Source organism: Sus scrofa, chromosome 6 (assembly GCF_000003025.6).
Source record: "Sus scrofa isolate TJ Tabasco breed Duroc chromosome 6, Sscrofa11.1, whole genome shotgun sequence".
Classification (NCBI taxonomy): Eukaryota; Metazoa; Chordata; class Mammalia; order Artiodactyla; family Suidae; genus Sus; species Sus scrofa.
Window position 1 is genome coordinate 39,097,030 of NC_010448.4, and position 144,179 is coordinate 39,241,208.

Here is a 144,179-nt window from a genome sequence, read left to right on the forward strand (position 1 = left end):
CACAGCTCATAGCAATGCCAGATCCCTGACCCACTGAGTGAGGCTGGGGATTGAACCTCAATCCACAGGGATACTAGTCAGACTCATTTCCCCTGCACTACAACTGGAACTCCCTAGGAGTTTCATTATACCCCTCACGTATTTTGGGAGCTTGCACACAGCTGGAAAACGATATGGTATACATCCCTCTCTATAGGACAAGGACACATTTGTGTGTCTTTTCACCGTCATCTCATTGGAGATGTTATTGGGCACAGAATCCTCAGCAGGCAAGAAATTCTTTCTCCAAAGCAGAGGGAGACACATTATGCCCCATTTATTGTTTATTCCAACAGTTAAAAGAAGATGTGATTGACAAAGACCCTGTAAAGATAGCATATCTCTGTATAGTTTTTGTTTTGTTTTTCGTTTTTTTGGTCTTTCTAGGGCTGCACCCATGGCATATGGAAGTTCCTAGGCTAGGGGTCCAATTGGAGCCGTAGCCACTGGCCTACACCAGAGCCACAGCAACGCTGGATCCAAGCCATGTCTGCAACCTACACCACAACTCATAGCAATGCCAGATCTTTAACCCCCTGAGCAAAGCCAGGGATAGAACCCGCATCCTCATGGATGGGAACTCCTCTCTGTATTGTCTTAATATTGTCTTACCTATTCAAAACTTTCAAATACAAACAGAGATTTAGGACATTCCCCTGAAGTTTTGTTGTAAAGGGATTCTTTCTAAATAAGAAGCGCAAGGAACAACCTACTCAATTGCAGAGAAAAAGAAGGGTGTTGATTTTTCCCTAGCATTAAAAAACAAAGAAACAAACCACCACGCTGCACACTCATGGGCATCATACAAGGAAATACGCACAGCTTCCAACTTTCTTGAGTTCAAATTAAAGTTCAGGAATTGGAGAGAAGAATAGGGAGCATAGATCTTCCTGGATCTTCTATGCTTATAGCAAAGTGATCAAAGCATCTCAGTCAACAAGTCAGGCTTCTTTGAATATGGCAAGCCTTCCCTAAAATCTCAGAAATTTTGGAAGAAGGAGCAGAACAGTCCTTGCAAAACAGACTTAGTGGCATGCATGGAGCCCTGATGGGTAAGGAGCAGAAAAACCCCACTGGTCTGAAATTTCTGACAGTTGCACAGCCTTTTGTAGGTACAGATTTGCTGCTTTCCATAAACTTCTGAACCCAGAGTCAACTGGCTGGGGCTACTGAGTCACCAAAAGGCATATATATTCCCTTCTCTAGGCACTAATTATAACCCTATTCAATATAGACCATCATTGCCAATCTAACAGCCAAGGAGATAATCCTGTTTCCACACTTGGGTTGTCCCCTTAGTCACTCTAGGACCTTCATGACCATTTCTCCATTTTTTTTCTATGCATCCCACACTTTCATCAGAGGATAAATCTGACAACTACTTTCTTGACCTCTGCCCTGGAATCAAAGCTACTCAAGCAACTACTGCACTCCAAAATCTGGGGCAGGGTGGATTTTATTGTTGATGGAGAGATAAGGGCTCTTGTGGACACAATCTATGGGCCCCAGAATCCCCACTGTGTGCCCTCATCTCTGAGCGTATTCCTACCACCCCTTTCAGGGATGATAAATGGGAATGAATAGTGGGTGCAAGCTCCCCAAAACCCAGATAAGCCACAGGGCAAATATGATAAGCAGACAGTATGGTTCATGCCGGAAGCCCTGGATAAGCTAGACCTAATTCTCTTTCTCAGCTGATAATTAGACCAAACAGGGCCATTCCATTTCATTTCTGTGTCTCCAATTATCCTTCAGGTCCATCCGAAGTGTCAGTTTAGAGTAAAATTAAGTCAATTACTTTCCAAAAGTCCATCATGACAACCATTACAGAAAATGATAGCAGGCCTTATCCATGCTGTGGGAATTATAAGTTTGTTAGCCTCAAGGCTCATGGAAACAAAGAGTCAAAAAATTGAATGATTTGCTTATTCACCTATTCATTCATTCTTTTATTTGTGTGTGTGCATAAAACCTATTATGGCCCAAGTTCAGTCTTAGGAGATTGTACCTTTCTAATAATTGGTCCATTTCTTCTAAGTGGTCCATTTTGGTGGCATATAGTTACTTGTAGTAGTCTCTTAAGGCCCTTTGTGTTTCTGTGGTGTCCATTTTAACTTTTCCTTTTTCATTTCTAATTTTATTGATTTGAGCACCTCTCCTTTTTTTTTTTTTCTTGGCAAGTCTGGCTTTTCAAAGAGCCAGGTTTTAGTTTCATTGATTTTTTTCTACTGTTTTCTTCATCTCTATTTCATTTATTTCTGCTCTGAACTTTATGGGTTTTTTTTTCCTTCTACTAATTTTGAGCTTTGTTTATTCTTCTTTCTTTAGTTTCTTTAGGTACAAGGGTAGATTGTTTATTTCAGATTTTTCTTGTTACCTGAAGTAACCTTGTATTGTTATAAACTCCCCTCCTAGAACTGCTTTTACTGTATCCCATCAGTTTTGGATCAACATGTTTTCATTTTCATTTGTAGTATTTTTTTATTTCCTCTTTGATTTCTTCAGTGATCCAGTGGTTGTTTAGTAACACATTGTTAAGCTTTCACATGTTTGTGTATTTTATAGGGTTTTTTTCCCCTACCACGTAATCCAACAATCCCATTCCTGGGCATAAATCTGGAGAAAACCCTAATTTAAAAAGGTACATGCACCCCAATGTTCCCTGTAGCACTATTTACAATAGCCAAGACATGGAAGCAGCCTAAATGTCCATTGACAGAGGCGTGGATAAAGATGCGGTACATGTATACAATGAAATATTACAAAACCGTAAGAAAGAATAAAATAATGCCATCTGCAGCAGACTTGGAGATTAACATACTAAATGAAGTAAAATCAGAAAGAGAAAGGCAAATGTCATGTGATATCACTTATACATAGAATCTAAAAAATGATGCAAATGAACTTAATTACAGAACAGAAACTGGCTCACAGACTTTGAAAACAAACTTAAGGTTATCAAAGGGGAAAGGTGGCTGGAAGGGCTAAATTAGGAGTTTGGGATCAACATACACACACTGTTATAATCAACAAGGGCATACTTATATCACAGGAAACTATACTTAATCATAATATATTATTACAGAAGTAATAACCTATATGAGGAAAAATCTGCAAGAGAATGATATATATGTATATGCAAAACTGAATCACTTTGCTGTACACCTGAAACTAACACAACATTGTAAATCAACTATGATATAAAATTAAAAATTTTTAAATAAATAAATAAAAATCTTATGTTGCGTAAAAAAAAAATATATATTATGACCAAGAATAATCCTATTCTTTGCCTTCATGGAGCTTATAGTTTAGTAGAAGACATAGACGTGAACACAAGAATCACCCTACTAAATCCAGTGCTAGAGATGAAGGGAGGTTATGAGAATGTGATGTACAACTGAGAACTATTTTCTATTATGGAGCCCAAGAAAGTCTTTTTGAAGCTCCTGCTACAAATTGAGTAGGAGTTAACCAGGCAAAGAGGCATAGATGTGTCTTCCAGGCAGGTCTTCCCACAAACTCTTCTTTATTAGGGACAGAAAAGAGGACAGTATGACCAGAATCCATTAGTTGATAAGGAAATGGACATGAGATAAGACTTAAAAAGTGGGTGGGCTGGAGCCTGTAGAACCTTGTTGATAAGAGCTGAATGGATAGGATAAGAGATAAATGTGGTGTAACAGAGACCTCAGAAGCAGACATCAAGGTATCTAAATTCTGGAACTACTGGCTTCACTGTGTTCTATCATGTGGGTCCACCATGGCTTTGCAGGGCCCAGGGTGGGGACTTAGAGAGCACTGTATACCCAGGGCAGGTGTGGTCCCTGCACTGCAACACAACGGTGTGGAACTAGTGAAGGGAGATGAAAATGAGGACAAGTGGGACAAAGACTTTGAAGACAAAAGTCCCTGGGTTGTTTCTCAACCAAACCTTGGATGCCAAATAGATTTCTATACCACATGCCAACTGCACTGGAACAGTCTATGAGCCACCCAGATCCTCTCAACAACTCCAGCTCCCTGAGCTCTGTCCATTTGCGAAAGCTCCATTCCCATAGGTGCAGAGCTCTAGCTCCCCCTGCCTGTCATCTCGTCCCCTAATGCCCTAGTGGCCTCAGCCTTCCCCTGGGCAGTGTGCCAGGCTATATGTGACCCTCTTCACCCTTGCCCTGGCAGGAGCTAGAGCAGTTTGGCTCCACTGGACGCACGGAGGCTTTGGTTTCTTCAGTGGCTGCCTGGATTCAAGGAGGTCAAATATCACAACCTGGGCACATGGAAGCACTGAAAATCCATGAGGTGGACTCAGAGCAATGAGAGAGGAAGGAAAAGAAGCCAGAAGATTGCCTGGCTTCCTGTAATTGCCTGACCTTCCTGCCCTAAGATGAGCTGTTCTGACACAGTGTTTCCACATGTGCTCACAGAGATGTCCCACGTGACTCGTGACAAGCCGGAATTCTTGAAGAACTGTGGTCAGACTAGTAACACATCCCCTTTTATTTGGATTCTCCCCATGCTGCTTCGCTTCCCTTTATCCTTCACTTCACTTGCTGGGACTGCATCTCCCAAGAAAGCATTAGCATGTCAGCTTTGCTTGGCGCACTGTTTCCCGTCTTCCTGACACTGGCACTGCCTGCCTAGGAAGTGTGTTGAGAGCCATCTATCTGAGCTGAGCCTAGACCTGGTGATCAAGAGTGCTGTGAGCTGTGAGCCTCCCACACAAGTGAGAAAAGGTGCCCCATGTCTGTCACCTCCAAACTAGATCCTTCTATGGTTAATGTCAGCTCAACATCAGCAGCCCCTGAATACACTTAAGAGCACAGATAAGATGAAATCAAACTTGCCTCCAAACTAAAAAAAAAAAAAAAAAAAAAAAAAAAACACACAGTAAGGAAGAAATATTTGATGTTGGGAAATTGATAGCTAAGAGCAAATTAGGCAATCCCTCTGTGGGATTCAGCATGCTCTATGGTAGCAGCTGAAAACCAAACCAAGGATAAAACGGCTTCATGTATAATCCCAGTAATACTCAGACACCGTGTGCCAGGTACTGCAGTAAGATCTTCACATGTTCAATCTCACTTAGTCATATAAATTCTATTATTAAAACCTCATTTTACTGATTGAGAAATAGACCCAGAGAGACTAACCAGCCTAAGATCACCCAGCTAAGAGCTGAGACAGTCTGGCTCCTGGGTCCACACCCTTCTCTGGAGAGCTGTGCTTTTTAGTGGACCCTCTGCTAGCAGATAAGGCCTGACTTCCAGGCAGAAACAGACATATCGAGATAATTTATCTATTCCTAGATGCTTATACGCAGGGGGAGACTCAACCATCCCGTAGCTTGTCCCTTCCATGACTTTTGGAGTCAGAACTTTTGTTATCGAATGACTGGGGTCCCGCTGCTTGCCGCTCACAAAATCAATTACATATTCACAGATGGTGGAAAGGAAAGTTGCTTTTAGTCAGAATAGGGGCAATCTGGGGAAATGGTGGACTTGGTATCCCCTGAAAAACCACTTCTGAAGATTCTTCTTGGCCAAGAAAGCTTTTAAAAGGAAACAGAGAAGTAATCATAGTTGATCATTGAGATGGGGGTCAGAGTTGTCACCATCCTTCACTGCAAGCAGGCTTGTCAACCCCTCATGATCTTGGACTAGATGTTATCTTGTTCACACAGTTTGGTCACAGTTCAGATGACTGAACAGGAAGCTGGGGAAGAGACCTGGTCATCTGTTAATTACTTAGTTACTTAGTCTTCATTTCCACTCCTTTGATCTACAGAAAGAATGACAAATTAGACAAGGTATTGTGTGGTTAAAAGATTTGTAAGGTGCGCTTGGGATGGAGATGAGAATAGCTTGGAGGGGCCTGTTAGTTACAGGAGTTCCTGTAGTGGCTCAGCAGACACAAATCCAACTAACATCCATGAGGACGCAGGTTCAGTCCCTGGCCTTGCTCAGTGAGTTAAGGATCTGGTGTTGCCATGAGCTGTGGTATAGGTGAAAGACGTGGCTCGGATCTGGCTTTGCTATGGCTGTGGTGTAGGCCAGTGGCTACGACTCCTATTCGCCCCCTAGCCTGGGAACCTCCATATGCCAGAGGCGCAGCCCTAAAAAGACTAAATAAATAAATAAATAAAAGTTAGTTACAATACAGCTTTGCTAAAGTGATAAGAAAAGGGGCTTCCTGCTGAGGGTGTTTCCTGCAAAGAACAGCTGACACCTTGAATCAGAAAGAGGTAGATGCTGACCAAGGTAGAGAAACACGCTGTAGCAGTACTTGAGGACTGCTCTTATTTCACAAATTAAGAAATCCAGTTACCTCTAATATCTGTTAGAAATGCTCCATACTTCACGCCACATATTGGGGGATACTTGGAGACATCTTTTAACACACTATCGTTCATTTCCTAAGTTCAGTGGATGTAAATTCCCCCAGACCTTTTATGAACTATGGCTCCAGGAGTCTAGGGTTTTATAAAGGTGGGGCTTTAGGTGTCCCTATGGAATAAACATTTCACAGAAACAGTCTCTACAAACATAGCATCACAAGTAGTTTCTTGATGCTGATTAAGGTGGAGGAAGGGCTACTATCTTAATCCTGTCGGCAGGATCCCTCAGCACCACCAAAATGCAGAGATCAATGTGAGCCTCTCCCCAGCAAAGTCAACCTGCCAGGTCAAAGACAACCTCCACATTGGGAGGGACTTTAAATGGTTAATGCCCTCCCCGCCCCCATGGCTGCCGATTAACGTGGGAGTCTGATTAGAAATTAGATTCTCTGGGAGAGCTTCAACTTATAATTTAAGAACTTTTTGCTGTACAACCATTGCAAAACAATTACATAAAGATTAATTAGCAAATTCCCGAAACAGTAGTAAACAGCAAAGTAGTTTAATTAAAACCATTATCTCCAAAATCTGAACGTTAATAACAGTTGTAGCCCAGGGAGGAATAAGAGGCAAGCCGACTGAGAGTGGGGAAAGACGATAATGTCCTTTGGCGCCGGTACTCAGCCCATCCGCACTTTCACATCTGCTCTACTGCTTAATCACTCTTGAGGCTCTCTGGCCACTGAGTCTCACAAGGTTCCAGGCTCCTCCTATGGGCCTCTATGGCCATGGCCTTGACAGCCACTGCAGACAAATTTGTCGCCCTGCCTCCACCAAGAGGCTTTTAATCTTCAAAAGAGTGAGAGGCCATAGGTGGTACAAACAATAAGACTTTCTAGTGGGGAATTCATAAAATTTGGAACTGTCGGAAAACATCATGACTCTTGCCTTCGGAAGCAACTGATAAAGCTTACCCCATCCCAGACTGCTCTTCACAGACTCTGAATGAAGTGTTTGACAAAAGAGCCCAACTAAAACAAAATTTAACAATAGCACTCTTTAGAGAGCACACACACTGCACTGGGTTCATTTCCTTTGTGATCTTGCATTATCATAAGAACCTCACAAAGCCACGTTGCCTCTCTTCCCAAGCAGAGTAGCTCCCTTAGCCTAGGACATGTGGAGCCTGCTGTTTCCCACTCCAGGCCCATTTATTTCCTCTATATCAGAGGGATCCCCCTTGGTGGTGCAACAAGGGTAAACATTTAACTCATTTAAGGCAGACTCTTTTATCATTCTGTGAGCCTGGCATGAATTATAGCATAGACCTGACAGTGATTAATTTCTTCAAAGTGCTCCAGTACATGAACTTCAATTCAGAGAAGACTTGCCTTCAACCAGGACAGCCAATGTCTGTGCAACTCCACACCAGCTACCTTGAAGAGCTGGCTTGGGTGGACCTGGAACTCCTCAGGAGCAGGTGAGGGCAGTCCCCTCCCCCACCCCCACCCCACCAAGGCCTTGATTTAGATACTCTGTTGCAGGTGAGTGGCTTAGAAGCCACCTTCTGGTTCACATACCCATTCCATCCATGCCAGGTCTCCCTCACAGGCATTCAGGGACTGACATATTTATGTGTCCTCTTCCTAATAATACAAGGCTCCGCCCCACTCCAGCAGAGACAGACTGTCTGCCTGCAGCCTGGCTTCTTCTGCTTTACTCCAGAAGTTATGCAAATCACAGCTATTAGTATATCAGCCTCTGCAGATTTCAGATGGAAAAGGGGAAAAATGCTACCACAAAATCCCTGTGCTTGGCTAAAAGACCATAAATTTCCCCATTCTCCTCATTCACTCTTGTCAATATGATATTTATGCATCCGAAGCCTGGTTTTTAGTTATGTGAATATCTATAAAGGGGACATCAGTCTGTCAGCAGAAACCTCTGACTGTAGTCATGAAAGAGAATAAGGGACAAGCCTGAATCGAGCCTGGATGAAGGGGAAGAGGGCTGCACACACCAGGAGGCTTGGGTGGTAGTCTGACTTCAGAGGGCCTGCGAGGCAGGGGCAGGGGCGGGGGCAGGGCTCACTCCTAAGTGGGAGAGATTCAGCCTCCTAGTCATTCTGAGCATGGTCTGCTGTCCTTTGGGCTTACCTTTCTCTCCTTTCATTTATCTTGTTCACTAGGCAGGAAGCTTTCTGAGGGCAGGAGTTGTGTAAATTCACCTTGACCTTAGCTGCTAGCAATATGCAGGCACGGAGCTGGTACCCAGGGAGGGCACGGTGAAGCTGGGCACCTGCGTGTGCCTGCATCTCGGTGGGACAGTGGTGCTGCTGGTGCTATACCTATCATGGTCTGAAGGAACCAGAGGGTGTTTTGTATGATTAGTTGTTTGCATTTGTATTTTTGTGTTTGTTTGTTTGTTTTTGCTTTTTTAGGGCCACACATGTGACATATGGAAGTTTCTAGGCTAGGGTTCGAAACGGAGCTGCAGCTGCTGGCCTACGCCACAGCCACAGCCATGTGAGATCCGAGCCCCATCTGTGACCCACACCACAGCTCACAGCAAGGCCGGATCCCCAACCCACTGAGCAAGGCCAGGCATCGAACCTGCATCTTCATGGATACTAGTCAGTTTAATTTCTGATGAGCCACAGCAGGAACTCCCACCAGAGGGTTTATAATGTGACATTTTACAAAGGGCTGGGTGGAGGCGTGGAGGTCTGAAGGGATGTGGGGAACACAATGTCCCCAGTTCTCAGAGGGACATACTGTCTGGAGAGGAGGGACTCTGCCAACACAGGCAGCACAGCTGGGAGGGAGCAATAGGCATACAGGCTCTGGCTCCCCAGCCCCTCCCTCCCGCTGCCCTCCAGCCACTCAGGTTGCCTCCTAAGGTTGCCTCCAGACGCTCAGGTTGCCTCCTAAGGTTGCCTCCAGCCACTCAGGTTGCAGAGCAGGGTAGAGAAGCTCCTAAGGTCCAGTTCTGGGCAGGAGCCCCTGGAGCACCTCTGGTAAAGACACAATCTGGAGGGCGTAACAGACCACCGTGGTGTCCTGGGTCACACCCACTCCTCACCTCCCAATGTAGTTCCATGCCAGCTTGTTCACCTGGCACTGGGGTGTCCCACCCAATACTATTCCACTTTTTGCCCCAGCCTTGACCGGATATCTTGGGAGAACTTTAAGTATGTACTAAGAGGCAGCCCAGAAGTGTGGGCCTGACACCCAAGGGGACAGACCACAAATAAGAGGAAAGGGAGATGGCGGATAAATTCTCCTGCTTCCCATCTCTCAAGTGGATGATCCTGGAAGGCATCCTGGCAGGTCCTAGTGGACTTGAACCCTGTTGTCCACGGTAGCAGCTGTGATTGTACACTTCCTTGTCTTGTTCTCCTCACATCCTCACGCTCTCTGCCTGTCATCACCTCTAAATAAACAACCTGAGACTATGCCTTTGGAGGAACTCAACTAAGACAGGTGGGCTGGCTGATAAAGTGCATTGGAACCACAGATTACCTATATAAAGAAATTTTATGGCGTTTCCGTCATGGCTCAGTGGTTAATGAATCTGACCAGGAACCAGGAGCTCACCGGTTTGATCCCTGGCCTTGCTCAGTGGGTTAAGGATCCAGCATTGCCATGAGCTGTGGTGTAGGTTGCAGATACGGCTCGGATCCCGAGTTGCTGTGGCTGTGGTGTAGGCTGGCGGCTACAGCTCCGATTAGACCCCTAGCCTGGGAACCTCCATATGCCGTGGGAAGCAGCCCTTGAAAAGGCAAAAATACAAAAAAAAAAAAAAAAAAAAAAGAAAAGAAACTTTACGTTGAATTGCTACCTCATATCATACGCAAAAATCAACTCCTGATGGATTTAAGACTTCGATGTAAAAAGCCAAAGCTTGAAAAGTTTAGGGGCATGTATTTATGACCCTGGAAGAGGAAGAACTTCTTAAATAAGACACAAAAACTGCTAACCTTAAAAAACATGGATGGAAGGAGTTCCTGTCATGGCTTAATGGAAACAAATCCGACTCTAGTAAGCATGAGGATGCAGGTTCGATTCCCAGCCTCGCTCAGTCGGTCAGGGATCCAGCTTTTCCATGAGCCGTGGTGTAGTTTGCAGATGTGGCTTGGATCCAGCTTTGCTGTGGCTGTGGCGTAGGCCGGCAGCTGCAGCTCCAATTTGACCCCTAGCCTGGGAACTTCCACATGCAGCAGGTGCGGCCCTAGAAAGCGAAAAACAAAAAACAACAAGAAATATGGATGGAGTTCCCATTGTGGCTCAGCAGGTTAAGAACCTGACATAGTGGCCAAGAGGATGTGGGTTCAATCCCTGGCCTGGTACTGCCTCAAGCTGTGGCATAGGTTGCAAATGTGGCTCAGATCCAGAGTTGCTGTGGTGTAGGCTGGCACCTGCAGCTCCAATTTGACATTCCACAGAAAATACAAATAACGGAGTTCCCGTCGTGGCGCAGTGGTTAACGAATCCGACTAGGAACCATGAGGTTGCGGGTTCTATCCCTGCCCTTGCTCAGTGGGTTAACGATCCGGCGTTGCCGTGAGCTGTGGTGTAGGTTGCAGACGCGGCTCGGATCCCGCGTTGCTGTGGCTCTGGTGTAGGCCGGTGGCTACAGCTCCGATTCAACCCCTAGCCTGGGAACCTCCATATGCCGCGGGAGCGGCCCAAGAAATAGCAACAACAACAACAACAACAAAAAAGACAAAAGACAAAAAAAAAAAAGAAAATACAAATAACAATTATGACTTTACACCTAAGAATTTCTGTTTATCAAAAGACAACATAAATAAAGTGAAAAAGCAAGCTAAAACTAGAGAACATATTTACAATTCATGAAACAAGTGAAGGATTATTATTAAAAATATCCTAAGAGAAATCAAAAGAGAAAAAGTAATTTTAAGATATAGCTAAAAGAAGAGAATACCTAAAAGGACATAAGTATATCAAACGATTCTCAACCAATTACTAATCAGAAAAATGCAAATTTAGACCAAATGTGATTATTAAGCAGTTGAAAGCAAAGCAGTTGAAAGCAAAGCCAAAATGTCTGGAGGGATCTAATCCTGGCTTCACTGTGGGCTGGTTATCTGCTCTTGCTTATGTCACCTTACTGCTCTATGTACACAGCTTTCTCATGCATAAAAGCGGGCTAGCAGTAGTTCTTACCTCATAAGGCGGCTGTGTTAAATGAAAGAAGACCCGCAAAGCACTTAGCACATCACTTCACAAGCAGTAAACATGCAAACATTTTTCCAAAAAAATCCCCAGGCTATTCATGGATCATGGAATTGATGCTTAATAGGAGCACAGCATTGTAGGTCTTTATTCCACATGACCCCAAATATTGTTTTTAAGTAACACATAGGTGGCCCACATAGGAAGTAACATATTCTACAAGCAATGGATATATTAACCATGCTTCAGCCTTAAACAAAGAAAAATGGATTAGCTCTATGTAAATCATCATGATCAAAGCTATCTGAAAATAAAATTTTTATTTATTCCAAAGTGACTCCAACACTGCTGTTCTGGAATTATAGCAGAAATCTGGGAAAAGCCTAGGATTCAGGAGTTCACAACATTTTCACTCACATGCACACACAAAGGGAGGGCATTGCCAGGGCCTGTGCATCTAGAAAGGAGGGATGGGCAGCCCATCCCATATGGGCCAGTGGTTAAGAGTTTCTCCAGCAGGTGGTCATGCTGAAGACAAAGCAGAGCAGCTCCTGGTGGTCTCTTAAGGACAGCAAATGGAGAGTTAAGACATACTTTTTGCCTGAGAAAATCTGACAAAGATATTCATATAGTCATTAAATTTCTCAGCCTCAAGAGAGCCCTGTGAAAGGAAGGAGCACTGGGCTGGGGTCTGGATTCCAGATCATCTATTCTTGGGGTGCTCGGGAGGGAGGGTCCCCTCTAGCTCTCCATGTGGCTATGATGAGGCTCTGCAGAAGCAGCTGGCCCATGTGAGCACCAATAGGTGCCAGATACCACACTGAAGAATGGATAAACATTTTCCAATTCAATCCAAAGAACAACTCTGAAGGACACTAACAGGAACTAAAGGATTTCAAGAGTAGAAAGTGGTAGGGTTGGTCCTCAGACCCAGACTCAATGAAATGACGTTTGAGCAAGAGCTAGATAAAACCAGAGGATTCTATCCAATGAGAGGCCCAAGTAATCTTACCAAAACAGGTTTACTCTTGAAACTAAAATAAAGCAGTGTTCCTTGGGGTTCATGAGGAGGACCCCAAGCAAACCCATACAAGGTAAGAAAGGCCTCTGGGCAGAGGCAGGCCATGTGCAGCTGCTCAGTCCCTACCCCCGCCCCACCCCCATTTCTGCACCAGGGGCAGTATGAGCTTGGGAGGCTTCTGAGATGCCTTTATAGCATTGGACAAGTGAGGGTGCTTCTCCAGGCTCTGTAGCCCAAAGAGGGGGCTGCCTGCCAAAAGTAGCCCAGGTCAGCTGCCCTTGTGTCCTCTGGGCCTCATGCTTCAAGCCTTGAGCCTGCTCCATCTGCATCTCTACCCCACCCTAACCTATGGCTCAGGTGAAATCTACAGTCAAGGTCAAAGGCTAATTTTCAAAGTAACCTCTGCTTGAATTAATACCAACAATGTATGTGTGTGTGTGTGATTGAAAGTGGCAGTCCAGATCTGAAACAGTTTGTACAATGGCCTCAGGAGTGTGGTTCCTGCACTTAACGAGGCACCAACCTCCAAAGCAAGGTCTCTGCTTGAGGACCAGGGCAGATTGCATGAGTCCAGTCATACAACTGCTAGGCATAAACTCTGATTCCTGTTGAGCGTGGCCCACAACAGGCCAGGGAGCCCTCCTGAGGTGAGAGCAGGGGAGACACTGCAGCAAAGGACATGAGGAGAGAAAAAGAGTCATTGGAGGAAAGGAACTGCAAGGATGAAGAAGCAGCAACTCTGAGAAGAGCATCTGGAATTGGCCTGCTCATTCATTCACATGTTCAGTTAGTCAGCTCTCTGCTGAACTCCTGTTCTAAGACCTGAGGATAAAGTGCTAAAAATAAACAAAGAAAATTTCAAAACAGGCAAGTCCCTTGTTTGCATGGAGCTAACATTCCAGAAAAGACAACAAAAAATGGCCATTCTTGAAGTGTCCAGCTTGTCCGTCTTGGCTGCCCGCCTACCTTCCTCATCTAATCCACTCTCTAGACATCTGGTCAGAGACTACAACTCCAAGAATGCAATACAACAGGAAGTGAAAGGATAAGCAATACTTAGATTGTGTTATGAAAGGGAAAGATACAAGAATAGCACCAAGAACACATTCTGCTGAGAAGTGAGCTCTTTCTTGTGCTGTTCAAGGAAATATTGCCATTTCATCCAACATACCTCAGTATCTCCTGGCTGCTAAGGAAAACTGGCTGCTATTGAACATATGATTAGCTCCAAAGTGTAAACTTCATTCTGGCCAGGGCTTTTGGATGAGACAGTTAAGTAGGCCTAGGAATCTACCTTCTGGTGAAGACTGGTATTCAGCTGGTACATCTCAGCACAGCCATGCTGGTTGTATGAGGCCAAACCCACACTGATTGTGTTGAGCCATGCCATAACCAGTTGTTAAATACTTTTTTACATCACTTTGATTCCATACCATACCATACTCTCAGATCTCCATGGAAACTCATAAAATGAGTACTAGAAACTAGCCATGTTGTCATTACTCTGAATCTTAAGGAAATTATCCTATATGGTAAAATATGAACCAGATTTAAAAGTCATATGGGATTGATCCATGGGCACTGAACATGAGAAGCAAGAAGTACTAGGAAGACATCACTTCTACAGAGTTCCCAGTACCAAGAGGCAAGGAGAGACCATGGGGAGGGCTGTATTCCCAGAGAGCTAGGGTGTCAAGGACATCTGCCCAGCATGAGAGCTGAAGGATGAAAGAGGTTTTAGCAGTGGGAATTTTGCTTCACCTTAGAGGGATTAAGAGAAAAACCACTGGACCAGTGAAAAGATCCTGTAGTATACAAGGAGGAAGATGAAGAGAAATGGCCTATCACTGAAATAAATTTGATACAAGGAGTCAGATTTTCTTTTTCCTAGAGGATATTGCATCAGTGAAACTAGAATAAGCTATCTTGAAGAAGAAGCAGTCTGAGCATGCAACAAAGTCCAAATATACTGGGTGTTCTAACTCAATACACGAATGAACAAGTGACCAGTCTCAGAAGCTCTTCTCAATATTGATACCTCTCAGTCTTAGTGTTCTTTCTGCCTCCTCCTTCTTTCTGTAGTATTTCCTCAGTTCTCACCTCCAAGAGAGCACTTTATAGCAAGGTCCAGGGTTAGGAATATTGTGTTTAAGCTGAATACCTATGGAGGAAAAGATAAGGGAAAGCCAAGTCATTTGAAAGCCAAGCCAATCAAAGCCAAGATTGCAGGTCTCTGCCCCATCTGAATGATGCTGTTTTAATGTCAGGTCTCCTTGAGTTAATAAAAGGAAAACAGAGAAAATGAGAGAAAGGATAACAGACATGAAGAGCTAACCTTTCCAAGGGGTCCCAATTCCCATAAAAGAATAACTTGGAAGGTTAAAATAAAACAGATGGTTTTATTGATAAAAATAAAACAGAAGGAAACATCCAAAAACTAAAATCAGAAAATTTGCTAAAATGAAGATAGACTCCAGTCTACTGATTGAAAGTGTTGACTGAGCACCAGATAAAATGAATGAGAAAAGGCCACATTCTCAATCAAGGGTAGCTCATGTCTGCTTAAACAACAGGTCTGGAAACTGGAAACCAAAATCAAAGTGTCAGCATGGTAAGCTTCATCCTGAGACCTCTTTTCTTGCTTTGCAGGCAGCCACCACCTCGCTTTGTGCTCATGACCTCTTTTTTGTGCAAATGCAGAGAAAGAGTTCTCTGGGTATCTTTTCTTACAAGGACACTGATCCTATTATATCAGGGCCTCACCTTTATGACCTCTTTCAACACAAATTATTTACTGCATTTTATTTTATTATTTTCCAAATACAGTCACACCGGGGGTTAGGGCTTTAATATATGCATTTGGGGGGATGCAAATACTCAGTTTATAAGCCCATAAGCATATAGACAGGAAAAAAAAAAAAAAACAAGCTTTGAAGGAATGGAAATCTTTCTGACCTCAGATTTCTCAGCAACACAAATACCTAACGGCAATGGAATTCTTTGTCTTCTGAGCATTCAGAGAAAGAGAGAAAGAGAGAGGGAGAAAGAGGTAGTTGGCAGTTCTGTCCATGCAGAATGGAAATGCAGCTGGAGGACTAAAGAGAATTAAGCAGGGTGAGCCTGTGGAAATGAGGGAAAATAATAGCGATTAAATAAGAAACTGATACATTTGAAAGAGGAAACATTAAGATTATTTAGTAAATTTGAGAGCTGACCCTTTGAAGAACCCAATAAAATATAAAACTTTAACAAATCTAATTAAAAAAAAAGGTATTGGAAATAAGAAAAGTGGCATAACATATGCTGATAAAATTATGAGATAACATTAGCCACAGTTATATGCTAATAAATTCCATCCACATGTAAAAATGTAATATTCAGTGGAAATAATAAATCAGGTAAAAATAGCTCAACAGGAAGTAACGTTCCAGAGCAGACTATAACTACAGAAGAGATAAGAAAGTGCTGTCAACACGCTGCCTTGGAAAGTGCTTGGGTGCTTTTGAAGTTACTGGTGCATGTTTTCTGGACTTCATGGAACAGATCATTTCCTACTATAAAATCTATGCCAAAATATAGAAGAAAATAAAGACTACTCAATTTATTTTTGTTAACCAAATTTAACAAAAATGGCATGAAAAATTGATTTATCAGCCCTCCCCAAAATATAGCGGTGGAGGGGCTTTTCTTAACATAACGGCAAAGCAAGCACTCATAGAAAACAAGAAGGATAGGTGTATTTTAGCAAAAACATAAAACCCTATATCAGAAAACACTATAGTGAAATTAAAAGGAAAACAGCAAACCCCCAAAAAAAATTTGTAAGAAATACAGCAAAGGATCATTTTTAACATATTAAAAAAAAATCCTCTAACAAAATAATGTTATATAACCGTAATAGAAATGGTCACCAAAAGATAACCTGTATATGAAACACAAATAAGCAATAAGCATAGAAAATAAAAATGGTTCAAGCTCACTAGAAGCCAAAGAATTACAAGTTAAAATCAGGATGTCATATTTTTTGCCTATTAAATTGGCAAAGATGTAATGGTTCTCTGCCATGGGCAAAACCAGGTACCGATAATGGAAATATAAATTGATGTGACTTTTTTGGAAAATGATGTGACAACATTTAGCGAGAGTTTTAAATGTGTTCATACTCACTTTGACCTAGTAATTCCACTGCTAGGAATTTATTCTAAAGACATGATCTAAAATGAACAGAAAATGTCTCTCCCTAGCGCAGCCTGGGTTTTCCTCCTAACTCAAGGGCCTTCCCATCCTTCTGCTGACTCATCATTCTCGATTTGTTCTCTAAAGCTAGGGGGCCCAGGATCAGGACCCTGGGCTACATCCATCCTCACTCCCTCCCCAAGGGATCTATTACTCTCTCATAGTTTTAAAAGCCATCTACACTGGATAACTTCTAAATTAATGTATCAGTCCCAGCTTCTCCTCTGAGCTCCAGGCCTATTTATCTGACTGCCAACTAATCATCTCTATTTGAATATTTTATAAATATCTCCAACTTACAAGTTTCCAAATCAAACTCCAGTCCCCTTCCCAAACCTGACTCTCCCTGTGCTTCCTCTTCAGAAAAGGGCACCGCCATTTACCCAATTATTCAGACCAAAGACCCACAGGTCCTCAGTGAGTCCTCTCATGTAAGTCTACACTACACTCCCTTTTAGGTAAATCCTGAATACAGCCACTCCTTATCAACTCTTTTGTTACTACCCACATGGAAGACTTCAGAGTCCCCTTTGCTTCTAATCCAGCCTGCCTTCCCCAACCACCCCACTCCCAGCATCTGAGCAAGCTACTCAAACTACATCAGACCACAAAACTCTTGAGCTTCCTCCACACTTAGAATAAAAATCAAACTTATTTTCATTGGCCCATAAGGCCTTTATTATCTCTATTATCTCTGCTCGCTTTACCAAGCTCCTCCCATCCCATGCTCTCTCTGGCTCTCACCAGCTATTCCCAAGGTCCTCACTCTGTTTTGAATGGCCCAAATCTTTTCCCACCTCAGCGCATTTGTACTTGCCTAGAACAATCCTCTCCTAGATTTAGCCAAGTGTCTCCCCTCCTCCGGCCCCCTAGATCTAAAATGCTTCCCCCCAGCCCTCTATTTCCATTACCCTCTAGTCTCTTACCCTGTTTTAGTTTTCTTTTACATATTACCTCTTTATCATCTGTCACAGCTCCTTGGAGATGGGATCACATCAAATTACATCATCCTCACTGCTGGGACTCCAGTGCCTGACATGGACAAGGCAACAATAATGACTGAATGAAATTCACAGTAGGGAAAACTACCTTAATGTCCAAAAATAGGGGAATATTTTTAAAAATATGAAAAATCACCATCATCAGTAAAATCCTGTTTTCAGAAAAAGTTTTGAAGAGAAGGAAATTTTTCACTTTTATAGAAACAATGGGAAGTGAAAAAAAAACAAGATGCAAAATTACATATTTTGATGATCTCAATTTTGTGACTTTTATCTATCTAGCAAGTTATTTTAAAAATGAAGTAAGTCACTAAAATGGTAACAGTGGTTATATCTATGCAAGGGGATAACAGGTAACTTTTTATTTTACTATTTATACTTTCGAATTTTTCAAATTTTAACAAAATAAATTTGCATATATATATATGTGCAATTATACATATATATTACATGCTAACTGCCAGAGATGTGTTTTAGACAAGGAGCATTTAAATTGCACCCTAAGACCAGGGGAACTATGGGAACTGCCGACTGACTGCCCAACTGTTGACAGGTTGGAGGCTAGGCCTATTTGACTGAGAGATGGGGAGTGAAGAAAGGGAGCAGCCTGGGGCAGGCACAAGGAGCTGTCCAGCATTCTCACTGGTGATTACAGCCCTTAAAGACTGGATTGTAGGAGTTCCTGTTGTAGCTCAGTGGTAACGAAACAGACTGGTGTCCATGAGGCATGCAGGTTCAGTCCCTGGCCTTGCTTAGTGAATCAGTGAATTAAGAATCCAGCATTGATGTGGCTGTGGTGTAGACTATAGCCTGGCAGCTACAGCCCCGACTGGACTTCTAGCCTGGGAACTTCCATTTGCCATGGGTGCAGCCCTAAAAATACAAAAAAAAAAAAAAAAAAAAAAAAAAAAAAAAAAAGACTGGATTGTATTTTCAAATCACCAACTAGAACAGGAGATACACATCATGGGTGCTTGACAAATGAATGTATGAGTGCATGCGTAAATGAATGAATGAAAGAAACAGGTGAATTTACTCTGGTTTGTAATCAAGAACGATCCAGAAAACAAGCAGGAGCACAAACACTGAACTCTTCACAACTGACGTTTGCACAAATGCTTCCTCATCCACTATGCACAGAGGGGCAAAAATTGGCAGACCTTTGCTGAAGGGTGAAAATAGCATTAGCCTAGGCCTAGAAACATGGAGAACTTTTGTGCCAGGTAAGCACCTTTAGGAGGAGGGGGAGGAGAAGGAGGAGAAAGGAAAGAAGAAAGGGAGTTAGAGGAGGAAAGAGAAGAGAGGGAGGGGAGGATGGACTGGGGGATGGAGTCTAGATTCTTTTGGGTGTGTGGTATCCCCACCCCACTTTGCAGATGAGAACTGAAGCTCCAGAAAGGAAATAGGGGTCATGTAGCTGCACAGGGCAGAGCCAGCATCTAACACTCTACAAGCCCACAAGTGTGCAAAGGAAGATGAATATGAAGCACCTGCTAGGGATAGGAAGAATCAATAAAGGTCAAGAACATTTCTAGGGATAATCAGATAGGGTAGGGCCAGAAAGTTCACAGATAACATAATGCATCTGTGCAGCACTGCAGGTCTCAGGTATTTGTGTCTGTGCATGGATGGGTGAAGCTTCTGATTTCAGATCTTGCTGCAGCAGAAATTCACCATTTGGAAGGTGCTCTGAGAAGACACCTAAACATCCTTATCCAAAAACACCAAGCCAGCCAGCTAGGGCTTTGGAAATTATCCCAACAGCTGAGCTCGCTGTTTTGATGAAACACCATTTGACAGAAAAACAGGCCACCCCTAGTAGTGTGTACAGAATGATAGGATTCATGAATATGCATAAACTCCTCTTTCTAGAGACAATTGCTACAGCAGTTATCGGAACAGAACAAGCTGGGTGGGAAGGCAACTCATGCCCAACATCCATCTACCACACTGTGGGAATGATGTCAAGGTTAGGATCATTTCCTGTATCCCCAGGACCAGATCCTCAGCACTAGCAGGGCCCACAAAAGCCCTCTGGACTCCCCCAAGTTCCTCACCCCATCCCACCTTGGTCAGAGCTAGAAAAATGGGTTATCTGAGGTCATAGAGCCATTCCTACAGGGCCAGGGCCTCCACCGCCAGGTCAAGGAGCTCCCATATTGCAGGCCCCTGAAAGGACACCAAAGCAGACCAGAATCTGACCAGGAGCAAGCCCTGGGCACAGCTCAGCAGGCATTCAGAAGCCCTGCAGGGGTGGTCTCTCTAGCTGAGGCTGGGGTGGGAGAGCAGCAGTGCGAGATAGAGCTAGGCAGGGGACCCCACATAGAGAGCTTTGACACCTGCCTCTGCTCCTTCAGTGCCCAGCCCCTTCAGACTGTCTGCAATTTCCTTCTATGAGGATGAGTGTGTGGTATCCTTCCCAGGTTAAGTGTCTTTTATGTAGACTAATGATGTTAAAGGGCAAAGCAGAAATAATGAAATTTGGATCAGGCATTCCACAGCTCACCCAAACTACACCACACATTGAATAGAGAGTGACCCTGCCTGAAATGCTGTAAGGCCATGGTGACAGCCACAGCCCCTCAATCAGATGCCTCATGCAGCCTCCATATCTCAGTCAAAAGGAGCAAGGCCAGGGGGCAGGGGGACACCCAAGTCAAGGTGGGCAGTCAGGCATCTCCAAAGAAAAGCAAGCTCAGACAGCGGGGTCCAGGTGATGTCAGCATGCACTGCCCTGTGCTGGTGGGGGGCTGAGGAGAGTGCCGGGCAGGCAAGGCCAGCTGTCAGACACCTCCTTGACATGCTTCTCACGTTGAAGAGATGTGGGAGAGTGGTTCCTTCAAGGTTGCTGGAAGTGGCAAACACCATTTCATCCAGCTTTTGAAGGAGTCTGAGGGAGATGGCTGACTGAAAGCCTAAGTTGTTTGAGCACCAGAGCCACTCTTTGGCAAAGCACACTGTGAGGTGGAAATCTAAGATTGCTTTACTGGAAAAAAATGGCACTCTGCAAGCTCAAGACTGGAGAGCACCACCACCCCCCTGGAGTTTATAGACATTTAGGAACCAGAGTGAAGACATTAATAATACTTATGTATCTGTCAGTCACCATGGTACCCATCAACATAAGTGTGAACCTCTAGGTCTACCCCTTTGGACAATTTGTCAACTCCCTGAGCCTCTATTTCTTCCTCTGTGAAATGGAGCTTAGTATCTACAACACAGTCTCGTTGAAGGGATTAAATGTGATGATGATGCAAACTGTCTCTTTGAGAACATTCTGTGCACACCCTCACACAAAAATAATCTCAAAATGGCTTAAAGACCTAAACATAAGATAAGACACCATAAAACTCCTAGAAGAGAACATAGGCAAAATATTCTCTGACATAAACCATACAAATATTTTCTTAGGTCAGTTGCCCAAGGGAATGGAAATAAAAACAAAAATAAATAAATGGAACCTAATCAAACTTACAAGCTTTTGCACAAGCAATGTTAAATTAAAAAAAAATTTAAAAAAAATTAAAAAAAAAAAAAAAAGATCAAGCACCTTTCATGGCTCAGTTGTTAACAAACCCAACAAGTATCCATGAGGACGTGGGTTCCATCCCTGGCCTTGCTCAGTGGGTTAAGGATGTGGCATTGCTCTGAGCTGTGGTATGATCACAGACACAGCTAGGATCCCACGTTGCTGTGGCTGTGGTGTAGGCTGGCAGCTGCAGCTCCGATTCACCCTCTAGCCTGGAAACCTCCATATGTCATAGGTGCAGCCCTAAAAATACAAAAGGAAAAAAAAAATGAAAAGACAACCTACGGCAATGGGAGAAAACAGGTGCAAATCAGGCAACCAATAAGGGCTTAGTCTCCAACATATATGAACAACAACGACAAAAAAAACCCAATCAAAAAATGGGCAGAAGATCTAAGTAGACATTTCTCCAAATGGCCAGCAGGCATATGAAAAATGTTTAACATCACTAATTATTAGAGAAATGCAAATCAAAACTACAATGAACTACCACCTCACAGTGGTCAGAATGTCTATTATTAATAAGTCTACAAACAACAAATGCTAGAGAGAGTGTGAAGAAAAGAGAACACTCCTCCATGGTTGGTGGGAATGTAAATTGGTATAACCACTATGGAAAACCGTATGGAGGTACCTCAGAAAACTAAATATAGAACTACCATATCCCACTTCTGGGCATATATCCAGACAAAACTACAATTCAAAAAGACACATGCTCCTCCATGTTCATTGCAACACTATTCATAATAGCTAAGACATAGAAACAACCTAAATGTCCATCAAAAGGTGAATGGATTAAGAAAATATGGTACATATATGCAACAGAATACTACTCAGCCATAAAAAAGAATTAAATAATACCATTTACAACAACATGGATGCAACTAGAGATTATCATACTAAGTTAAGTCAGAAAGAGAAGGACAAATACGATTTGGTATTACTTATAAAACATGGCACAAATGAACCTATGTACAAAACAGAAATAGAGTCATAGACATGGAGAACAGTTGCCAAGGGGAAGAGAGAAGGAAGTGGGATGGTCTGAGCATTTGGGGTTAATAGATGTAAACTATTATATTTAGAATGGATAGACAATAAGGTCCTACTGAATAGCACAGGGAACTGTAGGCAATCTCCTGGAATAGATCATGATGGAAAATAATATTAAAAATAAAAAATGTATATGTATGTATGACTGAAGTTACTGTACAGCAGAAATTGGCACAACATTGTGAATCAACTATAAAAAAATAAAGTAGGTGGAGTGAAAAAAATAAAAGAACATTCTGTGACTGGACAGCTCTCTGGTAGTCATTGTGGTTCTGGTTGCTATTATGCTAGCCACTCGGCATACAAAAATGGAAAGTACTTAAGAAACTTGGAGATTTCTGGAGGAGAGACACCTCCAGATAAATACCATGACAGAGGTTGGTGGGGAGGGCTTGGCAATGACTCAGTGACAAAGAATATCTGAAACGCAGCCTGGTCTATTTGGGAAAAGAAGAAGTAACTTTTATAAAGCCTGGAGAAATTAGACTGGAGTCCAATTCATATTGAAAAGTGGTACCTATTGATGTGGGGTTGAAAGACCATGTTGAGTCCTTGCAGCCTGGTGTACTTGGACAAGGAATGGATTGAGAAGAGGGATGCTGATAGATACAAGACAGCTAAGAGAAAAGTGTGGTGACAATAAGCCAAATCTGTGATGTTGCCCATTTCCTTACCTACTCTGCTGCCCTGGTTTCCTCCTCCCATTCATCCTAATGCTCCCCTACCCCCCAGTGCTTTATCACCTCTCACTGGGCATGCAATTGATATGATGGTCTAGGTTGGTTTGGACTTTTGCCACCTTCCAATGCTTGGAGGCTCTACCTGACACATTTTATGCCACATGCCACATTATGCACATGGGCTACTTTTTTCTTTTGTCTACGTCTGGAACTTAGGCTGGAAATGAATTCTGGAAATCACGGTCATGCTTCTCTCTAGTTCCACATTTAAACTCCCCGGCCTACTTTCATTTGCCACTTCCTGTTGAAGCCCATGGGGGAAGTTTCCCTCAGCTTCCTCCCACAGGAAGTAGGAGGATCATATGCTACATTTACTCTTCTGGTTCAGATCAGGTATTTTCTTCTTTTTGGGGGTGGAGGCTGCAATGAGGAGAATGGAATTGCCTTGGAGTTTTGCTCCCACATCCCCTCAAGATCCAAGGTCAAAAGTCTACTCAACCAGCCCCTGTAACAATCAGCCTTCTTTGCTGTGTACAAACTCCCCAAATAAAACTGAAGCCAGGAGTTCCCACTGTGGTGCAGTAGGTTAAGAATCCAGTGTTGCTGCAGCAGTAGCTCGGATTCTATCTCTGGCCCAGGAACTCCATATGCTGTGGGAGGAAAAAAAAACAAACAAAAAAACACAACCCTGACAACCCTGAAGCCAGACAGAGCTTCCTCAGTGGTGTTTTAGAATAAAAGATGTATGAGCCAGAGCCCAGAAGAACTGGGAGTGGATGGGGCTCAGGCAGCATCAACAGCACTGACACCTTACGGACGTCACCTACATGAGGGACGCTCATCAGGGAGAAAGCAAAGCAGTCACTGTGACAAACCAGACTGCCTTGTTCTTGTGCTGTTTACCAGCTGGCCATATGGTTCAAGAAAAAAATCACTTGTTCTCTCCTTCCAGCCCAGTCAGGACCAGGTGACAGTGGCAGCTGCTCCTCCAGCAGAGCCTCCAGAGTGAGAGGCCAGAGGGCAAGGACAGGGCTTGGGGATATGCTGGGGAATAAAGCTGATATCTAGGCATCTCTCAGTGCACTAGCATCAGGAAAGCCACACTCCTCCCTGGAACCCTGCAGCCAAGGGCACCCGAGAGCATGGCTTTGCCAGTGGGAAGAACTCCCCTGGCCATGAAGTTTGTATCTGACATTTAGGGGTTTCTCTGCCCTAGATGAGCCCCAGAGATTTTCTTATACCCCCTACCTGAAATACAAGGGGGAAAATAGAATACTTCTTGATCAAGCCTGGTTGTGAAGATTTGGCCGTAAGTTTACTCATAGTAGGAAAACTAACTAATTAGAAATAACTGGTGAAATAATGAGCATGTACACATGTTGCTTCCTTCCCAGCACTCATTTCCTCTGTTCAAAACATAGGCCAGAGAATGGGGGGACTATACTTCCAGAACTCAAAGGGAATTCTGGTTATTGTGGTTTCCATGTGATTCAAACAAACCATCCTCAACAACGGAGATCCCTAATGTCTATAACTTCATGATTCACAAGTGAGCATATGACCCAGTCTAATCTGATAAAAGTAAACCCAGGACTTTTTTTTGGAAACATCCCCTTCCCACTGACCTGGCTGCCATGAGGATGCTGAGACTGTTAAAATAATTATTGCAGCCATAAAGGATGCTGATCTGAAGACAAAATTGACACCAAAAAGAGAGTATCAGAGAAAGAGATGCTATTTTGAATCCCTGGATCAAACGATACCTGAAGCTAGACAACTTCTGGATTGATCATTTACATCAATTTGATTGGTAGGCCAGTTTTTGTTTTTGTTTTGTTTTGTTTTTTCCTGTTTCCTATAACTGAAAGAGTTGCACATCTAAATGGTGGGCTGTAATACAAAGTTTCCCCAGTGATTATCTCTGGATGGTAAAATGGTGATATTTTATAAATTCCTTTTCCTATTACAACATCTCTATTTTCTCTCTAATCAGCATGGATTACATTTTTAAAAAGAGAAATTAAGTTATTTCTAATTTTAAATAATACCACTTATTTTCCATTCTGTAATGCCCCTCCCTCCAAACCCAGGGGAAGCCCCCATCTATAGATGCTAGTAGTTCTAATCTGCATGGAGCCTGCTTGGCAGGGCCCAGCACACCTCCCTCTGGAAGTTCACAGCTTTGCTGACTTACACATTAATCATGTCTTTCAATTTCTTTTTTCTTTTCTCTCTCTTTCTTTTTGTCTTCTCAGGGCTGTACCCACCACACATGAAGTTCCCAGGCTAGGGGTCAAATCAGAGCTGCAGCTGCTGGCCTATGCCACAGCCACAGCAACACAAGATCCAAGCCGAGTCTGTGACCTACATCACAGCTTGTGGCAATGCCCAATCCTTAACCCACTGATCAAGGTCAGGGATCGAACCCGCATCCTCATGGGTACTAGTTGGGTTCACTACTGCTGGGCCACAATGGGAATTCTGTCTTTTAATTTCTATACTTCTGATTCTTTAACATCTTGAGCTTTGTGGGCCCTGGAGAGACTGCCCCTTCCAGGACTGACCAATTCCTAGAGATAGTAAAGGAGAGTACATCATATGCAAATTAACCCATCCAGAGCCCACGCCCCAATCACCTCCTGCATCAGGCTTTCACAAGCTGTGCCCCCCTCCCCCCATCCTAGTCACCCCTGGACCAGGTGCCAGACAAGTGGAGACAGCCCTTGTGCCCCAAAACCTCTTGAAATTATCCGAACTAGCCAGTCCTAGTCCACTTACCCTGCCATGCCATGCCTTTCCCTCTAAAACCACAGTAAATACTCTTGCCCACATTTTCATCTTCCTCTCACTCCTTTTGCCTCCTGACTGACTGGTTCTTCCCCATGTGGTCCCGCCAGCTGTGCCCAACCGCCTTAGGAACTATGAGTAACAAATTATCTTTTCAATGGCAATTGTCTCCTGTTACACCTGCATAATTAAAACACCTACATTTTGAAACCCGTTCATTCATTAGGAGCCACACACTCAGCAGGGTGCTCAAACCTAGTAAACTATCAACTACAAAAGGCTTCTTACTCAGCCACAGGTGATTTTTTTGACCTCCCCAGAAATCCTAGACTTATTTAGAGCCTCTCTTTACTTTTTTCTAATTAGTATAATGCTAAGCAAACAATGGGCGCTTAACCAAAGCACACTGGCTGTTTGATTTTGATGAAGCAGACAGATCAGGCCACATGAATACCATAATCACTGTATAACCACTGCAGGGAGAGGCCTCCAAGAGCTTCCAGAGCAGCATCTATAGACCACCACTCCCAAGAGATATTATGAGAATCTATCTCTTTGGGGGCTCCTGGAACCAGACCTTGAAACAAGGATTTGCCTGCCAGGTGGTTTATTTGAAAGACTATCCTAGAAGGCACCAGTAGGGAAGTGAGACAGATAAGGGAAGGAAGCCAAACTAAGATACGCTAATGAGCAACCAGGACTCTGTCCACTGGGGGCCTCTAAAAGAATGTGTAGACAGCAGTCCTCAAACTGGTGCACATCAGAATCACTTAGAGGGGCTGTCAGAACAGAGTCTGGGGGAGTTCCCATCATAGCTCAGTGGAAATGAATCTAACTAGTAACCATGAGGATGCAGGTTCAATCCCTGGCCTCACTCAGTGGGATAAGAATCCAGCATTCCTGTGAGCTGTGGTGTAAGTCACAGACATGGCTCAGATCGGGCATTGCTGTGGCTGTGGTGTAGGCCAGCAGCTATAGCTCCAATTCATCCCCTAGCCTGGGAACTTCCATATGCTGAGGGTGGGTGCAGCCCTAAACATAAAAAAAAATAAAAATTAAAAAAAATAAAGAACAGAGTCTGGGCTGAACCTCTCAGGTGACATTGACACTGCTTGTCCCAGGACCTTACTTGGAGGTTGCCCTCCACCTCCATCACCAAGAGGCAAAAAGCTGGGGTACCCATTACCCAGTTGCCGTCATCTTTGGCTGAAAGTACTTCCCAGGGGTGGTAACTCCCCAGTACTTGTGACCTGCTTCTGTGTGCATAGACAGAGGGTCCTCAGGTAGGACAGCTGGTGCCACAACGTGTGGGCAGGACACTGACAGCATTTGTTATAACATCCTACCCTACATTGCTGTGGTCAAAGAAGATAGAGTGAGGCAGAATAATAATTCAGGCAGTTAGTGTAGGAACGTGGGCTTCGACATATTCTTTGATATGGTCATTAATTAATGTCCGCAATTTAAGTGTTCCAGGGAATAACATCCCCATGGCCTTGTTTACTTCAGGGAGTATATTCGTTTCACGTCCAGATGGACGTTAATCTCTAACCCTCTCCTCAACTGATAGAGAAAGAATGAGAAGAACAGCGACTCCCAGCAACTCCCAGTCTAGGGAAAAGAAGAACAAAGAAACCATAAAACTTACTGGGCATATCCACCTCTAAGACAAGGACTTGGAGGTGGATATGCCCAGGACAAGGCCTGGAATTGGACAAGGACTGATAGAGGTAAACTGGGCTAGGCCAATGGGAAAAAGAACTGATATGCGGACCCAACGGTGGTACTCTTAGCTTTAAGAAATAAAAATCCCCATACAACAATAGAAAGGGGGACTCTTCTTCCCCCTCCCAGGGTCTGCGCTGGGAGCTATTTGCTTTCCTGTAATAAAGACTCGTGTGTGCTTGCTGCCTGTGTGTTCGAGAAGTTCATTCTTTGGCTCTGTGTACCAGAACCCAGATTCCAGTAACAAGAGGATACCCGCCCTGGTTCTATATCTCCTTTTGGAAAGTTACAGTGTTTGTTGGCATAGTAAACATTCTGAGAGGTCTTAAAATACAGAAATCTGTTGAACTTCGGTGTTGCCCAAATTTCTTTGAACTTCTTTCAAAGAAGACAGTTTGGGAATTGCTATTCCAGACCAGGTTTGACAAGCAGCAACTATGGGCCAAATGTGACCCACTACCTATTTGTGTAAAGGAAATTTCACTGGACACAGCCACGATCACTCTTTTACAAGATGCATGTGGCAGCTTTTGCTCTGCAACAGCAAAGTTGAGTAGTTGCGACAGAGACTGCAGGGGCCCACAAGCCTAAAACATTTATGATCTGGCCTTTGGCAAATAAAGGTTGCCCTGTTCTAGGCTAACTTTTTCCTCACCAATTTAAAGACAATGAAACTGTGACTGAGGGAAAACTGTTTTGCCCAAGACACCACTGAACAGATTGTGGTGATGCTGGGTCGAGAGCACTGGGTTCCTGATTCTTATGCTCTTTTTTGGCCTTTTTAGGGCCACACCTGCGGCACATGGAAGTTCCTGAGCCAGGAGTCAAATCAAGCTGCATCTGCAACCTGCACCGAAGCTATGGTAATGCTGGATCCTTAACCATTGAGACCAGGGATCAAACCCGCATCCTCACAGAGACAGCATTGGGTCCTTAACCTCTGAGCCACAATGAGAACTCTTCTTATGGTCCTTTCAAGAGCCCCTTCCAGGAGTTTCTGTCGTGGCGCAGTGGAAACAAATCTGACTGGGAACCATAGATTGCAGGTTTGATCCCTGGCCTTGCTCAGTGGGTTGAGGATCCATCATTACCGTGAGCTGTGGTGTAGGTCGCATGGCTTGGATCTGGCATTGCTATGGCTGTGGCATAGGCCAGCAGCTGTAGCTCTGATTAGACCCCTAGCCTGGGAACCTCCATATGCCACAGGTGTGGCCCTAAAAAGACCAAAGATGAAGAAAAAGAGCCCCTTCCACTTCTCACAGCTCTGCCTCATAGTCCCTTTTCCTTTAGTTCTTGTTCTCTATTCTTGTAGCCTACTAATGTGAGCAATGACAAATTCTCCAGAAAGAAATCCATGTGCTTCTGTTTAAAGACTCCCTTATATGCCATTGGACCACTCACTCACCAAGTCTTTTTGATGGACCAGGCCTGTTTTAGGTATGGAGTTGCCACAGGAAGTAAGAACCGGCATGGTTCTATCCTGTTTGGGGCCTAATTGAGCAAGGGAGTAAAAAAAAGTTGTCTTTAAGAAAAAGTGTGGGGAGTTCCCACTGTGACACAGCAGAAACGAATTCGAGTAGTATCCATGAGGATGCAGATTCAAACCCAACTCGTATCCATGAGGATGCAGATTTGATTCCTGGCCTCATTCAGTGGGTTAAGGATCTGGCATTGCTGAGAGCTGTGGTGTAGGTCACAGATGTGGCTCAGATCCCTTGTTGCTGTGGCTGTGGTGTAGGCTGGCAGCTTCTGTAGCTCCGATTTGACCCCTAGCCTGGGAACCTCCATATGCCGTGGGTGTGGCCTTAGAAAAGCAAAAAAGAAAAAGAAAAAAATTGTGTATTGTCTATACTGAGTGCTTTAGAGACAATGATACAGGTAAGGGAGAAGAGGAGGAGGCTGGTTGGGATTCAATAGCCATGAGAGCTTCCTACATTGTCTGAAGGCCTGAGGGGAAGGCATTCCCGGGATAGAGGGGGAAGAAAGGTAAGTGAGGTGGCTTGAGATGGCAGCATCTCACTAGACTCCAGCCTAGTGGGAGGGGATGGAGGAAGAATTTGATGCAGGGTCCAGACCAGGGCAGCGCCTTGCCAGCCCCAATCAGATATTTGGATTGCATTCCAAGCAGGATGAGAGGTTTAAGGCATCAATCCCCAGGAAACAGGTTCTGAGATGGTGAGAGCAATGTAAGTTTCTCCACTAAGGCCTAGATTATGCAAGTAAAAGCACATGTCTAGGCCTGGACGACGTTCTGAAGATAGGTGCACACATCTGCAGCATAGATGAAGCAACATGTGCTTCCTCAGTATTCCTCTCCGTCCCGGTGTGCCTAGGTCAGTCACTGCTCACATCTATTTCCCTGGAATTGATTACTAAGAGCATCCCCTTTTCACTCCTAACAGTGTCTCAGTTTGATCGCCCTAATTATACCACTTACTTCCATGTAATTTAAGCCTTGGCTCATGAGGTCCATTACTCTCAGGTCAATAGTTTATCCTACCTTAAAGTATAAATTCCTTACAATTCATAGAAACCATCACAGGTTTATGTCTTGTTTCTCCCATCGCACTCCATATTCCCAGAGGACAGGCCATGTGTATTTCTTTATGAAGAACATTTGCCAGGTCTACTATGCAGATAATACATGGGCACATTACTCTTCAAAAGTTAGGTCATTTAGGAGTTCCCTTGTGGTGCAGCAGGTTAAGGCCCTGGCTCCGTCATTGCAGCAGCTTGGTTCACTGCTGTGGCATGGGTTTGGTCCAGTAACTTCCACATGCTGCAGGCATGGCCAAAAAAAAAAAAAAAAAATTTAGTCTTTACATTAAAACTGCCGACTGCCAGGAGAGTCAAGAGTTATTTATTTCCCTTATGTGGATAGGAAAAGTAAATTGACTAGCCAAGATCTCATGGCCAGAATTAGACTTGGGTGGACCTGGCTCTACACCTAGGCATCTTTCTCTACTCTACCATTCTGCAGCTGAAGGGCCTCCCTGACCCCTCTTCGAGGGCAGGTTACTGACAACCTAAAAAGACAGAGGAGAAAAAACAGTAACCTTTCCTGTCTGGGTTTTGCAAATATAAAGTGCTTGCAACAGCTGAATAATAACAACCATTGGCATTAGCAGGTGATCAGGATGCAGCCAGGGCCACTGACTGTGCAGGGATTTTTATGATTATCTCCTAATATATGTCAGGTCAGATATAATACCTGTAACGTCAGAGCTTATCAGTCTTTCCTGAGGCAGACACACACGATGCACAACACTGGGTGCTCCTGGCACCCGTTCAAACCCGAGCTGTCAGGGCTTTCTGAACACCAGCCTCTGGGCAGGTACACACAGAAGATGTGAATCACCCCAGGGACAGACTAGTGAGCTGAGGAAGCCATACCTGGACCCTGCATTAGTACCTCATAGCCTCGGGTGGCTTGTAAGCTAATTTGTCACCCTATCAGGGACAGAGCAATGGTCAAATACTGCCAAGTGATCACTTTCTGGCCTCCTTGAGGCTCAGGCCCCTCCCCTGAAAGCCTGCTAGTGGCCACCTTGCAGGATTGATGTGTAAATGAAATACCCAGAGGTTTTCATACAGCAGGTCCTCAGCAAAGGTGGGCTGCTCTCAGCATCATCAGCATCACTAGCAGGCTCTCCGCTTAGAGACTAAAACAGCAGGAGGTGGGCATGGAGGAGATCACTTCCTGCAGTTCTGCCTTCTCCATCTCTGTCCTGGGACACTCCAGGAAGCAACAGGGCCCCCAGCAGAGATGGCAAAGCAGGACTACTCACTTGCTTCCTGGAAAGAGATTCCCAGCCTAATGCTTCTCCTAGGTTTGTACACCCTGCAAGGAGTCAAGAAATAAGGTTCATGAATGCATTGCATTAGGAAAAATGATATTCCAGCCCCTTCCCTTTCTTTAAGCAAAAGTCTTGGGGTACACATCCAAGGGTAGTCCTTCACCTCTCTATTTCTAATTGTTTACTATTTTTTTAAATTTATTTTATTATATTTTTAAAATTTTTGTCTTTTTATGGCTGCATCCATGGCATATAGAGGTTCCCAGACTAAGGGTGTAATCGGAGCTGTAGCTGCTGGCCTACACCATAGCCACAGCAACACCAGATCCGAGCCGAGTCTGTGACCTACACCACAGCTCACAGCAACGCTGGATCCTTAACCCACTGAGTAAGGCCAGGGATCAAACCTGTGTCCTCATGGATGCTAGTCAGATTTGTTTCCGCTAAGCCGTGACAGGAACTGCTTTTTTTTTTTTGATTTTTCATTAAGGGAATTTCCAAACACTCTCAAAAGTAGAGAAAGTCATATGACAAGACTTCATTTTCAACAATCATCACTATTTTGCCATTCTTCTTTAATCTGCCCCATACACAGAATTTTAAGACAAATCACCAACTTATCCCGGTTAGTGCACAGTAAAGAGTAGAGGTTGGGGATGGAGCTTGGGAGGGAGGGTAGAGAAGGCAGTCCAAGGACTCAGATAATTTGTCTTAGAACTGGCACCCAGGCCCAGGGCCTCAGAAACTGCTCTTCACACACATTTCACAATATAAGGGACGGATGAGGGGAGAGTTGGGGCAGAACTGGAGAAAGTTACATTGGAACTTGCTTAGAATCTAGCGATACAAGTTTCAAGGATAGGGTGATTCTCTCAACTGAAGAAAAATATGCAAATTAAAAGTTGAGAGTTAAGTTTTATTTGAGCCTCTTACTAAGGACTGTAGCCTAGGAGACAGCCTCTCAGAGAGCACTGAGGAACTGCTCCCAAAAGGTGAGGGAGGAGCCAGGAGATAGAGATTTTTGCTGCAAAAATACATATATACATATAGTCAAACATCAAAAGATTATTACTAGTCACAAAGAACAGACATCACAAGTTAATGATTTTAGTCCTTTACTATGGGAAGATGCAAGAGTCTGGGCTCACTGAAATTATCCCTTAGAATTGCATTTTAACTCTCTAGGGACAGTATCCAAAGCACAGAAGGTGTCCTGTTTTTCTCCAATGTGGATTCCCCTCAGGGTGCTTATTGAGGGATTCCCCTCAGGGTGCTTATTGAGGGGTAAGAGGGGGACCTGGAGGTGGGCTGCAGTGGCTGATGGCTTGATGATGGGCAATATTTGTTATTTACTAAAATGGCTAAATTTTAGTAAATTTACTAAAATTCTTTGTTCACAATTCTTCGGGATAAAAAGCACACAAGTCTTTCTGAGAACAGTTGTAGTCTCATGCCCCTAAGACCTTCAAAGAGGATGTTATGGAGCCCTGGAAATGTCCAAGATCCTGGAGGCACATCCACACCAGGACCCATGTAACCATCCATTGGGACTCTCTTGCAGCAGGCTTGAAGAATGGCATCACCAGACAGTGAGAAAAAGCTGGAAGCAACCACTACTCCAGCCTCCCCCTACCCGAGTCCCCTCCTGCCCAACATAGACCCTGCCATCTCTTTCTGATGCCAGAAAGATGTTACCAGAATCTGGATTCTTGTTCACGCAGCCGAAGAATGAATTTCACGAACACACAGGTGGAAAGCAAGCAAAGTCTTTATTACAGGAAAGCAAATAGCTCCCAAGACAGCTGGGATGGGGGAGAAGAGCCCGCCTTCTCTATTGTCTTACAGGGATTTTTATCCCTTAAAGATGGGGGTGGCTACCAACATGGGGTCCAGAAAAATGTGGTTTTCTCCTATTTGCCTTGCTTAATTACCTATGTCAGTCCTTGTCCAATAGGAGTCTTAGGGGTGAAAATGTTCCATCCCGTAAGTCTCATGGTTTCTTTGCCCTTTTTTTCCCATAAATTGAGTCACAGAGTATTAGGGATTAATGTCCATCTGGGCATAGGTACACTCCCTATAATAGTAAACAAGGTCTGTGGGAATGTTACTCTCTGGAGCCCTTAAACCAAGAATGTTAATCAATAGCCATATCAAAGAATGCATCAAAGCCCATGCTCCTACATTGACTACCTGAGTTATTATTCTGCCTCAGTTCCACAGAAGCAGACTTGCAGGAGGAGCCAATTTAGGATCAAATGTGTGGCACCCTGATAGAGAAGCAAGCTAGGATAATAAGATGAAAATGTGCCCCTTCCCCAAAAACGTGTCTTCGCATCAAGAGAACAAGGTGTGCGCATTTTATGGATGAGGAAGATAAGCCTCGGAAAAGAAAACTGCTCAGAATAACAGCTAGCAAATGGCAGAGGCATTCCTCACTCTCCTTCCTCATCCTTTCTTCCCAGCTCAAGTTTAGCTTCCAGAATTGGAATACTTATTTCTAGTAGGAAACATTTGTGTATAACTGTTTTACTAATCAACTTGGTTGGAGTTTCATAAAAGGCAGTGCCAGGAACACTGACTCAGTACTTCTTCCCAGTTTCCAGCCCGCAGAGAGGAAGAGAATGCAAAAAGCTCAGATATGCAAATGAACACTTGGACTGATTGCCTCTGGAATTTTAGCCTCCAGGAGGGTTCTTTATATACTGCAAAAATGCAATTTTGTTTTTGCTTTACCGGTTTAAAAAAAGAGGGAAAGATTTTTTTCCAGATGACCAAGCCTAGGAATAAAATTCTCCATGGAAAATGCTCTTTTCTGGAAGCAAATGTTAGTTAAACAAAGATAATGTTGGTTAAACAAACGTTCCACTCATCCAAAGGAATGGAGAAGAGAATTCCCAAGTTCTAAATTGTCAGAGCAAATGGGCCTCTTCTACATTCATTTCTCACCTTTCTTCCACTCAGGCCCATATTTTAGGGAACCATTGACCAAAACCGTCCGCCTTGACCAGGCACGATGACAACCACTTGCAAGAATTGTCTCCCATCTTGCATGAGGAGGTCCTATAAGCAACAAGATGCAGCCTCTGAAAACTAACTGAAAGTATTCAGGAGGGGCCAAAAGCGGGTGGAAAAAGCAGCTCACAATAAAATTAACTAGAAGAATTTGCAAGGGGCCAAAAGGAGGCCCAACCTCTCAGAATCCTTAACACTGGAATCCATCTTGGCTGAGAGATGCATGTACCCTGAGTTTGATCAAATATAGGCCAAACAAGGTGACTGGCCAGAGACAAGCCAGAAAGTGACCCCATTCCCATAAAACCTGAGCCTGTGTGTCACATGGCAGAGAAGTTCTCCTGGTGAAACTGGTAGCACTAATGGCCTGAACCCAGCCAAAACCCAGATTGGGACTTAAACCCACAGTTTTAGATTAGAATCACTCACCCAGTGTCTGGACTCACTGAGATTCAGGTTCTTCATGCCTCCGTGCAGAAGGAATTCAGTGAGAGACAAAATGATAGGCAAGAAATAGATTTATTAAGACAGGATGCTTGTGAGAGATGCAAGCAGGCAGGCAAGGAGGTTCTGCCCCCAGGATCCGGTGGGCTACAGCTTTATCATCCAAGGGCAGCAGGGGTTGGAGAAAACCACCTTTTCCTTTCTGGGAATAGCAGCTCCTCCTTGGTATCTAATAAGGTGTGTATTCAAATCAGCAGAAGAATGGCAATCCTCAAATTCCTGACATTTGTCTGAATTTGAATGCAAGCCTCATCCCATCCCCCACCCAACCCCAATGACCTGAGGCAATTCTCTCACTTCCACTAGTCAAGCAAGCCCGCCTTGTGCTGGTGGCTTTTTTGGGCAATTTATTAACTTACAGTGATCTCCCAAAGTCCCCTAAGTTTCCCCCTTTATCTATGGTCCCTTATTGGGATTTCTACAACTACCTGTGCCCATTCCATCCCTATCACTGTGTTCCCTTACCCCGTTGCTCTCTGCCCAAGAACCCCTTCTCAATAAAGTCTTTTGCTTTGTCAGCACAAGCCCACTCTTGGGTCCTGGAAAGGGTCCCCCTTCCCGTGACAATACCTCAAGCAAGGTCTGCAATGGTCTCAGGAGGTGTGAGTAGGAAAGTAGGCAGTGGCCTCTTTAAAAAGTCAATTATAGGAGCTCCCATTGTGGCTCAGCAGTAACAAGCCTGACTAGTATCCATGAGGATTTGGGTTCAATCCCTGGCCTCGCTCAGTGGGTTAAGTAAGGATCCGGTGTTGCTGGGAGCTGTGGTGTAGGTCACAGACACAGCTCGGATTTGTACATTGCTGTGGCTGTGGCATAGGCTGGTGGCTATGGCCCCAATTTGACCCCTAGCCTGGGAACTTCTATATGCCACAGGTGTGGTACTAAAAAAAGACAATTAGTAAACAATTTTTTTGAAAAAAAAGTCAACTGAAATTGCTAAAACATGTGGTTTAGGCACAAGACCCTATGCTGGCTCTGGGGTTGTGAGAGGAAACACAAGCTCTGTAGCCTTTACCCCCAAGGGGCCCTGGGTATAAAGAAGGCCTAAGAAGTATATATAAAAGTAATGAAGCACTGCTCAGGTGTGCTCAAGATGACAGACTGGGCGCTCTGAGTGCTGCCTTCCAAGGAAATTTCTAATACTACGGGTGTCCCAGGTCCCTACTGGGACCCTCTGGGCTTGAATGAAAAGCCCAAGCTTTAGCTCTGTCTGTTTAGTGACTTTCATTAAGCTGGTCAGATGTCCAATACATAGTAAGTCTTCACCAGGCTGATTCACTACAGTGCTGCACTTTGCCTCCTTCCCTTTGCTCCCCATCTCACATGGGCCCCACACATAGGAGGCACTGCTCAGAACCTGTACACATACTGATTCTGGCAGTGACTGTCCACTCCTGATGAATGCTCTTAGGCTCAAGTCTTCAGGGCTGCTGATAATCTGGCAATTAACCATCAGGCTGAAGGAATACAGTTTGAATTCTTTGATAAAGCATGGCAAGCCTCTGCATTATCTCCTTTTGTTTTCAATCATCTTGATACTGCAGAGGCAGCTGTAGAGTGATGCATATGTTAATGATGCCCTCAGAGTAAGGCCAGAATAATCCAGCTACCAGTGCCTGAGGTTGAGTTTCCCAACTGCTTGTAACTGGGTCACTATTTTTAGTTGGAACTTCCAGTCAAAAAATGTCAAACAGAGAAAATGAATGTGAATTTGGCTGAGAGGAAAGAACTAGGGATGGGGTTTTCATTCCATCTCTTTTAGCAACTTATCCTGAGTCTGAAAAAAAAAAAAAAAAGAAAAAAGAAAAGCATTTCCTAGTTCTGGGTCTCAGATTTTCTCACCTGAATGACCAAAGGTATAGATTCCCCCTTGTTGACAGATATAAAATGCTCAACCTGAGATGTGAGTTTCACTTTTATTGGAGACTTGCTTAGGACTATAGCCTGGGAGACAGCCTCTCAGAAAACTCTGAGAAACTACTCCAAAGAGATGGGGGAAAGGTTAGCATACATGTGATGTTCATGAAGGGATTTCATGCAGCCAAGGACACATCTCAGTAGGAAGCTGCTATAGGTATCTTAGATAAGGGCTTTAGGGCTTTTCAAAATATTGCAAGAATCCATGTTTATAAAAAATTTCTCCTGAAAATACCTAACCATCTGAAATCCTATTCTTCCAGCTTTCCCCAAGCTCAGAGTGCCTCATTCCTGATCTCTGCCCTGAACTCATTTCAGGGTGTGTTAAAGGTCAGCAGCTGCTGTGGCTAATGGGTCTAATACTTATACAGCTGGAAGGTGAACAACGTTCTTTAGTTAGCACCTTGAATAGGACATTCTATGAATCAGCGGTCCACAACACCCAAGGGAGAAGGGACCCAGCTTCATGAAGCAAATAACTCTGCTGAAGAGTTCTTGCAGGTGTCTGTAACACTAAAGTTTGTAACAAATTCTCATATTCTTGCCCAGGAGATGTGGAAAGGAAAAATATTCAGCAGGGTCTCATCTAAGACAGAGTTTGATTCTTTTTTTTTTATTTTTTAATGATTTTTATTTTTTCCATTATGGTTGGTTTATAGTGTTTTGTCAATTTCTTTTTTTCTTTTTTGTCTTTTTGCCTTTTCTAGGGCTGCTCCTGCAACATATGGAGGTTCCCAGGCTAGGGGTCTACCCGGAGCTGTAGCCGCCAGCCTATGCCAGAGCCACAGCAACGCGGGATCTGAGCCACGTCTGTGACCTACACCACAGCTCATGGCCAGGGATTGAACCTGCAACCTCATGGTTCTTAGATTCGTTAACCACTGAGCCACAACAGGAACTACTGTTCTGTCAATTTCTACTGTACAGCTGGCAGAGTTTGATTCTAATGTCAGCGGATAAATCAAGAATCCTACACAGTTTGGTTTCCCCATAGGAAGTGTCACTGTTCTCATCAATGTTCCCCTCTGGCCTCAGGACTGCCAATGTTCTTCCATTAAATAATCGCCTTGCTTTTAGAGGACATAAAAAAATAGCATGATTTCCAAAATATATAAACAGCTAACACAATTCAATATCAATAAAAAACAACCAATTAAAAAAGGATGAAAGATCCATGAATAGACATTTTACCAAAGAAGACATACAGATAGCCAATAGGCACATGAAAAGATGCTCAATATCGCTAATCATCAGAGAAATGCAAAAACCACAATATCACCTAACACCTGTCAGAATGGCTATCATCAAAAAGACTACAAATAAAAGGTGTTTATGAAAATGTGGAGAATAGGAAACCCTTGTATACTGTTAGTGAGAATATAAATTGGTGCAGCCACTATGCAAAACAGAATGGAAGTTCTTTGAAAACTAAAAATAAAGCTACCGTATGACCCAGCCTTTCCACTACTGGTTACATATTTGAAGAAAATGAAAATACTAATTCAAAAAGTGTTTTCAAAACACTAATTCAAAAAGATATATGCACCCCAATACTCCTCACAGCATTGTTTGCAATTGCCAAGATATGGAAGCAACCTAAGTGTCCATCAACAGATGAATGGATAAAGACATGTTATAGAAACACAATAGGATGGATATTAGCTATTAAAAAAAAAAAAGAAATTATGCCATTTGCAACAGCATGAATAAAGCTACAGGGTATTATGCCAGTGAAATAAGTTAAAGACAATACTGTATGTTAACACTCATATACAGAATCTACAAAATGAAGCAAATTAATGAATATAACAAAACAGAAACAGATTTATAGATATAAAAAATAAACTAGTGGGTGCCAGTGAAGAGAAGGAATTAGGGAAAGGCAAAATGGGGATAGGGGATTAAAAGGTAGAAACTACTATATATAAAATAAGTATAATACAAGGATATATTGAACAGCACAGGGAGTATTAGCCAATATTTTATAATAACTTTAAATTGAGTATAATCTGTAACAATATTGGATCACTATATTGCATACCTGAAACTAATATAATATTGTAAGCCAACTATACTTCATTTTATATTTAAAAAAAATTTAAAACAGCATGCTTATGGAGTTCCTTTGTGGCTCAGCAGTTAACGAACCTGACTAGGATTCATGAGGATGCAGGTTTGATCCCTGGCCTCACTCAGTGGGTTAAGGATCCTGTTTTTCCAGGAGCTGTGGTGTAGGTTGCAGATGTGGCTTAGTTCCCACTTTGCTATAGCTGTGACATAAGCCAGTGACTATAGCTCCGATTTGACCCCTAGCTTGGGAACTTCCATATGCTGCAGGCTCGGCCCTAAAAAGCAAAAACAACAATAACAAAAACAACAACCCAGCATACTTAATGTGTTATCAGAGCCTAATTGTCCTAGAAACAGAAAATACCCAAGTTCAGCTGACCCTAGCCATCCACGTGGGAAAATGGAAATACTCAACTCCAGGCACTTCTAGCCATTCTGTCCTACTTAAAAGGAGAGGAAAAAAAAATTAAGAAACACTTGTGAAGCTCACAGCTTCATGCTCACTAAAAGATTAGACCTAATCATAGGACTATAGATTGCTCCCACTCTGCCCACACCTCATCACCACATTAGTAACTCTCATTTACAACAATTCCTTTAACCTGGTACATCATGTCTAGCTAGCAAGAAAAAATTACAAGGCATGCCAAAAGGCAAAAATACAATTTGAAAAAGAGCAAGTCTCAGAAACAGACATGGAAGGGATGCTATAATTATCCAACTAGGAATTTAAAATAATTATGATTGATATGTTAGGGGATATAATGGATAGAGTAGACAACACGGAAGAACGAATGGATAGTGCAAGCAGAAAGATAAAAATCCTAAAAAATAATCATAAAGAAATGCTAGAGACTAAAAAATTACTGTAATAGAAACAAAGCATGGCTTTGATGGGTCCATTAGTACACCGGACACAGTTGAGGAAAGAATTTCTGAGCTAGAGGGTATGTCAGTAGAATCTTCTAAAATCAAAAAGCAAAGAGAATAAAGACTGAGAAAAAGAACAGAAAATCCAAGGAATGCAGGACAACCACAAAAGCCATAACATATGCATAACGAATATGCCAGAAGGAGAAGAAAGAGAGAAAGGAACAGAAAATATATTTGAAACAATGATGAGAGAATTTCCACAAATTGATACTGACAGCAGATGGCAGATCTAGGAAGTCCAGGGAACACTAAGCAGGGTAAATGTTTTTTAAAAAAAAAAGCCCTCCACCAAGGCATTTTAACAGAAAGACATAGGAAAAAAATCCTGAAGGAAGCCAAAGGAAAAACACACATTACCCATGTATATAGCAAAAGATAAGAGTCATATCTGACTTCTTTACAGAAAGCAAGTAAACAAGAAGCAAGAGGAGTGAAATATTTAATGTATGGAGGGTGGCAGAGATCAAGATGGCAGAGTAGTAGGACATGGTGTTCACTTGCCCTCACAAGCACATCCAAAATATATCTGCATATAGAAAAATTCTCACAGAGTACCAATGAAGCCTGGCAGAGAATCTCTTATACAGCCAAAGCTTCAAGAAAGATCCCTAAAAAAATGAATAAGACAGGGAGTTCCCATCATGGCTCGGTGGTTAACGAATCCTACTAGGAACCATGAGGATGAGGGTTCAACCCCTGGCCTCGCTCAGTGGGTTAAGGATCCAGCATTGCCATGAGCTGTGGTGTAGGTCGCAGAGGTGGCTCGGATCTCGAGTTGCTATGGCTCTGGTGTAGGCCGGTGGCTACATCTCCACTTAGACCCTTGCCTGGGAACCTCCATATGCCGCAGGCGCAGCCCTCAAAAAGGGCAAAAAGACAAATAAAAATAAAAATAAAAATAAATAAGTAGGACAAAAAGAAGAAGGAAAAAAAAAGGAATGATATGGGGACCTGCGCCCTGGGAGGAAGCTGTGAAAGAAGAAAGGTTTTCTCACCCTGGGATCTCTCTTCACTAGCAGGGAGGTTGACCAAGACAGAGAGGGAGATGGAGTGGCCTGGACTTTGCTTAGAGGGGTGTGCAGGCACTGGCTTGCTAATAGGGTGGAGAGAGAGTGGCACTGACAGCTGCCATGTCACTGCACTTCCCAGCCTAAAATGCATGCCTACTGCTACATGCAGTGGCTGGTTATTGAAATTCCGGCTTCAGTAGATGGAGCTGAGAAGAGGACTCAGTTTAGCTGCACAGAGACAGCCCAAAGAGCCTGGAGTGTGGTTCAGACCAACATGGTTGGAGCACACAAGACAGGATGCTAGTCCACCATAGGAGCCTCATTTTCAGCATGCTAATGGCAGGGCACAGCTCCAGAAGCTGCAGGCTTTGTGAGCACCCACGCAGCTCACAAAGAGCTGATATCCAAGCCTATCATCAGCACTCCCTCAGTGGGGGAGGCTGAATCAGCAGCAGCTCACTTTATTGGTAAGCATAGCAGGTGGCATTTCAGAATTTCACAGCCCCACCTGACAGCTCTGGGAAGGAATACAGAGCAGCTCCTTTCCCAGTAGGAGCATTCCTATGGTCCCTCCCTCATACACAGCTTAGAAGTGGATTTGGAGGCTTCTACTCCAACAACTAGGGAGTAGACCATACCCCTGAGAGGGTTGTAAAAACCACAGAGCAAAGAAGCAGCCATGGCCAACATCCAGTGCAGGCTTTGGTCACCACAACACAAATCACACCCCCATCAATGGGCAATGGCCAGCACACTCTGAGGAAAGACATGACCAAAAGAGAAATCATACCAAAAACACTGAATTCACACAGTCTGCACAGGGATATTGCCCCAGCCCTTCAAAACTACAGTAGATAATTTTTCCTTCTAAATTCATAGTCAGAGAAATTTAAGTAAGATGAAAAAGCAAAATTACTCCCAATCAAAGGAACAAGATAAATCCCTGAAAGAACAATTAAACAATTAAACAGACTTCTCCAGTCCAACAGACTACAAGTTCAAAAAAGAGGTAATAAAAATGCTAAATGAATTAAGAAAGATTATTGATAGAAATGCAGATTGATTATTGTAACAAGGAACTACAAACTACGAAGAGAAATCAATCAAAATTAGATGACTCAATTGCCAAGACAAAAACAAATCTAAAGGCAATGAATAGCAGACTAAATAATGCATAATAAGTGATCTTGAAGATAGAATAATGGAAATAACCCAATCAGAAAAGCACACAAAGACAATTTTTTTTAAATGAAAGCAACATATGAGATCTATGAGGTAATATTGTGTGCCAACCTATGCATCAAAAGGATTCCAAAAGGAGAAGAAAGAGAAGGGTGGGTAGAAAATATATTTGAAGAAATTGTGACTGAAAATTTCCAAAACAGTGACAGGAAGCACAAAGGGTCCCAAAGAAGACAAGAACCAAACAGACCCACACCAAGACATATCATAATTAAAATGAAGATTAAAAAAAATATTCTAAAGGCAGAAAGAGAAAATCAAAGAGTCAGTTACGAGGAAATCCCTATAAGGCTACCAGCACATTTTTCTACAGAAATTTTGCAAACCAGAAGTGAATGGCCTCATATGTTGAAAGTTCTACAAGGGAAAAATCTGTAACCTAGGATATTCTACCCAGCAAGATTATCATTTAGAATAGAAGGACAAACTAAAAAATTCTCAGATAAGCAAAAACTAAGAATGCAGTAATGCTAAACCTAACCTAAAAAAATGAAGTACTTCTCTAAATAAAAAAGAATCAAGAATCTACAGAAAAGAGAAAAACAAAATAGGAAAGACAAATATATGAAATATTTGAAGGTTATTTAAATAAGCTGGTACATAGATTTTAAAACAACAACATTTTTTTAATAAAAATAATTATAACTACAATGAACAGCAAAATGAGAAACAGAACATCAAAACACAAAATGTAGGGAAGGGAGTAAAAATGTCCATCTTTTAGAATGTGCTTGAAACTTATATAACTCAGCCTAAAGCAAGTAGATATAGTTACTCCACGGTAACCACATATCAAAAACATACAATAGATTCACAAAAACCAAAAAGAAAGGAACTCAAGAATAATACAAAAGCAAACCTTCAAACCATAAAAAGAAAAAAAAACAAGAAGAAAGAAACAAGGAACTACAAAATCAACTGGAAAACACAGTTGAAATTGGCAATAAATACATACTTATCAAAAATTACTTTAGGAGTTCCTGTCATGGCTCAACAGTAACAAACTTGTGGTATCAGTGAGGACATGGGTTCAATCCCTGGCCTTGCTCAGTGGCTTAAGGATCTGGTGTTGGTGCAAGCAGTAGGGTGGTGAATGTTGGGGGAAAAAAAAACAACAACCCTGAAGCCAGAGTGGAATCACAACACACAGGGTTTCCTCGGTGGTGTTTTAGGATAAAAGATGTATGAGCCAGAGCCCAGGAGAACTGTTTGCTGGTGGGGCTCAGGCAGCATCAATAGCACCAGAAAGCTCTGACACCTTATGGACGTCACCTATATGAGGGACCCACATCAGGGAGCAAGGCATGGCAGTACTTGGGAATATGCTGGGGAAGAAAGTTGATTTCTAGCCATCTCTTAGTCCATTAGTACCAGGAAAGCCACACTCCTCCCTGGAACTCTGTAGTCAAGGGCATTGGTTTGTCAGTGGGAAGAACTCATCTGGCCATGAAATCTGTACCTGACATTTAGAGTTTCCTCTGCCTTAGATGAGCCCCCAGAGACTTCCTGGTAACCCCACCACCTGAACTGAAAGAAGGGAAATAGAATATTTCCTAATCAAGCATGTGGTGTGAAGATTTGGATGTAAGGTTACTCACAGTAGGAAAACTAATTAGAAATAACTGCTGAGGAGCTCCTGTCATGGCTCAGCAGTAACGAACCAAACTAGTATCCATGAGGATGTGTGTTTGATCCCTGGCCTTGCTCCAGTGTTAAGGATCAGTGTTGCTGTGAGCTGTGGTGTAGGTCACAAATGCAGCTTGGAGCCTGCATTGCTGTGGCTGTGATGTAGGCCAGCAGCTACAGCTCTGATGTGACTCCTAGCCTGGGAATTTCCATATGCTGCATGTTCAGCCTAAAAAAAAAAAAAAATTAAATGCCAATGGACTAAATACTTTGATTAAAAAACAGAGTAGAGTTCCCATCATGGCGCAGTGGTTAACGAATCCAACTAGGAACCATGAGGTTGCGGGTTCGATCCCTGGCCTTGCTCAGTGGGTTAAGGATCCGGCGTTGCCGTGAGCTGTGGTGCAGGTTGCAGACACGGCTCGGATTCTGTGTTGCTGTGGCTCTGGCGTAGGCTGGTGACTACAGCTCCAATTCGACCCCTAGCCTGGGAACCTCCATATGCCGTGGAAAGCAGCCCTCGAAAAGGCAAAAAGACAAAAACAAAAAAACAAAAAAAAAAACAGAGTGGCAGATTGGATTCATAAAAATAAGAACATACAGTATACTGCCTACAAATTACCCACTTTAGAGCAAAAGACACACAAAGATTGAAAGATATTTTAAGCAAATGGAAATGACAAGAGAGTGGGCATACCAATACTCATATAAGACAAAACAGACTTTAAAACAAAGGCCCTAAAGAAAGACAAAAATGATACTATTTAATAATAAAGAAATCAATGAAAGAAGATGATATTATATTCATTAACATATAGGCAACCAATATAGGAGCACCTAAATACATAAAAGTACTAACAAACATACATGAAGGAACTGACAAAGATAAATAATAGTAGGAGATTTTTAACACCCCACTGACATCATTAGACAGAAAATCAATAAGGCAGCAGAGATCCTGAATGACAAAATAGAGCAGTTGGACTTTATATCTAGAAAACACCACATTAAAAAACAAAACAGGAGTTCCCATTGTGGCGCAGTGGTTAACAAATCTGACTAGGAACCACGAGGATGTAGGTTCGATCCCTGGCCCCACTCAGTGGGTTTGAGATACAACATTGCTGTGAGCTGTGGTGTAGGTTGCAGACACGGCTCAGATTCCACATTGCTGTGGCTGTGGTGTAGGTCAGTGTCTACAGCTTCAATTGGACCCCTAGTCTGGGAGCTATGCTGAGGGTGGGCCCTAAAAAAGGCAAAAAGACCAAAAAATAAAAAAATAAACAACACACACACACACACACACACACACACACACACACACACGTTCTGGATTTCCCACTGTGGCACAGTTGATTAAGAACCCAATTGTGGTGACTCAGTTCACTACAGAAGCACATGTTTGATCCCCAGCCCTGTGCAATGGGTTAAAGGATCCAGCATTGCCACAGCTGCAGCGAAGGTCACAGCTGTGACTCAGATTCAATCCCTGTCCCAGGAACTTCCATATCCCACAGATGAGGCCAAAAATAAAAAACCCAGTTCCCATCATTGCTCTGGGGTTAAAAAAAATCCAACAAGTATCCATGAGGACACAGGTTTGATCCCTGGCATTGCTCAGTGATTAAGGATCTGGTGTTGCTGTGAGCTGTGGTATAGGTTGCAGACGTGGCTTGAATCTGGCATTACTATGGCTGCAGTGTAGGCTGGTGCTACAGCTCCAATTTGACCCCTAGCCTGGGAACTTCCATATGCTGTGGGTGTGGCCCTAAAAAGACAAAACAACAACAACAACAAAAAAAAACTCTCAAAGTCAGCAGAAGTAAGGAAACAACAAAGGTCAGAAAGGAAATAAATAAAATAGAGATTAGAAAAGCATGTTTTTTGAAAGGATAAACAAAATTAACAAACTTCTAAACAGGCTCACCAAAAAGATAAGAGAGAGAACCCAAATAAACAAAATTAGAAATGAAAGAGAGAAATGACAACTGATACAACAGAAATACAAAAACTCATAACAAAATACTATGAATGGTTACATGCCAACAAATTGGACAACCTAGAAGAAATGGCAAAATTTCTAGAAACACACAGCCTGCCAAAACTGAGTCAAGAAAAATCAGAATAATTTGATCAGACTAATCACTAAGAGTGAAATAGAATCTGTAACAATAATAATAAATTCCCTGCAAACAAAAGTATAGACTGAATTGCTTCACTGGGGAATTCTACAAAACATACAAAGAACATCTACCTATACTTCTCAAATCATTCCAAAGGATTGAAGAGTAGGGAACACTCCCATTGTCATCCTATATGACCATCATTACCCTGATGCCAAAACCAAAGATACTACAGAGACAAAAAAATTACAGGCTAATACCTTTGATAAATATATGTGCAAAAATCCTCAACAAAATATTAGCAAACAGAATCCAACAATATATGAAAAGGATCATATGCCATGATCAAGTTGGATTTATTCCAAGGTCACGAAGATACTTCGCCATACACAAATCAATCAGTGTGTTATAGCACATCAACAAAAGAAGGCAACAAACACATGAGCATCTCAATACATAGAGAAAAAGCATGTGATAAAATTCAGCATCGATTTATGATAAAAACTCTCACCAAAATGGGTATAGAGGGAGTATATATTAATGTAATAAAAGTCATTTGTGACAAATCCACAGCCAATATAATACTCAACAGTGAAAAACTGAAAGCCTTTCTACTAAATTCTGGAACAACACAAACTTGCCCATCTTCATCATTCTATTCAAGACAGTATTGAAAAACCTAGCCATAGAAATCAGACAATAAAATAAAATAAAACTGTATCCAAATTGGAAGGTAAGGGATAAAATTTTCCTATGCAGATGACATGATACTCTATATAGAAAACCCTAAGGACTCCACACAAAACTTTTAGAATTAAGAAGTGAATTCACTAAGTTAGCAGGATAAAATATTAATATACAAAATTCTGTTGCATTTCTTTACACTAACAATGAAATAATGAAATATCAGAAAGACCAAATTTTTAAAAATCACATTTAAAATTGTGTCAAAAATAAAACAAAGTACCTAGGAATAAATGTAACCAATGAGGTGAAAGACTGTATGCTGAGAACTATAAAATAATGATCAAGGAAAGTGAAGATAATTCAAAGAAACAGAAAGTTACCCCATGCTCTTGGACTGGAAGAATTAATATTGTTAAAGTGGCCATACCACCCAAGGTAATCTACAGATATAATGTAATTATCAACGACATTTTTCACAGAACAAATAATCCTAAAATTTATATTGAACCACAAACCATCCTGAATTGCAAAAGCAATCTTGTGGAAAAAATAAATCTAGAAGCATAACCCTCCAAGACCTCACTAGCAAGCTATAGTAATCAAAACAGCATGTTACTGGCACAAAACCAGACATATGGATCAATGGAACAGAATGGAGAGCCCAAGAAATAAAACCATACACTTACAGTAAATTAATCTCTAGCAAAGAAAGCAAGAATATACAATGGAGAAAAGATAGTCTCTTCAACAATATTGTTGGGAATCCTGGATAGTCTCATGCAAATCATTGAAATTAGAACACTCCTCACACCATACACAAAAATAAATGGTTTAAAGACAAATATCAGACATGATACCATAAAACTCCTAGAAGAGAATACAAGAAAAACATTCTCTGACATAAATCATAGCAATATTTTCTTGGGTCATTCTCCAAAGGCAACAGAAATAAAAGCAAAAATAAACAACTGGGCCTAGTTAAATTTGAAAACATTTGCACAGCCAAGGAAACCATAAACAAATTGAAAAGACCACCTATAGACTTGGAGAAAATAAATGATGTAATGTAATATCATGTAAATGATAATGGCTTAATTTCCAAAACATAAAACAATTCATAAAACTCAACAATAAAATATCCAATTAACCCAGTCAAAAAATGGGTAGAAGACTTAAATAGACATTTCTCCAAAGGCATACCAATAGGAACATGAAAAGATGCTTAACACTGCTAATTATTAGAGAAATGTGTATCAAAACTATAATGAGCTATCACCTCATGCCAGTCAGAATGGCCATCATTAAAACATCTATGAAGAGTAAATGCTGGAGAGGGTGTGGAGAAAAGGGAACATTCTACCTTGGTGAGGGAGAGTGTAAATTGGTCCAACCACTATGGAAAACAGTATGGAGGGTCCTTAGAAATCCAAAAATAAAGCCATCAAATGATCCAGTGATCCCATTCCTGAAAATACATCCAGAAAAAGCAGAAACTCTAACTCTAAAAGATATATACACCCCATTGTTCACAGAAGTACTATTTACAATAGCCAAGACACAGAAGAAACCTAAGTATCCATCAGCAGGTGAATGAATAAAGAAGATGTGGTACCTATGCACAATGGAATATTATTCAGCCATAAAAAAGAATGAAATAGTGCCTTTTGCAGCAACATGGATGGATCTAGAGATTATCATACTAAGTGAACTAAATCAGACAAAGGCAAATATTTTATATCACTTATGTGTGCAATCTAAAAAATAATACAAATGAATTTATTCACAAAACAGAAATAGACTCACAGACATAGAAAACAAACTTACTGTTACCAAAAGGGAAATGGGGGGAATATATTTAGGAGTATGGGATTAACAGATACATACCACTCTATATAAAATAGTTTAACAATAAAGGTTCACTGTATAGAACAGGGAACTATATTCAATATCTTATAATGACTTATAATGAAAAAATATATATATGAATCACTTTGTTGTACACTTGAAACTAACACAAAATTGTAAATCAACTATACTTTGATTAAAATAAAAATGAAAATGACAGTGCTTGTGGTCAGTAAATTAATAATCCTTAGAACTTTAATAATCCTTAGAACTTACACCTCTGCATATATCAAAGCCAGGAATATAGTGGAAAGATGACATTCCAAAGTAGAAGAACTTCATAATACTGAAACTTAAGATGACTTAACATAGTTTAGCATATGTTACCACTTTTATCCTGTTTGAATAGCATCATGACAGTACTGATTTGAACATATAGGGTCAAAAACTCCCCTGACAGATGCAAATGATGTAAGCTTGATATCTACTCAAAGAATGAGGAAAAACATGATTTTTTCCCTCTCCTCACTTCTCCTTTGATTATAAAAATGTTCTTAGGGCAGATTTCTCTTGCCTGCCTGCTTGTAACCTCCACAAGCATCCTATATTAGTAAATATACTTCTTACCTATCACTTTGTCCCTCACTGAATTCTTTCTGCACTGAGACATATAGAACTTGAGTTTTGCTAAGTCTGGAGAAAAATTGTGTTGTTTCACATATATTATAAAAAATATGTAAAATCAACAATATAAGCTTATACCTTAGGAAACTAGGAAATGAAGAGCAAATTAAATCCACACTAAACAAGAAGGAAATAAATAAGAAGAATTAGGGCATAAATCAATGAAATTGAAAACATAAAATAGTAATCAAAACCAAAAGCTAATTATTTGAAAATATTGATAAAAGTGATAAACCCCTAGCCAGGCTCACAAAGACAAAAAAATGAAGATACAAAATTACTAATATCAAAAATGAAAGGAAGCGCATTAAATAGAGCTCCTATAGACCTTAAAAGGATAAACCTTAAAAAAATATTAAAAACAACTCTATACCCATAGATTTGCTAATCTAAATCAAGTGAGCCAATTCCTCAAAAGAGAAAAAAAAATCTGCCAGAACTCACATAAGAAGAAATAGATAATTTGATTAAGCCTATATCTATTAAAGAAATTCCATAATTAATAACACTCCAAGACAGAAAGCACCAGGCCCAAATAGGTTCACTGGTGAATTCTACCAAACATTTGAAGAAGTTATACCAATTTTCTATAATCTCCTTTAGAAGAAGCAGAAGAAACACTTCCTAACATATTCTATGAAGCCAGCATTACCTTAATACCAAAACCAGACAAAGACATCACAAGAAAAGAAAACTATAGACCAATATCTCTCATGAATATAGATGCACAAATCCTCAACAAAATATTAACAAATCAAATCCAAAATTGTATAAAAAGAATTATTAACCATGACTGAGTTGGATTTATCCCAGATATGCAAGGCTGGTTCAACATTTTTAAATCAATTAATGTTGTCCATCACATCAAAGACTAAGGAAAGAAAAGAAAAATCACCTGGTTATATCAATAGATGTAGAAAAAGCATTGGACAAATCCAAGACCGATTCACGATAAAAACTCAGTAAACTTTCTCAACTTGATAGAAAATATCTAAAACAAAGCAAAACTAAACAAAACAAAATAAAAAACACCTATAGCCAACAGCATAATTAATCATGAGAATAAACAAAGCTTTCCTTCTAAGATAAGGTATAAGACAAGGATATTCCCTCTCATCAGTTCTTTCCAACTTCATACCAGCAATCCTTGCTATTGCAAGCAAAGGAAATAAAAGTTAAACAGATTTGAAAGGAAGTAATAAAACTGTTTTTGTTTGCAGATGACATGATCATTTATGTATAAAACCTGGAAGCATTGACACAAAACTCCTTAATAAGCAATTACAGCAAGTTACCAAGATACAAATCAATCACTTTTCTATATACCAACAATGAACAGATGTAACTTCAAATTGAAAACACAATATTATTAGCACCCCCAAAATAAAATACTTAAGTATAAATGTAACAAAGTGCATACACAACTTATATGAGGAAAACTACAAAACTCTGATGAAATAAGTCAGAGAATTAAATAACTGCAGAGCTATTCTATGTTCACGAATAGGAAAACTCAATATTGTCAAGATGTCAGTTCTTCCTAACTTGATCTACATATTCAATGCAACTCCAAACAAAATCCCAATTATTTTATAGCTATTGACAAACTGATTTTAAAGTTTACACAGGGAGGCAAGGAGCCTAGAATAGCCAACACAGTATTAAAGAACAAAGTTGGAGGGATGATAACCAGACTTCAAGACTTACTCTAAAGCTGCGGTAATCAAGGAATTCCCATTGTGGCTCAGAGGAAATGAATCTGACTACTATCCATGAGGACACAGGTTTGATCCCTGGCCTTGCACAGTAGGTTAAGGATATGGTGTTGCTGTGAGCTGTGGTGTAGGTCACAGATCCAGCTTGGATCTGGTGGGCTGTGGCATAGGCCAGTGGCTACAGCTCCAATTCAACCCCTAGCCTAGGAATCTCCATATGTCATGGGTGAAGCCCTAAAAACACACACACATGAAAAATTAATTCAAAATAGAACATAGAAGAATTTACTTGCAGAACAGACTCATAGACTTTGAAACAAATGTATGGTTACCAAAGGGGACAGGTGGGTGAAGGTGGGAGGTATGGACAGGGGAATTGGGATTGGCATATACACACTGAGGTATATAGAATGATTGGCCAACAGGGACCTGCTGTACAGCACAGAGAACTCTACCCAGTATTCTGTGATAATTTATGTGGAAAAAGAATCTCAGCGAGAGAATGGATATATGTAAATGTATGACTGGGTCACTTTGTTGTATAGCAGAAATTATCACAACCTTGTAAATTAACTATATTTCAATAAAACTTTAAAAATAACATTAAAAATGGAACATAGAATGCATAAAATTTGCAAAGCTATAAAATTCCTAGAAGATGACATTGGAGAAAATCTAGATAATCTTGGGTATTTTTATGCTTTTTTAATTATAACACCAAAGACACGATTCATAAAAGAAATAATTGCTAAGATGGACTTCATTAAATTTAAAAAATCTATCTGCAGAAGACAGTATCAAGAAACTCAGAAGACAAACCACAGACTTAGGGAAAATATTTGCAAAAGCTATATCTGATAAAGGACAGATATCCAAAATATACTAAGAATTCTTAAAATTCAACAATAAAACAAACAATCCAATTAAATAACAAGCCAAAAAACCTTAGTAGGCATCTTACCAAAGAAAATTACAAATGGCAAATAAGCATATGGAAAGATGACCAAAATCATATTACATCAGGAAAGTGTGTGATAACGAGATACTACCACATACCTATAAGAATGGTCAAAATCTGGGACACTGACACTAAATGGTAGTGAGATGTGGAACAACAGAAGCATTGCTGGTGGAATTGCACAAAATATTTTGGAAGACCTCTGGCAGATTCCTATAAAACATAAACTCCTACCACATGATTCAGCAATCCCACTCCTTGGTATTTTACCCAAATGATTTGAAAACTTATGTCCACACAAAAACCTGCATACAGACATCTACAGTGGTATTGTTCAAAATTCTCAAGACTCCCTTCTGTAGGTGAATGGATAAATAAATGGTGGTACATCCAGACAATAAAAGGAAATCAAGACTTGAAAATACATAGAAGAAACATAAATGTGCATTTCTAAGTGAAAGAAGTCAATCTTCTTTCTATAGTCAATAGAAGGCTATGTACTGTGTGATTCCAACTACATGATATTCTGAAAAAGACAAACTATGGAGATAATAAAAATATCAGTAATTACCAGAGGTCCATGGTAGCGGGTGGAAGATGAATAGGCAGAGCCCAGAGGATTTTTTGGCAGCGAAAATACTCTGTATGGTTTTATAATGGTGGATTTATGTCATTACATATCTGTCCAAACCCACAGAATGTAAAACATCACAAATAAACCCTTAGGTAAACAATAGATGCTGGATGATTATGATGTAGGTTCATCTTTGCAACAAATGTACCATTCTAGTGAGTGACATTGATAATGGGGGAAGCTGTACGTGTGAGGAAAGGGAGTATGCGGGAAATCTCTGTACCTTCCTCTCAATTTTATTATAAACTTAAGATTGCTCCTTTAAAAAGTCTTTTAAAAAGTAGTGTCCTAAGTCTAAAGGTTATCCTGCCATGAAAGGTGTGAGGACAGAAGACTTAGAAGAGAGATCAGCTAAGGAAGTTCCCCATCTCCTGGGCTCACTGATGGAGCTGTGGGCAGAAATGCCTCCGTGGCTTGCATACTTGTATGAGAACCCTCATAGTCTCTGTCTGTCTCTATATTTCTCTATTTCTAGATAGATGACAGATAGATATAGATAATCTCATTAAGAGTAGAATACATAGGATGTGATGCCTACATGTACTTCATATTTTATAATTATTCATTCTCACATATAACGCAAATGTTCCAGGTAGTGACTAGAAGGTGACCTTCGGGCCACCTCATCCTCATACACCTGATTCAACAAAGAGTGCTCATATATGGGGTATGGAAAGGATTTAACCATAAAGATCTTGAACTATAATGTGAGTAAATCATATACTGACCTGAACTTTGATGATCAGAGAACTTAGTCTAATGTGTTTCTCTCATGAGAAATCTAGCCCTGGTCAATCTGTAATATTAAGAAATGAAATAAAGCTCTGAGAAGTGGCTGCAGTGAACTAGATTATTGTGTCCCTGTTTGTGCCTATAGATGTTTGTAAAAGCGTCTTGAATCAGGTCTGGTCTGGAATGTGACTCTTGGGATGTAGGAAATAACATATGGTTATCACACATCTAGACATGTTGCCAGCCAAGAGGTCTTTGCTGAATTTGTTTACCCCAAGGCCCTAGGAGCTACAGCTTGGGTAGGGGATGGGTCTGCTATAACTCAGAACTTTCTCATATTTTCTTTCTCTTCTCTTAGTGCTCCCCCACCTTATCCGCTCCCCAGTCACCAGCCCACAAATGTGCAGAGATAAGCCGGCTCAAGAGCCCATTTGCTGAAAGGTTCTTCCCTCTCGACCACACATAGAACAGCTGCCTCACTCCATGAGTATCTAATATGAGCCACACACAACTCTAAGCCACTTGGCAAAATGGTCACATTTCCTCAGCAGAGACCCAACAACTTCCTTTCCACCTAATTTCCTAGAGAGGACACTGTCCCTCCAGCCTGAGAGGTGGCTCTCAGTATCAGGTGGCTCTTCCCTTGTTATAGCTGAGGGGACATCTTTAGGCTGGGCCACTGAGATTCTCTCTCCAAGGGATGGGGAACTAAACACAAACATAGAGGCCAGTGAGAAGCAGGCCCAGGGCCATGTAGCCTGAGCTGAGAAATGCAGATGGGAGCTCCAGGACATCAGTGTGCAGAGAAGGAAATGAAACAAGCATGCAGAGAAGGGGAGAGAGAGGTTGAGAAGGAGAAACAGAGCTGTTGACAGCTAAGGCTTTTGACAGATTCCTGGCTCTCAGCTCCAGTCCTCAAAATAATTTTTATTTATTTTATTTTATTTTATTTATTTCATTTTATTTGTCTTTTTAGGGCCGCACCTCTAGCATATGGAGGTTCCCAGGTAAGGGTTGAATCAGAGCCACAGCCACAGCCATGCCACATACAAGCTGCATCTGCAACCGACACCACAGCTCACAGCAATGCTGGATCCTTAGCCCACTGAGCAAGATCAGGAATTGACCCCATGTCCTCATGGATACTAGTCAGGCTCATTTCTGCTGAGCCACAACAGGAACTCCAAAAGAACTCACTTTCTCTTGGATGTATTTTTTTAAGTCAGTTTTTATTGGGTATTATCATAAGACAGGCCTCATTCTAGGGCCAGGTATACAGTAATTTTTGTCCTCCTGCTGCTACCCTTCTAGTAGGTTCTGTGAGATATAGCCTTTCCTTTTAAGGTCTTTCTTTACTCGAGCGAGCCCAAGTGAGTTTCTGTCCTGTACCCAAGAGATCTTGCACTAAAATCAAGTCCATCCTCAATTTTCCACTAGACAGGTGAATACTCAGAGCTGTGAAGAGGTGAAGTAAGTAGTCCAAGTTCACCCAGAGGCTTTGAGAGCAGCACATCAGACATGAGCACTTCATGCTTCTCACCCCCTCCAAGGAATGAAGACATCCATTCTGCTGTGGCAGGAAAATGAGGCATGAGAGAAGGTCAAATCTCAGGTCTCAGGTGAGTCCCTGGGACAGGCCACCAAGTGAGGGTCTTTGGCTCCACACAGGAAATAATTCAAAAGCAAGCCACAGTAAAGTGAAAACACATTTATTTAGAGAGATATACATTCTGTAGACAGAATGCAGTCCATCTCAAAAGATGAGAGCAGCCCCGAAATATGGGGTTGTTAGTTTTTATGTGCTGAGCAATTTCACAGGGTAATGAGTGGGAGGATGATTCTAACTATTTTGGGAAGGAAGCAGAGATTTCTAGGACTTGTGCCACCACCCACTTTTGGCATTTCATGGTCATCCTCAGAACTTCCCTAGTGCCTGTGTGTGTGTCATTTAGCATGCTAATGTATTACAATGAGCATGTAAGGAGGTTCAAGGTCTGTTGGAAGTCAAATCTTCCACTATCTTGGGCCCAGTGGGTTCTAACCAGTTTTTGCTGTGTCCTCAATGAATGCCAGAGGATTTCAGGACCTTGAACCCAGTGGTAGCCCTTGGGGCCAGTAGCAAAGGTCTCAAGGGGTGCATACAGAGAAAGTTCTGCTCATAGCAACACATTCTTGGAGGATTGTGTACTTTGTTTTTTTTTGGGGGGGGAGGTATTTTTGTCTTTTTAGTGGAGGTTTCCAGGCAAGGGGAGGTTTCCAGGCAAGGGGTCCAATTGGAGCCACAGCAATGTGGGATCTGATCCGCATGTGCGATCCACACCACAGCCCACAGCAACAGCAGATCCCCAATCCACTGAGCAGGGCCAGGGATGGAACCCACATCCGTATGGATGCCAGTTGGGTTCACTAACCACTGAGCCATGAAGGGAACTCCAGATTATGTACTTTCTGAAGTTGGATTCTCACCACAGAACTGCAAGAACCACAGCACAGCATTAGCTCACTTTTATAGTTGGAGAAACCCTGAGCTCACAGCCAGCTAGTGACTTGGCAAAGGTCAAAGAGTAGGTGAAGAAGGAGCCAAGACTCCACCCAAAACTCTGAGTCTGAGCTTTTTTTCACTACCCCACAATAACTTTAAATCTGTATCAGCTACTTTACATCTCATCATATGAGCCCATCCTCTCCTTGTCATTTCAACAATCTTCACAGCATCTTCATTTCTTCTCTGCCTAGTCTCTACCCAGCTTCTCAACTGTTTCCTATCTCCCACTCATCCTCACTGAACTCAGGCTCCTTCCTGTCCTCACACTCTCTCACAACATGTCCCAAAACAAACACTTAATATTGCCCCATCACCTAAACCACTTCATCTGGGCACATCCCATCCCAGTTAAGTGCCATCATCTACAACCCAATGACCAGGATAAACCCTAAAGTATGCCTGGGCTTTAGCATCCCTCCATTCCATTAGCAACATGTTGGTATTTTGTGCAAATTTTTTATCCAATCCAACCACTTCCACTGCTGTGACTGCAACCTAGCCCTGTCTTATCTGGATGACTACAATGGCCTCCTCTACACTAATCTTTCTGCTTCCTGAATTGTGGCCCCAGGATCCCACAGAAGTCAAAGTAAACTGCAGCCAGAGAGCTCGCCATATGGGGATAAAGCCAGACTAACACCAGATAGAGTAGAAATTCTAGGCTAGTGTCCTCCAAAGTCTGGTCCAAGGACCAGCTCAGGAGAATCACCCAGGGCTGTTGTTAAAGTGTGGATTCCCAGGACCTGAGCCTATACCTCCAAGTTAGACTTGCTAAGGAAGGGGCCAGAACTTGTCATTTAATGAGCTCTCAGGCGGTCTATATGCACACTAAACACTGAGAATCACTGAAGGTTCTGACAAATGAGGAGGAAGGTTCTTCAAAGACATAGGATGAGAGCTGTCCTAGAGCCCTTTAGCTGATGAATGGAGCCAAACTTTAAGCTGTGGGGTGGAGGTTGGGAAGTAGTTGATGGTCAGGAGTCCAGTATCAAAGATCTGGCTTTGCCACTTCCTAGATACAGGGCCGCAAGCGATGGGGCCCTCCTCCTGAATCCCAAGTTCCTAATCACTGAATGAGATAATGACACCTGCTTGGTAGGGCTGTTGTGGGGATATTAATACGTTTTCAGTTTACCTAGCACTTAACACAGGCACTAAATGCCTCACAAATGTGGGACATCATGGTAATTAATGATGTGTCTTCCTGAAAACATCATTATTTTCTGGTAGATGGATTTATAACTTGGAGGCCAAATGGGGCTCCCCTGTGGAATTTTTAACTTATTCCCAAGTAACATCATTCTCCTTTAACCTTCTCCTTACACACACACACACACACACACACACACATATACATACTCTAATACATATATACACATATACATACATATACACTCACCTAATTCACACATATACATACCTCAGGCTTCATCAACATTTCTGGATACTATCCTTTTTCTATCCCCCAGTGCTGTTTACTGTCTTATCCACAAGGATTTGTTTTTTGTGTTTTTTTGTTTTGCTTCTACCCTTTCTTGAAAGCCTTTTGAAATATAACTCAAGTCTCAATTCATATTCTCTTTTCTCCTTGAAGCATTCTCAACATTAGCCCATTGTCTTCCCATCTTGGCAATACCAATGTTCTCCCCAGAATTTTGTGCCAGCACCCAACTGTTTCCCCAAAGGAAAGGGAAGCCACAGGGTACAGCCCTGCCTGAGTCCCTTCTAGGTTCCCATGAGCTCAGCACTATGTTTGGCTCAGAGGAAAAGATTGGCAAGTGTCTGGTGGAAGAATGAAGTGGTTGACACTTCTGTTTCCTACTCTTCAACTAAATTAGGGAATTGACAGTCTTCCTTCCCCTTCCTGGGACTTCCTAACTGCTGTTAGTCACACCACTCAATTGGGAAATTTATGGTTTAGTTCCAGTGAAAATAGCGTGCTCTATAGGTCAGCAATGGGCTTCAAATGAATGACTTTATTTTATTTTCATTATTTTTCATTCAACTTTCTAAAGTATGATTTATATGCAATAGACTTGCACCCCTTTGGAGTATACAATTTAATGATTTTGACAGATGTAAACATCCTCCAAATTACTGCCACAATCAGCATACCTAACAATTCCATCAACCTCAAAGAATCCTCATGCCCTGAAGTGTCTCCTTTAAATTACAGAATCAAGAGAGACTCTCGGTGGTCACAAGGCAAGGGAGAGTTTGCCTCCTGGATGATCCTTTCAAGGCAGGAAGCTACCTAACTCATGACAAAGCCTCAGGAGGCTCTCAGTCAGGCAACAACTGTCCAACAGAACTTTCTAAGATGATAAAAAATAAAGCCATATCTCCACTGTCCAATATGGTGGCCACTAGCTGCACATGACTACAGAGCACTTGAGATCTAGCAGTGCAACTGAGGAACCAAACATTTAATTTAATCTAATTTAATTAATTTACTTTTTTTTTTTTTTTTTTAAGGATCACTCCTGCAGCATATGGAAGTTTTCAGGCTAGGAGCTGAATCAGAGCTGCAGCTGTTGGCCTACACCAGCGCCATAACCAAGCTACATCTGCAACCTATACCACACCCCCAGCATCACATGATCCTTAACCCACTGAGCAAGGCCAGGGATCAAACCCACATCCTCACGGATACTAGTTGGGTTCGTTTCCACTGAGCTGCAACAGGAACTCCCTAATTAATTTACTTTTAAATTTGAATAGCCACATGTGGCCAGTGTATACCATATTGTACAGGAGAAATAAATCAACAGGTACCTCCTTATGTGAAGTTTACTGTGTGGGAAGAGAGGTCAGACTCTCTGCAACAGGGTTTGCAGCCTCCTGAGGAGACAGTTTGAAGCAAATGCAAAAGGCAAGAGGATGCAAAAAATAGTGTAAAATTGTTGTCAGGCTACAGACTGTCAACTGGAAAAAAAATGTACTACATAAAAGTTGAGATTTATGTTTTATTTGGCAGACATTCTGAGGACTTCAAGCCCAGGAGACTGGACACTCAGATCACCCTTAGGGACTGTTCCAAAGAGGTAAGAGGGTAACCAGGATATCTAGGAGTTTTGCAACAGAAAGAAAGTAGTTGAAACATCAAAAGATTACTGTTAATTAAAGAAAACCAGATAGCTCAAATTAAGGAATTTGGCACTTTTCTATACATGGGAAGATACAAGAGTCTGAGCTCACTGAAATCATTCCTTTGATACATGTATCCCAACAGTCTGGGGCCAGTATCCTGTGCTTTCTCATCCTGAGTCTCCTCAGGGTGCACCATAGGAGTGGCTACAGTGGCTGACTGCTAGACAGCAGTTATCCTGTTTCTATTCTGAGTTCCCTCAGGGCTCACCATCAGGGCTGCTGTAATGTGATGGCTTGATGGCTGTAATAGTCTTTGTTTACTGATATGTCAGGTAACATTTTTTTATTGAAGAATCAAAACACCATAAGTGGATGACACAGCATGCAGCATGAGTGGGTGCTGTCCAGGTCACATGCTCTTTAGTGCCAAGGTTAGTTTCAAGACTACATGTCGTTCCTCCCAGTCCTCACCTGCTAAAAAAACAAACAAACAAACAAAAAACAGTGGACCAGATGTTGGGAAGGACCTCAAGCAACCCGAGTACTACATTACATGTAGTAATGTCCTAGGTTCTGGGAGAATAGGAAGAACCACAGATTTTGCTCCAGCCTTGGACTTCAGCCTGGGAAATTCATTCTAAGAAAAAAATAGTCTTAGAAGTTTTCTTACCAAGAAAACGTGGTACCAAGACAGCACCAAGCTTTGAAATACATCAACATTAAAAGCCAAGGAGATCTAGAATATAGTATATAACGAAGCATAGAACAGGCATAAAAATAGGCACAGAGAGCAGTGGAACAGAATAGAGAGGCCAAAAATAAAACCAGGCATGTATGGTCAACTGATCTTCACCATGGTAGCCAAGAACACACGAAGGGGAAATAATATTCTCTTCAACACACAGTGTTGGAAAAATTGTATATCCGCATGCAGATGAATGGAAATAGACATTTATCTCACACCTTATATAAAACTAAACTAAAAATGGGTTAAAAACAAATGTAGGACTTGAAACTATAAAGTTACTAGAAGAAAGCAGGGGGTAAATTCCTCAATATTGGTCTCAGCAGTGATTTTTGGATTTGACACCAAAAGCCCAAGCAATGAAAGCAAAAATAGATGAGTGGGATTGTCTCAAACTAAAAAGCTTCTGCACAGAAAAGATAACAACCAACAGAGTGAAAGAGTATGTGTGGAATGGGAGAAAATATTTGGAAACCATATATCTGATAAGGGTTAATACTGAAAATATATAAGGAATCCATACAACCCAATAGCAAAAAACCAAACAAAAACAAAAACAAACAAACAAACAACAAAAAAAACAAACACAAAACCCAAAAAACCCCTGATTAAAAAATGAGCAAAGGACCTGAATAGATATTTCTCAAAAGACGATATAAAACTTGCCAACAGGCATATGAAAGGGGCTCAACATCACTAATCATCAGAGAAATGAAAATCAAAACCACTATGAGGTTTCACCTCACACCTGTTAGGATGACCATTATCAAAAACACAAATGCCAACAAGAGTGGGGAAGGATTTGGAAAAACAAACCCTTATACAATGTTGTGGAAAATGTAAATTGTTGCAGCCACTATGGAAAAAAGTATGAAGTTACCTTAAAAAATTAAAAATAGAATCACCCAAAATCACTGGGACCACCAGTGACACCACTTGTGGTAATTTCCCAAAGGAAATGAGATCAGTATCTCAAAGAGACAGCTGCACTCCTATGTTCTTTGCAGTCTTTAAGATGACATAAATCATGCCATTTAAGTAACAGAAATGCACCCAGAGGACATTATGCTAAGTGAACTAAACCAGAGACAGAAAGACAAATATGGCATTACCCCACTTATCTGTGTAATCTAAAATAATTAAATTTATAAAAGCAGAGAGTAGAATGGTAGTTTCCAGGGACTAGGAGAAGGGGAAATGAGGTCAAAGAGTACAAGGTTTCCTTTCCACAAGCTGAGTAAGTTCTGGAGATCGAATGTATAGCAATGTGACTATAGTTTGCAATGTTAGATATATGAAAATTTCTAAAAGGGCGGTCTGAAGGGTTCTTGCCACACACACAGAAAGAAAACAGAACTATGGGAGGTGATGGATATGTTAGTTAGCTTGGATGTGGTGATTATTTTATAATGTATATGTATATCAAAACATCAAGGTGTACACCTTAATTAATATACACAGTTGTATTTATCAATATACCCCAATACAGCTGAAATAATTTTAAAAGATAAAAAAGGAAATAATTACTTAGACTTCTAAAGAAAATAAGAGCAATCAAGAACTCTAATATGAGATGAAAGATGAGATATGACAAAAATATTAGATGAAAAGAGAAATGGAAAAGGAAAGCAAGGAATTCCCAGCATGGCACAGTGGTAACGAACCCAACTAGTATCCGTGAGGATGTGGGTTGGATCCCTGGCCTTGCTCAGTGGTTGGAGATCTGGCCTTGTCATGAGCTGTGGTGTAGTTCACAGACGAGGCTTGTTCCCACGTTGCTGTGGCTGTGGCGTAGGCTGGCAGCTATTGCTCTGATTCGATCCCTAACCTGGGAACCTCCATATGCCACTGGTGTAGCCCTTAAAAAAAAAAAAAAAAAAAAAAAAAAAGGAAAGCAGGAAATTAAAGGAAATAAACATCACTGGAAAACTTAAACAGCATTTGAAGCAGTGAAAAAAAAAAAGAAATTCGGAGGGAACAAAACACATAATGTAGAGGACAAGACAAAAAAAAAGCTCAGGAATAAAGAATTAAGGGTAAATGAAAAGGAAAAGTAAAGAGTAAATGATGGATATGAGCTGTAACAGCAACAGAGGTCCAAGAGAGCTAATTAATATGTCTGAAGAAAGCAACAAAATAATTAGAAAAAAAAATTTCAAATATGCTGAAGTTAGATTTCTGACTTTAAAACACTGTGAACATGGTAAATAACAATCATTGCCTATCCTCTTGAGGAAATGGAAGTACAAGATTAAAGACTACAAAAGCTCTTAAGCAGAAAAATCATGTCTCCTACACTCCCATTAGTGATGTTCTGCCTCTGGGCTGCTGTCTTGACTACATCTCTGCATCGCTGAAAGAATTCAAATGGCTGGGTCATTCTCACCCTTCTATTTTCAGATCTAATGTCAAATTCTTGGAAGCCTTTCCTAACTTTTTACTTTAAAATAGATCTTTTTTTTTTTTTTTTTTGTCTTTTGTTGTTGTTGTTGCTATTTCTTGGGCTGCTCCCGCGGCATATGGAGGTTCCCAGGCTAGGGGTTGAATCGGAGCTGTAGCCACTGGCCTACGCCAGAGCCACAGCAACGCGGGATCCGAGCCGCGTCTGCAACCTACACCACAGCTCACGGCAACGCAACGCCGGATCGTTAACCCACTGAGCAAGGGCAGGGACCGAACCCGCAACCTCATGGTTCCTAGTCGGATTCGTTAACCACTGTGCCACAACGGGAACTCCTAAAAATAGATCTTTAAAGTACCATCACTTCACCCTAATTATTTGTTTCTTACAAATTATGATGTTTAAATTTTCAAAACACATCACCATTGTTAATTACCTGTAACTTACCCACAACTAGAGTTTAACTTAAACTCCAGGAGGAGAGGAATCAGTTTGTCTTGTTCATCATTTTGTTTCTAGCATCTACTAGAGTGATTGAAACACAGTAGGTAGTCAATAAATGTGTTGAATGAATAAATGATTGAATAAAAAATACAATTTTAAGGCCAAGCAGCATAAAAATAATCACTTCCCACCAAAGAGAGATTTTTCTCTTTATCTTTGTTTGAATCCCTGCATGTGAATATTTCATGACACTGAATTCATATGTTACTTGAACTAAAAGTAAATGTAAAAGTCAAACTAAATAATGGATAATTTAAAAAATCACAACAGCCACTCCACAGTCACACCTGGTGTCACCTGGACCAGTCTGAGACAATCTACCTGGTGATCAAGTTTTCAGGTCCAGTCCTGCCTCTACCCCTCATATGGTATTTGACCTCTCAGACTCTTCCTCACAGAAAAATAAAAGCTGCTGCTTCATAGGTCTGGGGCTGGGATTAATGGAATGAATGCATATAAAGCACCTAGCACTGTGTCTGGGACAGAGTAAAAATTCACACTCACCAGCTTTGGCTGAAACATTTGCTACACTAAGGCGTTTTGTTTTGTTTTGTTTTGTTTGCTTTTTTCCACACCCACAGCATATAAAATTCCTGGGCCAGGAACTGAATCCAAGCCACAACTGCAACCTCTACCCCACAGCTGCAGCAACACCAGATCCTTAACCTACAGCCCTGGGTCAGGGATCAAACCCACGACTCAGCAGTGACCTGAGCCACTACAGTCAGATTCTTGACCCATCGTACCATAGTGAAAACGCCTTGCTACACTATATTCTCTTTTTATTATTATTATTTTTAGGGCCTCACTTATGGCATACCGAAGTTCTCAGGCTAGGAGTTGAATCAGAGCTGCAACTGCTGGCTTCTGTGAGCCACATCTCCGACCTACACTACAGCTCACAGCAACAACGGATCCTTAACCCACTGACTGGGGCCAGGGAGCGAACCCATGTCCTCATGGATACTAGTTAGGTTTGTTACGGCAGAGCCACAACAGGAACTCCTATGTTAAGTTCTTTATATGGATCATAACCGCCCTGTGAGGCAGATGCTACTACTATCCACATTTTAAGGATGGGAAAACTGAGGCACATAATTAAATTGCCCACTGCTGATAAATAGCTGTGTTGAGATTCAGACTCTGGCACCTGATCCCAGTGCCTTGCTCTTAACCACCATAGTCAATGTCTTCATCACTTTCCTAGGGCTGCTCTCACAACATACGGGCAATTAGGTGGCTTAAACTACAGAAACTTACTTCTCACAGGTCTGGAAGCTAGAAGTCTAAGATCAAGGGTTGGTTTCTTCGTGCCAGGCCTCTCTCCTTGGCTTGTAGATGGCCATCCTCTCCCTGTCTCCACATCGTCTTCCTTCCATACATGTCTGTGTCCAGATTTCTCTTCTTCTAAGGGTGCTAGTCATATTGGATTAGGGCACATCTAATGACCTCAATTTAACTTCATTACCTCTGTAAAGACTCTATTTCCAAATAAGGTCACATTCTGAGGTACCAGGGTTCAGTACTTCACCATATGAATGGGGATGGCACATCAACCCAGAATTATGCTTTGCATAGAGCAGACTCAACAAACATTTTTCCTTTTAGGGTGACAAGCCTCATGGTTCAGCCCAGCAGAGAGGTCCACACATGACTGACTACTGGAGGAAACTTCGAAGGCAGGCAGAGGTGCTGATGCACTAATTCCCAAGGGCTGGGAGGCTGACTGCCTCAGGAAATCTTCCTGTGAGAAGTGGATTTAGCACATGGATTGTTTTCAGGTCTTTAAAAAGGACTTTTGGAAAATATGCTCCTGTCTCTGTTTGTTTTAATCACTTCTCAAAGCTATGCTAGATACTCACAGCTCAGGATCCTCAGTTTAGCCTAATAAAAAAAAAGTAATTACATCATATTAAAGATAATTTGATTGTTACTGAGATGCTAATTGAGTTGAAACACTTATTGTAAGAGACACATCAGATTGGCAAGGAGGGAACTCAGCTTAAATGTAAACAGTGTTGATAGTAGAATTAAAAGATTGTCAATGCAGTTAATCCAACAGTAATTATTTTCTGAACACATCTTGAATAGTGAGGATACAATTATATCTACAAACAGTCATAAGAAAATAATTACTCCACAATCTACCTGAAGCAACAGTCCATAAAAGCCCTGATACTGCTCTCCATGAAAAGCACAGCTCTTCCTCCATCAGACCAATACCACAGACACCAATACTGAAAAGGATTTTCCCTAAGAACTTAAGCATGCACTGGGTAGCCCTGTCAGGTTACTTTTTCCAGAGGACCAGCCTTGTCCCCTCCTGACACCATCCCCAGCCCTACAGTGATTATAACCACCAACACACCAACAGGGTTCCCTGGCCTCAGAGGACACACACCTATTCTCAGACCACAATCTCCCCTCCTCACTGTTTACCACTTCAAACCCCCTCCCCACCCCGACACACACATCCTTGTCTGGGTCTCTGCTTTCTCCCTCTTTGCCCCTCCTGGACTGGCAGCCTTCCCTCCATGGACAGTCCAGAGCCTGAGGTCCACCACATCAACCCTCTTGTGAGGGTCCTAGGCTTTCTGTCACTCCTACCCCCACCCCAGTCAGACCTGGCCCTGCATCAGTCAAGCACAGAGTGATGATCATGGAAACTCACTCCTAGGCCCCCCAGCTGGGTCCTCAGGAATCTTGCTGCATCCTCATCCCAGTCCAGGTTCTCCAGAGAAACAGAGCCAATAGGAGAGATGTGTGTGGTTTATTCTAAGATATTGGCTCCCATGATTCTGGTTAAGAATGCCATGACCTGCCTTCTGCAAGGTGCAGCCATAGGAGGGCAGGCGGTGGTGGTGGGGGGGTCAATCTGAAGCCCTGAGAAATGGAACACCAAGGGCTGGAGATCAATGCTCCTCAGGCAGCTGGTCAGAGAGAAAATTCCACGTCTCTCTGCCATTTTGTTCTCTTCAGGAGTTCTCATCCTCAGTGGACTGGATGATGCCCACCCACACGAGGGAGGACCATCTGTTTTACTCAGTCTACAGACCTAAATACTGATCTTTCCCAGAAACACGCTCACAGATGCAGCCAGAAATGTTTAACCAGATATGCCCCGTGACCCAGTCAAGCTGACACAATCCTACCCACTCTCTCGCTCTCCTTGGCTACTAGCTCATCATTCTTTTGCCTCCCCAACTACTGACCCCATCTCCCCTCTTACTATCCCACAGTACTCAGCAGATAATCTCTATTTTCAATCTACAGGAAAAGTAGGATAAAATAGAGGCTCCAGATGGGATCCCTTTCAACTCTCTGTCTCCCATTTCAGAAGTCGCTTGCAAACATGCAGGCGTATAAAGCTCTTCTCCTTGGGTTTTTTCTTGAAGTGGCACCTCCTCTCCTCCCCATCAGGGCAAATTCCTCCTGCATGCTCCTCCAACCCTTGCCCACATTCCTCCCTTCATCCAACTCCCTATGGGCCTCGGGATACCCCACCTTCAAGGCCCTTCCCTCAACATGGAGTTCAATTTCCAGCTAAAGTTGCAGAAATGTTCCCTCCTTATTCACCCTCTACCTCATCGCATCTCAGTTGCTTCCTCAGCTCTGGCAACAGGTCACTCGAAGCCTCCCCGCTCTTTCATTCCAGACCGTCCAGTACACCCAGAACTGGATCAGCATCTGCACCAGAAGCTGGAATATCACTCTCCTCCAGGGTCTTCTGACCCCACTGGCTCCTGCTTGGCCTCCCTCCTCTCTCTGCCACTTCCTCTGGGGCCTCTGAGATTCATTTGCCCATGACTGGTCTGTAAAATTTGGTGATCATCAGCATTCCATCCCCACCCACTTCCTCTTAGCATCTTCTTTACAGCACTCTCCCTAAGGGGATCTAATCCTTCCCCGAAGTGGTTTTAATAGGCTGATGATTTCTGGTCTGTATCTCCAGGCTGAATCTTTATCATCCTAAACTCAGCTTGTAGGTCTCCTATACAACAGTATCCTCTCTCTCTCTCCTTCTCTCTCTCTCTCTCTCTCTCTCTCTCTCTCTCTCTCTCTCTCTCTCTCACACACACACACACACACACCACAAATTTCCTTTTGGCATTTTCTAGTCTGAGATTATGTTAGTTTACTATGTCCTTGGACAAGTAGATACCAAAATGGGATTAAGTGTACAAAGATTTTACTAGGGAAAAACATAAAGGAGTGAAAAAAAAAAATCTGGGAAAATTATCAGTGATGCAAATCTTACCCTATGAGAAGGAGAGCAGAAGAAAGTTTGGGCGGGAGCATCCTAGACCACAGTGCAATCTAGGAAATGTCCAGCAAGGCTGCCTGGGAATCCTTTAGCCAAAGTCAACCATAAGGGAAAGCTCAGCTCCCAATTCTTCCATTTTTCAGGTCTGCCTGGCTCCAACATTGGATGGGAGTAGCTTCCAGGAGTTTTGGTGCAATTGCTATAGCTGCTGGGAGCACAGCAGCTTGGTCCACCTCCCCAGTGTTGGAGATCACCCAGCATGTCCTCGTGGCTACCACAGTGGCCAGACCTGCTGACACAGGAGGTTTCCAGAGGGACCTCCCTAGGACACACATTTGCCCACAGTCCTGCAATCCAACAGATTCCTTTTGTAATCACTCCTCTCCTCTGTGGACTGAAAAAGCCCCCAGGCCTTAGGAAAGGCAGGCTTAGACCAGCAGTGAGAAGACATAAACTTTCTTAGGGAGGGGGACATGGAGGAAGCAAGTGGGTATCAACTAGAGTTGAGAGGCCAGGTTAAGGACCTGGGAGAGAAGCAGGGCCCAGCAACTGTGGTCTGATGGGATTTGCTGCCTTGAAACAGTATTTCATCTTTGTATCACTTCCCAGATTGGTGCAGCTCATAAGGGAGGATGCTGTGAGCGCCACCTGAAGAACTCAATTTCACTCCCAGAGATCTTGGGGAGGGACCTGAGAATTTGCTTTTCTAACTAACTCCTCGGTGATGGTGGTATTGCCAGCCCAGAGACCACACTGCCCAAAATATAATTTTGGCAAAAGCAATGTTTGACTCTTACCCCTAAACTTGGGCTGCTTGCTTTCTGGGAAAGAAACCTACACTTTGGGATGAGCGCCCAAGCATATTCTTGTTTGCCTTGGAAACTAACTGGTCAGACCTGGTCCTTCATCTCACCCATGGAAAAAAACCCATTCCCTTTGCAGATGCTTCTATCAGGAGGAAGGAATGGGAAGAGACACCAAGGCTCCTCATAGACAGAGGAGACCAACACTCAAGTGTGTCTTGTTCTTGTCACCTGGTTCCTGCTATGCTGGATCCTAGCCCCTCGTGGAGGCTATAGTTCACCAAAGGCAGACATTTCCTTGTCATTGGACTTTATGAGGAAGGCAGGATCCAAAGCAAATTCAGATATTTGGAAGTAAAGTAGTGGGGTCATCCAGGCAAAGAAAACCGCACAGTTCCCAAGGCATGCCCATAGTGGGTCAAGAAGGGTTCATGCTGGTGTTTGAAGCTCTCCTGGAAAGAAGGGAGTACCAGTAGTTGATGCACAAAAGAACAAGTTCATGGAGACTCTAGTCTGGGAGTCTACCTTTCCTCTGGTGAGAAGCTGTGAGATTTGATGGACAGTGTGAACACAGGGCAGACTCCATGTGAGGCTAAAATGAAGGCCATGGGAGGGAAATAGATAAAGAAAGAAGCAGAAATGAGGAAAGCACAGGCCTGATACGTGATCAGAGAACACACCTCTGATTTAATAATGAAGTCAATGAGAAAATACAAGTCAATTTGCAGCTAATTTCTCTGGCGTGGAAAGGCCCTTATTTGGTTCTGCAACATCATTTCAAAGACAGGTCATGTGTTAGGAAAGAATAAAAGAAAAGAAAAGCAAGGTGGTTATTTTAATGGAAGCATCACCTGTTCTGGAAAAAAAAAACCTCTTGTCTTTGGGTTCTAAGGAAGGACACGGTTGACCTCTTGTCCTGGCACTGCCTTTCTAATCAGACCATTACTTGAAAGGGGCCTCTCTTTGAGCCCAGCCTGATCAAGACAGAGGCAGGTCATGCAGGCTATGGGACCAGAGGGTCCTTCCTCTCAGATTCCTTCTGGAGTGATATGGAAGCAGACAGAGGGATATTCAGGAGGCTTGGTGTGGGGTCCAACCTGGGAGAGTATGGGGAGACCAGGTTTGCAGGGTTCTGTAGACCAGGAGCCCAACAGACCCCACTCTTCCCATTGACCAACAACATCCTAGTGCTGGGCAGTTGAGGCAGAATATCTTGAAGGCTGACCCCTCCAGCTACTGGCTTTAATCAGTCCCTCTGTGCCACAGACGAGAGCACACTGGGGTGCCAAGAGGAGAGGGAAGGTGGCATTTAATGGAAAACAGTTCCTTTTGCATATTCTGGGCATCAGCCGACACATGTAAGAGCATCTCCTTTCCCTGTGTGCTCTAGAGGGTATGAAATAATGTTTGTGCTGTGGCCAGTGGGATACCTTTAAGAAGGTGTCATGGGTTGAATTGTGTCCTCTAAAAGTTACCCACTGAATTTCTCACTCCTAGTACCTTCCACTATGACCTTGCTTGGAAATAGGGTGGTTGCTGAAGTTAGTTTAAGTGAGGTTATACTGGAGTCAGGAGGGACCCCAATTCAATGTGACTGGTGTCCTTATAGGAAGATGGCCATGTGCAGACACAGAGCTGCAGGGAGAAACCCCTATGAAGGTGGAGGCAGAGATCAGAATGATGCAGCCAAAGCCAGGAATGCCTGGCATCACCAAGAACTGAGGAAGGCTCTTCCCCTGGAGGCTGCAGAGGGGGCAGGGCCCCAAATGACACCTTGACTCGGGCCTTCCAGCCTCCACAACTGGGGGAGAATGTTTAACACACCCAGTGTGGGTCCCTTTGTCACAGCAGCCCAAGCAAACTCATGCCTGAGGGACTGTGCCTGGGGTGCAGCTGGAATAGGTGGGGACAGGGGCAGGACTGTGTTAGCAGAACTGAGGGCCGGCTGGGAGCCCTGGTCCTCCTTTTCCACTTGTCCCACGTGTAACCCTGAGCACCTGTTCAGATGTCCAAACAGAGGCACTGGTAGACCCCAAAGAAGCTCCATCCTGGAGCCCCAAGGGCTCCATGAAAGCTGCACAGAGGCCAGATCCTGGGCCCCGCCCTTGCTGTGTTGGTCTATGAGCTCAGCAACCCACCCCGTGCCTGCTCAGGGCATGGCTTCCCTGGACTAGGAAGCTGCCATCCTCCTGAGGCCTGCATGCCAGTCGGGAGGACTTTAGCATGTCTAAGCAATTAGAATAAATCAAGCAGATGTTCCTTTCAGTGTGTTTGCAATTACTTTGTAATTAACTAATGGGCTTTGTAGCAGCCACTTTTATGTGCATCTAATGGCTACATAATGAGCAGGCCTGCTCTGTGGCTACCTTGTGGCTGGGAGGGAGAGCTAGCAAACTTTGAGGGTGTGCCTGTCACCTTGTAGCCAAGGAGCCACAGTCATGGCAGGGCTTCAGCCTCCACCCAGCCCAGGTGTGCCCTGCACTCAGTCCCATCGAGAGGAGCAACACTGTGGCCACTTACAGAGGGAGAGAACGTCCACGTGGTCTTACTTGTTCCTGAGCAACCCCATGAAAGGAGACCCTTCAGCACAGAAAGCTTAAAGACAGGAGTCTGAGAAGGGCAGGGCTGGGTTTCAGCCTCAGTCTGTCAGATGCCTGAGCCAGTGCTCTGAAACTGGCCTTCCAGGGAGAGCAGAAGGTTCTGGGTCTATGGCCACCTCTGGACTGTATGTGCCTGGCCCTGACCTTGGAGACCCTGCAGGCTAGAGAGGCAGGGCACAGGCGGGGCACCCCACACTGGCCTGGTATTGTGGGAAATAGAAAATGAATCTGGACCCATGGAAAATGGAATTGTTCAATAATTAGATTTTACTAATGAGTTGTTCCTTTAATAGGTTCCCTCTCTAGCTTTACCCAAACAGGCAATTTCAGGGTGGTTATAGTGGAGGGGAGCTGGTGCCACCTTCTGTCCCTGAGAAGAGCTGAGCTCATTGTGCTAGGACTTCATCCTTCTCTCTCCCTCCCTCCCCGCCCCTCCCTCTCTCCTCCTCTTCTCGCTCCCCCCTCCCTCCTCCCTCCCTCCCTCTCTCCACCACTCTCCAGTGGTCGCTATCCCCAGCTCACGTAGACACTGGATGCCAGCCTCTCCCAGGCAGTCTGCCTCATCAGAAGGTCTGAAGTCTAATCATCTGGATTCATACCTTGGCTCCATCAGGTGTGTGCTGAGTGACCTCAGGGAATTTACATCTCAGGCACTGCTGGAGGCTCTTGCTGTAAAGTACTAAACCCTGCAAAGCCCCAGCTCTCACTGGGGGTGACAACAAACAAAGGAAGGGGTGGTTGGGTTAAGAAGCAAAGAAAGTAGAGTAGAGGCTTGGCACTGAGGGAGGCTTCCCCACAGCAGAGGTGCTGGGGTCCAACGCTGGGGGCAGCCTGAGGAGCAGCCCACACAGAAAAAGCTGGAGTTGGTGGCAGGGTCGGAGGACAGGGCTGGGGTCTTAATGGCTGAATTTTTGTCCCTTGCTGCAGCCTTGCCTGAAGGGGTACCTATGCTCAGGTCTGTATAGTCCTTTGAACCACCTGTGCCCACCTCATGCTTTTTCCTTTTTGTCTGAATTTCTATCACAGATTTTTGAGAATGTCCTGACTCATGCAAGTGGTTAAAAACTTCTTATTTGTTCATTTTTCTCTCCATTTAAAGGGCACACAAATATTTCATTGTGCAGCATCAAGCGGGACCACGTGAGGAAGGGTTCAAGGCTGGGTGATGAGCCCATGTCTCATCTCTCCAGGGGAGAGCAGGAGAGCCCTCAGACCCATGAGGAGCTCAGCCCTCGCTTGGTGAGAGCACTTTAGCCGTCACCATGCGTGTGTGGACTGCTTTATTAATCGCTCCTTCGAGTTGAAAACCCAGTTCTTTTATTAAAATTATGAAGCCATCAGGCAACCCGACAATGACAACAATGCCGTAGTGTCTGTGTGGTAACAATCCCTGCCGTGTTTTCTGAGCGATAGATTCATCCCTGTGACTACTGAGCGGGCAGGGACATCAGAACAGCGTGATGAATGGGACCATCCCCCGCCTTCCACAGCCTGTGACATGCCTGGGAGAGGGAAGCAAAGCCTTATTCTATCAGGAATAGATTATTAATAATTCCATTCCCTGCAGACCAGCTCTGATCATCAATCTATCCTGAGTCTTAAGTCCTAGAAAGCTGCAGCTTATGTGTGGCAGTAAGGGCAGGCACATCCACCCTCCAGAAGCCAGACCCAAGGAAGGGCCCTGAGCAGAGCCTGGAAGTTGGCTCAAGTATGTCTGGGCAGGAATCCCAGCGTCCTGAGTGGACAGAGCCTGGGCTGGATGGGGAGCAGTGGGCTTTGTGTGGACATGTGCCCTTTGACCTCTCCATGCTTCTCACCCATGGGAAGTAGAGAAGCTAGAGCAGGGGTTCTAGTGTGTGAGACTAGGAAAAGGGCTCCATCTTCCCCAGGTCTAAGGGCGGTCCTGCGCTCAAGTCTCAGCCTACAAGACCCTTCTGCCATCTGGACTCTGGAAGGCAGGGGGAAGACCAAGGGACCTTAGAGTAGAAAGGTGCCTGAAAGCATCTCTTCGGGTTATTTGATGGATGATAAACAAAGGCCCTGGGAACTCCTGGTGTGGCTCAGTGGGTTAAGAACTCAGCTAGTATCCATGAGGATGTGGGTTCAATCCCTGGCTTCGATTAGTGCATTAAGGATCAGGCATAGCCATGAGCTGTGGTGTGGCTTGCAGACTCGGCTTGGAGCCCGAGTTGCTGTGGCTATGTGCGTAGGCCAGCAGCTGCAGCTCCAATTCAACCCCTAGCCTGGGAACTTCCATATGCTGCAGGAGGTGTGCCCCCCCCATCCACAAAAAAAAAGAAAAAGAAGGCCCAGAGAGTCAGTGGCTTGAACAAGGTGTGCAACTTATAGGTTTGGGGCCAGGAGTTTCACGTGGACAACCTTTGTCCAGAGCCTGTACCCTTAGTCACCACACATTGGGCCTCCCTGGGCACACACACTAGGTACTCAGGAGCATCCTCTGTGCCAGCCATACTCTGTCACAGCTGCCAGAATCTGAATCTGGCGTCCATGCTCTCCCATCTAGAGACCAGGCTTCACAGGGTCCGGAGGTTCCCCGCAGAGAAGAGCTGCACACCGATCACATGGGTCTCCACCCAGGAGGGCCTGTGCTCTGACCTCCAGGAAGTAGAGGAGCTCCCTGGCCCAGTCACCCAGTCCCTCTGCTCCCAGGGCCCAGGTGAGAATACTGGTGCAGGGCTGAGGAAGATGAGATGAGGAGGGGGTAGGTTCCAGGTCATGGCAGGAAGCAGTGAGGGTGCTGTGACATCCTCCCCAAGCAAGGCCACCCTGTCCTGGTCTATACAGGAAACCAGAAAGTACAGAACTGTGAAGGGACCTGGGGCAGCTGAACTCAGGAAACTGAGATGAGGCAAGGGCCTGGAAATCCCTTCCCTGGAGGAGACACATAGGCCATGAGTGACATAAGGGTGATGAAAATTCACACAGGGACACCAAGAAGGAGAGGATTAACCTCGAAATGCACTGGCTCCAAGAACATCCCACCCCTCCATGCTGGGAGCCCCTCCCTCTGCCAGTCCCCTCCAAACTGAAGGCCTGAGAGGCAGAGCAGAATAGGAGGGATGACAGCTGACCCACTGATTGAGCTGAGGGCAAACATGCCCTACCTTTGTTCTTCTTAATCTAAATTGAATCTGGGTAGGGGAAAGATTACAGGATGGAAGTGAAAACCCAACTGCATTTCAAATTACACTGATCAGAGTGGAAACAGTCTTTGAGGTTTCGGGGAGGAATGGCCAGTCCTAGCACAAGCCTTACTTCACTTGAATTCACCCCCTTTTGTGAAGAAAAGAGAAGGATACTAAAAACTAAACTAAAATGATAATAATACTAAAAACTAACACTCTGGCAACTGGCAAGTGTGCTGAGGCCAGGGAGACTCTGAATCTGGCGTCCATGCTCTCCCATCTAGAGACCAGGCTTCACAGGGTCCGGAGGTTCCCCGCAGAGAAGAGCTGCACACCGATCACATGGGTCTCCACCCAGGAGGGCCTGTGCTCTGACCTCCAGGAAGTAGAGGAGCTCCCTGGCCCAGTCGCCCAGTCCCTCTGCTCCCAGGACCCAACCATACACGCCTGGTGATGGAAGCAGAGGGTGCTGGAGAAGGGAAGTACCTAGGACACTGCCAGCCCAGCCCTAAGTCTGTCCACTGTGAGCCACCCTGCCACCGGCCTCGAGTTACCTGCCCTTCCAGGAAGGATACGTTCTCCTCTATCCATGAAGACTGGGGACCCAGCCTGCAGCAGCCTCAGAAACCCTACTTGGTAAGTCCAGCAGGGGTGAAGGGCAGAGCCCCAGCATATCAGCAATCATCCGAGGAGCTCAACAGCTTCCTCCCTTTCCCTAAACCATACCTAAGACCATAACTTATCTCTCCCTGAAATTAAGCAGTGTTTGCTCAGCCTAAGGAAAAGCAGTCCATTTTTTTGTTTGTTTGTTTTTGATGTTCATCTAAATTAAATCTGCAAACATGAAGAGGGTCTCATGTGAGAGCAGGTCAGCCCCACCAGCAGCCACTAGCAGAGTGTGAGGGGATGTGGATGGAGTGAGCCTGGCTGGATTAAGGGACATGTGCTGGTGTCTGGGAAAGGAACATGGGCCATGATCCTCAACATCATTCTGATGAGGTTCCTAGAATTCTAGAGATCATTTGTTTAAAAGCAATCTGCCCAGTTGTTTTGAAACTGCATACACTTTTGAAACTGAAAAGTAGAAGTCTTTTGCTTTAGTGTCTCTCAGGCCACTTCTGATCTCAAAAGGCTGGCTCAAGAGTTAATGATTAGGAAATGTGAAGATGTAGAAACAAAGAATAGCTCTTGAGACAGGAAACTGGTAACAATTTATACTATAAATCAGCCATATAGCAGTGTCGCTGAACTCCCATTTCCCTGAAGGGTAGAGATAAAGGTCTGACACACATCCTAAATTGTTTTTACAGGAAGCAGACCCCCACCAGATGAAAACTGCTGACCACGAGCACATAGATCCCAGACTGTTTGACCCCAGAAGATCAGTGATGCTTCAAACTTCACCTTGATACCAACTAACTCAAGAATTGCGTGCAAGCTGATCACACACCCTGCAGCTTCCTCCCTCATTCTGCCTTTAAAAACCTTCCCCAAGGGGGAGCTCAGGTCTTTTGAACATGAGCTGCCCATTCTCCTTGCTTGGTGCCCTGTAATAAATGTTGTACTTTCCTTTGTCACAATCTGGGGTCAGTAGTTTGGCTCTACGGCATGAGGGCAAGGGGATCCAGGTCCAGGTTTGGCACGTTTCAGGAATGAGAAAGAGAAAATTCAAGAGATGTGTGAGTCCACCTCTGCTAAAACTGACAGGGATAGAGTAGGCACAAGTGGTTGCAGAAGTCCCAACAGGTGATCGTAGATAAAGAGGGAAACCTGGGGAATGTTGGGAGACCATTGTAAGTTCAATAAAGCCATTAGAACAAGGCATACTTGCTTAACTAGCAGAGGTGCAAGAATTGTTTCAGGTCATTGGGTGGGGGATGGGATGAGGCCTGCATTCAGATTCAGACCAAGGGTAAGAGTTTGAGGACTGCCCTTCAGCTGATTTGAATACACACCTTACCGGATACTAAGGATGAGCTACTACTCCCAGAAAGGAAGAGGTGGATCTTTCCAACCCCCACTCTGCTTGGATGATAAAACTGTGGCCCACCAGATCCTTGGGGCAGAGCTTCTTTGCCTGTCTGCTTGTATCTCTCACAAGCACCCTATCTTTATAAATCTGTTTCTTACCTATTACTTTGTCTCTAGCTGAATTCCTTCTGTGCAGAGGCATGAAGAACCTGAACCTTAGTGAGTCTGGACACACGGGTGAGTAATTCAAATTTAAAACCATGAGTTCAAGTCCCAGTCTGTATTCTGGCTAGGTTCAGGCCTTTAGTGCTGTCAGTTTCAAAACCTTTCTGCCTAGGCAACCTGAGAGCCAGCATGGGCACTGCTTTTCCTTTCATGTGAACTTGGGGTCCCTGGAATACACATGACCAGAGAGATCTTGGCCTGAAATCTCACCAGAGGTCTCCCTCCTTTGACCTAAGCCATCTTGTCTCTAGAAGGCTCTTGGCAAAGAGGAATGCTCTGCCTGGCCCTGGTGAGAAAGATCCAGAATGTGGAGCACTAGATGGGGGTGGTAGGTGGGTTGGAAAACAAAGTTCTTCAAGGGCCTAACCTGCTGATAAGGTTACCAGATAAAATACCAGGTGCTCAGTTAACAAGTACACCCCGTGCAATATATGGGGTATGTTATACTGAAATAATATTCATTATTTATATGAAACCCAAAGGTCAGTGGGCATTTTGTAGTTCTATTTAATAATTCTGGGAATCCTGGCTCCTGAGGGCCAGTAGCACCTGAAAATAAGACCCAGGGAGCTACAATCTTTGTTTCCTCCCAGTGATCCAGCTTACTGAAAAAGAATCAGACAATGCCAACTAGGAATAACTTCATCACTGTATCAAAGCCACCACTTCCCAAATGAGCTTATATATGGAATCCTGTCTTTATTAGTTGTCTGTTCAGTGAGGTCTTCCCTGAGACCACTTCTCAAAGACAGACATGTTCTATGTTCCAATCATATCTATGTCTCCTGCAGGGCTCAGTTCAAGCCCCAGTGTGGAGAATCAGAGTTTCAGGGGTTTCCTTCCACTTCTTCTGGACACAACCTTTCTAAGGCTCAAGTTTCTCATCTGTAAAATGGGATGAATAATCTCTTCTCACTATTAATTATCAGGAACGAATGAGAAATTCTAGGGAAATATTTGATGAACTATGAAGTATTTTAAATCAAATACCCTACAGGATCTGTTTTGCTCTCGAAACATGATTATTGAATTCCATTGAGTAGAAAGGCTTCACTAGGTCTCTTCTGCCTCTTCAGGATCAACCCCACTATGCAAAGCAAGTTTCTCCCACAGTGCCGCTGCTGCTAGTACCTGGGCTCTAAGTGCAGGATGTGGGCAGTGGGCTTCTCCAGTTGGAGAGCATGGCGGCCCCACCACAGACACTTACATTCAAGCCTTCCACCCCTTGCTCCCACGATTGCTGGCAAATAGCAAGGGCATTGCATCATCATTCCCCAGCTTGGGGAACTATTTGTCTGTTTGCTTGTTAAAGGCAATAAAGGCTGTAGGGGATGAGAATTGTCAGGAGTGGGTATAATTTAAGCTAGTTAGTCTCCCTAAAATATCAAGATGGATAGGAGTTCCCATTGTGGCTCAGTGGTTAACAACCCTGACAAGTATTTATGAGGACACAGGTTCAATCCCTGGTCTTGCTCAGTGGATTAAGGATCCAGCATTGCCATGAGCTGTGGTGTAGGTCGCAGACACGGCTCAGATCCCACATTGCTGTGGCTGTTGTTTAGGCCAGCAGCTGTAGCTCCAATTCAACCCCTAGCCTGGGAACTTCCATATGCCTCAGGTGTAGCCCCAAAAAGACACACAGAAAAAGGAGTTCCCGTCATGGCTCAGTGGTTAACAAACCTAAGGATGCAACCATGAGGATGCAGGTTCAATCCCTAGCCTCAGTCAGTGGGTTAAGGATCAGGTGTTGCCATCAGCTGAGGTGTAGGTCACAGACACAGCTCAGATCCCACATTGCTGTGAGGAAAAAAAAAAAATCAAGATGGATAGATAACAAAGATACATCGAGGGACATAGATTGACTTCCATACTCCAGACAACATCCTTCAGCAAAGGTTTCCTATGCCTACTATATGCCAGCTCTTCCCTTTGGGGAGCATAGACTGGGATGCTGCCACAGCTCAGTGCAAGGCAGGGTGCCCACTAAACACTTCCCTGCCCAAGCTCGACAGTGCCACATCTCCACCATGGATGGGGCCCTGCTCCTCCAGACACCCTCCCTATATCACCTCTCCTAAGAGGACACATAGAGCTGCGCTGGGCTTGGTGATGCCCAACAAAGCTCAAGACCTAGAGTTACAGCTGACCCCCACCCTTACACACTGTAGCACTGGATGCAGGGTGGCAGGGGTGTTAATTTTGATGGTTAAACCCGAGGAGCCTCAGCTTTCATGGAAAGCCAGCTTATTGAGTCCCATCAAAGGAAGTAGTCAGAGCTTTGTGGCAGCCCACCACTCCCAGGGAGCCTTCCCAGGTTGCCTCAGCTCACAGCCCTCCATGCATTAAGTACTTACTGTATTCCTGGCACTGGTCCAGACACTTGGGCTACATTAATGAGTCAGACAGAAATCCCTAATGTGAAGATGAGGAATGCTCAGGTCACCAGTGTGAATACAGTGGTCAGGGGAGACCCCATTGAAAAGGAGCCATTTTGCAGCTTTCTTTTCCTTCCACTTTGTATGGTAAGGCCCATGAATAATGAGGTATTCATTTACAAATAGACCGGGCCAAGAAAACCTTAATCTTTTCATAAGTGAAGATAAAGAACACATAGAATGAAAACTAGGTTTATGAATTACGGTTGTATTAGTTTAATTACAACAGTTCATTCAATAGTATCATACTAATCCAATAGAAAACTACCTTGAAAAATAGTGGAAAACTACATTTGAATTATTTCTGAATCAAATTCTGCCCTGACCATGGGCTCCTTGACAATTCATAAATAAGGCCCTTTAGTGGATGCTTACATCTGCTTCTCTCTCAGATAGCCCTTTTGTCTCCTGTCCCACTTGTTTCTGGCTTCTGGCACCACAGCTTGTCTTCTTTTCACAGAACCAGCTATTGTTCTCTCATGTTTCTGTCTGATGACAAACACAGAGAGAAATCCAGAGGAAAAATGTAGAATGGGAGATGGGGTGGGATTTAAAGAGGCAAGTAGTGCAATCTCTATCAAATTACTCATGACATTTTTCACAGAACAACAACAAACTATCCAAAAATTTATCTGGAACCATAAAAGATCCAGAATTGCCAAAGCTAACATGAGGAACAAAAACCAAGCAGGAGGCATAACTGTCCCAGACTTCAGATACTATTACAAAGCTACAGTAATCAAGATAGTGTGGTGCTGCTACAAAAACAGACATACAGACCAATGGAACAGAATAGGGAACACAGAAATAAACCCAGACACCTGTGGTCAATTAATCTTCGACAAAGGAGGCAAGAATATAAAATGGGAAAAAGTCTCTTCAGCAAGTGGTGCTGGGAAAACTGCACAGCTGTATGTAAATCAATGAAACTAGAACACACCTTCACACCATGTACAAAAATAAATGCAAAATGGCTTAAAGACTTAAATATAAGACAAGACACCATAAAACTCCTAGAAGAGAACAGAGGCAAAACATTCTCTGACAACAATCATGCACATTTTCTTAGGTCATTCTCCAAAATCAATAGAAATAAAAACAAAAATAAACTTAAACTCTTTTGCACAGCAAAGGAAACCATTAAAAAAAAAACCCGACAACCTATGAAATGGGAGAAAATAGTTTCAAATAATACAGCTGACAAGGGCTCAATCTCCAAAATATGTAAAAAAAAAAACTCAACGGCAAAGACAAAAATAAAAATAAAAATGGGCAGAAGACCTGAATAGACATTTCTCCAAAGAAGACATATGGATGGCCAAAAGACACATGAAAAAAATGCTCAACATCACTAATTATTAGAGAAATGCAAATCAAAACTACAATAAGGTACCTCCTCACACCAGTCAGAATGGATAACACTAGTAAGTCTACAAATAAATGCTGGAGAGGGTGTGGAGAAAAGGGAACCCTCCTACACTGATGGTGGGAATGTAAATTGGTACAACTATGGAAAACAGTATGGAGGTAGCTCAGAAAACTAAATATAGAACTACCATATGAGATGGGATTAAGACAGCAGGGTAGAAGGACTAGAGCTCACCTTCTCTCATAAAAGCAACAAAATTACACCCAACTGCTGAACAACCTTCAACCACATAGACTGCAAACTATCAAAAAAAGATATCCCACTCCAGAAGACAAAGAGGAGGCCACATCAAGATAGTAGGAGGGGGATTACTCCATGTAAGCAATCCCACAGACTGGAAAGTAACTGTATCATAGAGACTCACTTAGAGGAGTGAGAGTTCTGAGCCCCAAGGTCAGGTCCCCATGCCTGAGGATCTGGCATTGGGAGAAGGAGCCCCTGAGGGCCAGTGGGGCTTGTGCGCAGCAACTCCACAGGACTGGGGGAAATGGAGACCCCATTCTTGAAAGGCACACACAGGATTTCAGGTGCACTGAGTCCCAGGGCAAAGCAGAGACTCCATAGGAAAATGGATCAGAGCTGATTGTGGTTCCTAGAGGATCTCCTAGGAAAACAGGGGTTGACTGTGGCTCGTTGTGGGGGAGAGATATTGGCAGCAAAGGTCTCAGGAATAATCATCAGTGTGTGCTCCTCCAGAGGTGGCCATTTTGAAAAAATCTGGCACCACCCATCAGATTTGAGAAGCTCCAGGCCAAACAATAATCCAATAATAACATCAGCAAACAGAGTGCCTAAAGACCCCCACAGGCACACACCTTAAAATCCCCACCCACCATAAGGATAAGAATCAGCTCCACCTACCAGTGGGCAGGCACCAGTCCCTTCCATCAGGAAGCCTACAGCAAGCCCCCATGCCAACTTTAGCCACAAAGGGGCAGATATCAGATGCAAGAGAGGCTACAACTCTATTGTCTGCAAAAAGGAGACCATACCAAAAATCTATACAAAATGAAAAGGCAGATAATTAGATAAGGGAGAAAGGAAAAACCCCAGAAAAACAACTAAGTAATTTGGAGATTACCAACCTCCATGAAAAGACTGATGATAATAAAGATGCTTCAAGATCTTGCAAATAAACTGGAGGCAAAGACTGATAAATTACAAGAACCACTGAGCAAAGAAATAGAAGATTTAAGGATTAAGCAAGCAGAGATGCAAAATACAATAACTGAAATAAAAAAAATCACGAGAGACAACCAACAGCAAAAAACAGGAGGCAGAAGAATGAATAAGAGAGTTGGAGGACAGACTACTGAAAATCACTGATGTAGAACAGAAAAGAGAAAAAAGATTGAAAAGAAATGAAGACAGTGGGAGTTCCCATCATGGCTCAGTGTTAATGAATCTGACTAGGAGCCATGAGGTTGAGGGTTCCATCACTGGCCTTGTTCAGTGGGTTAAGGATCTGGCATTGGTGTAAGCTGTGGTGTAGGTCACAGACATGGCTTGGATCTGGCATTGCTGTGGCTCTGGCGTAGGCCGGCAGCTACAGCTCTGATTGGACCCTTAGCCTGGGAACCTCCATGTGCCACACAGGTGCAGCCCTAGAAAAAGCCAAAAAAAAAAAAAAAAAAAAAAAAAAGAAAGAAATGAATACAGTCTAAGAGAACTCTGGGACAATGTTAAATGCATCAATTTCCATGTTATAGTGGTGCCAGAAGAAGACAGAGAGAAAGGGCCAGAAGAAATACTTGAGGAGATAATTGCGTAAAACTTCCCTAACATGGGAAAGGAATCACTCACTCAAATCCAGGAAACATAATGAGTATCATATAAAATAAACCCAAGGAGCAACACCCTGAGACACATATTAATCAAACTGACCAAAATTAAAGACAAAAAGAAAATACTGAAAGCAGCTAGGCAAAAGAAACACCATACAAGAGAACCCCGATAAGGTTATAGGCAGATTTTCCAGCAGAAACTCTGCAGGCCAGAAAGGAGTGGCATGATAAAGTGATGAAAGGAAAAAAAACCTCCAACCAAGAATACTCTACCTAGTAAGGCTCTCATTCAGATTTGAAGGAGAAATCAAAAGCTTTACAGATAAGCAAAAGCTTAGAGAATTTAGCACCACTAAATCAGTTTTACAACAAATACTAAAGGAACTTCTCTAGGTGGAAAAGAAAAGACCACAACTAGGAACAAAAATATTGCAAACAACAAGGTTCACCAGTAAAGGCATACATACAGTAAAGGTAGGAAATCATCCATACAAAAATATGCTACCAAAATCAGAAATCATGAGAGAAGGGTACAAATGCAGGACACTGGAGATGCACTTGCAAGTAAAAGACCAACAATTTAAAACAATCGTGTGTGTGTTTGTGTGTGTGTGTGTGTGTGTGTGTGTGTGTGTGTGTGTGTGTTTCTATATGAAAGCTTCAGGGTAACTGAAAACCAAAAATATACAATATATACACACACAAATAAGAAAAAGCAATCCAAAAATAACACTAATGATAGTCATCAGACCACAAGAGAAGAGAACAAGAGAAGAAGGGAAGGAAAAAGACCAACAAAAACAAATCCAAAACAGTTAATAAAATGGCAGTAAGAACATACATATCAATAATTACCTTGACTGTAAATGGACTAAATGCCCCAAACAAAAGACATAGAATGGATACCAAAAGAAGGTCCATGTGTATGCTGTCTTCACGAGACCCACTTCAGTTCTAGTGACACATACAAATTGAAAGTGAGAGGATGGAAGAAAATATGCCATGCATGGGACTCAAAAGAAAGCTGGAGTAGCAATACTCATACCAGACAAAATATACTTTAAAATAAAGAATATTAGAAGAGACAAAGAAGGACATTACATAATGATCAAAAAATTAATCTATGAAGAAGATATAACAATTTCATAAATATATATGCTCCCAACATAAGATCACCTCAATACATAAAACAACTGCTAACAACCTTAAGGGGAGATTGACAATAACACAATAATAGCAGGGAACTTTACCACCCCACTTACAGCAATGTACAGATCATTCAGACAGAAAATCAACAAGGAAACCAGGCCTTAAATGATTCACTAGACCTTATGGACTTAATAGATATTTATAGAACATTCCATTCAAAAGCAACAGAATATATGTTCTTCTGAAGCACACACGGAATATTCTCTAGGATTGATCACATTCTGGGCAACAAATCAGGCCCTGGTAACTTTAAGAAATTTGAAATCACATCAAGCATCTTTTCTGACCATAACACTGTATGACTAGAAATCAACAATAAGAAAAAAACTGTAAAAAAAAAAAAAAAAAAAAAACACAAACGTGTGGAGACTAAACAACATGCTACTAAACAACAAATGTATCTCTGAAGAAATCAAAGAGGAAATTAAAAAATACCTAGAAGCAAATGACAACAAAGATACAAAAAAATCCAAAATGTATGGGGTGCAGCAAAAGCAGTTCTAAGAGGGAAGTTTATATCAATATAAGCCTATCTTAGGAAAAAAGACAAAGCTCAAATAAACAACCTAACTTTACACCTAAAGCAACTAGAGAGAGAAGAATATACAAGACCTTAAGTTAGCAGAAGGAAAGAAATCATAAATATCAGAGCAGATACAAAGAAACAAAGAAACACATAGAAACAAAGAAAAACATAGAAAAGATCAATGAAACAAAAAGCTGGTTCTTTGAAAAGATCAACAAAATTGATAAACCCTTAGCCAGACTCATCAAGAAAAGAGAGGACTCGAATCAATGAAATTAGGAATGAAAAATGAGAAGTTACAATGGACATCACAGAAATACAAAGGATCATAAGAGACTACTACAAGCAACTATATGCCAATAAAATGGACTACCTAGAAGAAATGGAAAAATTCTTAGAAAAACACAATCTTCCAAGACTAAACCAGACAAAACATAAAACATGAATGGACCAAATACAAATACTGAAATTGAAACTGTGATTTTAAAAAATCCAGCAAACAAAAGTCCAGGACCAGATGACTTCCCAGGTGAATTCTATCAAACATTTAGAGAAGACCTAATACCTATCCTTCTGAAACTATTCCAAAAAAATTGTAGGGGAAGGTATACTCTCAAACTCATTCTATGAGGCCAACATCACCCTGATACCAAAACCAGATAAAGATACCACAAAAAAAGAAAATTACAGGCCAATTTCACTGTTGAAAATAGATGCAAAAATACTCAACAAAATACTAGCAAACTGAATCCAATAATTCATTAAGAGGATTGTACATCATGATCAAGTAGGATTTATCACAGGGATGCAAGGATACTTCAATATCCACAAGTCAATCAGATGATACACCACATCAACAAACTTAAAAATAAAAACCATATGATCCTCTCAATGGATGTGGGAAAAGGCTTTGACAAAATCCAACACCCATTTCTGATAAAAACCCTTCAGAAAGTGGGAACCTACCTCAACATAATAAAGGCCATACATGACAAACCGACTGCTAACATCATTCACAATGGTGAAAAGCTGAAAGAATTCCCACTGAGATCAGGAACAAGACAATGATGTCTGCTCTCACCACTACTATTCAATGTAGTTTTGGAAGTCCTAGCATGGCATTCAGAGAAGAAAAATAAATAAAATGAATCCAAATTGGAAAGGAAGAAATAAAACTATCACTTTGCTGATGACATGATACTATACCTAGAAAATCCTAAAGATGCTACCAGAAAACTCAGAGCTTATCAATGAATTTGGTGAAGTCACAGGATACAAAATTAACACGCAGAAATCTACTGCATTTCTATATACTAACAACATAATATCAGAAAGAGAAATTAGGAAAACAATCCCATTTACCACTGCATTAAAAAAATGAAATACTTTGAAATAAACCTACCTAAAGAGACAAAAGACTTGTACTCGGAAATCTCTAAGATGCTCATGAAAGACATCAAAGATGACACAAACAGATGGAAAGACATACCATGCAAAGTTCCCATAGTGGCTCAGTGGTTAACAAATCCCACTAGCATCCATGAGGATGTGGGTTTGATCCATGGCCTTACTCAGTGGGTTACATTTCTGGTGTTAACTGTGAGCTGTGCTGTCTGTAGCAGATGTGGCTCAGATCTGGCATTGTTATGTCTGTGGCATAGGCCAGCAGCTACAGCTCTGATTCACCCCTACCCTGGGAACCTCCATATGCCGTGGGTGTGGCCCTAAATAGACAAAAGACAAAAAAAAAAAAAAAAAAAAAAAAGCCATACCATGCTCTTGGATTGGAAGAATCAATATTATCAAAACAACTGTACTACACAGGGCAATTTACCAATTCAAAGCAATCTCTATCAAATTACCAAGACATTTTTCAAAGAACTAGAACAAAATATTTTAAAGTTCGTATGGAAGCACAAAAGACCCAGAATAGCCAAAGCCATCCTGAGAAAGACAACTGGAGCTGGAATAATATGGCTCCCTGACTTCAGATTATACTACAAAGCTACAGTCATCAAAACAGTACAATACTGATGCAAAAATAGTAATATAGATCAGTGGAACAGAATAGAGAGTCCAGAATTAAACCTATGCACCTACAGTGAACTAATCTATGACAAAGGAGGCAGGAGTATACAATGGAGAAAAGAAAGTCCCTTCAATAAGTGGTACTGGGAAAACTGGACAGCTACATGTAAAAGAATGAAATTAGAACACTTTGTAACACCATACACAAAAATAAACACAAAATGGAATAAAGAACTAAATAATAAATTGGATACTATAAAACTCAGAGGAAAACATAGGCCAAGCACTCTCGGACATAAACCACAGCAATATCTTCTCAGATCCACCTTCTAGAGTAATGACAATAAAAAACAAAAATAAACAAATGGGACCTAATTAAGCTTAAAAGTTTCTGCACAACAAAGGAAACCAAAAACAAAATGAAAAGGCATTTATAAATGGAAGAAAATATTTGCAAATGAAGGGACTGATAAGGGATTAATCTCCTAAATTTATAAATACCTCCTCCAGCTCAATACCAAAAAAAAAAATCAAAAAATAGGCAGAAGATCTAAACAGACACTTCTTCAAAGAAGACATACAGATGGCCAAAAAACACATGAAAAGACGTTCAAGCTCACTAATTATCAGAGAAATGCAAATCAAAACCACTATGAGTTTCCACCTTACACCAGCCAGAATGGCCATCATCAAAAAGTCTACAAACAATAAATGCTGGAGATTGTGTGGAGAAAAGGGAACAGTATTATACTGTTAGTGGGAATGTAAACTGGTGCAACCACTTCGGAAAACAGTATGGAGATTCCTCAAAAACTAAAAACAGAATTACTATTTGATCTAGCATTCTATTCCTGGGCATCCATCCAGAGAAAACCATAACTTGAAAAGATACATGTATTCCAATGTTCACTTCAGCACTACATACAATAGCCAAGACATGGAAGCACCCTAAATATCCATCAACAGAGGAGTAGACAAAGAAGGTGTGGTACATATACATAATGGAATATTACTCAGCCATTAAAAAGAATGAAATAACTGCATTTTTTAGGCTACATGGATGGGCCTAAAAATTATTCTAAGTGAAGTTAGTCAGATGTGAGACACCAATATCATATGCTATCACTTATATGTGGAATCTTAAAAAAGAATACAATGAACTTCTTTGCAGAACAGATACTGACTCACAGACTTTGAAAAACTTATGGTTTCCGAAGGAGACAGGTTGTGCGGTGGAAGGTATGGACTGGGGGTTTGGAATGGAAATGTTATAAAATTTGGTTGTGATGATTGTTGCACAACTATAAATGTAATAAAATTCATTGAGTTAAAAAAAGTACTACCACATGATCAAGCAATCCCACTCCTGGGCATATATCCAGACAAAACTTTCATTTAAAAAGACACATGCACCCCAATGTTCATAGCACACTTGGTTCACAATAGCCAAGACATGGAAACAACTTAGACATCCATAGACAGATGAATGCATTAAGAAGGAATACCCCAGCCATAAAAAAGAACAAAATAATGCTATTTGCAACAATATGAATGGAATAGAGATTCTCATACTAAGTAAGCCAGAAGGAAAAAGACAAATACCATATGATATCACTTATATCTGGAATCTAATATATGGCACAAATGAACCTATCTACAGAAAAGAAACAAACTCATGGACATGGAGAAGAGACTTGTTGTGGTTGCCAAGGGGGAGGAGGAGGGAGTGGGATGTATTCCATTTGGAGTGGATAAGTAATGAGGTCCTGCTTTATACTACAGGGAACTATAATCACTTGTGATGGAACATGACGGAGGACAATGTGAAAAAAAAGAATGTATATATGTGTATAACTGAGTCACATTGCTATACAGCAGAAACTGACGGAACATTTTAAATCAAGCATAATATTAAAAATTTTTAAATAAAATAAAGAAGCAAATAGCAGCCTCTTCTTCCCAGGGTCCTTTCAACAGTCATAGGCTTCCTCCAACGTCGGGAAGGAGGATCTTTTACACCCACCTTTGAGCAGCTGATGGAAGAAAGGATTTCTAGAGGCTCTTTAAGCTACACTGGAACAAAATTAGGCTACCCCATACAACCTCGTGTGATACTGAAATCTCACTCCTAGGGACATAAACAAAACTCCCCCACCCTATCCACTAGGTCTCGGGGCCCTGGGGGTGAAGGAGAAAGAGAAATGCCTTCATTCAGGATAATCACAGCTGTACTAGAAAAGCTCTTCAGGTCAGGGCAGCTCAGCCAGGAACCCCAGCTTTGTCTCTCTGGCAGGTTAGTCAACAGATGAGGTGTGCTAGTCATGGGCAAAGACAAATGCCAAGCATTAAAGAAGTTCCTTGGGGGAGTTCCCATTGTGGCACAACATAAGTGCATCTGACTAGTACCCATGAGGATGAGCTGCCGTGAGGTATGGTGTAGGTCGCAGATGCAGCTCAGGTTCATGTTGTTATGGCTGTGGCTGTGGCGTAGGCCAGCAGCTGTAGCTCCGATTCGACCCCTAGCCTGGGAACTTCCATATGTCACAGATGAGGCCCTAAAAAGCAAAAAAAAAAAAATTAAAAAATTAAAAATAAAGTTCTTTGGGAGTCTCTTTATACAAAGTGTCATAGGAGAGACCAGGAAGTTAGTACCCTAAGGGCATGGCCTGATCTTTTCTGTTAGCCAAGCAAAGATTGTACATTGAGTATCAATCACCTCCTCCTACTGCCCAACAATAGAAAGGCAGGAGCCTTGAGATCTTCTCTAAGAGAAGCTGGCCAGGTAAGAGGAAAGATCAAGACCCTAGATAACCATTGGTACTAGCTGCTGAGTCCAGAGATAATCTCTTTCATTTAGAGAAGTTAGATGAATGAGGAATAAGTTGTTGAGAGCCCCTTTTGACTCCAGAATCAGCTGAATTAAAATAATCCTAAGCCTAGCTCTGCCCCATTAGTCAGTGTTTGAGAATTACCCATTAAGAGAATTCCCATTATGGCAGAGCAGAAATGAATCCAAATAGTATACATGAGTGTACAGGTTTGGTCCCTGACCTTGCTCAGTGGATTAAGGATTGCCAAGAGCTATGGTATAGGTCACAGACATGGCTTGGATCTGGTGTTGCTGTGGCTGCAGTGTAGGCTGGCAGCTGTAGCTCCAATTCAACCCCTAGCCTGGGAACCTCCATATGCCCTGGGTTCAGCCCCAAAAAGACAAAAAAATAAAAAGAAAAATAAAAAGAATCAACACAAAATTGTCACTATTTGCAGATGACATGATACTATACATAAAAAAATCCTAAAGAGATGCCACCAAAAAACTGCTAGAGTTCATCAATGAATTAAGTAAAGTTGCAGGATATAAAATTAATATATTGAAATCTGTTGTATTTCTATATACTAACAATAAGCTATGAGAAAGAGAAATGAAAAACAAAATAAATTCCACCTATAATTACATGAAAAGAATAAAATACCTAGGGATAAACTTACTTAAGGAGGTCAAAGACTTATACTCAGAAAACTATAAGACACGATGAAAGAAAATGAAGACAACACAAATAGAAAGATATGCCATGTTTATGGATTGGAAGAATTATATTGTTAAAATGACCACACTACTCAAAGGAATCTACAGATTCATTGTAGCCCCTATCAAAATAACAAAAGCATATTTCACAGAACTAGAAATAATAATTTGAAAATTTGTATGAAAACCCAAAAAGACCTCAAATAGCCAGAGCAATCTTAAGAAAGAAAAACAACTGAAGAAATCACACTTCCTAACTTTAGACTATCCTACAGAGCTACCGTCATAAAAATAGTATGATACTAGCAGAAAAACAGACACAGATTAATGGAAGAGACTAGAAAGCTCAGAAATAAACCCACAAACTTATTGTAAATTTATCTACAACTAAGGAAGCAAGAATACACAATGGAGAAAAGGCAGTCTCCTTAATAAGTGGTGCTGGGATAACTAGACAGCTACATCTAAAGAATGAAATTAGAACATTTTCTCACATCATGTAAAAAATTAAACTCAGAATGGATTAACAACCTAAATGTAAGACCTGAAACCATAAAACTCCTAGAAGAGAACATAGGCAGAACACTCTTTGACATAAATTGTAGCAATATTTTTTTGGATCTGTCTAAGTCAAAAGAAACTAGAACAAAAATAAACAAATCACATCTAGTTAAACTTAAAATTTTGCACAGCAAAGGAAACCACTGATAAGACAAAAGGACAACCTACTGAATGGGATAAAATATTGGCAAATTATATGACTGATAAGGGGATAATATCCAAAGAGCTCAGACGACTCATACCAAAAAAAAAAAAAAAAAAAAACGGTGAAAAATGTGCAGAGGACCTTAATAGACATTCTACCAAAGATATAAAACTGGCCTATGAACATGAGAAAAGATGTTTAACATCATTAATCATCAGAGAAATGCATACCAAAGCCTCAATGAGATATGCCTGTCAGAATGACTATCATTTAAAAGACCACAGAGGAGTTCCCATTGTGGCTCAGCGGAAACAAACCCGACAACTATCCATGAGGTTGTGTGTTTTATCCCTGGCCTCACTCAATGGATTAAGGATCTGGTGCTGCCATAAGCTGTGGTATACGTCATAGACACAGCTTGGATCTGTTGTTGTTGTGGCTGTGGCATAGGCTGGAGCCATAGCTCTGATTCAAACCCTAGCCTTGGAACTTCCATATGCCACAAGTGTGGCCCTAAAAAGAAAACGGAAAAAAAAGAAAAAAAAAAGGCCACAGATAACAAATGTTGGTGAGGATGTGGAAAAAAGGGAAAACTTGTACACTGTGGGAATATAAATTGGTGAAGTCACTGTGGAAAACGATATAGAGGCTCCTCAAAAAACTAACAACAGAACTATCATATGATCCAGCAATCCCACTCCTGGGTATATATCCAAAATAAACAAATAAATAAAAACAATAGTTTGAAAAAATACCTGTAAAAATAAAAAATACAATGTTCATAGCAGCATCATTTACAATTAATTGCCAAGATACAGAAGTTACTTAAGTGTCCATCAACAGTTGAATGGATAAGAAGATGTGATAGGAACTCCTGCTGTGGTACTGCAGGTTAAGGATCTGGCATCATCTTTGCAGTGGCATGGGTTCAATCCTCAGCCAATCATAGTGGGTTAAGGATCTAGCATTGCTGCAATTGTGGTGTAGTTTGCAGCTGTTGTTTGTATTCAATCCCTGGCCCAGGAACTTCTATATGCCATAGGTGTGGCAAAAAAAAGATGTGATATATATACATATTTATATTATATGTACATTAAATATATATTTAATTATATATTTATATGTATGATTTATATATACATAAAAAAATTTTTCCTCACAGTTCTGTGAGTTGTTGAGGCTATTCCCTTGCTGATTTTATGTGGGATCTATCACGCAACTGAATTTAGCTGGAGGGTTAGTGCAGTAGGTAGACTCTAGGTTGCCCCCCAGTAATCCCGTGTTCTGGTATTCATAACTTTGCAACTTGTAACTTGTTTGTAATCCATAGAACATGGCAAAGGTTATGTGGTGTCATCATAATGATTAAGTTACAGAATATATATATGTGTGTGTGTGTTTATATATGTGTGGTATATATGTGTATATATATGTTTGTAATATATATATTAGATTACAGAATACACTCACATCCACACATATATACAATGGAATACTACTTAGCCATAAAAAAGAATGAAATTTTGACATTTCCAACAACATGGATAGACATGCTCTGTATCATGCTTTGTGCACTAGGTCAGAGAAAGACAAATACTGTATGATACCACTTATGTGTGAAATTAAAAAAAATAAAACTAATGGATGTAACAAAAAAAGAGACAGACTCACAGATGTAGAGAATAAACTAGTGGTTAGTAGTGGGGAGAGGGAAGGGGGGAGAGGTAAATAGGGGTATGCAATTAAGAGGTACAAACTTCCATGTATAAAATAAAGAAGCTACAGTATTTATTATACAGCATAGGGAATATAACCAATATTTTATACCACCTATAAAGTGGAATATAACCTTTAAAAATTGTGAATTAGTATGTTGCACATTTGGAAATTATATAATATTGTTATCAACTGTACCTCAAAAAGATAAAAGAAAAAAAGCATCAAGGCTATGAAGAAGAGCAGTAGCAGAGGTGGGGTGATGAAGATGGTGGTGGTGTCGAAGGTGAGAAAGGGGAGGACACCATTCCCTTACTTTGTACTCAGTTCTTTGCCACATGGGCCTATTCAGCATGACAAACTGTTTCATCAAAGCCAGCAAGAATAATAGAGAGATTATAATCTTCTATAACCTAATCCCTGATGGTGACACGTTTTATGGGTTAGAAGCAAGTTACAAATCGTGAGGCCAGCTCACATTCCAGGGGAAGAGATTATGCAAAGGTGCGAATACCAGAACATGGGATCATCAGGAGGCAATTTAAGAGTCTGCCCACTACACTAACCCTTCATCTAAATTCAGTTGCATGAGGGATCCCAGGTAAAACCAACAAGGGAACAGCCCAAACAACTCAGAACTGAGATGAAAAACAATTGTTCTTTTAAGTCACTAAATTTTGGGGTAGTTTGGGGTAGTTTTTTATACAATAAAAGCTAACTGGAATGATTCAATTTCATATCAAGTAGCATCCTGCCTTATCAAAAACCTAAAATATGTGGTATTAACTTTGACCAAGAGGCAGGCAGAGGCTGTAAAAGTGGTTTCCGGAAAACTGCTGGCAAAGGCTGAAAATTCCTGGAGGAGCTGGAGGGAGGCTACATTTGTTATATAACGGAGTAAATGTGAAGATTTGCTTGTGGGAAATGAGTAAATTGCAAATGCACTTCACGAACTCGTAGACAGAGCTAAGGAGGTCTCTAGAACGTATGTAGGATATGTTAATTGGCTTTTTATTTCTAATCTGTATATTGGAAGGTATAGAAAAAGGGGGATACACTCAAGAAGGAAATGCTCAGTTTGCAAGTAGAATTTAGAGGAAATAGAACTAGAATTTTCTGAGTGGGCAAATAATCTTGTTTTTCATCTTAGGTTTCTTCAACCAGAAAAATTCCCTCCGTGTAAATTAAAACCTAAGTAGAAATTAAATGCAGGGCAGAATGTGGCCTCAGGGTCAAGAACATTTAAGGTTATGGTACAGAAGCCCAAATGCAAACTCTTGGCAATGCCTCTTTGGTCAAGATAGTGAATTGAAGGTACAATCACAGGAATCAGTGTTGCTGTAGAAGATTAAAGGATACAGTGAGGGTAGTTCCATTACATCCCTGATTTTTAATTCATCTAGAACTTATCCTGATTTTCGAAAGGGCCATGAAAAAATAGTGAAAGTTGGTCATGGTGGATGAGAAAACACTGCGGTAAGATGAAAGTGCCCCCACTCCCCCACACATCAAATACCCAGGTCCTAATCTCTGGAATCTGTGAGTGTTAATTTTTGTCGCAAAGGTGGTTTGCAGATTAATTTAATTGGTGATTAAGTTAAGCCTCTTGAGATGCAAAGATTTCCCTGGATTATCTGTATGAGCCTTGAGTGTCCTGACAAAAGGAAGGCAGAGGGAGATTAGACTAGAGGAGTAGGCAATGTGATCCCTGAGGCAAGATGGGAAACAAGAACCTACTGTAGAGCACAGGGAAATTGACCCAGTACTGTGTAATAACCTACATGGAAAAATAATCTGAAAAAGTAATGGATATATGTGCATGTATAACTGATTTACTTTATGCTTGAAATTAGCACAATTTTGTAAGACAACTATATGCAATAAAATTAAAAAAAAAAAAAAAAAGATGCCATGCTGCCAGCTTTGAAGATGGACCATGAGCCAAGGAATGCAACTTCAAAAACTGGAGAAGACAAGGAAATCTATTTACCCACAGCACCTCTGGAAGGAGTACCACCCTATTGTCACCACTATTTCAGTGCAGTGCAGCTAATTTTAGCATTCTGACCAATCTCTGTAAGGGTAAGGGAATAAATGTGTTAAGTCACTAACTTTGTTATAATTTGTTACAGCAGCCATAGGAAATGAATAGCCTCAATTGTAGCAGCTGTAGAAGATACTGCATTTTTACTAGAATAGATCAACCCAATCTCTGTCATAGCTAACAGCTACTTATCTGGAAAACGCATCCCCTTCCATTCCTATCAGGAAGAAGAATGAAGAGACGTTTGCATTCATTTGAAAAGGACAGCAGTGGGCATTCACAGTCTTAGAGGAAGTCAGTTGGGGTTAACTTTCCTGCTCTCTGTCACATTACAGTCTTGTTAGATGGTCATCTTAACATTCCACAGTCACTATGTCAGTGACGCAATGTGAATGAACCTTGCATATGAAGTGGCAAGTACAATGGATATACCCAGATTTGGGGAGATAAACCCCACATAAACTGACCCGAGGAATTCTGGTAAGTTTTCATACCTTTTAGTTCCTACCATTGAGAAAAAGGCACAAGAGTTAATAAGACTCAACTTTGGAAGTAGCATATATCACACTTGGAAAAACTGCAACAACCTATTTATCAAATGATTCAGAAAGATGCCAGTATTTAGTGGAACCCAGAGCCAAAAATAGTGCCAGAGCATATTCAGGCTGCAGTAAATCAGTTCTGCCAATGAGTCACATGACAGGAGGCTAGAGCTACCCACAGTGACTAAAGAAAGGCTCTCCCAGGCAAGTCCTAAAGGAAGAGTCTCAGCGCAGAGCCCTAGGGCTTTACAGCAAGTTAATGCCATTAATTATTAGTCTATCAGAGACGCTATAACAAAATATCAGATTGGGTCGCTTAAATGACAAATTAATTTTCTCACAGTTCTGGAGGACAGAAGTCCAAGATCAAGGTGCGATCAGGGTTAGCTTCTGGTGAGAGCTCACTTCCCGGCTTTCAAACAGCCACCTTCTGTTTGTGTCCTCACATAGCTTCTCCTCTATGCATGTGAAGAGAAGGAGAGATAAAGAGAGATCTCTGGTTTCTCAGCTTCTTCTTATAAGTACATCAGTAGAGTTGGATTAGGACCCACCTTTATGACTTCATTTAACCTTGTTTACCTCCTTAAAGGTCCCATGTCCACGTGCAGTTACACTGGGGATTAGGGCTGCAACACAAGAATTTTAAAGGGACACAATTCAGTCCACAGCACATCTGCAACAGAAAATTACCTACCATTTGAAGAGCGGTTCCTGGCATACCACCAGGCCCTAGCAGAGACTGGATACCTGATCATTGAACATCAAATTGCTTTCCAACATGATCTGAGCCATGCCTCCTGAGCTGAACAGAATCCACCGATTCACAAGCTTGGGCAAGCACAACATAATCTCATCACATAAAGGCAATGATACATCTGGGATCAGGCTGAATAGATCCAGTGAACATGTATAAACTAACACTTGGACCAGACAGTATATCACCCACCTCTCTTGCATAGATGAGTCTCCTTCATACCTAGGGCCATATGAATTTTTATTTTGTTGAAAAAGGAACAAAAAAATTGGTGCATCAATAGCACAACATGTTGGTGCAAGCCAAAAATGGACTGCTGCTATTCTATAGCACCATTTCAGAGATGGCAAAAAGAATACTTCTCAGCGGCTAGAGCTTTAAGCAGTACACCTGCTTATTAACTGGGACTGGAGCAAATTGTGACCCTGAGGTAAGATTTAGGACTTTCAGCTGTTGCTAACGGCTTTGCTGTTTGTTCATGAACATTGAGAGGGGCTAAAATTAGAAGAGAGGAGACAGAGGTCTTGGGAAGAAGCCTACAAATGGATTATGAGAGTGGCCTCAAAGTGTGAAGATCTTTGCACCACATGTTAACATCGACTAGAGAGAACTGATTATAGAAGAGGCACCTCTCAACTAGGTAGGCCAGATGACTCATCTTTGGTCAGTCCAGTTACTTGCATCATGGGCCCATAAATAGAATAGCTGTGATCAAAGTGGTGGAGGTTATACATGGTTACAACAGCTTGGGTTATTTTCATTAAGACTGATCTGACCGCTGCCATTATTGAATGTCTGACTGATAAAGCAAATATGTACTCAGGCTGGGCCCTAAATATGTCACAATTCCTCGAGGGCACTGGGTCAGTTGGTTCTTCAGGAAGCAGGTTTCCAGATAGAGTTAGAAATAGAATTGAATGGCTGGGGATAATGCCTGTATAAAAAATAAAGGGAAGAGGGACCAGAGTAGGCAGGAAGAACCTGTGATGCACGTCTGAGACCAGTGAAAGGAGAGGGAGAAACTGGGGAGAGTGAGTAGAAGGAGACAGCAGACTGAGCTGAACTGTAAGGAAGTCTCCACCAGGCTAAGGTTCAAAAAAAAAAATTGCTGGTCAGGAATTGTGAGCCCTGTACCCCTGCCCAAGAATGCTGTGCCCTCAGCTTGAAACCAGAGGAGCTGAAGACACCCACAGGTGAAGGCTATTGTTTGTCTGCCACAGACTGTCTCTTACAGAGAAATATGAGCAGGGCTCCTCCAACACTTCCACAATTACCAACTAGCCACATAGGCAAACTGATCACAACAGGGAGGGGGCAGTGTTTCACCCTTGGGCAAAACATTACTATTATAGATTCCTGGTAAGGCTTTGCTTTATCTGCCTGCCCTCTCACAATATCTCATTGTCAGGAGAGTCTCACATAACACTGCTTCTGACCAAGAGACCAAATTTATAATGAAAGTTCAATGATGGCAGATGACCAAGAGATCCAGTCTGTGTTAAGTTTTTTAGAGCCAGCTAGTACTGATGCAAGAGAGCTGATTGTTAAGCATTCAAGACTTTTGAGAAGCAGTTGTTAAAACACTGGTAGATTGAAATTGGCCATAGTGAAAGTATTTTCATAACAAAACTCAGGCAAACCTTCCAAATCAGAGATCCCTCCCATACACACAAGCCAACTTACACACACACCACTAGCAACCTCAGAGGATGCTGGAATGACAGCTTTCAGGAAGGAACAGGTAGGGGATCAGATTGGGGGTTGCCCTTTGTGGGCTCAGGGGTGGTTTTTTCAAGACTACACTACACTACATAGTTTTGAACCAAAGAAAATATCTGGTATCCACAAAGGTAGGGTACACTTGTCTGGAAACCAAGAAGTAGAAATAAGAGGTGACCCTTTTCTCTGTTATGCCTAATGGCCCACTTGGGCAATTTGTGCCTCCTGTGCTTCAGGCTCTGATAGACTAGATATCCTAGAGGGAACACTTCTTCAGGGGACACATTATGGATTCTACTAAAATGAAAGCTATAGCCACTGCCTTGTCATATGGGGGTTCTTAAACCAGTATACCTATAAGCAAAGAGAGGTTTGCTAAAACCTGGTGGAGTAATTGGCCCTACTTATTATGAATGATAGATTGCTGCCATACAATGGAAGCCACAAGGAGTTTATCTGGATCTCAGGGAGTTTACCTGGGTGGCAACTCTTGATGATTTCTTATTTGTTAACAGTAGCAAATGGGTAACGTCAGAACCATACCAAAAGAAAGTATGTTACCCAGCTGATCAGATCCATCAGTCATGAAAGTCTAGGTTACCAGGAAAACAGAGTATACCCACCAAAACACTCTAGACGTGGTGGTGGAAGAGTGAGATGATGGCAAGACCCAACCTCAGGACTGCTTGTCCCATGAGATTTCTTGTTATGTTATTTATTTGTTTGCTTGTTTATTAACTATGGCAACCACCCTAAAGGGCAGTTGTTATAAGGTAAATTGAATGTGGGTCACGAATGGACTTGAGACTATAGTCAATGCTATTGGTACCCCATTCATATCCCGCCCTCTGGTTATGTCACTTTGATGAGGTAGCTGACCTCAAATTGCCAATATTTGTGTCTTTTTTCTGGAAGATGTTCTCCAAAGTCATATGAAGTCATTCTGCCTGCTTTCAGTACAGCCTGGAAGTCCAGAAAATTAATATCCTCCGAGAACTGCTTTCCACCATTGACTAAAACCTCCCCTCCAGTGGAAGGGCATATGTTTTACATTGTTTCCCAGAGGCTCCCTACAGGACTAAACTTTGGTTAGCCGCAGCTGGATTCATCTCAATAATGACCCCCTTTGTGCTGTCTTTACCTTTTATTCCCTGTCTCATTTTCCCACCTCTTCATCAATATTTCAGCTACCTCCCATAAAAATGACTTGTATTTTAATCTTTGTATCAGGGAATACTTCTGGAGAAAACCTCAACTAAGACAGGGGAACACATGGAGTTCCCATCGTGGCATAGCAGAAACGAATCCAACTAGGAACCATAAGGTTGCAGGTTCGATCCCTGGCCTTGCTCAGTGGGTTAAGGATCCGGCATTGCCGTGAGCTATGATGTAGGTTGCAGACTTGGCTCGGATATGGCGTTGCTATGGCTGTGATATGGGCTGGCAGCTATAGCTCCAATTAGGCTTCTAGCCTGGGAACCTCCATATGCCGTACCCTAAGAGGGCAAAAGACAAAAAAAAAAAAAAAAAAAAAAAAGACAAGGGAATACAGTAACTATGGGGAGAGGCAGGCAGATTCTGAAACTATTTTGAAGGTTGAATCCATGAGACCTGCAGATAGGTTGAATGTGGCAAATATAAGAAACAAGGGATAATGCCTAGATTTCTGATTAAAGCAACTGGGTATAAAGTAGTGTCATTTACTGAGATGGGATTAATCAGAAGTATAGAAAATCAAAGGTACCATTTTGTTGATATTACATTTGAGATTTCTTCTTCTTTTTTTTTTTTTTTATTTTCCCACTGTACAGCAAGGGGATCAAGTTATCCTTACATGTATACATCACAATTACATTTTTTTCCCACCCTTTGTTCTGTTGCAACATGAGTATCTAGACAAAGTTCTCAATGCTACTCAGTAGGATCTCCTTGTAAATCTATTCTAAGTTGTGTCTGATAAGCCCAAGCTCTCGATCCCTCCCACTTCCTCCCCCTCCCATCAGGCAGCCACAAGTCTTTTCTCCAAGTCCCTGATTTTCTTTTCTGAGGAGATGGTCATTTGTGTTGGATATTAGATTCCAGTTATAAGTGATATCATATGGTATTTGTCTTTGTCTTTCTGGCTCATTTCACTCAGTATGAGATTCTCTAGTTCCATCCATGTTGCTGCAAATGGCATTATGTCATTCTTTTTTACGGCTGAGTAGAAATCCTGAGAAACAAAAACCAAGCAGGAGGCATAATTCTCCCAGACTTCAAGAAATACTACAAAGCCACAGTCGTCAAAACAGTGTGGTGCTGGTATAAAACAGACAGACCAATGGAACAGATAGAGAACCCGGAAATAAACCCTGACACCTATGGTCAATTAATCTTTGACAAGAGAGGCAAGAACATCAAATGGGAAAAAGAAAGTCTATTCAGCAAGCATTGCTGGGAAACCTGGACAGCTGCATGCAAAGCAATGAAACTAGAACACACCCTTACACCATGCCCAAAAATAAACTCCAAATGGCTGAAAGACTTAAATATATGACAGGACACCATCAAAGTCCTAGAAGAAAACATAGGCAAAACACTCTCTGACATCAACATCATGAATATTTTCTCAGGGCAGTCTCCCAAAGCAATAGAAATTAGAGCAAAAATAAACCCATGGGACCTCATCAAACTGAAAAGCTTTTGCACAGCAAAGGAAACCCAAAAGAAAACAAAAAGACACCTTACAGAATGGGAGAAAATAGTTTCAAATGATGCAACCAACAAGGGCTTAATCTCTAGAATATATAAACAACTTATACAACCCAACGGCAAAGAAAGCCAATCAATCAATGGAAAAATGAGCAAAAGACCTGAATAGACATTTCTCCAAGAAAGATATACAGATGGCCAGCAAACACATGAAAAAATGCTCAACATCGCTGATTATAAGAGAAATGCAAATCAAAACTACCATGAGATACCACCTCACACCAGTCAGAATGGTCATCATTAATAAATCCACAAATAACAAGTGCTGGAAGAGCTGTGGAGAAAAGGGAACCCTCCTGCACTGTTGGTGGGAATGTAAACTGGTACAGCCACTATGGAGAACAGTTTGGAGATAGCTTAGAAATCTATACATAGAACTTCCATATGACCCTGCAATCCCACTCTTGGGCATCTATCCGGACAAAACTCTACTTAAAAGAGACACATGCACCCGCATGTTCATTGCAGCACTATTCACAATAGCCAGGACGTGGAAACAACCCAATGTCCATCAACAGATGACTGGATTCGGAAGATGTGGTATATATACACAATGAGATTTCTTTTTTTAAATTATAGTTGATGTACAATGTTGTGCCAATTTCTGCATTAACATTTGAGATTTCTGTTAAAATAAAGCAGATATTTCAGTTGAGACCAAGGTGGAAAGCTAGAGCTATAACTTCAGGAAAATAGAAATAGTTGCAAAAATTTGGATGCCACTTTCTACGACTTTGATATGTGATCAGAGCAATGTTTGGCACTCCCCTCTGCCATCAGCCTGGGTCCCAGGATGAGGTCACATGGAGCAGTGCCTCAACCCTCAAAGGATGTGCCCCATGAGTGAGAAGTGTCTTCATTGCTATAAGCCTCTAAGAATTTAGAATGATGTCACCACAGCAGAAACTCATTATCCTGACTGGTACATAAATCCTTCCTTAATTAAAACCAGAGGAAAGAAGGTGATTAGGGATACAAGTTAAGGTAGTTTTGAGGTCTGAGGTTAATAAAATAAATAAGTTCATATGCAGTGATAATCCAGAATCAAAAACAGTGTAAACACCATGTCCTTTCCCCAAAGCCAACTGCTGGAAAAAGCCTTGGAGTACCGTTTCTCCAGCTAGCTTAACAGGAGCATGACCCATACCTGGATCGACATCCTGGGGTGTATGCAATCAAAAGTGAAAAGTCCATTATTGTGTCAACTCTCGATTGGTTGTGTAACAAAAATTGCAGGTCACACAGAGCCCTGAACCACTGTGTGATGATTTCCTTAAACACTGGCTGTTTTGTTTACTTTCTGTTTTGGCTTTGTTTCTGCTCACATTAAAAAAAATCTTCATTCCTGCTGTCAGGCAGGTGGAGACAGGTAGAGATAAAGGTCTTGATACAGATTCTCCAGGCACATCCACTGACAACTAACTGAGAGCTGGCTGCATTTCCCCAAGCTCTTGAGTGGGTGGCTGCCTGGCGGGTGTAGGGTACAACAGCCTCCCTCCCCTTCAGAGTAGCCTGCTGCAGCCTCTCACTGAAGTTTAACATCCATTTACAGGAGACACAGCCTCTTATTCCCAGTTTAGAGAAAAGGTTTCAATTGCAAATGTCCATTGGAGGAGGAGGAGGAGTGCCTGTGGAGGAAGGAGGTATATAAATAAGGTCCAACCAGGAAAACAACTCCCTTTATGTCTTTACAACAGGAGAAATTTAATGAAGCAAACCGGCTGCATAAATGATAGAAACCCAGAGATTAGCACTAGCAGAAAGTTGCTACTTCTCCCAGGCTGATGGGACTAATGGAGAAGGCACAATATGTGAAGCCCAGGGACCGAGGTCATGTCTGTGAAACTCAGTCCATGGAAGCCACACTTGCCAGAGCTGGAGCCACAGAGGAAATTAACTGCTTCCAGAGAAACCAACCGCCCAGGGCAGAGAGGAAGGAGAAGAAACACCCCATTTCTCCCATCCTCCAATCTACAAAATTGGCTGAAGCTCATTTGGAAGCTAAGATGGAAGTCCAGAGAAAGCAGCCTGCAGGAATCAGATCCCTTGTAACACATAACAGAGCAGAGGAAGGGAAAATGGTAGTCAATGGGGAAACGTACACGGGACTGATGTGGGAAGGCATGGCACAAAGCTTGCTTGGGGCTTTCTGCCTGACTAAACACAATTCCTTCCATAGCTGTGTCTGTGCTGTCCCCTCATTCTTTTGAGATCCCTTAATCATACTCCCTCCTGACTTCTCCTTCCCAACCCTGATCAAGCCATGGGACCCGAAGAGATGTGACAGATCCTATTACATGATCCTCATTTTCTGTCCATCATGATTGGGCAAATGAAGGATATTTGACCAAGCTGGGCCAATCAGAGTCTTCCCCAGGATTTTTCATTCAGAAGCTGGTAGGGGATGGGCCTCCTTACTCTGGTTGTAGAGCAGGACGCATGTGAGTCCATATATACCCGTTGTCCTCTGATGTATGAAGAAAGTGATTTTAGTAGGATGGAAAATTGCCAAGGTCAATATGGAGAGGGAAGCAGAGACAGGGAGAGAGAAAAAAGAGAAAGAGACTAGATGGGATTGGAGTTCATAGTTCTAGGAATTACTAAGGAGAACTCTATCTCTGCTAGTCTGCAATGTGATTGTTTGAGCCAACAGATTTCCTTTCTGGCTTAAAGTATTATGTTAGGTTTCTATCTCTTATATAACTACAACACAGATGTGTTCTGAGCAAGCAGGGGAAAGAACAAAGGGCCTGACAGCATACTAAATTTTTGCCAAGACAAAAGAGTCTGAGGAGGCATATTCGGGCAGGTGGCCCCTTTAGATATGGGCATCGGCAAGCAAGGGGCTGGGATACAGATGTGCAGAATCACAGTTTCACTGAGAGTGTCCAGTTTCCCTACTGATATGGATGGCAATGACTATATGCTGAAGCATAAAGTAGAATTTGTGGAAAAGCTCTTTAAAAGAGAACTTAAAAAAGAGAGCAGGGCTGATTGATGCGACAGGCTCTTTTTCCCCACACACCCCCACACCTCCCAGACACACCCACATTTTCTTCCTTCTGCCACCACACAGACAGGTAACTACCATCTAAAAGTCATGAACTTGAGGACACTTCCCTAGAGATCAGCAGAACTGTGAGGTATGAAACCACCTTACAGCCCTGGGCTGCTAACACCTCTCATTACCTGAAAGAAAACTACTATATTTTTTCTTTTGGTGTTTTTGTTCTTTTGTGTTATTTAAACTACTATTCTATTACCTTAACAAGTCAGAGCTGATCAGAATTCCTAACTGATGAACAAAGAACCCACTAGCTTCTCAGTAGATGTTCTTTTCCCAACTGAAAATCTTTTTTCCCATTTTTAATTTTTTTTCATTTCTTAAAGTTTTATTGAAGTATAGTTGATTTATAAGGTTGTGATAATTTCTGCTATATAACAAAGTGATTCAGTTATACATGCACATATAGTCTTTCTCTTTCAGATACTTTTCCCACATAGATTATCACAGAATATTGGATAGAGTTCTGTGTGCTATACAGCCAGTCCTCGTTGGACAATCATTCCAAATATATGCCATTGCCAACCCCCCAGTCCACATCCCCAACCTGTCATAAGTTTTTCAAAGCCTGTGAGTCTGTAAGTGTTCTGAAAATAAGTTCATATGTATCCTTTTTTTAGACTCTACATATAAGTGATATCATATGATGTTTGTCTTTCACTGCCTAACTTCACTTAATATGATAATTTCAATGAAAATCTTGACCTTCAACTTCTCTGTCAGACCCTGGGAGGAGGTCCTCGGTGGCCATGTCCTGCCAGAGTGAACCCAGTGAAGGTGAAAATTCCAATATGGCCAGAAGGTGGCAAGGGAAACTGAGCCAGAGGAGCTGGGGGTCCTACAGGGTGTATAGGTAGGATCAAGCCTGGGAAAGTGATGCACACGGAAGACCCCCCAGTTCTAAAAGTATCAAGAGGCATCCACCACATTCTTTTTTGTTCACCTACATCCCTAAGGCTTGCCTCTTCCCCGCACGAGCTCTTTGCTTCTCTAGCCCCAGTCTGGCCAAGGGACTTACAGATGTAGAAGGTTTCTTTGACCAGCTCTTCCATCTTGCGATGATTAATTTCATCTATCAACTTGACCGGGCATGGCATGCCCAGGTATGTGGTTAATTATTATTCTGGGTTTGAGGGTGTTCTGGATAAGACTAACACTTGAATCAGTAAACTGAATAAAGTAGATTGCTCGCCCCAGTGTGAGTAGGCCTCATCTAATCTGCTGAAGGCCTGAATAGAATAAAGAAAATACTTATCAGAATTCTTATTTTCTACATGAATGCCTTCAGGCTAGGACATAAGTCCTGCCTTCAGACTTGGACTCCAACCAGAACTTACACCATCTTTCCTGGTTCTGAGGCCTTCAGACTCAAGCTAGAAATATCCCAATGCCTCTCCTGGGTCTTCAGCTGACCTTGGACTTCTCAGGCCCCGTAAGTGCAGGAGCACATTTCTTACAGTCATTTGTGTATGTTGATTATGTTCCTCTGGAAAACCCAAATGAATATACTTCCTAACACAAAGGCCCGGATCAGAAGGTGGCTACTACCAAGGCCAGCAGCAGAAGGGAGGACGCTACTTTTCTCCAAGACCACAGCTTTTTAAGAATCCAATATTCAAATCTCAGTGAGGTCTGTGGGGCTCAAAACTGTGGGTGCATATATTTCTAGTCTCAGACCTTTTTGTTCAGGGAATTATTAAGATGAAAATCCTTAGAAAACCACAGTCAGTTAAGTTTCATTTCCAGGGTAATGTACCTTGATGACCCTACTAGACACAAAATAGAGGGAAAGGCTGCTGCAGGATGAAGTGAGGGGTCCAAGACTGTTGTTTAAAGGCCAAGACCCACCGGGAGCAGTTTTAATGTGTCTGCTTATAATAAAGGAATATAGTGCTAGAAAGTTGCTTCTCTGTGCAAAAAGATGAGGTGCAGTGAGCTTGGGGGATGATAGAGGGGAGAGCAACATGGTTTACATAAAAATAATAAAGACCCTTGGTGGCCCTTATCTTGATTTTGCAAATCATTCAGCATGAATGGAGGTTTTTTTTTCCTGGGCCTTTATCACATTTTTTTCTTCTCTCTTTTGGGGGGAATTGAAAAGAACAGTGGCTAGGAGGAAAGAAGTTTAATTCTCTGTGCTCAACAGAGTGGTCTCCTCCCATGGAAGAGGGCTCCACCCACCAGAGCTCTATATGAAGCAGATGAAAATTCTCCCCTCCACCAGCATTTTCCCTGGACATTTGTGGTGTTGACCATCACAGCACAAACCTGTGTTTCTCCACTAGTTCACAAACCTATGTCCCTGCCAGCAGGACTAGGACAGCCAGGCCTTCTGGCAGCATCTTTCTGAGAGCTTCCTGGGAGGCACTGGACATAAAGATAGCCTTTGGGACAACGTCTATTGTCCAGCAGCAGTCCCTGTCCCTGTCCCTGAGCTCTGATGTGTCTGTAATGATACTGCGCTGATCTGAGCTTGAGCTTGACCTCTTGGCACAAAGACTGACTGTAAACCCAAGGGGACTCCATCACAGGGTGGGTTTCCTGCAGAGCAGACTCTGAGATGGAGAAGAACAGACAGGCTGTTGATTAGGAGGAACTATTGGGAATAAAATCTATTGGAAGGGGGCAGAAAGAGGAGAATTGGGCAGAGGGAATCACTGGGCCAGGATGTAGGACCAATGAGGGGCCTCAGCCCGCTCTGCAGGGAGGAGCTCTATCACTGCAGGTCTGCAAGGATAGTCCCGGTTGGGATGAAGGCTGATCATTGGGTGTGGGCTGCTTTGAGAAAGGGATGGGACATTGAGCTGGGATGTTTTCTTTAGTCAAAATAATTCTCTAGAGGGATAGCTGAGGACCAGCCAATTGCCTTCCAATCCTTTGATGCTAGAAGTGGTGCCAGGTTGTCTCCCCCTTCCCTAGGCCCTAGCTTCCAGAATTCCATGATGCTCTCTCTAGGGCTCTGGCAGTGTGTCTCAGAGAGCTCTGTACCAGTGACACACCCTAGATTTGGGCTAAAACATGTAAAATAAACTATAATTTACAGGACGGTGGAATTTTGAGACAAGACTGTAAGAGCTCACTAGCTGAGAAAGGCATGATAAATATTCTAAGGCCAGTGTTGCCTTGCCAAGGTGCCATTAATATATTAAAAAAAATATATTTTACTTCCTTTTTTTAAGGGCCACACCTGTGACATATGTAAGTTCCCAGGCTAGAGGTCAAATGGAAGCTACCACTGCCAGCCTATATCACAGCCACAGAAACTTGGGATCCAAGCCGCATCTGCAACCTACACCACAGCTCACAGCAACGCCAGATCCTTAACTCACCGAGCAAGGCCAGGAATGGAACCCACATCCTCATGGATACTAGTCAGGTTCTTAACCTACTGAGCCACAACAGGAACTCCCTTTGCTTACTTAAAAAAAAATTTTTTTTTGCTTTATTTTAATACACCTAAGTGAGACAGCTAAATGCCCTAATCTTCTAGTCAGCCTGGGTGAGATTGGTTCATTCTCTGGACATTTCACCTTCATTCTGGGCAATGCCTGGTGGACAGACTGTATTGGATGTATGTCAGGACATCATCTGTGAGCACAGCCCATTCTCACAAAATCTCCTCCCACCCAAAGGCCTGCAGGGTACATGACCTCCTTGAAAAGAGCAGCTAGATGAGCAGCGAGCTGGGTGGGTCAAATCCCTCCTCTGTAGTCTGCACAGGCCAGTGAGGGCTGAGTCAGTCAGCTGTGGGAGCCACAGTAGGACCCTACGACAGAGAAAGGACGCAGTGCTGGCCTCCACTTTGGGCCAGAAGCAGACAGTGAGTAAGCAGAGACATCTACTCTGCTCAGTAGAGGGAGGAGAATGAAGCTCCAGTTTAAGGAAGAGAGCCTGCTAGCATTAGGATATCAAAATTTATAACTTGAGTTCAGCCTACCGATTTCCCCCAACTATATACATGTGTCCTCATTAGTCTTGTCCCCTGAGTCTTTGTTTTTGAGGGTCTGTTTCCTAAAACTATACAAATATTAGATTTTGAATCTTTGGCAATATGATATTACAAAGAAATTGCTTTTCTCTGTTACTGTTCAGCTCAGCCCTCTTTATGTATGCTTAATCCTTACTAGTCATTTGTGTTATTTCATTTTATTTTCCTCTTTTTTTTTCTTTTTTTTCTTTCATTTCCCTGGGAAATCAATATCTTTGTTACTGGTTTTTAAGAACTTATTTGTCATGCATTGCAAATGAAATACCTCTTTTTGCCATCAGTTTACTGTGGTGTTTTGTATTTTGGCTGTGTATTAAAATATAATCATGTTGTATCTTTAAAAATAAAAAACAAAGAAGAGAGCCCAGGTGGCCTGTGAAAGTTAGGGAAGGCACAGCTGCTGGCCAGGCAGCTTCGCAGACAGGTGCTGTGGAGCTGAGCGCTCAGGGAGACTTGCTCTTCCCTCAGACAGCAGCAGGTGGGCATCAGAGGAGGTGTCTTCAGGGCCTCAAAAAACCCCTTCCGTGCTGCTCCCCTGCCAGTAACCCCATCTCACACTCAGAACCAGCAAAGCTCTTGCTGGAGTGCTAGGGAGTTTGCTGCTGTTTTCCTACTCAGCTGCTCAGCTACTGAATTCTACCCCTTACTCACCAGGGTTGGGCAAGGGCAGGGAGGGAGAAGAGAGAAGGCCACCATCCTGCACCCTCACCAGCATCCTCTCCTGGTTCGTCCCAGCTCAGGCCCCAGCCTAGCTGGAGAGAAACCATCACTCCTTGCAGGATAGCCAAGGCCTGTGGGCTTGGCTGCTTCATGTCACTGCCCAGCCACGGGGCACTGAGCCCCAGTGGCCTTTCATTAAAGGGTACCTTTCTGCTGAGAGTGGGGAAGCAAGTCAATGAGAAGACTTTACTATGAAAATCACAAGAAAGGGGGCAAGACTCCCACAAGTGAGGAGTGCTGTAAAACCTGAGCTCCCCTGGCAGGGCCTCAGAAGATAAGCATCTGAAAGAACAGCCAGGGAAAAAACCCCAAAATTTCAGCAACGCAAATGATGTCTGAATGGAAGCTTAAGGGGAAGGGGAATTGAAGGGAAGAGGGAATGGGGAGATAGGGAAGATGGGAGGATGGGGGATGGGAGGATGGGGGTGGGGGGATGGGAGGATGGGGGGATGGAAGGTTGGTAGTATGGGAGGATGGGGGATGGGAGTTCACTGCAGCCGCTGTTTCCTCTTTGAAGGAGAGTGGAACCCACCAAGCTCTGTGAATTGCCTAGGCTGGAAAACAGTCTTCAGAATTCATGGTCTGTCTTGCAGAAATTTTCCCCCAAATATGCTCAGGAGCTTTCTGGAGGTACCAGCCAGGTATTGGCATTGACAGGTGAGAAATTGAGGACCAGAAACTACAGCAACTTTTCCAAGGACTTACTGTCACTGACAAAATGGAAAAAAAAAAAAAAATAGCCAAAACCAAGAAAATAGCTATAGAAAGTCCTCATCAGCGATATTCCTGAATAAAGACCCAGTGCCCCAGAGAGGCATGTGCAAAGCTGGGTCTTCAGCACCTTCGAGGGGTTTCCAGCTTTCTCGTCTCAAATGGGTAATCCCAACCCCAGAGGCATCTGAAATCCCAAAGAACAATTTACATTCTCTTCACTATTTATTCTTGATGTGATTCCATGTCCAGAGTATCAGAAATAGAAAAATCAAAGATGAAGGTGTGACTCGGAGCCCTATGGTGGTTTCCTTACTCTCCTCCCCATGGTCAGGCATGTGCACCTGGTCCCCTGGCTAGATTCCTGTCCTGTCCCCACCACTGCTGGCTCCCACCTCATAAGCCTAAATATCCCAGAGGGAGGAGCACAGGGCTGTGCTAGATGCCGTAGGCATGTTTCCTCATTTACAGCTGACGTCAGAAGATTCTTGTGAGAATAAGTTCTTCCTGTTGTAAAGTAAGCGGACTATGAAGTCATATTCAACGGATGTGAACTAAGGAGTCAGGCACTGAGCTACGTGCTGGGTAAAGAAGAGTAAGTAGAGAGCCCCTGCCTTCACTGGGCTTCCTTTCCAGGGAGGGAGAAGTGATAAATCACAAACACACATGGGAACGTGTGATCGTAGTTCGGGCATGAAACAGAGGTGTGTCAGCACCTTGCTCCAAAGGAGCTCCACCTGAGCAGGCTTGTGACCCAGGCCAGGAGGCTGAAGTGACCCTCCAGCTGAGATCAGGATGATGAATAAGAGGGAACTTGGAAAAAGAGGGAGGGAGGGAGGGATGCTCTATGCAAGGGAAGAGCACATGCAAAGCCTGGGAGCTCAGGAAACAAGGTGAACCCCAAGATCAAGTAGGGCAGTGCAGCTGGAGGTGGGGATGGAGGGAGGCAGCCTGGGGGGTCAAGTAAGGGGTCATGGCTTCTAGACAGGAAGCCATAGGAAGTTCATCAGTAGGGACACAGTCAGCCTCATGCTTCAAAGTAATCATCCTGGCTATAAAGTGAAGGAAACACTGGAGGTGGGACAGCATGGGTGCAAGGGACCTGTGAAGAGGCCATGGCAACTGTCCAGGTGACAGGGAATTTGAACTAGAGTATAATATAGACCGTAATTGGCAAAGCCTGGACTCCCCCCCAAGCCTGAGCTGGGTGCTTGCACTAAGCCTCATGGGTACCAGGTCTTAACCACTCCAGGAACCGCCAAGTCCATTCCCGGAGGCTGGCTGGGAAGAGCTCTCCAGGGCTGTCCCGAGAACAGCCAATCTGTGCCTTTCCAAAGCAGCCTTCTCAAAGAATGAGCCTCACCCAAGGTTTAACATTTCCCAACCTACGGCCTCCAGACGAAACCTTGTGGGGGGTGTCAGCGCCCTGAGTGTCCTAGGAAGATTATGCTAAAGATTATGCTAAAGTGAGAAGGCTTTCCACACACCATCTGGGCAGACGGCGAGTTTTAGCCACAGTTGGAAATCAACACCTACCTCAGGGTTTTGGTGCCAAATGGGTTGCTGGAGCTGCTGTAATAACTTTATACCATAAAATACTGCACACTTTTTAAAAGATGTTAATTGGTGAGAGTGTCATAGCTTTTACACACATGTAAATAAGGTTAATGACTTGAATTCCACACAGACAATTTAAATTATACAACAATCAAATTACTTTTCAGGTAATACTTTGAGCCCAAATCAAATAAAATTTCAAGTCATTATGACTTTAGAAAAAGAAACTAATTTGAATACATGATTTAGAGCCATTAAAAGTCTTCTCAACTTTAAATAGTGATAATAGAAATCAGAAAAGCTCAAGAGTGGTTAAGATTAATTAAGAGTGAATACTTGGGGGAATAGAAAATTATAGTGCTGTAATTTTAGAATGTAAATGAGGTCAGAAAGTTTAAGCTCATGTGCGTCTATATAAACACTGCCTCAATAAAGGAAAATTATTTCATTTAGAAGAATTTATAAGTACTATATTCTGTACTTCTGGTTACATGAGTAGCAACAAATCGGTAAACTGCAACTTGTCCGCTCATCGGAATTCTCTGACCACTGATAGTTCAGCTGGTACTACTTTAGAATTCTTCAAGTTCTCTGCGGCCTGATTTCTTTGCCCTGTGAAGTATACAGTGTAGATAACCCACTCAAGCCCCTTGAATCCCTTTTATCCTGGCTTCATATGCCCATTTCCTATTTTGGGAACTCTGCCACAAAAGGTTCCCATCTGCAGTGGTCTTCAGGTACCTGGCCTGGGGGCTCTGGAGGGACCCCACCCACCCAGCCAGCCTAGGGTGCCTGAGAGGTTATGCTCCCCCACCCAGGGATCCTAGCCAATGACTAGTGTGAGTGTCTTTTGCCTCAAGGTGGGACAAACTCCAGGGTATAATTTATGCTCCAGAGCGCCCCACAGAAATGGGGGGGGGGTGCTAGACCTCACGTGAGATTGCAGCTGTGCTTGGCTTCTGCACTAGATCCAGATCCTTCAAGTACACCCTGGAAGCAAGGGTCTTATGCAAATCTTTGATAAAGGAAGTGCTTTCAGGTGAAACTTGTAGGGAAGTAGGGTGTTAAAGAAAAAGTTATTCTGCCATTTGTTAAAGCAGAAAGGAAGCCTACTGTGACAGGTGTTAAGACCAAGCAGTAGGGGAGAGGGCTCGGGCTCAGCTCTGAATACAAGGCCAAGTGGGGACACATGGCCAAAAAGCAGAGGGAGGGGATCCCCTGGATGGGAAACTGTAAAGAGTAGACACCATGGGTAGGGCTGGTTCTTGCTAAACAGACTTGGATGCTTGCTCAGGTCAGGACGCGGTAGTCAGAAATCAAGGGTAGAGGGAGTCTTGCTAAAGTGACTCCGCAGGATTCTTGCTGCCAGTGGCCTAGGGAGGCCAAAGGCAAGGCCCCAGCATGGGGCCTGGTTGAGAAGAGGGCTCCGAGGAGGCTCACTGCAGTTTGGTTGAGGAGGAGTCTTGTCAGAGGGAGGCAGGGGAAGAAGCAGCCAAGATATGGCTCAGTTGAAGTTTGCCCTTTGCCTGATCGTGAAGGTCCTACCTTGAGGCAAGGGAACTGGACTTTTATATCCTCTTATCAATTAGTCCTTTGCGGGTGGGCCAACCCCCAGGGGTTCACAATATGCCAAGAACAGGCGATTCTCCAGGGCTCTGGGAGTTATTACAGCCCCAACTCATGGCAGCTGAGAGATCAGTACCCAGCTCACCAGAGGGAAGCTGAGCAGATCACCTGCACCCTCTACTGCACACCAGCACCCTCTACTCCAGCTTTTCCCTTTCCCTATTGGGCCTCCTCCCTGTCCTTCTCCTTCCCTATCCTGCCTCCTCATCACAAGTGCTGCTTCCCAAAAACCCAACTGAGGACACCCTACAGCTCTCAGGCTCAAAAGTTCCACCCGCTTTGATGACCACAGGCTCGCCGGCGTCCTGACAACCTCTCTGTTCCGAGCTATGGGAAATACCTGCGGCTGTGGGCTCCTGCCCTTCCTCCAGCACAGAATCTACTTTTACTTTTCCATATACTCCTCTGAAGAGTTCAAACTGCTCCTTCTCAGTCTATAAAGTGTGGACATCACACACATGCACATGCAAGCACGTGAGCACGTGGGCGCGCGCGCACACACACACACACACACATATGCACGCGAACAATCAGAGTCAAGGGACAGGAACATGGTCCCCACCGAGCTGGCCAGCCTCAGCCTTGAGAGTTTGCTGTAGGCTCCTGAGTGTCCTTTGCCCGCAGGTAGGAAGATTCTGCCCCAAACTGAGGCAATCACAGGAGCAAGCGAATCCAAGTCAGAGAGGGTGAAAGACCTCTGACAGCAGCATTCGAACCCCAGGTTAGTCTCTGGACCCTTCAGTTGTGTGAGTGAATCTGGTCCCCTCAGCTGGTGGAAAGTACTCCAGCCATTTACAGATGAGATGAGTTTCATCGTTTACAACCAAATGACCTTCCCCTGACTAATACCTCTGACGAGGGTCTGGTGAAAAGCAGCCTTTAGGAAATTGTCTACTCTTAGGATGTGTGATGTGGCCTAAGGGCTGAGGACTCACTGGAGGCCCGTCTGTGCCTCTATCTCCTTATTTGGACCATGTGTTTCCTTTGCGGGCCTCTGTTGATGCCCTTAAGGGTGTATCCTGGGTGCCAGCCTTTCCCATCCAACCCCCAGACTCCAAGACTCCAAGCTCGGGTGTCTTGCGAAGGTTTTCAGGCCAGATCCTCCCCTCCCAGCCCTAGCTCCTGAGACCAGTTAGGAAGAGCAATGGGGTCCAACCTCAGTTTACACATCTGAGAGCTGGGCCTGCCCTCGGGATCCTCTGTCTGCTGGAGGATCTCTAAGTAGGAACATGACTCTTATTCACTATTTCACTCTCTGCTCAGACAAGGTCAGCCTCAGCGGACCACCCCTCCCCTGGGGCTCCCGGGGTCACACACATGGAGAGAGTCGGGAGTTTAAATTCCAGCAGGTCAACTTATCAGCTGTGTGACCTTGTTACTTCACCTTGCAGAGCCTCAGTTTCTCCAAACATGGAATGGGAATTATAAGCATTAGATATGAGTGTCTTAGGTTGGGCTGGGTTGAATTTTCTCAGGATTAAATTATAAGCAATGTAATATATGATACTTATTACATATACATACATACCTATGTCTGTATATCTAGATCTATATATAGAGATAGTCTATATATAGAGATACAAATATAGAGAGATACACACATATATGTGTATATATCTGTATCTCTATCTGTCTATCTATATATACAGAGAGAGAGAGGGAGAGGGAGACAGAGCAGATACTGTCAGGCTCTTCCCATATTCCCAGGGATCACTTTACCACTGGCCCATCCCCTCACTGGCCCTGGGCCAGAAACTCTGTCTCTTTGAAGGAAGACTCCCTTCAGGCTGCTAAAAACCAATTCATCCGCTGTCAAGGAAGAAGAATCAAAACCCCTAGAAAATGTACACCTCCCTCATCCCCACCCCTGCCAGCCAATGCCGAAAATGCAGGGGTGTAAGTGGGCATGGATGCACCAGGCTTCCTGCCCTGGATTTGGACAGCTCGGTGATCTGAGGCTCCTTGTAACTAAAGTCCTCTTCTGTGGGAATTGGCTTGCCACCGCATCCTTTCCTTCCCAGCCCCTCTTCCCACTTCCCTTCTGGATTTTTCCTGGGGACACTTCCTACTAAATCACTGTGTGATGTTTACCAGAGGGCCTTACACAGTGCCCAGCAGTAATTGTTGCCTTAGAGAATGCCCACCAAGTAGTAGCAACACCAACTACATAAGCACAAACAGTACATAAATCCCTGAAAGGCAGACACGCATGTCCACGCCAACATGTACACACACACACACACACACACACACACACACACATACACAGAGTTCATTCCTGGGAGCACCGTGAACATCCCTCAGACATAGTATAGGTGATTCTCCTCTAAATCATATCCAATGGTCCCATGGAAATTTACCAGGAGGTTAACGCAAGAGCCTGATCGCTCCTGCTCTGAGGCGTGTCCTGAGCACACAGCAGAGTCACCTGGGACTGCTCTGCATAAGCAGCTTCCCACTGTGTCCATAAGTTCGTTAACCGAGCAGCACAGTCACCTGTCACATTTGTGCTTCTCTTCATATGCCAAGGCCCTGTCAACAGATTGAGCAAGACAGGGAGAGGCCTAAGAAGGGCAACATGGAAATCTGGAAGATACTCCAGGGAGGAGGGGCCCTCTATTGGCTGGGAAGCTCCAGGAGGCTCCCAGGCAGAGGGCCATCTGTGTGCTGGGTGCTCTGAACATCTCAAGCCCCGTGGGTCCTGACTGTGTCAGTGAAGACCATTTATTGGAAGGCACACAGGGAAGTCATGCTGACCGCAGAGCTGGCCAGCAAAAGCCTAGGGCTGCTGAGAGCTACTGTGTCAAGAAGGCCAGCTCTAGAGTAATGCTAGCCCAAAGGACGCAAAGCCCAGAAGCATCAATGACATGAGAGACAAAATTTACACCATCAGCCAAGTACCTCCATTCAGTCATATCTGAAACCTAGAATCTCTTGGTTGGTAAGCCAACCCATTTCCTTCTAGCTTCGGCCAGTCGCATGGTGACTCTGGATAGATGAGAGCGTATCTAGAGGCAAAGAGCTTTGAGTAGGCACAAGTGGAGACGTAGGCCCCAACTCACTAAACTCAGGGCTGGCTTTTTTTTTTTTTTTTTTGGAGTGGGGGTACATCCACAACATGAGGAAGTTCCTGAGCCAGGGATCGAACTCATGCCTCAGCAGTGACCATGCCAGGTCCTTAACCCAGCACTAGGCCACCAGGAAACTCCAGGGCTGGTTCTTTCTTGCCTATAGCTCACAACTGGTGCCTGTAATGTGAAAGATACCTGAATGCACATCACTTCTTCCTAAAGCCTTACCTACTCCCTTCATGCTGCCCAAATCTCACCATTTAGGCAAAGGCACCCCTACCTGAGGAGCATATCCTTAGAGGAAACATTCTCAGCTCCAGAATCTCTCATGTAGGTACAGGTTTTGCAATAGAGGTAGTAAGTGAACTAGTTAGATCTGGCTGAGTTAAGCTGGGACATATTTATTGGTTTAAAACACATGTAGCAATTTCCCATTGCGGTTCAGTAACAAACCCAACTGGTATCCATGAAGATGTGGGTTCGATCTCCGGCCTCACTCCGTGGGTTAAGGATCCAGCATTGCCATGAGCTGTGGTGTAGCTCACAGACACGGCTCGGATCCCGAGTTGCTGTGGCTGTAGCTCCAATTCAACCCCTAGCCTGGGAAACCCCATATGCTGCAGGTGCAGACCTAAAAACAAATTAAAAATAAATAAATAAAATAAATAAGTAAATAAAGCAAAATAAAACTCATGTCTTTTTCACCCCTACAAAATTGACCATGAGTCCAGGAGACTGTGGGGCAGCCAGTCACTGAGGTGATCCAGGCAGCCCTGACCCTGTGAATTTGCTGTCTTAGCACAAGTCTTCCTCATACCACGGAATGGGAAACACACTCTGACCTTCAGCCCAGGCAGGGACTATGCATCAGCCAAAAGTCATCCCAGGGCCCTGTCCAACCGCCAGGGGACCTGAAAGTATGCCTTTAATATGCCTAGAAAGAGAAGAGACTGCTTGTGGGTGTGCGCTGGTGGTGCCCCCAACCATGGAGGGCACAGGAATAAGCTGACCATGGCAAGAGCCAGTGAGGACACCTGGCTCGAAAGGACTGACTCCTGCTCAGAGCATCTCACTTCAGGCACAGAGCTTGGTAGCTGGCCTAGACTGTAGGAGAGAAGGAAGGACCTTCCCTGCCTAGGTCTAGTTTGCTTCCTGGGTTTTAAACTTGTTTCCGGATTTGTCGTCATGGCTCAGTGAACCTGTCTAGCATCCATGAGGACAGGGATTTGATCATTGGCCTCTCTCAGTGGTTAAGGATCCAGCGTTGCCATGAGCTGTGGTGTAGGTCACAGATGTGGCTCGGATCTGGCGTTGCTGTGGCTGTGGTGAAGGCCAGCAGCTAAAGCTCTGATTCAACCCCTAGCCTGGAACTTCCATATGCTGCAGACATGGCCCTAAAAAGCAAAAAAATAAAAATAAAATAAAATAAAATAAATAAAATAAAATAAAATAAAATAAAATAAAAATGAAATAAAAATTTCCACTGCCTACTGTATTGATTCAGATTGCTGCTGCTGGAATTCCCATCATGGCTCAGCAGAAATGAATCTAACCAGCATCCATGAGGATGCAGGTTCAATCCCTGGCCTTGCTCAGTGGGTTAAGGATCCAGCATTGCCATGAGCTGTGGTGTAGGTCACAGATATGGCTCAGATCCGGCATTGCTGTGGCTGTGGTGAAGGCCAGCAGCTACAGCTCCGATTCAACCCCTACCCTGGTAACCTCCATGTGCCAGCCCTAAAATGACAAAAAGACAGAAGAAAAAAAAAAAGGATTGCTGCTGCTGTGTGTATCAGAAATCAAACCAACACAGCTTCATCCCATGGGGTTCATTTTTCTAATGTGACAGAAAATCCTGGGGAGGCCATTCAGGATTGGAATTGCGACTCCAAGCTGTTGCCTAATCCCAGGACCCTCGTCTTTCTGTCCCACTGTCCTCATCCTGAGCTTTTATTCCACAGCATCTCATTATCACAGGCGCTCCTTCGCTGCTCCACCTCAGTTAAGAAGACAGAAGGAAAGAGAAGCATTGAGAAGGAAGAGGCGGTACCTAGGTCAGGAAGATGGAACGTTCCCAGAAGTTCCCAGATCTCCACTTATGTCTCTTCGGGCAAGACCATGTCACGTGACCACTCACGACAACAAAGCCTGGGAAATACAGTTTTCAGCCGAGGTTATTTCTGCCTTGAAGAAACTGTGATTCCATTATCAAATAAGAAGGGGAGGATAAATATTAAGTAGGCAAATTAACAAACAGTTAAATATTAAGCAGCTACGTACAAAACCTCACCTTTCTACTGGGTTCTTCTGAAAATTGAGAAGATTTAACTGTACCAGGTCTGCCTTTCTCAGTGTCAAAGTCTGCAGGAGGTGAGTTTTGGCTCCTCGCCTTAGAAAGCATACCCCTCAGTATTTTGTTTGTTTTTGTGTGTGTATATATATATATATCACACCCAGTCTGCCTCAGCCGGGGCCAGCTTCCTGGGCCTATGACCCATGCAGTCTGCAGCTTGGTTTAATGCTCTGCTATTCCTGTCTGAATTTTTAAACAGAGTCCTGCATTTTCAGTTTGCACTGGGCTCCACAAATTATGTAGCCAACACTGGCCTTCCCTTTGTGGGCATTTGTGCCTATGGCTCCTAGTGAACTGAAAAATATACAGACTCAAGTAGCCAGAGGGGAGTTTCTACCGTGGTACAGTGGATTAAGGGTTAGGTGTTGTCTCTGCAGTGGCTCAGGCCGCTGCTGAGGCATGGGTTCTATCCCCATCCAGGCACAATAGGTTAAGGATCCAGAATGTCTATGGTTGCCACATAGGCTGCAGCTACAACTTGGGTTGATCTGTGGCCCAGGTACTTCCATATGTTGGGGGATGGCCAAAAAAAAAAAAAAAAAAAAGCCAGAGAGACTTGAATTATTTGAATTATTCAAAATCCACGCTCATAGTTATTGGGCAAGTTATTTAGCATTCCCTAATCTGTTTTCTCACCTGTTAGCAGTAATAAAATCACTTTCCTGGTAGGATCGTGGCGAGGATTTGCTGTGATCCACCACTGTGTACCCCACCACTGTGTACCCCACTGCCCACAATGATCATGGTCATTTTAATATGATTTCCATTTCTTTTGAGAAACCTGCTCCCACTGCACTTGCCCAAAGACAGAGCCTGACATTCAAAGCGGGGGAACAGGATGTCTGTGGCTGCTAGATCTGGGGCAGTGTTCTCAGCCCACATATCCTCATCTGAACAAGGAAGCTCCCATGCTCACTGGATGCCAGTTCAGGGGGAAGTGAGGCTTGAGGGAGCTGGCCTGAGAGGAGCCCGTTGGCCTGGCCAGGCTGAAAGTGATGTGGGAGAGTCCCTGAGAGCTGAGACGCACTGCTACTCAGTTGCCTTGAATGAAAGAACAGGATCCACGTCTGCTTGTCTGCTCTGTGGGAGAGGAGAGGAAGCAGCCACCCACACTCACCTAAACCAACCACCTCTCATCCGAGCCACTCCAGTGAGTAAATAGAGGAAATTCAGAAGACAGTTCCAGGAGTTCCCATCATGGCACAGTGGAAACGAATCTGACTAGTATCCATGAGGATGCAGGTTCAATCCCTGGCCTTGCTCAGTGGGTTAAGGATCCGGCATTGCTGTGGCTGTGGCATAGGCCTGCGACTACAGCTCCAATTTGACCCCTAGCCTGAGAACCTCCATATGTCATGGGTTGCAGCCCTAGAAATTTAAAAAGAAGAAGAAGAAGAAGAAGAAGAAGAAGAAGAAGAAGAAGAAGAAGAAGACAATGAAAAAATAAAAATCATTTAAAAAATGGAAAAAATAAAAATCTTAAAAAACAAACAAAAAAAGACAGTTCCAAAGCATTACTAATACAGTGTAGGCAGTCACCAGGTGAAATGTGGCCTCTGCTGTCACAGGGGGAAAAAGGCATTTGCATCTTTTCTCACCAGAGAGGGTGCCAGTTCCCTCCAGGATTAGATAAAAGTTGCAACCTGTAGTAGCTCTTCACTGATGGGCTTGAATCTGCTGCCAGGCCTCTCTTTTCCAAAGCCTCCCCTTTGTGTATTAGAACAAAAGCCTCTAAAATCTGTGGGGGGAAAAATTCAAACTGGAAGCCAGGTTATCTACAGACTGAGAAGCAATAGAAATTTCGCCTCCTTTGTGTGACCCCTCTGCTGGCTAGACTCAGAGCTAGACCGGAGCTTCAGCTAATACGGCCTGGCACACAGCCTGGCAGGCTGGGATCTGCCAGTAAAAATACAAACAAAATAAATATGACACATGTGATTTTGCTCCTTGACATTCAGTGCAAGCAAGAAAAACACTGCCAGTCTGTTTTATATTAATTACATGAATCTGGCTCATTCATTACCCACCACCCATTTGATCACCAGCTGTTGGTGGTGGGCTCTAGTACCTCCATCGTGCCTTGACAGGGGGGTTGTCTCTCTGCCTTCAGGGGCTGCAGGAACCCTGGATGCCTACACAGTCCATACCCTTGAAGGTCCTCAGCCCCTGGGGTCATCACTTCTGGCGGCTTCCCTGCGGTGGACTCCAAGGCTGTGCTTGCAGCCTTTCCACACCACGCCTGGCTCAGGGCTCTTAGTCCTCTGAGACTCAGGATATCCCATATCAGAGAAAGCTTCTCTAGGGATGCCAGAGAGCTGTCCCCTCTTCACCATCCCATGGCATGTGCAAGGAGGCACACATCTCCATCCTGAACCCCCAACCCTCTCTCCCTTTTTACCCTCAGGGAAGCTCAAGCAAGGAAATGGGAGTCAGGCCTCAGATCCATTCCAAATTGGTCTTTTTCTTTTTTTCTTTTTTTTTTCCTGTTTACTGCCACACCTGCAGTACATAAAAGACCCTGGCCTCGGGGCTGCAGTTTCCTGCCTACGCCACAGCAACCCCAGATCCAAGCTGCATCTGCTACCTAAGCCACAGCTTGCAGCAACTCCAGATCTTTAACCCACTGAGTGAGGCCAGGGATCGAACATGCATCCTCACGGACACTATGCTGGGTTCTTAACTCACTCAGCCACAATGGGAACTCCCAACTAGCTCTTTGAGCTCAGGGTTTTTTAAAAGGGGTAGAACAGCTTGGCTGGAGTTAATCATTGTCTTTTGACATCAGGAGTCAGGATGTCTCTGGTTTATGATTCTCTGGCCAGGTGAGGGGTCTGTTAGTTCATCCTGCCCTGGAGGAAAAAAAAAATTTAAGTTTGTACATTAATAATGACATCTAGAATAGCCATCTTAGTCATCTGATTCTGGTTGATTAGTGTTCAGTTAGCACAGAATTGAAGTCAAGGACACAAGAAAGAGAATAAAGTTTTGAGCAGAGAGATTAAGCATAAACTAGGTAAGGGATCTCTGATTTGGAGAGGATTCAGTTTCACTAGACACACAATACTGTGTGTGTTGTAAAGAAAAAAAGGTTGCCTACCATGCATCTCTACAAGGATCAAGCCATTAGCCACTGCAGACATCCACCAACACTGCGCCCTGAGGGAAATTCAGGATGCAGAAAAACAGGAAGCATTCTGTGCTCTGGATATACTGGCCCTTGGATAGTTAAAATATCGCTAAGGAAAATTTTCAGTGACCCAGATTCTTGCATCTTCTCATACATAGAAAGCACTAAAATCATTAATTTGACATATCTGTTTTTATGATTAGCAGCAATCATTTTACTCCTGACTACACGTTTTTCCCAGCAAAAAGTTCTCATATATGCATATGTGCATATGTGTATATATACCTCCTGGATCCTCCCTGGCCTCTTGGGAGCAGTTTCTCAGAGCTCTCTGAGGGGCTGTCTCTAGGATGCTAGCCCTCGGTAAGGTGCCCAAATAAAATTTAACTCACAACTTTTATAGTGTGTTTCATTTCAGTCAACAGTGTTATAGCTCAGTTTTCAAAATGTGCCCTTCCCCCACCAATTTATTAGCTTAGCCTGAAGGTAGAAAATAGCCAACCTATGGCCTCACAAAGTGGCAACTTCATAGGTTGACCCTAATATTTTTGTCTGGCACTGCATAGTGTGTTCTTTTAACAAAAAATTGTTTCCAGTCTTTAAAATGGAAGAGAAGGCGTTCCCTTGTGGCCCAGCGAGTTAAGAATCTAATATCCATGAGGATGTGGGTTCAATACCTGGCCTTGCTCAGTGAGTTAAGGATCTGGTGTTGCCACAAGCTACAGGGTAGGTAGCAGATGCAGCTTGGATCCAGTATTGCCGTGGCTGTCGCCTAGGCCAGCAGCTGCAGCTCCTATTTGACTTCTGGCCCAGGAACGTTCATGTGCTGCAGGTGTGGCTTAAAAAAAAAAAAAAAAATTTGTAACATAAAACTGCAGGTTTTTGGCTCTAATCAGAAGCCAGGGAGTACTTAATCTTCAGTTGTAAACAAAAATACAGAGGCCCCAACAAGTTCCTAGAGAGATATTGGGGCTAGTTTCTAGGAGTGCATGGGGCTTGAGGCGGTGGAGGTGGGTCCTGTTGTAAACCAGGTTTTCCTTCTGTATCAAATAAAAAAAACCTTCAAAGGAAAAAACACATGTACATACACAGATATACATCTATCTAGCTATCTATTCAAACATGCATACTTTTTTTGCCTTTCTTTCACTTAAACTTTCCCTTTCTAGTTCCTGTTCAATTATTTTTTCTCTCTTTCATGGATTGCTATTCATTTCTGCCAGCAATTTACAAATGCCCCCCCCTACTCTTCGAACCATTGAAATCACAGTTGGGAACCTTGATAATTTCACCAAGGCAGAAGCTATTAAATGTGAGTATTGGCAAAAGTTTTTAACGCTGCAGAAAGTCGTGAAAAATGCCAAGGTAAGCTCATTGCTGCTGCAGATTTAATTTGTCATCTTCTTAAAAGCTAGAAACTCCCTCTCTGCCCAGCAGGACACAAACATGTCTTAAACGGGGTTCACCTGAGGCCACATCAGGCAGATTTCCCCTCTCCAAGCCCAACATGGCAAAGAAGTGGGCAGCCCTTAGAGAGCAAGAGATGGAACGCCCCCTAACATTTCTTCTATCCTATTCCAAGCTTAGGACTGAAATGGACAGAAAAATAGTTAACTGCACAACCTAGAGCCTCTATTACTGATAACCACAAAAACAAAGCTACCTCATATACCTGTTCTGCTTTGTGCTTTTGAAAATTCTTTCCTTACTAGGCAGGTAATCACTGAGAGCTCAAGAGGTGGAAAATCTGCCCTTAAAACCTGAATGCTTGCAATTCCACTTGTGGGCATATATCCGGACAAAACTTTCCTTGAAAAAGACACACATACTCATATGTTCATTGTAGCACTAGTCACAATAGCCAAGACGTGGAAACAACCCAAATGTCCATTGACAGATGAATGGATTAAGAAGATGTGGTATATATACACAATGGAATACTACTCAGCCATAAAAAGACAAAATAATACTGTTTGCAGCAACATGGATGGAACTAGAGACTCTCATAGTAGGTGAAGTAAGTCAGAAAGAGAAAGACAAATACCTTATGATATCACTTATATCTGGAATCTAATATATGGCACAAATGAACCTGTCCACAGAAAAGAAACTCACGGACTTGGTTGCCAAGGGGGAGGGGGAGGGGGAGGGAGTGGAGTAGATTGGAAATCTGGGGTTAATAAATGCAAACTATTGCCTTTGGAATGGATAAGCAATGAGATCCTTCTGTATAGCACTCTGAACTATATCTAATCACTTGTAATGGAGCATGATAATGTGAGAAAAAAGAATATATACATGTATGTGTAACTGGGTCACTTTGTTGTACAGTAGAAAATTGACAGAATGCTGTAAACCAACTATAATGGGAAAAATAAAAATCATTAAAAAAATTTGAATGCTTGTGAGAAAAAGAATGTATATACATATGTATATCTGGGTTACTTTGCTGTACAGCAGAAATTAACAGAACACTGTAAAGCAACTAGAATTTAAAAAAAAATTTTTTTAATCTGAATGCTGAGGGCCCCAGGAAATGAAGAGCTCAAGGTTACTTGGAAATTGATTCTGCAGGCAGGGTTAGGACAAGAACCAGGATCTCCAGACCTCTAGTCTAACACCACCACCTCTTCCTTCTAGATCCAAGACACATTCCGGTGCTGCTGGAGCCACAACATTTCATCTCCCTGCTGGCAGAATGAGGGATGAGACACTGTCTCTGCCCTGTCTTTGACTTGCTTGCTCACCCAAACCAGCCCTTAGGGGCAGCATTGCTCAACCACAATTAAATTTAGTTAACTAATTCTGGATACTTTGCTTATCATATCAATTAGGAAGCTGTCACTCAGATCATGCAACTCAGATGGTGCAACTGATTAGACTTCAATGCAGTGACTGTTTACAAAGAAGAGAGACTCAGATGGGGTTAAGAGAGCTACCAAGTGATTGTCACCTCCTTGATGGAGGCAGTCAGGACCTGGTAACCATGGGAAAGCATTATTTACCAAGGGAGAGAGTGTTCCTGGGGTCCAGCAAGGGTTGGGAACAGGGGCTAGCCACTACTAGAGACAGAGTGCAGAAGCAGGAGGAAACACCCCAGCCTCCCTCACTTTTCCCTGGCAGTGGCTCTCATTGGCCACTGCAGTTCACAGCAGGCAGCTTCCTGGGGTCACAAATCAGAGCGGAGAATCAATGTACCTCAGGAAGGGGGGAGGAGAGAAAATAAGCAGCACATTTTCCTCGGAGAGCTTCATTTTCTTCATCTGTAAACCTGGACGATATTTACCTTATATGGCTGATCTGAGGATAAAAATAATGTGAAGTTCACAACACATAATAATTATTCAAAAATACAAACAACCTCTTCAACATCATGATCTATGACTCCCTTAAACACCATGGTTTTGCTCCCAGGGTCATATATTCCCCCGGTCAGAAATGCCTACAAAGGTTATCTCATTGTTCCAGGCCCATTCCCCCATAAAAGGATGGTATGCATTCTGGAATACATCTCTCTTGCAGAACAAGAGTTCTGCTTGTGGGGTCACAAAAAGAAAGCTGCTCCCTTCTTCTCAGTGGCCACTCAGACCTAAAAAGGGTCTGAGGTTAGACCTTTTCCTCATAAAAGGGAGAAGAGACTGAGAAAAAAAGTTATACCAGTTAATTAGTACGCATGAAATGGACAAATTTCTAAGAGACACAACTGCCAAATAATTATAATGACCCAAGCTCATTCAAGAACAAATTGATAACATAAAATTAAATCCACAGTTTAAATTATTTCTACATGCATGTAAAAGAGTGAAATTAGGCCATTCTCTAACACCATAAACTAAAACAAACTCAAAGTGGATTAAAGACCTAAATGTAAGGTAAGAAATCATAAAAGTCCTCGAGGAAAATATAAGCAGAATACTCTTTGACGTAAATTGTAGCAATATTTTTTTGGATCTATCTCCTACTGCAAAGAAAATAAAAGCAAAAATAAATAAATGAGACCTAATTAAATTTACAAGCTTTTGCATAGCAAAGGGAATCATCGATAAAAAAAAGACAACCTACTGAATAGGAGAATATATTTGCAAATGATATGACTGATAAAGGGTTAATATCAAACATATATAAACAGCTCAGACAGCTCAACATCAAAAAATGAACAACCTGATTATAAATGGGCAGAATTTTAAATATCAAATAAAAAATAGGCAGAAGACGTGAATAGACATTTTTCTAAAGAAGAAATGCAGATGGGCAATAGGGACATGAAAAGATGTTCAGCATCATTAATCATCAGGCAAATGCAAATCAAAACCACAATGAGGTATCACCTCACACCTGTAAGAATGGCTATCTTTGAAAAGGCCAAAAATAAATATTCCTGAGGATGTGGAGAAAAGAGAACCCTTGTACATACACGGTTGGCGGGAAGGTAAATTGGTGCAGCCATTGTGAAAAACAGTATAGAGGTTCGTCAAAAAACTAAAAATACCTTATGACCCAGCAATTCCACTCCTAGGCATATATACTGGAAAAAAAAAAAAAAAAAAAACACTACTTCAAAAAGACAAATGCACCCCAATGTTTATAGCAGTATTATTTACATTTGCCAAGATGTGGAAGCAGACTAAGTGTCCATCAACAGATGAATGGATTAAAGAAGATACACATACAGGAATGCTATTTATCTGTCAAAAAGAATGAAATTTTGCCATCTGCAACAATATGGGTTGACTTGGAGGGGACTATGCTTAATGAAATAAGTCAGACAGAGAAAGAAACATACTGTATAATATCATATATGTGAGATCTAAAAAATACAACAAACTAATGAATAATAACAAAAAAGAAACAGACTCACAAATACAGAGAACAAACTAATGGTTACCAGTGCGGGGGAGGGAAGGATTGGAGGTGCAAAATAATAGAATAAATAATTTAAATAAATAAATTAAATAAATGTTTAAATTATTTCCACAAAGAAAACTGCAATCCCTGATAGCTTCACTGCTTCACTTATATTCTGATATTTAGGAATAAATTAATATCAATTCCATAAAATTATTTCAAAAAGTAGAAGAGAAGGAAGAACTTCCCAAATCATTAAATGAGGCCAACATGGTCCTGATACCAAATTAGAAAAGAATATTTTAAGAAAAAAAATTCTACACGTGAATATCTTTCATGAACATAGATGCAAACATCACTGACACAGTTTTAGAATTTGAATCTAATAATATATAAAAATATAATAAAAATGACAAATTGGGATTTAATTCAGAAATTCGAGTTTAACATCAAAAAGTCAGCCAATGTTTTAGCTATAATGTTGAAAAAGGAAAAACATATAATTACTTTAAAATGCAGAGAAAAATCACTGACAAAATTCAACAACCATTTATGATAACAATTAAGTCCCAGCTAATTATAAATAGAAGAAAACTTCCTCAACCTGAGGAAATGGCAAGGATGTTTGTGTTCAAAATTTTAGTCAATATTATATAGGAAATCCTAGCCAACAGAATAAGGCAAGAAAAAGAAATTAAATTAAAAAGAAATTTTAGAATTAAATCTGATTTGGAAAGGAAGAAGTTAAACTATCCTTATTGGAAGATTACAGGATCATCTAAGTAGAAAATTATAAGAAATCTTCATACACACAAAAAATCAGTAAAATTAATAAGCAAGTTTTGCAAGGTTAAAAGATACATGATGTACATTTTAAAAAATTGTATGTATGTGTCTATATATATATACATATATATATGTATATATATATATACACACTAGATACAAATACCTATAAATTAAAATTTGAAAAGCAGCAACACCTCACACTTACTGTCAAGAAATTTTTGACAAAGGGGTCAGGATTATTTAATGGTGAGAGAATAGCCTCCTAAACAAATGGTGCTGGGAAAACTGGTTATCTAGATATAAAACAAAGAACTTGGATTCCCTACCTCATACCTGTTAATATGTTAATAGGTTAATATGTCCTGTTAATATGCAGACATTAAGTCAAAATGGATCAAAGACCTAAATGTAAGAGTTAAAACTCTCAGAAGAGAATACAGGCATAAATCTTCATGACCTTGAACTAAGCAATAGCTTATTGTAAATGATACTGAAAGCACAAGCAATAAAAGCAAAAACAAATAAATTGAACTTCATTAAAATGAAAAACACTCATGCCTCAAAAGACCCCATCAAGAAAGCCGAAAATAGTGCAGAGAGTGGGAGAAAGTGCTTGCAAATCATTAAGTACGTATATCTAGATAAGTCACTAAATCTGTAAGTGACTTAATCTAGAATATATAAATAACTCTTAAAACTCAGTTATAAAAAGGTAGATAACTCAATTTAAAATAGAGGAAAAGATCTGAATACACATTTCTCCAAAGATATAACAAGGTCAATAAGCACATGAAAGGATGCCATCAGGGAAATGCAAATCAATAAGAAGTGAGAAATTCAGCACAATAAGATACCACTCCAAACTCATTAGGCTATAATCAAAAAGTCACAGAAGGACAAATGTTGATGAGGATATTAAAATTTTGAAACCCTCATACTCTGCTGATATAAATGTAAATGGTGCAACAACTTTGGAAATCCATCTAGCAGTTCCTTAAACAGCATAAACGTATGACCAGGAATTCTACCCCTAGGTATACACTAAAGAGCAATAAAAACACATGTCCACACAAAACCATAAACACAAATATTCATAGCAGCCTTATTCATGGATACAATCTACATGTCTATCAATCCATGAATATATAAACAAAATAAACTATATCTATGCAATAGAATATAACTGAGCAATAAAAGCGATGAAGTACTGATACATATTAGAACCTAGATGAACCTTGATTAAGCTACATGAAAGAAAACACTTACAAAAGACCACGTGTTGTATGATCCCATGTATGTAATTCCCAGAATAGAATTTCTAGGGATAGTGGAAAAGGGGAAGGGGAAAATGGAGAGTGACTGATAATAGATACAAAGTTTCTCTGGGGGGTGATGAAAACATTCTATAATTGATTACGGTGATAGTTTTACAATTCTATGAATATTCCAAAATCATTGTCTTGTACACTTAAAATAAGGTAATTGTGGGAGTTCCTGTCATGGCTCAGTGGTAACAAACCAGACTAGCATCATTTGATCCCTGGCCTCACTCAGTGGGTTAAGACTGTGGTGTAGGTTGCAGATGCAGCTAGGGACCCGAGTTGCTGTGACTGTGGTGTAAGCCAGCAGCTGCATTTAGTTCCTAGCTGGGAACTTCCATATGCTGTGGGTGCAGCCCTAAAAAAGCCAAAAAAACAAAACAAAACAAAACAAAGGCAAATTGTATAATACCTCAATTAAGCTATTCTTTAAAAACATATAAACAGAAAAAATATAAAAGCATTTTCAATCACATTCAAAATTATGAAATATTTAGGGTTTAAATGTATTAAAGTATGTGTAAGCTTTATATATTAACTTAAAATATTATTAAGAAAAGTTAAAGAAGGCCTAAATAGAGAGATGTACTGATGTACCATGTTCATAGAAAGCAAGAGTCAACATTGCTAAGGTGTCAGTTCTTGCCTGAAAAGATATAGATACAATATAATTTGAAGGAAAATCACTTAGAATTTTTCAATAGAAATTAAGGAGCTCATTTTAAAATTTATATGGAAATGCAAAAGACTGAGAATGTCAAAAACTATTTTGGGGTGAAAAAAGTTGGAAGGCCTTTACCACTTGATTTCAAAACTTAGACTAATCAAGTGAATGGTTGTGTTGGCCAAAAAGCTTGACTTCATAAAGCACCAAGGGAACTTTGGGAATGATGATAATATTCTCTCTATACAGAACTCACCAAATAAGACTCTTAAAATTGATGCATTTTACTTTATGTAAATTATAGCCCAATAATGTTGGCAAGGGTTAAATAAATTTACTCAATAGACTTAAAAGCACATTAGATACAGCAGAAGACAGGATTGTTGAGCCTACAGCAGATCAATGAAAATAATTCAAACAGAGGAATAGGAAAAAAATAATCAAAGGGAAAAAAATTAAGTAGAACATCTATAACCAGTATGAAGATACCAAATGATATAAAATGCATAGAAGTGGAGTTCCAGAAGAAAATAAGAGATAGAATGGGAAGTAAAAGATATTTGAAGAAATAATGGCAATTTTATTCAAATTTGGTGAAATACCTCAACCCATAGACCCAAGAAATTCAACAAAACCCAAGAAAGTTAAAGACAAAGAGAATTACACTCCAGACTCATCATTTTAGAACTCCTGACTACCGAATATAAATTATTCAATGAAAATAGGCGCATTTCCCAATAGGAGGGAAATGGTAAGAATTATGGCTTATCAGAAATAGTGGAAATCAGAAGACATCTTTAAATTCTGAAGGAAAAAATAAAAACACACCAAACTTTCAACCAAGAATTCTATATCCATCAAAAACATCCTTCAAAAATAAACACAGAATAGATATTTTCACTAAACCTGAAATATAAAAATGTGAAAGGAATTCTTCAGGCTTAAAGGAAATGACACCAGGTGAAAACTCTGACCTACATGAAAGAATGATGACACCACTAAAAGGAAATGAGAGCAGGTTTGATTTCTGGAGAAATATGTGGGGTATTCTCTGTGGTACAGTGCAGTTTAGCAGGGCAATGCCCAAAAAGCCTCTTTGTGGCAGACACTGGAACTCTAAAAGGACTGTGGCTGGCTCAGTGTTTTGGTGTGGGCTTGTCCTACAGCAACTCTTCCAGGCTGAATCCCCTGAAAACAGAGGTGAAGCTGCAAGAAGAAATGGTTGTCATAGTTATCTGGTTTTGGAGAGCTTCATACTCTGTTCAAAACAAACAAACAAAAACTAACAGTTATCTAGAAGGATAAATGACTTGCTTTTCAACTTGTCAAACTAACTGAAAGAGATAGAATAACTTAGAGTCATCATCAAAAGATGCCAGCCATCATAAAGAGCCACACTAGACAGAAAACAGAGAGGCAATCTACGCAAAAATAAATAAGCCCAGCTCTGTGCCTCAGAGTGAAATAGATTCTGCAGAAAAAGAACTTAAAATAGAAAAGTAAACATGGAAAACTGGATGAATTGCTGATATGCAAGAAGCAAAAGCCACTTAAAAAAAAAAAAAAAGAAGAAGAAGCAAAAGCCACAAGAACAGAAATCAAACCCATCATATAATTAGTAGTTTTTCAAGTAGATCACGTGACAGAGAGTCTTTTCCACGTGGTTCTTCATCACAGGATATCATTCATCTTTAAAGAGATATTTTCTCCTTATATTATAGCCTTTGCTCCCAGAATATATTCACGTAACTTCTCTTACAATTCAATATTTCCTTTGCTGGGGAGTCACAAGACAAGGACATCTGTGTTATCTGTGCTTCCAGCAAACATTCATGGAGGCCCACCCCAAGAATACCTTTTGCCAAGGGATTTTTCTGACCTTCCACATCCTTCTCTGACAGCAAGAAAAGCATCCTCCAAGGGAATGTGGTCATTTTCTTCTCCTGTGTGCTAGATTTCACCCCATCGCTCCGTCATCCTGAAAATAACACTGAGTTTACTTCAGGGTTGAATTTTGGTCTTTAAATGATTAGCTTAGCCAGTGAATCTCTAGAACCATAGGAAAAACATTTAGTATGTTTTGTCTTTTTCAAAATCTCTCATTTTAATTCATGAAACTACTATTATTTAAGTAAAAAAGTGATTTATACTTTTACCCAGATGGAAGACTTATAAAATCATAATTCTTAGGATTAAAGTGTTACAGGAGTTCCCGTCGTGGCGCAGTGGTTAACGAATCTGACTAGGAACCATGAGGTTGCGGGTTCAATCCCTGCCCTTGCTCAGTGGGTTAACGATCCGGCGTTGCCGTGAGCTGTGGTGTAGGTTGCAGACGTGGCTCGGATCCTGCGTTGCTGTGGCTCTGGCGTAGGCCGGCGGCTACAGCTCCGATTAGACCCCTAGCCTGGGAACCTCCATATGCCGCGGGAGCGACCCAAAGAAATAGCAAAAAGACAAAAAAAAAAAAAAAGGTGTGACAAATAAAAGTTACTTCAAATTTTTAAACGGGTGTTCTGCTTTGCAGTTTCTGATCTAGCATGAAAGAAAGCTGGAAGCCTTAACTCTATCCCAACAAGTAAGAGTTCAACAAACTGAAAGATGAACAATTCTTCAACCCATCAAAAAAGCGAGATAACATGGCAAAAACACTGTCCCTCTAATTAGAGAAACAGACAGGCAAATACAGATAACCACAAATGCCTGGAGCTAATATCCATGAGCAGAAATTACCAAGAGCAGCAGGGCCAGGTCAGGAAAAGCTAAGCAATAATTGACAAATTGCTGGAGGCATAGAATGGACAAGCCTAAGTTAAAACTCCAGAGAGGCCCAGTCTTAAGGAGGCTCCCACACATTCCTAAGTTTTACCTCCAGGAGCTAGACCAGGGTCTCGCATTCAATACTGAAGAAAAGTCCCATGTGCTTCTGACAGGGGACAGAAAAAGGAACCACTGTGAAATATGCCAGAGCTTTATGTCCTTCTTAACAAGGCCTGACCTCAAGAGAAATGAGCTTACCAAAGCCAAAACTTTTTTTTGTTTTGTTTTGGTCTCTTTAGGGCCGCACCCATGGCATATATAAGCTCCCAGGCTAGGGGTCAAATTGGAGCTGCAGCTGCCAGCTACAGCCATAGCAACATGGGATCCAAGCCACATCTGTGACCTACACCACAGCTCACAGCAATGCCGGATCCTTAACCCACTGAGCAAGGCCAGGGATTGAACCAGTGTCCTTATGGATACTAGTTGGATTCACTACCACTGAGCCACAATGGGAACTCCCCAAAGCCTAAACCATTGAGGTTTTTTTCAGAGCCAATGCAACCTGAGGGAAGGCAAATATCCAACCCCAGCCACCTTCGGCCTTTCATGTGGGGGAAGGAAAATAATAACCTATACCTGCTGTGGTCTTTCATTGAAGGAGAAGAGAAATACCCAACTCCAATCCACTGTGGCTGTCTGTCCTACCCAAAGGAGGGTATTGAGAGGCATGTGTGACGTTCACAGTCAAGAGGTACAGGCTCACTAAAATGTTGAGATATAATCACAGGACTTTAGAATGCCTTCCCTCCCTGACACCTTAACACTACATTACTAAATCCCTGGTTACAGCATATAGTGGCTATTTAAAAAATGTATATGGCATGCTAAAAGGCAAAATGCACGTTTGAAGAGGCAGAGTAAGCATCAGAACTAGACTGAGATGTAGCAGGATGTTGGAATTATCAGACCAGGAATTTAAAACAATTATGTTTAATATGCTAAATGCTCTAATGGATAAAGTAGACTGCATGGAAGAATAGATGGACAATGTAAGCAGAGAGATGGAGATTCCCAAGAAAGAATGAAAAGGATGTACTAGAGAAGAGATTAAAACACTGTAACAGAAATGAAGAATGTCTTTGATGTATATATCAGTAGCTTGGCCATGGCTGAGAAAAAAACTTCTGAAAGTAAGGATGTGTCAACAGGAACTTCCAAAATGGAAAAAGCAAAGAGAATAAAAGACTAGAAACACACACACACACACACACACACACACACACACACACACACAGCAGAATATACAAAAGCCATGGGACAACAACAAAAGGTGTAGCGTATGTATGCTTGGAATACCTCAAAGAGAAGAAAAAGAGAAGTGAACAGAAGAAATGTTTGAAGCAATATTGACTGGGAATTCCTCCAAATTAATATTGGACACCAAACCACAGATCCAGGAAGCTCAAAGAACACCACAGATGATAAATGCCAAAACAAACAAATAAATAAGAAGACAACAAAGGACAACTAGGCATATCATATTTAAACTGTAGAAAATTAAAGATTAAAAAAAATCTTGAAAGAAGCCAGAGGGGGAAAACATGTTATCTTTAGAGGAAGAAAGATAAGGATTACATTTGACTTACATGAAAACATGTAAGTAAGGAAAGAGTAAAGTGTTGAGAGAAAAATCCCACCAAAGTAGAATTTTGTACCCTGTGATATTATCCTTCAAAAGTAAAGAAATAAGGACTTTGTCAAACAAAAACTGAGGGAATTTGTTAACAGTAGATCTGACTTGTAAGAAAGGTTAGAAGAGGAGTTCCTATTGTGGATTAGTGGTAACAAAACCAACTACATCCACGAGGATGTGGGTTCGGTCCCTGGTATCACTCAGTGGGTTAGGGATCTGGTGTTGCTGTGTAGGTTGCAGATGCAGCTCAGATCTTGCATTGCTGTGGCTGTGGTGTAGGCTGGTAGCTACAGCCCTGATTCAACCCCTAACCTGGGAACTTCCATACGCCACAAGTGCAGCCCTAAAAAAAGACAAAAAAAGAAAAAGAAAAAAAAGCTTAGATGAAGTTATTACAAGAAAAGAAAAAAATATGTCAGAAACTCAGATCTACATAAAGGAAAAACATCAGAAAGGAGTAAGTGTAAGTAAAATAAAAACATTTACTTTTCTTATTCTTAATAGATCTAACATACAACAGTTTGTTCAAAATAATGATGGCAACAATACATTCAATTATATATGCTTATCTATCTGCCTGTGTTCCAACCTATGGGTTCCTGGACGTCTACAGATAAGTGACACAAATGACAGCAATGCCATAAAGAACATGAAGGAGGAATTAGAAATGTTTTGTTATTATAGGATATTGCATTTCCTATGAACTGGCATAATGCCATTTGAAAGAGGACTTGGATTAGTTGTAAATGTAAATGATTAGTTGCAAAATCTAGGGCAAACACTAAAAGAGTTTTGAAAAAGTGTGATTGATATGCTAAGAAAGGAGAAAATGGAATCATATAAAATACTCAACTAAAACCACAAAAGGCAGAGCGGAAGACAAAAAGAGGAGCAAAGAACAAGGGCAACAAACAGAAAACAGTAACAAATATGTAGATATTTATTCAATTATATCAATTAGATAACTGGATGGAATCCAACTTTAAACACTTTAAATGGTCTAAATACACCAATCAAAAGACAGAGATTATCAGAGTGGATCAAAAAACAGGTCTTAACTCTTTAAGAAACCCACTCTAAATATAAAGACACACGTAGAATAGACATAGTGCATACAGTTAAAAATACTGTATCACAAACTTAAATATTTGCCATGTCCCTCACACAAAAATAATTGAGTAAATAAAAGGGGCAAGAGGAGTTCCTGCTGTGGCACAATAGGCTAAGGATCCCGCTACAGCTGTGGCATAGGTCACAGCTGCTGCTCAGATTTGATCCCTAGCTCAGGAAATTCCATATGACTCAAGTGCAGCCCAAAATAAAGAAAGAAAGAAAAAGAATAAGAGCAAGGGAAAACTTGCCTGAAAGGCAAGATGGATAGGTTTATGCCATAGATTTTGGTAATTTCATGAGTGTATACTTATCTCCAAATTCATTAAGTTGTATACATTACGGACGGCTTTTTGTATATCGGTTATACCTCAATAAAGTGATTCTTTAAAATCTTTTTCCAGGAGTTCCCATCGTGGCACAGCAGAAACGAATCAACTAGGAACCATGAGGTTGCGGATTTGATCCCTGGCCTAGCTCAGTGGGTTAACGAACTGGCCATGAGCTATGGCATAGGTTGCAGATACAGCTCAGATCCTGCATTGCTGTGCCTGCAATGGAGACCAGCAGCTATAGCTCTGATTAGACCCCTAGCCTGGGAACATCTGTATGCTGCTGATGTGGCCCTAAAAAGCAAAAAACAAAAATTTTTCCAATGATTCCTCTAGAAAATTTGGTAGAAAGATTACAAAAAAATATATAATCCTTTATTAACAAATGCATTGTATTATCTAGTGATTATTTAAAAATTAAAATCAAATTTCATCAATTGATGAATTAAAATTGATTAGAGAGCTTCTTTGCTAAGAGAATGTAACTCTTCTTTGATAAAATGTATCCAAATACATAAAGTGTCAATCGATAAAGAAAAATTGATTAAAACAAAAAACAAAGTAAAGGAATAAATAAACACCATGCTAACACTAATTAAAAGAACGTGAGAGTAGTTATATTAATTTAGACAGAGCACAATTGAGATCAAGGCAAGTTATCAGGGATAATGAGAGGTACTGCGTACTGATGAAGAGGTCAATTTGCCAAGAAGACTTAACAATCCTTAATGTGTATGTTTCTAAAAATAGAGTGTCAAAACACATGAGGCCTAAACTGATAGAACCACAAGGAGAAATAGATAAGTCCATTATTATTCGTGGAGATTCCGGCACCCCCTATCAGAAATGGACAAATAGGCAGAAAATCTAGTAAGGATATAGTCAAATTTAATGGCATCATTAACCACCTGGATGTAATTTACATCTATAGACAACTTTACACAACAATATAGAATGCACATTATTCTCACACTCACTTGGAACATTCACCAAAAGAGTCCATATTTTGGGCATAAAACATATCTTATGTTTTATGTTAAATGTAAGAACGTTTTAAAAGAACAGAAATCATACAATGCCTTCTTTCCAACCACAATGGAATTAAACTAGAAATAAATAACAAAATATAGCTGGAAAGTCCAAAAATACATAAAAAAACACACTTCTAAATAATACATAGGCCAAGAAAAAAATCTCAAGATAAATTTTAAAATATTTTGAACTAAATAAAAATGAAAATACAATTTATCAAAAATTTGGGGATGCAATGATAGCAGTGTTAGAGCAAAATTTCCAGTACTTAATACATATCTTAGAAAAGAAAAATGATCCAAGCATCTATCTTAGGAAACTAGAAAAAAAAGAACAAATTAAATCCGAAGTAAGCAGCAGAAAAAAAAAAAAAATTAGCGCAGAAATCAATGAAATTGAAAATAGGAGATTGATAGAGAAAAATCAACAAAACTAAAAGCTAATGCTTTAAAAGATCAATAAAATCAATAAGCTTCCGGAGTTCCCGTTGTGGCGCAGTGGTTAACGAATCTGACTAGGAACCATGAGGTTGCAGGGGTTCGATCCCTGGCCTTGCTCAGTGGGTTGAGGATCCAGCGTTGCCGTGAGCTGTGGTGTAGGTTGCAGACATGGCTTGGATCTGGCGTTGCTGTGGCTGTGGTGTAGGCAGCTACAGCTCGGATGAGACCCCTAGGCTGGGAACCTCCACATGCTTCGGGAGCAGTCCTAGAAAAGGCAAAAAGACAAAAATAAATAAATAAATAAGAGTGTTTAAAAAAAATCGATAAGCTTCCAATCAGGCTAAATAATAAAAAAAGAAGACAAATGAAAGAAGAGATATTACTACAGATACAATGGATATTAAATGGATAATAAGGAATATTATGAACAACTTATGCCCACAAATTTAGTAACTTAAATGAAATGGATCAATTCCTTGAAAGAAACAACATGCCAATATTCATATAAGGAGAAATAGACAATTTAAATAAGGCTGTATCTATTAAAGAAATTGATTAATAAATAACAAGTTTCCCAAAAGGGAAAATACTAGGCCTAGATGAGTTCACTGGTGAATTCTACCAAATGTCTAAAGAGTTAGAAGCAGAAAGAATACTTTCTAACTCATACTATGAAGACAACATTACCTTAATACCAAAATCAGACAAAAACATCACAAGAAAACTACAACCAATATCTCTCATAAACAGAGATAGAAAAATTCTCCTTAAAATATTAGCAAATAAAATCCAGCAATGTATAAAAAGTTCTATACACCCAACCAAGTGGGATTTATCCCAAGTGTGAAAGGATGGTTCATTATTTGAAAAGCAATATAACCCATCACACCTGTAGGCTAAATAAGAAAAATCAAATGATCATATCAGAAAAAGCACTGGGCAAAACCCAACACCCATGATTAAAAAAAAAAAAAAAAAACTCTCAGCAAACTAGAAATAGGAAGGAACTTTCTCAATTTGTTAAAGAACGTCTACAAAAACATTACAGCTATTATACTTAATCATGAGAAACTAGAATCTTTCCCACAAAATCAGGAATAAGACAAGAATGTTCCCTCAGGTGTTCCTTTTCAACATTACACTGAAAGTCATAGCTAATAAAATAAGACAGGAAAAATTAAAAGGTATATAGATAATTAAGGAACAAATAAAAATGTCTTTGTTTACAGATAACATGATTTTCTGGGAGAAAATCCAAAAGATCAATAACAAAAATCTTCTAGAACTAATATGCAATTATCGAAAAGTTGCAGGGTATAAGTCAATATATAAACATTAACTTGCTTTTCTATATATATTAAAGAACAAGTGGAATTTGAAGTTAAAAACACAATAACATTTATATTAGTGCCCCCTGAAGAAATATCTAAGTATAAATCTAGCAAAACATATACAAGATCTACATGAGGAAAACTCCAAGGCTCCGATGAAAAAAAAAATCAAAGAAGAATTAAATAAATGTAGAGATGTCCTGTGTTTGTGGATAGGAAAACCCAATAGTGCCAAAATTTTGTTTTTTTTCCAATTTGATCAATGGATTTAATATTTTAATCAAAATACCAGCAAGTTATTTTATAGATATCAACTTATTTTAAAGGTTCCATGGAGAGGCAAAGACCCAGAAGAGCCAACACAACACTGAAGGACAAAAAAAAAAAAAAAGTGGAAGGACTGACATTTCTAATGTTCAAGACTTATTATAAAGCTAGAGTAATCATGCTGTGAGCTGTGGTGTAGGTTGCAGACATGGCTCGGATCTGGTGTTGCTGTGGCTCTGGTGTAGGCTGGCAGCTGCAGCTCTGATTGGACTCCTAGCCTGGGAACCTCTATATGCCATGGGAGCAGCCCTAAAAAGCAAAAAAAAAAAAAAAAAGCTATAGTAAGCAAAATACTGTGGCATTGGTAAAACTACAGACCAACAGATCAATGGAACAAAATAAAGAGCCTAAAAACAGGCCCACAATAATATAGTAAACTGATTTTTGATAAATGGGTAAAGGCAAAACAATGAAGTAAAAATAGTATTTCAACAAATGGTGCTGGAACAACTGGACATTCACTGGTAAAAAAAAGAATTACATCATTTAAAAAAATGAACCATAAACCTACATATAAAATAAGAAACTATAAAACTACTAGAAGACAACATAGGAGAAAACCTAGATGACTTTGGATATGACAAAGACTTTTAGATATAATACCAAAGTCACAATCTATGAAAGAAATAATTGATAAACTGCACTTCATTAAAATGAAAACCTTCTCCTCTGCAAAAGACATTGTCAAGTGAATAAGAAAGCAAGTTACAGCAGTTTCCATCGTGGCTCAGTGGTTAACGAATCCATAAGGACGCAGGTTCGATGCCTGCCCTTGCTCAGCGGGTTAAGGATCGCCAGAGTTGCCATGAGCTGTGGTGCAGGTCACAGATGAGGCTCAGATCTTGCATTGCTGTGGCTGTGGCATAGGTCAGCAGCTGCAGCTCTGATTTGACCCCTAGCCTGGAAACCTCCATGTGCCACAGGTGAGGCCCTAAAAAACGAAAAAAAAAAAAAAAAAGAAGCAAGCTACAGTCTGGGAGAAAATATTTTACCAGAAAATATCTTGTAAAAACTTATCCAGGAGTTCCTGCTGTGGCTCAGGGGGCTAAGAACCTGACTAGTATCCACAAGGATTTAGGTTCCACCCCTGACCTCGCTCAGTGGATCAAGGATCTGGCATCGCTGCAGAGCTGTGGTGGCAGCGCAGATGCAGCTCTGATCTGGAGTTGCTGTGGCTGTGGTGTAGACCAGTGGCTACAGCTCTGATTCACTGTACCCACTAGTCTGACCCCTAGCCTGGGAACCTCCATAAGCCATAGAGGTGTCCCTAAACAAATGAACAAAAAGTCTTATCCAAAATACACAAAGTACTCTTTTTTTTTCCAGATATCTCTTCAAGATTTTATATCGTTATATCTTTCAGATATCTCTTCATTGATTTCATTTCCTGTGGAAGTATACCTTTGTCATGACAAAGTAGTCTTAAAGTTCACCAATAAGAAAACCACCTCATTACTAAACATGCAGAAGACTTGTATAGTTCACCAAAGAAGATAAATAGATGGTAAATAAGGATATGAAAACATCTCCCACACATATATGTTCTCATCATATGTTCTCTGGAAATTACAAATTAAAACAACAATGAATTACCCCACACCTATTAGAAACGGCTAAAATGCTAATGAGACTGTAAAGCAAGTCCTTCCTTGATGGGAATGCAAATTGGTAGAGCCATTTTTGATGGCAGTTTAGTGGGTTTTTACAAAGCTAAACATGTCTTAAGCATATGAGCCAGAAATCATGCTCAACCCAGCTGAGTTGAGATAAGCATAATGCCCAGCTGAGTGGATATAAGTTTTCAACTTATATCCAGGCAGAAATCTGCACATGAATGTTTATAACAGCTTCATTTATAATTGCCTAAATTTGGAAAAAACCAAGCTGTCCTTCAGTGAATAAATGGATAAATAAACACTGTTACATCCAGACTATGGAATTTAAGAAAGCACTAAAAAGAAATGAGCTATCAACCCATGAAAAGACAGAGAGAAAACTTAAGTGCGTATTACTAAATGAAAGAGGCCAATCTAAAAAAGCTGTATACTGGAGTTTCCATCATGGCTCAGCTGTTAGCGAACCCAGCTAGCATCCATGAGGATGAGGGTTTGATTCCTGGCCTCGCTCAGTGGGTTGAGGATCCTGCATTGCCGTGAGCTATGGTGTAGGTCACAGATGAGCCTCGGATCCTGTGTTGCTGTAGCTGTGGCCTAGGCTGGTGGCTACAGCTCAGATGTAACCCCTAGCCTGGGAACCTCCATATGCCGGAAGGTGCAGCCCTAAAAAGACAAAAAGACCAAAAAATAAAAATAATAATAATAAAAAATTAAAAAGCTGCCTCCTGTATGATTCCAATTAGAGGACATGCTGGAAAAGGCAAAACTATGCAGACAGTTAAAGAATTACTGGTTGCCTGAAATTCGTGGGAAAGGAGGGATAAATTGGCAGAGCAGAGGGGATTTGGGGCAGTCGGCCTATTCTGTGCAAGAGTATAATGGTGGACACGTGACATTATGCATTTGTCCAAGTCCACAGAATGTACAACACCAAGAGTGAACCTTAACGTAAACTATGGACTTTGGGTGATAAAGTGGCTTCATTGTTGTAACAAATGTACTTCTCTGGTGCAGAGTGTCGATGCTGGGTGACATTATGTGTATGTGGGTATGTAGGAAATCTCTGTGCCTTCTGCTCGATTTTGCCATGAAGCCAAACTGCATGTTATAAAAACCACAATGAAACACTACAAGTCCCCGAAAATAACCAAAATGAAATAGCTGTTCAAGTGCGTATGAAGCAATCAGACCCTCATATATGCCTGGCAAGTGTATAAAATAGTACAGCCACTTAAAAAACTATTTAGCTGATTCTTGAAATGTTGTCTATCTTGCTCTAACTATGCAAATCTACTCCCATGTATTTATCCAAAGTAAATGAAACTATGTAGTAACAAGAAGCTTTTCACAAGAGTGTTCATAGCAGTTCTAGTCACAATAACACCAAATTTGAAAAATCTAAATGTCCAAATCTAGATGAATAAACTGTGATATGTTTATATGGTGGAATTTACCTTAGCAATTACAAAGAATGAGCTATTTACACATGCAAACTGAACCTCAAAAATATGCTGAGTGAAAGAAGCCAGACATGGAGTTCCCGTTGTGGCGCAGTGGTTAACGAATCCGACTAGGAACCATGAGGTTTCGGGTTCGGTCCCTGCCCTTGCTCAGTGGGTTAACGATCCGGCGTTGCCATGGGCTGTGGAGTAGGTTGCAGATGCGGCTCGGATCCCGCATTGCTGTGGCTCTGGCGTAGGCCAGCGGCTACAGCTCCGATTAGACCCCTAGCCTGGGAACCTCCATATGCCGCAGAAGCAGCCCAAAGAAATAGCAAAAAGACAAAAAAAAAAAAAAAAAAAAAAAAAAAAAAAAGAAGCCAGACATTAAAACGTATATGCTCGGAGTTCCCACCATGGCTCAGTGGAAACAAATCTGACTAGCATCCATGAGGACGCAGGTTCGATCCCTGGCCTTGCTCAGTGGGTTAAGGATCCAGCATTGCTGTGATCTGTGCTGTAGGTCACAGATGAAGCTCAGATCTGACATTGCCATGGCTTGCAGCATTGGCCAGCAGCTCCAGATCCAATTCAACCCCTAGCCTGGGAACCTCCATATGCCGCAGTTGCGGCTCTAAGAAAAGTACATGCTATGTGGTTCCATTTATATGAACTCATAGCATAGGAAAAATGGAGGAGGGGGTGATGGGGAAGGTGTCAGCCAAGAATGATGTAAATATTTTGTCTCGACGTGTATATGTCAGAACTGGACAGTACACTTGGCCTGCATGTTAATTATACCTCAGTCTCAAAAAGACAAGTTCTCTGCTATAGCCTTGCCCACTGGCACAGATGGGCCTGAGACCAGCTACCTGATCCCTTCAGGCATAGACTAAGAAAGGGAACGTCAGTGTTTGGATTGTGGAACAAGAAAGGCTGAGAATACTGAGTTCCTGACACTGCTCAGAATCAAGAGGGAGGGAAGGGCCCTGTGTTCTACCTGAATGTTCACCTGTCCTCCTGGTGCATCGCAGCCTTCAAGGCCCCGACAGGATGGCAGCAAAGGCCAGAGAGGAAGGCCTGCGGGCACAGGGTGGCACCTGCGTGAAGGAGGGCTGCAGGCTGAGTTTTTCCACACTATTTTGCCATTGTAGACAGTGAAGCGTGCTACTGTAGTCACTCTGAGACTCTGAGTTCTTCGGAATGATTGAAAGTTCTGCTTTCAAAATCAATGGGGAAAGTGTCATCCTTGATGACTTAAGACAATGATGTAAAGAGAGTTTGGTATCATCCATCTTCTCTTTGTTGGGCACACCGCAGAAACAGCTTGAGGCCTCAGTGACAGCTACTCACCTCCTAAAATTCACCCAAGAGATGTGCTGCTTGCCAGCCTGCCGCATATGTAAGCCAGACATGGCAGATTGGCAGGGTTCTGTTGATATGAATTGTTTGGCCTACAAAGTTGCCAACACTAGAAAACTGAGGGTTCTACATTCTGGAGTTCCAGCTTCTCTAGAAAAATTAAAGCCCCAGTGAAATATGGAAATATTATAATGTGGGTAACTCTGAGCCTGAATTCCCTTATGTCAAGAGCCAGGGGCATTTAGTGGGAGCTGGTCTCTGGGAAGGGCTATGACACCTCCACCTTCCCGGGGCCCTGCTGGCCCCACTTACCCCCTGGATGAGTTGTTGAACTCCTGGCTTAAGGTTTCCTTCAAATTGTAGCCATTTGACTTTCTTCACTTCCAAGATCCCAGGAGAAACTTTCCCATTGGCAACAGAGCAACTTTGCTTAGAGAATTGCAAAAATTAAACCACAGAGCCAATTATCGCCTGGGCTGCTCACACAATGTTTCTGAATGAATGGGTTGTGACCTTGAGTAATCTCTTGTTCCTCCCTGGGTCTTAATTTTCTGACCTGTAAGATAAGGAAATGAATTTCACCATCTTTATTGGCTTGTTCCTCTAGGATTATATATCTAACCCTAACTGCCTTGGCAGACAGCCCCTCAGCAGCTATGAGGCTGTTGTACAAGGCCTGACCTGTTTTTCATCCAATTCAATAACAAAAGTGCCTGTTCATAAAACCTTCCTTCATGGCCAAGCTGGCATGTAAATGATCACACAGAACAGCCAGCACTCAAGAATATTGAGCTCCTGGGAGTTGCCTGGTGGTCTAGTGGTTAGAACCTGGCATTTTCACTGCTGCAGCCCAGGTTCAAACCCTGATCTGGAAACTGAGATCCCACATCAAGCCACTGCATACCGGGGCCAAAAATAATAATAATAATAATAATAATAATAATAATAATAATAATACTGAGCTCCGAACACTGCTCAAAATTCAGAGTAAAGGGAGAGGCCTGTGTTCTGCCTGTGTATTTATGCCTCCCTGTTGGTGCCCCTCGGCCTGCCCAGCCCCCACCAAGGCAGCAGTAGTGACCCTTAACATCCGAGGGCAGATTTAAATACTGAAATCTAGAGGAACCCCAACACGAAGTTTTCCCAAAAGTATTCATTCACGTTTAGGTTGCAAGGGAAGTAGAAAAGATTTAACAAACATGTAAAACCTCCTGATGAAAACATCAGGGAAAGATGTGTGGATGTGCCAGGGACAGTCTCAGAAGGCTTCAACTATCATAATATGGAGTCGGCTCACCAGGCAATCTGCCTACGTGAACGTGGTCCCATTTGTTCCTCAATATAAGCTCAAACATATGACTTTAAATAAATGACCTTATGGAAGCAAAGTATACAACCAACATTTACTTAACAGCTTTTGCATGTACCTTCTTTGCACATGCACATTATAAGTTTAATCCTTTATAAGGCCCCATTTGGCAGGTGAGGAAAACTGAGGGCACAGCAAGATAAAGCAACCTGTCCAAGATCACTCAGCCAGGCTGGGTAAAATCTTAGCAGCATTTTCTTTTTTCTTTCTTTCTTTCTTTTTTTGAAACTCAGAAAGCCCAGCTCCAAAGCCCAGGCCATGCAGTGCCTTGTGATGCTACCTCCTCCTTCGTCTCACATTGTACAAGAATTAAGAGATTCCTTGAACCTTATTAAATCAACAGATAACCTTTCTGTCCACACACGGAGGACGCCAGCATTCACAGGCTTCTGTGACTCAAGGCATTCACACGCGTCCTTGATCAGAGTCAGAAACAATTAGAGAGAAGCTCAGAAACAGTGTGTTGAGAACTCTGTGATTCCTCCACCACATGCCTTCAGGACTCGAGTGTCATGGTTTCCATAAGCTCCCCAGACACTTAAGGACTTGTGTGCACAGAACACTTTTTGATATCTTTTGAAGAGCTCTTGATAAACAATGATGTTTATAGAGACAAATACCGAGCACCCATTGTGCACAGAGCGCTGTGCTACATCCACCTCCTGTGTTGTCAGTTCTCTCTGCAGCCCTCCCAGGTCAGACTCTGTGCTGCCTTGACCTGGGCTGCAAATGAGAACTTCAGTGCCATGGGCCCATGGGTCTGATGGGGATCCCTGGTCCTGGGGCAGGACACCAGAGGGCTGGTGTAAGCTCCCCTCATTCTCTAGAGGAAACCCAACCACTCTGTTCTGGGCCTTTGGAACGAGAGCTGTGAGCCCTGAGAGCGCTAGTCTATTTGCATCCTCTGAAGTGCCCTCAGCTCATAACAGCCTCCTCCCCCACGACCTCATCTCTCCCGGCCTGTGAAACTCCTCGGTCTCCAGGGACCAGCTCCAATTCCCTCTCCTTGGTGCTGAACTGTAGCCTCCGCCGGGTCCCTCCACTGCTCCTTGGAGGTGTGTCCACCCAGAACAACCACAGGCAGTCCAGCATCTGTTGATGATTTTATCTCCCCTAGAGGCTGGCACTCATTCTGCATGAGCCCACACCTGCATCGGGCATCAACAGGTCACACCAAGGGGCCTGTCCTCTGTCTCTCTCCTGGCAGCAGCCAACCTTGAACCTCTGGCTCTCTTGCTCCTGAGGCTCCAGGGTCCTCTGGTTTATGTCCTTCTCTGCCCCAATCACCTCACCGAGCTCACAGTAGGCCCTCCTGCACACACCCCTGCTTCTGCCTTTATTTCCCAGCCCCTAGTTCAGGTCTTGTTTCTTCCCACCGGGCTGTGGAAATGGATTTTTGACCAGTCTTCCTTTGCTGCACCCTCTTAGAGAGCCTGGTCTCAGCAGGGCTCAGGCCTGGCTCCATGCTATCTGCTCAGAGACTGAGAATAGGACAGGCCCCTCAGGCGCCTTAACAGCCTGTCCCTCTCTGGTCCTGAAGGACACACTCAAACCAAGGGCTATTTCCTACCATGCCTGGCTCCCCGCCTCCCCTGCCCCTGCTCACACTGAGTTTCTACCTGCTTCCTGCATCTTCAGAACAAGGATCCCTTGAGGAACTCAGCACCCCCACCCCTTGCTGGTCTTCGCAGCTGAAGCAGCCCCACCTGGAGTAGGGTACTCACCACCTCTGCAGACCCCAGGCAGCAGCTACTCCTCTGAGAGCCATGCCAGCCTCTGCCTCACACAGACATGTATGGGAAACAGGGAAATGGTTTCCAGTCGAAGAGGGTGAACGGTTGGGAAGAGAGAAGTCACAGGAAGTGAGCTCAGTAATCCAGCCAGAACCCAAATGTAACCAAGCAGGGCCCTAGGGGGCCTCCCGGTGACACCACAGGTCCTTCCCTAATATCCTCTGCTTTAGCTCCCCTCCTAGGTATAACATGTATCTTGTTGGAGGTTCACAGGACCATCTGGGCTGGCCCTCTGTGGACAGCTCCAGGAACAAAGGATTTCTGCACCAAGAAGTTTGCAACAGCCAACCAGGCCTCTCCCTCACCTTGCCTTTAAAAATGCTTGGCAATTTTGTTTCAGGGAGTTCTGAATGTTTTGGAGGAACAAGCCACCTGTCTTCTTGCATGGCCCTGTAATAAACCTTTCTGTGCTCCAAACTCTGACATTTCAGTTTGGCATCACTGTGCATTGGGCATGTGGATTTGTGCTAACAACGCGCCAACGCAAACAGATGAGTGGGGAAAATACAGGCCCACTTTCTGCCCAACACTCTGCGGAATCTACAGTTCATGGGATACGTACTTGAATCAAACATTTTTTTTTCCAGAAATAAATGTATTCTCCACATTTTGTCATTTGAGTTTCCATGTAGCATCTCTTAGAAAGTTTTCTATGCCAATCCAAATTGACCCATAATAGAGCAATTTTCAAGCATTAAAGTGAAAGCATTGTATGGGTGGGAAAGACTCTCCCTTATGTTTTCCTCCCCCCAAATCCTAACACACACACACACACACACACACACCCCACATACAGGCTGGGGCCTTATTCATAGCCAGAGCTTGTGGAAGGATGCTAACACCGATGGCCCCAGGAATGTCTCTCCAAGTCAGGCTCATGTTTCTCTGGACCAGGGTTGTGAGTAATGGTCAGGTCCACCCTTTTCCTGCAGAAATAGTGTGAGAACTCAGAAATTAAGTAACATACACAGACAGCTACTCCACTGGGCACTCACACCAGTGCCTCTCTGCCTGATACACACAAAACCACCTGACTGTGTGCCTGCACCCACACACTGCCCATGCATGCAATGGGCTGCCTCCTGCCACATCAATGTGTATAGATGCTACATTATCCATCCTCAGAAACTTCGCAGAGATAAGTACACCAGGACAGGCACACACACTATGTATTTTCAAGGCAGCT

General features: G+C 42.3%; 1 long non-coding RNA gene across 1 annotated transcript; it reads right to left on the reverse strand.

Moving 5' to 3' along the window:
• LOC110260972 lies at window positions 11,709-93,785 on the reverse strand. The gene is made up of 3 exons (XR_002344620.1): window positions 93,673-93,785; window positions 17,783-17,860; window positions 11,709-14,753 (listed from the first exon to the last, which is right to left on the reverse strand). It is a non-coding gene; the product is annotated as an uncharacterized LOC110260972 (long non-coding RNA).